The sequence below is a fragment of the Talpa europaea genome, assembly GCF_964194135.1.
Source record: "Talpa europaea genome assembly, chromosome: 3".
NCBI lineage: Eukaryota > Metazoa > Chordata > Mammalia > Eulipotyphla > Talpidae > Talpa > Talpa europaea.
In genome coordinates, this window is record NC_140069.1 from 143,755,348 (window position 1) to 143,897,042 (window position 141,695).

The 141,695-nt window shown below is 51.0% G+C and overlaps 4 protein-coding genes across 4 annotated transcripts; 1 reads left to right on the forward strand and 3 right to left on the reverse strand.

The window, feature by feature from the left end:
• Positions 1-20,314: 20,314 nt before the first annotated feature.
• EPHB6 (EPH receptor B6) lies at positions 20,315-26,970 on the forward strand. The gene is made up of 16 exons (XM_084229724.1): positions 20,315-20,429; positions 20,625-20,689; positions 20,881-21,634; positions 22,317-22,472; positions 22,777-23,127; positions 23,255-23,379; positions 23,536-23,698; positions 23,917-24,031; positions 24,266-24,318; positions 24,471-24,590; positions 24,746-24,993; positions 25,198-25,371; positions 25,718-25,867; positions 26,156-26,349; positions 26,471-26,626; positions 26,733-26,970. The coding sequence occupies exons 1-16, from the start codon at positions 20,330-20,332 to the stop codon at positions 26,839-26,841; spliced, it is 3,033 nt and encodes a 1,010-aa protein (XP_084085850.1). The 5' UTR covers positions 20,315-20,329; the 3' UTR covers positions 26,842-26,970.
• A 525-nt stretch (positions 26,971-27,495) lies between these two features.
• Positions 27,496-40,425, reverse strand: LOC311168599 (transient receptor potential cation channel subfamily V member 6; the record flags this gene model as incomplete). Its single annotated transcript, XM_084230197.1, has 15 exons — positions 40,121-40,425; positions 33,402-33,499; positions 33,196-33,318; positions 32,738-32,875; positions 32,410-32,508; positions 32,111-32,286; positions 31,574-31,720; positions 31,280-31,492; positions 30,915-31,001; positions 30,744-30,820; positions 30,367-30,532; positions 29,695-29,761; positions 29,091-29,359; positions 28,035-28,141; positions 27,496-27,775 (listed from the first exon to the last, which is right to left on the reverse strand). The coding sequence occupies exons 1-15, from the start codon at positions 40,246-40,248 to the stop codon at positions 27,496-27,498; spliced, it is 2,175 nt and encodes a 724-aa protein (XP_084086323.1). The 5' UTR covers positions 40,249-40,425.
• A 15,113-nt stretch (positions 40,426-55,538) lies between these two features.
• Positions 55,539-78,504, reverse strand: LOC311168053 (transient receptor potential cation channel subfamily V member 5-like; the record flags this gene model as incomplete). Its single annotated transcript, XM_084229339.1, has 15 exons — positions 55,539-55,839; positions 56,612-56,718; positions 60,205-60,473; positions 62,535-62,601; positions 62,782-62,947; positions 63,187-63,263; positions 63,349-63,435; positions 72,360-72,572; positions 74,317-74,463; positions 74,864-75,039; positions 75,163-75,261; positions 75,467-75,604; positions 76,022-76,144; positions 76,281-76,378; positions 78,377-78,504. The coding sequence occupies 15 exons, from the start codon at positions 78,502-78,504 to the stop codon at positions 55,539-55,541; spliced, it is 2,196 nt and encodes a 731-aa protein (XP_084085465.1).
• Positions 78,505-84,344: 5,840 nt separating this feature from the next.
• On the reverse strand, positions 84,345-101,359 carry KEL (Kell metallo-endopeptidase (Kell blood group); the record flags this gene model as incomplete). The annotated part of the gene is made up of 18 exons (XM_084229963.1): positions 84,345-84,606; positions 85,406-85,501; positions 85,814-85,983; positions 86,196-86,263; positions 86,386-86,496; positions 86,622-86,719; positions 87,125-87,202; positions 87,424-87,522; positions 88,572-88,682; positions 94,266-94,395; positions 95,411-95,559; positions 95,768-95,956; positions 96,050-96,112; positions 98,650-98,796; positions 99,078-99,202; positions 100,540-100,716; positions 100,934-101,081; positions 101,336-101,359. The coding sequence occupies 18 exons, from the start codon at positions 101,357-101,359 to the stop codon at positions 84,445-84,447; spliced, it is 2,145 nt and encodes a 714-aa protein (XP_084086089.1). The 3' UTR covers positions 84,345-84,444.
• Positions 101,360-141,695: the final 40,336 nt, after the last annotated feature.

Consider the following 141,695-nt stretch of genomic DNA (forward strand, 5'->3'; position numbering starts at 1 on the left):
GCTTCTGCATTCCTGGAGCCTGCTGGTTTCTCTGGCCTTGGCGGTCAGGCTTATGGCCCGGTTCCCATGGCAACCTTATCAATTCCCCTATCTATTCATGCCTCCTAAGCCTGCCTGCTGGGCAAAGAGCCAGGGCTTAGTTTTTAACCTTATTAAATGGTACCCAACAATAACTTCACTATAATTAATGTAAATACAGAAATCCTTCATTTTAATAGCATTGAATCCAACATTTTCACCACCACTACCTTCCACTTGCAAAGAAAAAAGAGAAAGAATGAACGAGAAAGGACAGTTGCTTTAAGAAATGCATTCAGAATAAAACGTTGGGTATTTAAAACCTAAGGCATCCACCAAAGAAGCTGTCCTAAAATCGTAAACCTTTCTAGTTGTAGGGTAAGGAAAAATGTCAGGCTTTTCTGCCCTCCCGCCATCAGGATAGATGATGGATCCTTGTCCTGAATGCATGCCTGATGGCGGGCACCTGGAGTAGGGTGTGGGCATAGGTAGATGGGATTCACCTGGGCTAAGACTGGGCTTTTAAGGGCAGCGTCACCGGGACGCCAGCAGAAGCAGAAGCAGAGAACACCAGAGAGCCCAGATAGAGTGAAGACTTGCTGGGGGCCGGGAGGCCTGCCTGCCTCCTGGCCCCCCAGCACCCCTGCCTGCCATATGTCTGGTAAACCCCAATAAAAGACCTGCAAAAAACCGCTGAGGACTCTGACTCCTCCTTCACCTGGTCTGCATGGGATCAGAAAACCTGCACCGTGTCCATTCCTGCCTTTACACTAGTCCAATGAGAAAAGAAAAATAGGAGCAACCCTCACTTTTTTTGGTTTTGTTATAGGACAGGGAGAGGGGCAGCCCAAACCCCACAAACCTGCCTATTCTAAATGGGTTCGGCCATCCGCCGCATCAACACAAAACATATGAGACTTTAATGGGAAGAAACTTTAATTAGGAAACAATACAGGAAAGGCAAAGAGTCTAGTTTCTAAATGAAGCACCCAAAGTGACCCATCCCCTCGTGGGTAAAAGTCCATCCAAATGGGATTGGCCCAGAGCAAGGCCCCAAGGCCTGCCACAAGTCTAAAGCATCTTCCAGTGGGGACCCACAGAAAAGGGTCACAAACAATCGGGCTTGCCCGGAAGGAAAAAAGCAAAATCAACATCAAGATAAAAGCTGCCATGGTTACCTCCCCACGGGTCTCACCCACATCTGTGTCACCCAGTCCACGACCAAAAGACAAGCGCAGTTTCTTCATGCGTCTCTAGGCTCCATGCGCCTCCTCCAGGTCTCCTGGCTCCATCCTGCTTCCTTCCTCAGTCTCTTCTGCTGCTTCTCCTCTTCCTGCTCAGCTCCACCTCCCTTGGGTGGGGCAGGGAACCTCCCCCTTTCCTGGGGACCACCCTGTTACAGTTTGCCCTTTGAACTATTAGCAACTGCAAGAAAGGTTGTTGGAAATTAAAAGATCTAAAAGTATGTAGGCCTTCCCCCTCTGTTAATTGCCTTGAGCTATCTAGATTCTCACAGCAAACTGTTTGCCAACCATGATGATTAGTGTTGAGAATGAATTACCTAAAATGTGAATGGGTTGCTACCCCCTTCCTAATCAGCTTCCTCACTCAATTCCTACCAAATTCAAATGAAAGAAAATGATGACTCTTGGAGACCATTAGGAATAATTATCTCTTCTACAATCTATAATTTGATCATGGATAATTGCTTGATGTAACAATAGAATAATTAGACTTGTTTCTCTGTTTTTGTTTGTGTGTAGCCTGGTCATGCCACATTTGCTAGATTATTTTTTAAATGACCTACTAAAGCTAATCAAGTCCATAAATATCATGGCTGCAAAATATTGAGGTAATTGCTATGTATGGGGTATACAAGATTGTATTTTGGTTTCCTCCCTTCCTTTGGGAAAAATAATTCAATATAAAACTTTTATTTCAGTATTTTAGGCCCTACTGGGAGCTAAGCAGGCAAACCTAACATGGAAATCAGTATGGAGCATACAGTCCTGGAGAGGAAAAACATACCCCTCAAACCTGCATAAACAAATACATATTTACAAACTAGCACAAATGTGATGACAGAAAAACTATTGTCTCCTGCCAGAGTGCTAGGATTTCAGGTTTCCCTGAAACAGATCTGTGTGCTATGATTGTTTATGTGTGCTAAAATAAACATCACTTGATAGTTATCATTTTAACCGCAATGTACCGGCATTAAATACCTGCACAGTGTAATCATCACCGCTCTCTATGCCCAAAACTTTTTCATCTTCCCCAACCCAAAAAAAAAGGAAGTTCCTTCTACCCTCCCTTCCTCCCTCTCAGCCCCTTAATTCTATGTTCTGTCTCTGTCTATGAATTATCTATTCTGGCTTCTCTCACTAAGCATGGTATGTCAAGATCCATCCGTGCGGTATATATCAAGATGTCAATCCAGGGCCCCCCTGGTGACTTAGAGGTTAGGTCTCAGCCCTATTCCCTCCATGGCCTGAGATCCGTCCCCTGGCCAGGGAGCTGACCCACATATGGCACAACAGACCTCTCCTGTCTCACCCGCTGCTCCCCTCAGCAGTGTATCTCAGTAGATCTGCCTCTTCTGTCCTCACTGTCTCTGATGAATCCTCTCAATCCCCACACCTCTGGCCTACTCCCCAATTCTTCTACACCAAAAAAATTAATAAAAAGCCTATCCTTTTTCTGGCTGCCTAGCATTCTACTGTATGCGTATACCACCTTGTGTTTATCCATTCATCTTTTTTTTTAAAGATTTATTTATTTATACAAACACTGGGCTATAGGCCAGAGGTACGTGTGTGTGTGAGAGGATTCACCAGAGACAGAGTGGGGAGCAGAACAGGCAGAAGGACTGAAATACACTGCTGAGGGGAGCAGTGGAGAGACAGGAAAGGTCTGCTGCAGCATGCAGGAATCTCCCTGGCCAGGCAGGGATCAAACCCACGCTGCAGAGGCTGTGGACAGCTTCACAGCACTGCGCCACCTGGGAGGCCTATCCATTCATCTTTTGATGAACACTTGGGTTATTACTCCCTCTTTTATATTATGAATAAAGCTGCCATGAACATTGGTGTTCAAATATCTCTTCTAATCCCTGCTTTCTATTCTTTTGGATAAATACCTATGAATGAAATGCCTGCAACATGTGGTATTTCTTTTTTTTTTAAGATTTATTTATTCATGCATACAAGATCTGGGGTGCAGGCCAGAGGTGCAGGGGGTGAGAGGATTCACCAGAGGCAGAGTGGGGAACAGAACAGGCGGATCTACTGAAATACACTGCTGAGGGGAGCAGTGGGCAAGACAAGAGAGGTCTGCTTTGCCATGTGGGGTGCTCTCTGGATTGAACTCATGCTGCAGAGGTTACAGATTGCTTCATAGTATAGTGCTTAACCCCTTGTGCCACCAGGGAGGCCCAACATGTGGTATTTCTATGTTTAGCTGTTTAGAAAACTGTCAAATTGTTTTCCACCACAGCTGCACTATTTTACATTCCCACCAGTAGTGCAAGAAACTTCCAATTTCTTCACATCCTCACCAACATTTGTTATGCTGTTTTTTAAATTATAGCCACCTAGTGTGTGTTCAGATTATAGCTATACCAAAGTGGGAAGTGGTATCTCATTGTAGATTTGCTTTGTGTTTTCTTAATTGCCAATGATGTTGAGCATCTATTCATGTGCTTATTGGATATTTGTATATTTTCAGTTAGCAAGAATTACACCCTGGATAAACCTCATTAGCTTAGATTCTGCCACTGTGCAAAGCTGACATTTGTATATCATCCGTGGAGAAATGTCTATTCATGTCCTTGGCCCATTTATGAATTGGGTGGTTCATTTTTGTTGTTGATTTTCAGGAGCTCTTTCCATATTCCAATGATATTAATTACTGATCAGACAGTGTTTGCAAGTACTTCTTCCCATTCTATAGACTGCCTTTTGGTTCCTTGCTAGTATCCTTTGATGCACAAAAGTTCTTAGTTTTGGTGAAGTGAAACTTATTTCTTCTTTTGGTATCTGTGCTTTTGATGTCATGCTCATGAAATTGTTGGAAAACCCAAGGTCATGAAGCGTTCTCTCGATGTCTTCTTTTAGTACTTTCATTATTTCAGCTCTTAAATACATTTTGAGTCAAATATTGTATCTACTATATAGTGTAAGTTGAGAGTCCAGCTTCACTCGTTTGCATGTGCCTATCCAGTTCGCTCAGCACTATTTGTTGAAAAGATTGCCCTTTCCTCATTCAATGGCCTTTGCATGGATTATTTACACTAGTTGCTTTTCACATTTTACATTATTTGCTTGTCAAAAATCAATTGCCCTTATATGGAGGGTTTATTTCTGGGCATTGAGCTGAGATTTTAAGAATGAGCAGGAATTAACTAGATGACAGAAGAGAGAAAAATCCCTCCAAGTACAAAGATTAGTTTGAACGACAGTGAGTATTGAATTTTTTCCCAAGGAAAGTAGCATTGATATCTCATTTTCCATCCCCTTTTTATATACTGCACTAAATTATTCTGTATTTAAAAATCTCTTTTGGGGGAGATTCTGAATTCTTTGCTCTGAAGTCTCCAGAGTAGTACAGAGTGACACTAAATCCATTCTCCTTCATCTTGCAACCCTTGTGAGTCATAAATATGCCACATTTTTTCTTCTAGTAGCTAATAGGTAATAGTGATTCAGAGAAGTACCACTCATGGGCCAAATATTAATTCTCACAGATAGTACAGAATAAAATTCCAAGGAGGAGGGTCCTAACTGTCTAACAATTAGTAAACATCTCCTTGCCCATAAAAATGTATTTATTACACTATTATGAACAGCAGTGTTAGAAAAACTCCTTTTAGGTAATTAAAAGGTTTGCAGAAACGAACAAAAGGAAGTTGTCAGCAAGGATTTAATAAGAGTTAACTTGGAAAATTTCTGTAATTTACACTAGCTGCAGTTATCATTTTACATTATCTGTCAAATGCTATTACTTCATTAATCTACTCTGAATGGAATGAGTGCCTCTGATCCAGTTACGAAATCTATTTTCCAATATGGTAATAAATAATTTCATGTTTTCATTTAAAGCGGTTGAAGTTTTTAAGCCTATACTTTTATTGAATTTGAATATGACTAACTTTTTTTTTAAAACATCCCTCACTTTCACACGGCATCCTTTTGAGTTTGTAATAAATAAAAAGGGAGCTCATTTCGAAGTTTTATCCCTTTTCATGACTGCTGCTTTAGCTACACAAAAGCTCAGATGAAGCATTGAAATTACTGCTTAAGAGTCTTATCAGTTTGGTAGATGTGTCAACATCTTCCCATGTCTCCTTGAGTTGTGAAGGCATGGGGGCCGGGCCAGAAAAGGAGGAGGGGTTGGAAGCAAAGAGAGAAGAAGAATGGCAATTTCTTTCTCGTTTCTATCCGTGTGTGTGTGTGTGTGTGTGTGTGTTTAAGCTCCCTGATTTAAATATTTCAAAATCAACAGGATTACTTTGTACTGTCACTGATGCCTCCATCTTTGTTTAAGAAACTAAGGGGTTAAGGGTCCCAAAATACTATTTATATAAATAGCTCTAGAAATGCAAAAGACAACAGTTCATTTAAATATATTATAAATGTGAAACAGATTTGCTTTTTTTGCTATGAAGAAATTTCACACTGTACTTATCCCAGTAACTTACTATGGATCTTGTTGTAGAATATCATCCTTCTTAGGACTTTGTACTTGATTTGACATCTGCCACTCCAATTATGCTTCCTATTTTTTAATGCTTCGTCATTATCTTTGATCTATTTTGCCTCTGGATGAATGAATTATAGTGTTTACTTTTATCATTTATCTATGACTTTTAAGGTTAATATCCTATTTAAAAGATAATCTTAAATGATTATCATAAAACATTAAAATTCTTTTTTACCTAATTATGCCAACAGTACTATTGACTTCCTTTGATGAATGTCAAGGAAGTTACTACAGATGACAACCCCATCTTTGCTTTTTTCCTCTTATATTTTGATATAAAATCTAGAGTTAAAAAAATCTTTAAAAAATACTTTCTTATCATATTTACATTGAATATTTTCCTTTTGTTGCATAATTACCTTCAATTACTTAATTTTCCTCTTAGGTTAGTGATTTGCAGGTTTACGATTTGTTTTTGTATTTTATTTATCCTACAATTCCAGATCCTTTCAGTGATTATAGCCCCTTTTTCTCAATCACAGCTTCCCTAATGAAGAATGCAATTGCTTATTCATCTCTTAATTGTTCAGAGTACATTTGTAATGCGTCTCACTGGAAAACAGATTTGAGTGGTAAATGTTCTAAGAAGTTGCAGTTCTGAAGTTGCTTTTGAAAGAATAAGGCATTGGCTGGGGATATAATATTTGAGTTGATAAAAATGGAAATAAGGGCTTTCATGCTGGGCCTCCACCCACACTTAATACCTATTGCTGGGCCTCCCTGGTGGCGCAAGTGTTAAGATGCAACCTATGAAGCTGTCTGCAGCCATTGCAGCATGAGTTCAATTACCGGCCAGCCAGGGAGCAACCCACATGGCGCAGCAGACCTCTCCTGACTCGCCCGCTGCTCCCCTCAGCAGTGTACTTTGGTCAATCTGCCTGTTCTGCTCCCCACTCTGTCTCTGGTGAATCCTCTCACCCCCGCGCTTCTGGCCTGTACCCCAGCTTTTGTATGCATAAATAAATCTTAAAAAAAAAAAAAAGTATTGCTGTTTCAATCTCTCCCCCAAGGACTATCCCACACCAGTCAATCTGGACTTTCCTAATCAGCACCATGAAGTCATCTGCATAAGACCTTTCCCTGAAGGAAAATGGTTTTCCTGAAATAATTTCATTTGCTACTAACTTTGCCTCACCCTTTCTGCTTATAAACACCCTCCACTTTGTGTGAGCCCTTCCAGGATCTAGGCAGGCAGGATGCTGCCTAATTAATGAATCTTTGAGCATTTAACCTCTTTGTTAATTTTATTTTTGAACAGAGTCTGTATCTACTAGAGATGTATGAAGCTGCAAGCAACAGAAATCACAAGTACAGGTGTGTATTTTTCTCATGTAACAAGAAGCGTACATGGTTGCTGGCTTTTGTTTTACTGCCAATATGGCTGCTACAGCTCCTGGTTTCATGTCTGTGATTGGGAGAATAATTTCTCCCCAATGAGATCCAAGTTCTATTCCTTGGAATACTTTATGTTCGTTTACATGGTGAAATGGAATTAAGCGTGCAGATAAAATTAAGGCCTCTCATCAACCGATCTTGAGATGGAGAGACTATTTTGGATTGTCTGGGTGGGCCCAGTATAATCCCAAGGATCCTTATAAACAGAAGATGGAGACAGAAAAGAGTCAGCATAGAAAGATTCAGACAGCACTGCTGGCTTTGAGAACAGAGAGGGCCGTGAGTTCAGGAATGGCGTGGTCCCCCCAGCAGTCATGCTAGAAAAGGTAAGAAGACAGAGTCTCTCTAGAGTATCCAAAAGGAGCACTGTCCTACCTTTACCTGGATGCTTTCTTAGCCCACTTATGCCTATTTATGATTTCTGACCTCCAGAACATTAAAGGAATAACATTTGTGTTGTTTTCAATTACAAAGTACTTTGTGACTTTGATGGAAACAATGTCCAAGGGGTGATTTCAAAGCAAGACAAAGGAGGCAGGGCAGTATCAGCCAAATCTGTGTCTTTTTATAGAAATCCAAAGCTTTCTGAGAAGCAGCCCAACATAACTTTCTTTTCTTCTTGTGATTCAGAATTAGACCTCGTATCCACTCCAAGCTATAAGCAAGGCTAGGATAATGATTATTTCGTTCCTGGACTCAACAATTTCCGTATCTGCAAGGGACGAGAGTTGACATGGCTTTTCACAAGCTGATCAATAGTGTTTTATCTTTTCCTTCTGAAAACACTTAAGGCATTGCCCCACTACTTTCTCATTCACCAAAGCCCGGAGAAGAATCTGAATATTCTGTTGTTTGATCTTCAAAAGTAAATTCTTTGTGTGTGTATAAATGGCTAAGATATTAAGTGGAAAACTTCTACCAGAATGCATCCTGGCAATGATTTCTGCTGATCAGTTTTGCTCATAAGGAGGCAAAGTCTCTTAAATTTTCATTCTCATGACTCTTTTAGTTAATCTCACTATTTAATAAACATTTGTTAACTACTTAATAAGTGTCAGATGCTAAAATAAATTTCCTTAATTTTGTTTTTGTTTTTCTTTTCTCTGGTGACTTGGTTTGTCACATTCTAAATTACAGTCACATTAAGGTTAGAATTCTCTATTGTGCTTTCCAGAACTTTTACCTTCTCTGTTATTTAAAAAATAACCTATTTATGTCTCACATCTTGAATGCCTGCCCACGTTCATGTTAGATGTTACTTGTTTGTTTCTTCCTGGAGCTTTAAATCATTTTTTTTCTGCTTTCTGCATGACTGAAGTTTTATTTTGGCTATTGTACTTTGCCTTTTCTTCGCTCCCTTTTTATCTCAACCTTCTAAAATAGTTTCCGTATCTGCTTTTAAGTCACTGAGATTATAAAGTGAAGACTTTTTTTCTTTATAGTCTTACATCCTTACTCCTTTTGCACTTTGCCTCAGATTTTTAAAAGATCTTTGTTTTGTTTTTTTTTATTCATTCTGGATAGTGACTCGTTCCCTTTGTTACTGGTGCTTAAGGATGTGATGGGTGAGGTCCCAGGATCCCATATCAAGTAAGAGAGGAAAACCCAAGGGAGGGGGAGAGGCCTGGGAACCAGGAAGTGCTCCTGTGATATCCAGAGCCAAGCAGGCCGCCCTTGGGCATCTGAGCCCAAGGAAGAGGACAAGGCTGCATGGACTGGAAGGGCAGCCCTTGGCATCAGTGGTTCTACATCACCCACCAGCCCATCTCCTGTCTGGATTGAAGGGAAAAGTAGAAGCAGGGTAGTGAGGAGCACTTACCCGCTCTGTCCGCCCATGGAGACAGCCCAGATTCTTACTAAAACCTAGAATGTCTTCAACTCATTTCACTTGTTTTATACAAGTAACTGGGGAGGAGTCTTTGCGTTTCTTCTGAGGTGGTGTCATTGTTGTTTTAGTGAGCGGACTCTACTTGCATCCCCTCCACTAACTCCCTCGGGCTCCTCTGTGAACATAAAAATATGCATTAAACTGAGCAGGGGTGAACCTCTTCCCCTAAATCACATGCAGTGGCCTGTGGAAAGCCCCTATCTTTGCAATTGCAGCAGATGTAGCTAATCACCATTGTCCGGGCTCCCTGGTGGTGGAGGTTGGTGGTTGACTAATAATCTTTCTTTCATCCTCTGTCACTTTACCTAAATTAATGCTGAATGAAATTTAACTTTAATAAATACTATGTATCTAATACATTGGATAAATTTTAAAAATAAACACAATTTAATTTTATTGAAATTATTAAGTATTTATTCAATAAATGCTGAGCAAATTTGCAGTCCCTGGCAGCCAGAGGCAGTCACAGGACATGGTCCATCCAATAATATATAAGGAGTTATTGGGTGGAGTTTCCAGAAAGGTTTTTTTAAAGGTGCTGACTCTGCTGAAACTGTGCCCTCTTTTATTCTGTGTTCATCTTTTTCTTCACTGAAATGAAAAGACTTGAGTCTTTTATGATCTAATGAAACATGGCCGACATGTTGAACCTGAGAATAAGGTCTCACCCTCAAGTTGGAGAGCAGAAAGTAAGTCTTGTGGACTGGGGCTTCCAGAACATTCTGGATTGTCAATTTGTTTAAACTGCTGTTGTACAACTTTTCTGTTTCATGAACCCAAAGTCAACCTCTATCAGACTGAGCATCTATTTTGGGAGACAAGGCCTCCTCTGTGTACTCAACCCTCGGAAAGTCTTTTTTTATTACTGCTTGGTTAAAGCAATGTCAATGTGTGGATAAACTTGAGATGACTCACTTTCAGAGAGCAATCAATACCAATCACATTGGTCTAACATCTGTTTCAAACTACTAGATTTGTCTTTCAAACAAGCCAGTATTGGAAGCGAACCTTCAAAACACTCCAGAGGACTGAAGCCTGGGGGTGGGGGGTGTTGGGGGGGCGGAGAGTGTTTACTTATAAAAAATGAGCATTTGACACTTCTATTGAGCAGAATGTTTGGAGACCAAATGACTGTTCTGGAGTAGGCAGGAATGAGGAGGCCACAGGTCTCAGACGGCTGCACGAAGGACCTGAGCTCCCATGGTTTGTAGCTGGGGCTGTAACTGGAAATAGGGGATCCGGGACCTCAGGAAATTGCTTTACTTCTTTTTTTTTTTTACTGGAATTCTTATCACTGAAATGACTTGTAAAGTTGTCGGCGTATAATAGCATCAGCTTGCCAGAGCCATCCTAAAGGGAAATAAGGAAGAAGAAAATTGCGCCTCCTTGGGGAGCGATAGATGTCGAAGACAGAAAAGCCCAAGAAGGTGGCAAGAGAGAAAAAAAGAGAAAGAAACAATATAAGGAGCCCCCCATTTCCTCCAGAGCTCTCTCCCCTGGAGCTCCTCGGGGCTCCAGATTTACAGAGAGGACAGTGTTCCCAGATAATGAATTCTGTGAGCCACTGACTTTATCTGGAGCTGTCCCGCCGCACAGAACAGGTTGAAACACTGGTGTTTTTCATTCACTCCTTCTACAATGCTTCTAAGCACCTCGTGAGTGACAGGCGCTCCACAAATTATAGCAACAATTTATGTTCAACTTTAAAAAGGGTTCATTACTTCGCTTTTTAATAGCTGCAGATGGCAGCCAGAGCTAATGCATTCGGTGCTACCCACCTACCTTTACGGCTCTAGAAACTGCTGCTAACACCGAGGAGATTGGGACGCAGGGCCAAGGATAAATCACAAACTCAAATCCCCCTGCCTCGAGATGGCAGTGGCACTTTCCTTGAAGATTAGATGCCTCTTGAATTTTATGAACAAAAGAAAAAGGACTAAGTACATTAGACGTGAGCGACAAAGAGTTCATTTCGTATTTTCGCATCTGAGGGCACAGGGTGGCCACAAAAGCGAGGCCTAGAGTGGTGGAACAGCACCTACAAACTGTGTGGCTGCTGACCGCCAGGATCTATAAAGGAGCCTCTAAGTTTTGGTTTTGTTGACACTTCTATTTCCTTGTCATTAACTGTGTTTCATTGAGTTATAAAATCTAAAATGCTTTTTTAAAGTTTCCAATACACCCATAGCTTTCTGGCCACCAGCCCCTGGCAAATCTATGTAGGGCCATGGTTACAAAATTCGCAATTTTGTAAATTCAGCTTTCTGGTCTTGGAGACAGCTCCTCTGCCCAGGAAGGCAGCTCTCTGCCGCGCGTCAGAGCACAGGGAAGGCGCTGTGGGGGGGGGGGGGGGCTGTGGGGGGCCGTGGGGGGCCTGGCCACAGCCCTGGACTCGTGGATGGTGTGTGGGGTCGCGGCCTCCCCAGCATCATCAGGCTTATTCCCCGACTCCAGACATGGCAAGTGATCACCCCTCCCTCTGGTTCCGACGCCCCCGATCCTTGCACCCCTCACTCTGCCCCTTCATTAGGGCCTGCGCCTTCACCCAGGTGCCTGCTGAGGGGTTCATTGTTCTGTTTACAGTGCCCGTCGGCTCCTGATCCCTGCCACAATTTTCCTCGGTTTCTGGATGCTTCTCAACTACCAGTGGTGAAGGGCCCGGGCGCAGCTGGTGCTTTACAAGCGCGTGTTGAGTCAACGGCGCGGGAGGCTGCGCTGGGACGGGGTGCTGCGGGGCTGGGGGCGCGGGGGGCGCAGAGGCCCCGACAGTGGCCGCGCCTCGCTGCGCTGCGCCCGGGCGCCAGCAGGTGGTGGCCGCGCCTCGCGGGGAGGCGCCGCGCGCGCCGGGGGAGGCGAACAAAAGACCCCGCGCTGCCCCGGGGTGCGCAGAGGCGAGGCTGGGCGCGACCCCCCGTCCCCGCGGCGCCCCGCTCCCCGCCAGCGCCGCGCGCAGCACCCGCGGGGAACGCGGACGCGCCTCCGGGAGGGCGGGTCTCCCCGGGAGCGGGCGGGGAGGCGGCACCCAAAGGTGCAGCGACTTGCCCGGGCGTCGTCAGAGCCTGGCTGCGACCCGGGCCCTCCCCTTTCACACCCGGGCTTCCCGGCCCTCGGCGAGGGCGGAGGGGCCGGGGGTGGCGTCAGGAGCCCGGGCGCAGCCCGCGGTGCGGGGGCCCCGCGGGGAGGAGACTTTCAGGCGCGGTCTGAGGCGCTTTCGCGCCGGAGCCCCGCCCAGACGCCCCCTCCCCGGCGGCGAGCCGCCCCCACCCGCCCCCGGCCCCTCGGGGTGTCTCCGTGCGCCTCTCCCCCGCCCCTTCTTTCCCTGCTGTTTCTCGGCTCACGCCCACCTCGGTTCAAACCTGGGCAGGAAGCGAAACGGGGGGCTCGTTCCTAGAGTTGGAGGCGAAGTGCTGGGAGGGGAGAGCGCGCCTCCACCGCCCGCGGGTGCGCTCCGCGCCCTGGGCCCCGCGCCCCGCAGCTCCCGGGCTTGGAGTGCGCCGCCCCGGCGCTCGGCCGCGCCACCCCGGCCCGCCGCCCCGGCCCCCGGGACCCCCGGGGTCCCCGGGGCCTCCGGGGCCAGCCCCGCGCCCGCCCCGCGCGCTGCCCCCGCGCCTGCCCCGCGCGCTGCCCCCGCGCCTGCCCCGCGCGCAGCCCCGCGCCCGCCCCGCGCGCGCAGCCCAGGCCGGCGGGGCGCGCCGGGGCCCCCGGAAGAGCCGAGCGGGAGGCGGCGGAGCGGGCCGGAGGGGGCGGGCCGGGCGGGGAGGGACGCGGAGGGGCGGGCCGGGCGGCGCTGGCTCCAGCCCCCGCTCCCGAGCCGAGCAGCGGGCGGCCGGCCCCGCAACCGAGCGTGGCGACGGCGAGCGCGACGCGGGCCCCGCGCGATCCCCCGCGCCCCGCGCCCCGCGCCCCGCGCCCCGCCCCCGGAGCAGCCCTCGCCGCCCGCCGGCCGCCGCCCCCCGCTGCGCGAGCCGGAGCCCCGCGGCGCCCCACGCACCCGGGCGGCGGGAGCGCGTCCCCGGACCGAGTGGAGACGCGGGCAGCGCCACGCGAGCGCCGGGATCCGCGCCTCCAGCTCCGGGCCTCTGGGGGCGCAGACCCGGGAGCCTGCAGCCGGCAGCAAGGTGAGCCTCGGATCGGGGGCGCGGGGCGGGATCGCTGGCAGCTCTGGGGCGGGAGGGGGCGGTGTGTTGGCGACAGAGGGACTAAGGTTTGCAAAAGTAGAGGAACCTTCCGGGCAGGGCCTCTGCACGTCCCTGGGGGCGTCCTGGGGGAACGCTGGGCACCCCTTCCCGAGGTGAGAACGACTTCGCGAGGGGTGCAAAGTGGCCACGTTTGACCAGCCAGCATTGATCCCCCCTGGCCCTCGCTTTGGGACCTCTCTACAGTGTTTCCAGAGATGCTCCTCTGGCTCTGGCTTTGGGGTCTTGACATGGGGATCCCCGCAGTGGAGGCCAGGCTCCTGGCCTTTGGAAATTAATTGCCCACCCCGGGGACTCCAGTGGCATCTCTCCAACTCCTGGGGCTGGGAGGAGCAAGGAGGCTGATCCCTACCTGTCCCCTCCCCGCCCCCTCCCGCACCCCACGGCTTTCCTGCCCCCCACCACCCCATCACCACTCCTAAACCTTGGAGTGGAGGGGAGCCTTGGTTCGCGCTCCCTGGTGGTAACCCCCAAGTCACAGAGCTGTCAGGCTGCCCCTGGCCACTGCCCCAGCTCCACCCCATCTTTGCATCTGAGGTGCTTGGCCCTGCCTGCCCCACACCCCCACCCACCCGTCCTGGCTGTCTGGCACCCTGTCTCCTCCCATCCCTAGGGGAGCTGGCATGATCCCAGCATAGCCAATGTTGTAATGTCCCTGGCAGTGCCCATGGAGAGAAGCAGCTGGGCCTGTTCCCAATCAGTTAGCCCGGGCCCTCCACCTGCCAGGGGATCTTGCTCAGGCTCCAGAGGGGAGCTGCTGGCTCTGGGGAAGCAGCTGAGAGCCGTGCGGTCCAGGGAGCTGTCCAGGCATGGAGCGCGGGTGAGAGGGAGGCCGCAGGCGCTGTCAGCAGGCCCGCTGGGCTCTTTCAGGGCAGTGGACTTGAGGAAGGTTAGGGTGGGGGCGCCTAGTGCCCTCGGGAGCCCATCGGCTCATTCGGGGTACAAGAAGATGGCTGGCCAAGACTGCTGTGTCACCAGAACGCTGGGCAGCAACAGGCAGTGATGGGCTGGACTGTGGGGGCAGGACGGCTCCTCCTCGGGGCCAGGCGCTCATGGCCCTCGCCATGTCCTGACCTGGGTGCAGGCCCTGCCTGGGTCCCCACTAGGAGGAAGGGACTTGCCATGGCGGGGCCTGGAGGGTTTGGGCAGCCTCGGGTTGGTCTTTCCTCTTCTCCCAGCAGCAAGTCCTGGGGCAGAGGGCCGGGGGTGGGGGGGAGTAGAGACAGGTGCAGGTGAGGGGGAGGCTCATGGGGGCCACCCCGAGCTGCACTGTTCTGCAGTCTCAGACCCACTCACATCCACACACACACGCGCGTGCACACACGCCCTCCCAGCACGCCCGTCTCCCTTACACAGGCTCTAGTCCTGGCATCCCTGGCTTTCTTCCACCATCTCCCACTTACTCGTCTCTCTTATAGAACCGCCCCAACACCTCCCTTCTGCCCTTTTCCACAGCCACACATGTCCCCGGTCAGCGCAGCGTGGAGTGGCTCGTTCTAAGTGGCTGTCTGGCTAGACCCAGACACCGCCTGCATCTTAAGAGCCTCCCCCGGCTCCGCGGCCGGGAACAGGCGGCCCTGGCGTCTGCCTCTGTGCTGGGGGCTGGAGGCCTCGAGGGACACGGGGCTGTCCTCTGCTGGGTGATCCACACAGTGGCTTCTCCAGTCAGGCAGCAGAGGCTGGAGGCACCGGAGGACAGCCACCTCCTCACTGTCTGCTCCGGGCTCCTGTGCAAGGCGGGAGGCCAGAGCCTCAAGAGAGAGCCGCTGAGCCCACAGCCAAGGTGGATTAAAGGGTAGAGGCTGCACACGGAGCCAGCCAGGATTAGGCTGGAATTTCCTGGGCGTTTAACAGCTGCGGTGCAGGGCGGAGGACAGGCTGCTGGCGCTGACCCCTCCCACGCTGACCCCACAGAACAGGTGTGAGGACCAGCTCAGCAGCCACGCCAGACAGAAAGCCACTGACCCTCTCTGTCCCGGGGGGCCTGGCCTGACCCCTCCATCCCCTGCAGCCAGCTCTGCTCCCCGAATCCCTCCTTTCTGAGCTCACTTTGTATCGATGCCTCTTGTGGAGTGTGTCCCCCTGGGGTCCTCTTTAAAGTCACAGTCCTTTGCGTGGCATCATGTAAGAGAAGCATGATGCTAACCACGGGACCATTTGAACTTCTTGGGAGAGAAGCTTTAAAGAAATCCAGGGATAAAAGTTATCTTGCTTGTACTGTAGACATTTCCAGCTCCCTCTGCCTCCTGCCTCGCCATCTCTGCTTGCTTCTCACAAATGAAAATTTCTAGATCTTTGGAAACCTAGAGGCAAAAGGGCGGGGGGGGGTGCAATATGCTCCTCGTCTAGGTTTTAAAGTTATTTTTTGGTTGCGATCTTAATTATGCGATTCTTTTAATTATTAAAATAAGATAGGCTTGTAAGAAGAAAAACAGTTCAAAGACAAAGTTAATAGTTCCCCACCTACCACCCTCTATTTCTACCTCCTACAGTAACCAATTTTAATGGCTCAATTTATCTTCTGCTATTGCTTCCTACAAGCTTATTTGGCTTATATTCCTTAATTTAAAAAAAAAAATTCACTGTGGCTTGAGGTGCATCAACTATATTAAGTCATCTTGGCTTGTTCATAAAATTATCCTATGTAGCATTTTAATTTGAGCACAGTTCATTTTTTAAGTTCTTACAGTTCCACTCTGTTAATTTATTTTTAAAACTTCCATTTTTATAGATAACAGAGCCGATAAGCTAGGATTTATGAGCTAGGATTCTACACATCTTTAATCTTTGCCAGTTTCTGAAAACAAAATACAATCCTGGTGCCGAAGAAACTGTCATATTTCTTGTAAACCAAAGAAATGTAGCAGCTTGTGGATGCAGTGCTGCTTCTGTATTGAAAAGATAGAAAGTGATCTACCCAGAAAAGGGGCTGAGAAAAAAATGGGAAGTCATGGAATGTGCAATTTTGCCACACAGAACTGTCTAATCAGTCTCAGTTTTGGAGCTACCGCTGAGGTACCACCTTTCTGCTGCTTCTGGTGGTTTATGGCTTGAAAATCCTGTATGCTCACATTTGAATATTTTCCTGATAAGGTAAGCTTTCTGCTGTCTCTCGGGCTGCAGGATTTCCAAGTACTGACCACTTCTTTCCATGAGCTGGAAAGAGAGAGGCATGCCCGGCAGACTGGGGAGGAGGTGCAAAGGCCTTGGGCCCACTGCCCCTCCGTTTGGCCTTGGGATGGATGTGCTGGCCTGTCCCCAGGAAGCACTCCCAGGCTCAGTGGGGGAGATGTCTGGTCCTTGGTCCTCGGCCACTAAAGGCATCTTTGAAACTCAGGGTCATTGGAGTCCTGTGTGTTCGGTATTCCAGGCCTGGGGCTGGGGCAGCCAGTTCTTGTCTCTTAGGCCTCTGCTTTTGAAACTTGTTTGAAAGGAATCCGCGGTGGTAGGAATTCACTGACAGCAGTTTATTCCATAGTTTGACAAAGTTTCCCCTTGCTTGCCATAGAGATACACGCTCTGATTCTTTTTTATGTACTAAAAAAAATAAAAAATGGAAGATGAATGTCTCTGGTTCATGGGATAAGCAGAAATTGACCTTCCTCTCCCCACTTCCCCAAGAAACTTGTTTATAACTTTCAGTCTTCTGCCTATCAGTCTGAAAGGTGGTGGCATCAAACAGCAAAAGGACACTGAGTCCTTCCAGACCCCCAACTCTTTCTTTTTTAAAAAAAGATTTATTTTTATTTATACAAGAGCTGGGGTACAGGTCAGAGGTGAGGGAGCATAAGAGGATTCACCAGCAACAGAGCAGGGAGCAGAACAGGCAGACTGACTGAAATCCACTGCTGAGGGGAGCAGCGGGCGAGACAGGAGAGGCCTGCTGTGCCATGTGGGATTCTCCCTGGCGGCCAGGAATCGAACTTGCGCTGAAGAGGCTGCGAACAGCTTCACAGCACGGCGCTCAATCCACTGCGCTCAATCCACGGCGCCACCAGGGAGGCCCCCCAACTCTTTCTTTTTAATGAATATCTTTGTTCTTTGTGAAATTTCAAAAGATGATTGAAGTAGCAATCCACATCAGTGTCTCCATCCTATTCTTTTCTCTCTAATCCCTCTTCATGACAGAAGCTGAATGGTTTTAACATGTTTTATAATTGCCTTTGCTCTTTTCTGGATCTTCTGGAGAGACGCCAGCTTCATATTGTTATCAAGATGTGAGTGGAGACCATGCACACACAGCCTATTGCAGCCACAAGCAACTGTGTTCCCTGCATTGTGGGTCATCATTGCAGATTCTTTGTCATTCCTCGTCTTCTAGAATGTTCCACATTGCACAGTTGAAACTATCGGCAGAGCATCTTTTCTTTCTTGTTTGCTGTCCCTCGAAAAAATTCATTGAGCTGTATCCAGTGTTGAACATTCCCTTTCATGATTATTTATCTACTTATAAGCTTAGGAAGACACAGTACTTATAGCTTCTTCTTTGTACAGACTCCAGAGTCCATCCGTGTTCTGACTGAAAGAGGCTATTTTAAAAAATATCTGCTGTGCACATGATATAATAGCCTTCATTGTTTGAAGACTTTTTGCTGGCATTTTCAGTTCTTGATAATCACATTCCTAAAGATTCTATGCCTTGGACAGAATCGGGTCAGCTTTGGTGTGTCAAACCATTGAGAGACTGTGTGGGAGTGTCCCTACAATATGAATTACTTCAGGATATTTATTAAATGGCCATCGGTGATGGGGCCATACTGTTACTTCTTGATCTCCCTGTTCTTTGAAGCATTTATTTAATCAGTGGATGATTCTAGAAGCATCTGGGACAGCCTCTATTTCTTAGGAATAATTTGTTGTGTGGAAATGGTTTATGGAGATGTAACATTGTGCACCTTATAACTTTGTGTACAAGGTGATGGTTTGGAAATGTTTCTTCCTTGCTTCCACATGCCATAAGTCCACTCTGTTTCACAAAGAGGGTGCTAGAGGCATGAAAGGAACTTTCCAGATACCCACCACCCCTCAACCCATACGTGTCTATTGGGAGGGTGTCCCAAAGAGACAGCCCTGAAGGCTTTATTGCTGGCAAGACCAGAAAAAACTAGATTGATAAATATCAAATAATGATTTTCATATTTCTTAAAGTTACGTATCTTTTAATAGTTGGTTTCAGCTTCATTGTGAAATGTGTCATTTTTGGTAGCCACAGATATCCAGGAGGAAACAGGAACCAGCTTCCTATGGGCTGTTTTGTTTATTCTACAACCTGCATTTTTCCTTCTCAACAGAAGTAAGTGAGATCTACTGATCTTGTTCATGCAATGCTGACTTTGGAGACTTGGTAATAAGGAGCGAAAGGTCACCACAGATCTCTAGCCCAACAAGCAGAGGAAGATCTGGGCCCTTTTGCACTGCGACCCAACAGGGTGCCAGCCTCTGTGCACATGCCATGAACTGAAGTATGAACTGAAGTCATGTGCTTCCAGAGGCTGGGGGGTTGAGGGGGGGGCTGTATAAAGGGGAGCTTGTTCCATAGTTCTGAGATACCGTTTTGAAGTCTGAACACTATTTTGATCCATTTTACTAAGAAGTTACTATGTATAGATTTAAAGGAAACTCTAATTAATGTTTAAATTGAGAAAATTGCATAGACTAGATTTTTTAAAATACAAAAATTAGAGAGAATGTAGCGGGAGTAGTTCTTCCCTGTAACAGCCTCCATCCTAGGTCCTGAGAAGATAAACACAAAGAGCCTGACCTGCATGTATGTGTTCCATGCATTTGTATATGTATATGCATATCCTTAAGTTCTCATCGGGGAGTGTGCTCTGGACCGTTCTGCTCTGTGCTGCTTGCACTTAGAAATTACTTTCATCTCAGGACACAAACAGTCATCCTTACTCCTTTTTAAGCTTGTGCCCTAATTTTTTAACCATCTTCCTAAAGATGAAGAGCTAGTTTACGGCCTTTTTTTCCCTTACAAACAATTCTACAGCAAATATCCCGGTTCTAACATCTGTGCACAGACCCAAGTGTACAGTAGCTGGAGGACAGATTCTTAGCAGCAAAGCTGCTGGGTGGACAGTCCACTTGGCCTTCCAAGAGGATCTACCAGTTTGGCCCCCCAAGCATGATGCATACAAGAAAGCCTATTTGCCTCACCTTCTCCCTGGGCATAACTGATCTAGAGGACAGGGCGCTGCTGTTTCCATATTTCTTCCTTTCGTTGTGGGCAGACGGCAAGCATCTTTTCCTGTACTCAAGGTGGATGCTGTTTTTCCTGGAAGCCATAGAAAAGATGCCCCTTGGGGAGCGAGGACCTTTGTTCCCACAACGTCTGTGCCAGAGCCGCACAGCTTCTTCCCTCCTCCACGCCGGCTCATTGAGCAGCCGGAATCTTTATGCCCAGGCTCTCTTGCATCTGTTCTCATACCCTGTCTGCCATCACACCCCAAGGTGCTCCTTCTGCAGTCCTTTTCGCTTCACTGCCTCTCTGAAATGTCTAAAGGGTCCAAGTTTGATGGGGGCTGGTGGTGTTGGGGAAGGGGATCATGTGACCCCAGGGAAGGAATAGCTTCAAACCCATCTGCTCTGAGTGAGCAGATTCTCCCTACGTCCTCTGCAGGGACGCTGTAGGAGGGAGAGAGGAGAGTAAATGAAGAGCAAGGACTGGAATCACTCCTTCCAGAAGAGGGTAAGATGGGCAGAGCTCCCCGGTGCTGGAGGAAGGAGGGGAATGAGAACCAAAGGTGGGAGAGGGCTCTCCGAGGGGCGTGGGGCAGAGCAGGTGGCTCTAAACCCCCTGAGATGGCAGACTGCACGCTCCCTGCTGGCCCTCACCCCCTACTTGGGCTGGGTCAGTGTTAAGAGCTGGAGGAGGAGGTGCAGGGTCAGGTTTGGGAGCCTGGGCCACCCAGAAGCAGTGCAGTTACCTCCCACCCACCCCTTCAGGCCCTCTCTGTCTCCCTAGGGGCGAGTGTGGCCGCTGACCTCCAGTCTTGCAAAGCAACAGCCTTGCCTGGGCACAGGCTGGTGGCCGGGACAATGGTGGGGTCCCTGAAGATGCCCCATGGCTACTGAGGGGGCTGCCCAGGCAGGGAGCAGAGCGGCGGGCATGGTGTGCAGTCTGTGGGTCCTGGTGCTGGTGTCCTCAGGTCTGGCCCTGGAAGGTAAGAGGCAGGAGACCCGGCATAGGTGGGAGAGGGAGGGGTTCAGCAGAGGTACTGGTGAGGAGGTCAGAAGCGGGAAGCGAATGGAATGAGGGGTCCCAGTGAAATGTACACCCGGAGGAAGTTGCAGATGGGCATGGGTGGGGTGCTGGCTGGAGGTGTAGCCATTGGGTGCCCCGTCTTCTCTCTGGGCAGAGGTGCTGCTGGACACCACTGGAGAGACCTCTGAGATTGGCTGGCTCACCTACCCTCCTGGTGGGGTGAGTGCCCCCTCATTCTGCACCCATTACCCCCCCACCCCTGGGAGCGCGGCATTCAGGACAGAAACCTGGGCAGAGACCCTGCCTCTAAGGAACTGGACTTTGCACATCACTACTTTTAAGTCTCAGTGGAGAGCTGTGCCCCCCACCCCAGAGCCCCCCAGCAGCTAACACTGTCTCCCACCCTGCAGTGGGATGAGGTGAGCGTCCTGGATGACCAGCGCCGCCTGACTCGGACCTTCGAGGCCTGCCACGTGGCTGGGACCCCTGCAGGCACCGGGCAGGACAACTGGCTGCAGACCCACTTCGTGGAGCGGGGCGGGGCGCAGAGGGCGCACATTCGCCTCCACTTCTCCGTGCGGGCCTGCTCCAGCCTGGGGGTGGCCGGCGGCACCTGCCGGGAGACCTTCACCCTTTACTACCGCCAGGCCGAGGAGCCCGACAGCCTTGGCAGCGTCTCGGCCTGGCACCTCAAACGCTGGACCAAGGTGGACACGATCGCGGCGGATGAGAGCTTCCCCGCCGCCTCGGCCTGGGCCGTGGGGCCCCCTGGGGCAGGGCAGCGGGCCGGGCTGCAGCTGAATGTCAAGGAGAGGAGCTTCGGCCCCCTCACGCAGCGGGGCTTCTACGTGGCCTTCCAGGACACGGGGGCCTGCCTGGCGCTGGTGGCCATCAAGGTCTTCTCCTATGTCTGCCCCTCTGTGCTCCGTGCCTTCGCCGCCTTCCCCGAGACGCAGGCCAGCGGCGCCGGAGGAGCGTCCCTGGTGGCGGCCGTGGGCACCTGTGTGACGCACGCTGAGCCCGAGGAGGATGGAGGGGGTGTCCAGGCTGGGGGCAGCCCCCCCAGGTTGCACTGTAACGGGGAGGGCAAGTGGATGGTGTCCGTGGGGGGCTGCCGCTGCCAGCCTGGGCACCAGCCGGCGCGTGGAGACAAGGCCTGCCAAGGTGAGACCCCACCCCCGGCGTTCGTCCATGGCCTCCCTCTGCCCCCTCCCCACCTGCAGGCTCCGCTGCTGAATACCCCACACTTCATTTTGTACCCAGAGGGTCAGGAAGAATAAGTTATTTGAGGAAAGGACTCCTGTTTTCCCCTAAAACACACACTTGTTCTCACCCGCTCACCTGAAATTTCTAGAATCTTCTGGAGACTTCCACAGCGATTGCTGAGGATTCTGGGGCTGTAGTCCTGAGAAGTGATGCAGCTAGAAGGAGTAAAACTCCTGGGTTCTCTTGGGTTCTTTTGTCTCCATTTGGTTAGGGATCAGGGTCAGGGCCGGGACGCGGGGGAGTAGGCGGGGAGGGGGGTTGCAGCTCAGGAGAGTGATGCTCAGCTGAGTGGCAGCTGCAGGAGGGCTCTGCAGGGGGAGGTTATGCAATCAAGCCAGACACCTTCAGCTGGAGCTGGGCCCCCAGACCCCCACAGCACCTCACTCCTCGCATCCAGGGAAATGCTGTTCCACGCCAGCGAAAGGCAGAAGTAACCTGCCCGCAGGAGGAAGAGAGGGGTGGGGATAGGTCCCCCGGGAAGGAGGCCAGACCCTGGGGAGGGCGCCCATGTGCAGGTCTGTGGGGCTCAAGGGGCAGTGGGCATGGTGAGCCTGACATCTGCACCCCCTCCGCTCCTCAGCCTGTCCTGGGGGGTCCTACAAGGCCAAGGCTGGGAATGTCCCGTGCACCCCCTGCCCTGCTCGCAGCCATGCTCCTGACCCTGCAGCCCCCATTTGCCCCTGCCTGGACGGCTTCTACCGGGCTAGTTCGGACCCCCCGGAGGCCCCCTGCACGGGTGAGTCCCCTCCCGCCCCAGGGGCGCAAGCAAACGGGGCTGGGGGTGGGGCCAGGAGAAGGGGAGCCTGGGGGCGGCTCAGGGGTCTGGTTTACATTTGCAGTGACTTCTTTTTCTCCTGTGCCCGGGCTGTTCTCCCTGCCCCGCACCTCCTCCTCCCTTCCTACCTGGCCCTCCTCCTGCCTCTCTCCTCCCACCTGCCTCCTGGGCCTGGTCCCCCCTCCCACACCACGATTTCTGTCTCCCCTGCCCCACGACCATCCTGCCTCACTGCCGCCTCCTCCAATCGCCCCACCCCCTCCAGGCCCACCGTCGGCTCCCCGGGAGCTTTGGTTCGAGGTGCAAGGCTCCGCGCTCATGTTGCACTGGCGCCTGCCCCAGGAGCTGGGGGGCCGAGGTGACCTGCTCTTCAACGTGGTGTGCAAGGAATGTGGGGCCCGCCAGGAGCCCGGGGGCGGGGGCCCGTGTCGCCGCTGCAGGGATGAGGTGCACTTCGACCCCCGCCAGAGGGGCCTGACGGAGAGCCGCGTGCTAGTCGGGGGGCTCCGGGCACATGTACCCTACATCCTGGAGGTGCAGGCTGTCAACGGGGTGTCAGAGCTCAGCCCCAATGCTCCCCAGGCTGCAGCCATCAACGTCAGCACCAGCCACGAAGGTGAGCCTCACTGCACCCCCCTCACCTCCTCAGAACCCCCTCCTGCTCTCCAGCCCCCTGCTCCCCATCCAGCCTGCCCCCCATCATGCCCAGGGGTGGCCCTGCTCCCCTCTAACCCCCCCTCCAGTTCCCTCTGCAGTCCCCGCGGTGCACCAGGTGAGCAGGGCCTCCAACAGCATCACTGTGTCCTGGCCGCAGCCCGAGCAGACCAACGGGAACATTCTGGACTATCAGCTCCGCTACTACGACCAGGTGGGGAGGAGGGCGCGCCAAGCTGGGCTCTCACTCGCCCCAGGTGGGCCTGGCAGCCGCGGGTGGGCGCGTCTGAGTCTGTTGGCCCCCCCCAGGACCCCTTGGGGGAGGGAGGGGCCGGGCAGGGCCGAGGGTCTGAGCAGCTGTGACCCGCAGGCGGAGGACGAGTCCCACTCGCTCACCCTGACCAGCGAGACCAACACGGCCACCGTGACGCAGCTGAGCCCCGGCCACATCTATGGCTTCCAGGTGCGGGCGCGGACGGCCGCTGGCCACGGCCCCTACGGGGGCAAGGTCTACTTCCAGACGCTGCCTCAAGGTGCGGGGGCCTGGGCGGGAGGGGTGAGGGGGCCTGGGGGGGCGGTGAGGAGCCCTGGGCGGGAGGGGTGAGGGGGCCTGGGCAGGAGGGGTGAGCACAGGCCCATAGCCCTGCCCCCGGCCGGCCCTGGGGGTGTGTGCCGGCGTGCTGGCTGCCCCTGACCTTCGGCCCGGGGTGCCGGGAGGCCTGCCCATGCGTGACCCCGCGCTCCCCCCCAGGTGAGCAGCCCGCCCAGCTCCCGGAGAGGCTCTCCCTGGTCATCGGCTCCATCCTGGGGGCCTTGGCCTTCCTGCTGCTGGCGGCCATCACCGTGCTGGCCGTGGTCTTCCAGAGGTGAACGCTCCCCGCCTCAGTCCCCCTCATGCTGCAGCACACCCCCAAGTCCTGGGGACCCCAAGGCCCACTGCAGAAGCCCCCGCCAACACCCCCTGCCCCAGCCCCTTCCCTGGGCCACGCAGAGATGGGAAGGAGGGCGCGATGCCACCACAGGTGCCCGGGGCGGGGGGCAGCCTGCGTGGGCGTCGGGAGGGGCGGGGGGCAGCAGGGTCACTGCTGGCGTGTCCGCAGGAAGCGGCGCGGCACGGGCTACACGGAGCAGCTGCAGCAGTACAGCAGCCCAGGTGGGCCGGGGCCGCGGGTGGGGGGCGCGCCAGGCCAGGCCGGGTCCCCCGGGAGGAGGGCTGCTCCTGGGCGCCATCTTCAGGAGGACGAGGGCACCCCCGAGGGTCAGGAGCCCAGCCTTGCCGCATAACCAGCGCCCCTCAAACCCCAGGGCTGGGGGTGAAGTACTACATCGACCCCTCCACCTACGAGGACCCCGGCCAGGCCATTCGAGAGTTCTCCAGGGAGGTGGACCCCGCGTACATCAAGATAGAGGAGGTTATTGGGGCAGGTACTGCTGGATGGGGGTGACGGGGGTGTGGGGGTTGGCGGTACGCAAGGGGGAAAGGTCTGGCAGGGGGAGGCGGGGAAAGCGGGGCTCCCTGCGTCACCCCGGCCTGGTACTCCTGCGTCCCCGCGTCCCTCAGCCGACTTCTGTTGCCCCAGGCTCCTTCGGAGAAGTGCGCCGGGGCCGGCTGCAGCCCCGCGGCCGGCGGGAGCAGGCGGTGGCCATCCAGGCCCTGTGGGCGGGGGGCGCAGAGAGCCTGCAGATGGCCTTTCTAGGCCAGGCGGCCGTGCTGGGCCAGTTCCAGCACCCCAACATCCTTCGGCTTGAGGGCGTGGTCACCAAGAGCCGGCCCCTCATGGTGCTGACGGAGCTCATGGAGCTGGGCCCCCTGGACAGCTTCCTGAGGGTCAGTGGGGCCGAGGGGTGGGTGGCGGGGGCCCGGGAGCATGCATTTTTTTAACTGACCCGGGAGACAGCCCCTCCCTTGGTTCCTTGGCGCCCCACCTCCTGTCCTGTCGTCTTCATCCTTCCATCCCAGACCGCTCTCCAATTCCCAAGCCCCGTGCCCTCCCGTGCTGGTGCCAGCTGACCTCTGTCCCCGGCCCCTCAGCAGCGGGAGGGCCAGTTCAGCAGCCTGCAGCTGGTGGCCATGCAGCGGGGCGTGGCCGCCGCCATGCAGTACCTGTCCAGCTTCGCCTTCGTCCACCGCGCGCTCTCTGCCCACAGCGTGCTGGTGAACAGCCACCTGGTGTGCAAGGTGGCCCGTCTTGGCCATAGTCCACAGGTGAGACACAGCTGGGGGTGGGGAGGGGCTCAGGTGACACATGCCAGTGCTCGAGGGATGGCGCTCACCTGGGCATAGGGAGATGGAGTCCTGAGTGGGGAAGTGGGTGGGGGGTGGGAGGCTCGAGGGGTTTCAGGGATGGAAGTCATCGGACCCGGGGCACCTAGAGCCCCGACTAGTGTGGACAAGCTGCGGAGGCTCACGTCAGAGCAGCTGGGTGCCACTCCTGAGCCCAGCACCCCCCCCCCCGCCCCTCTGCTGAGATCTGGAGAGGGCACTGGGAGGATCAGGCCAGCGAATGCGACCACGGCCGCCTTATGGATGCTGCTCCCCGTGCCGCCTCCAGGGCCCGAGTTGCATGCTTCGCTGGGCAGCCCCGGAGGTCATCACGCACGGGAAGCACACCACCGCCAGCGACGTCTGGAGCTTTGGAATCGTGATGTGGGAGGTGATGAGTTACGGAGAGCGGCCCTACTGGGACATGAGCGACCAGGAGGTGAGCCCTTGGTAGACGTGGCTGACTCAGCGTCCCCCCCTTGGCTGCCCCCCCAGCCCCCAGCTGGCTAGCCTGCAGCCTCCCAGACACGTTCTCATTCTACTTCTAACCTAGCACTCAAATTCCCCACCCGCAGTCCGAGGTCACGGGCCCTTGTTTCCCGTATTTTTAAGTTCCTTCTCCACCCCAACCTCACACTCCTCCTGATCCCAGGCCACCCCTTGCCTGACAACATGCTTCCTTCCGCTCGCAATAGCTGCCCCCCAGTATTCTTCTTCTGACCCCCAGGTACTAAATGCAATAGAACAGGAGTTCCGGCTGCCCCCACCTCCAGGTTGTCCTCCTGGATTACATCTCCTGATGCTGGACACTTGGCAGAAGGACCGCACCCAGCGGCCCCACTTTGACCAGCTGGTGGCTGCATTTGACAAGATGATCCGCAAGCCCGACACTCTGCAGGCTGGCGGGGGCCCCGGGGACAGGTCTGGAGCTTGGGGCTGGAGCCTGGGAAAGCCAGGGAGGGAGACACTAACCAAAAAGGAAACCCAGGAGAGGGGGCCAAGATGAAGAGGGGACTTTGATCTGCCTGCTCCCCCCCAGCAGACCTTCCCAGGCCCTTCTGAACCCGGTGGCCCTGGACTTCCCTTCTCTGGACTCGCCCCAGGCCTGGCTTTCAGCCATCGGGCTGGAGTGCTACCGGGAAAACTTCTCCAAGTTTGGCCTTCATACCTTCAGTGATGTGGCCCAGCTCAGCCTGGAGTAAGCAGGGACGGGCGGGCAGGGGGTTCCCCAGGCCCTAGGCCAGGGGCCGGGCCTGTCATCTTGGAGAAGCTGGCCCGGAGGTGACCCACTCCTTCCCCACCAGAGATCTGCCCGCGCTGGGCATCACGCTGGCCGGCCACCAGAAGAAGCTGCTGCACAACGTCCAGCTCCTCCAGCAGCACCTGAGGCCACTGGGCTCAGTGGAGGTCTGAGGCCCCGGCTGGACCCGTGAACTGCCCGTGCCCGTGCCTGGCCCTGGACGCAGGTCCACAAGAGACAGGGGAGACGGGAGCCAGCTTCCTCCTGGCCTACCACCCTCCGGACACTTGGCCCCCAGCCCTCTGCCCTCCGTGCCCTCCCCCACATTAAAGGGAAAGAAGGGAGTTTGCAAGTCGAGGTGTGGCGAGGCCTGAGTCTGGGGAACAGCTCTGTTGGGGGGTCGGGGGTCTTTGGGAGCACTTGGGAGCACGGGCAGAGGACAGGGCTGCGGGAGGGAGCAGGAGGCCGGGGCAGAGCAGGTAACGACTTTATTAGAAGGCTTCGACCACCCTCCAAAGCAGTACCTTCCCCGACTCCCGCGCTCCCCCCACCCTCTCCGGAAGCTGTCTGAGCACCCTGGGGAGGGCCGTCCCTCCCACTGTGACCCGGCGGCGGGGCTGGGTGCCCGAGGCCAGCCCTTCGGTAAAGTGCTTTGCTGACAGTGCAGGGAACTCGGGTCAGACCCGCCAGGGCGCGTCCTCCCCAGGGGACAGGCCAGGTCCTCTGGGTTTCCGTGGTGGAGAGGCCAGCTGCGTTCCTCAGTCCTTTCCGTCCAGGCCTCTCCTGCCCGGCCTGGGGCGTGGCGTGGCCGTGGCAGGGGTGTGCCCTCAGATCTGGTACTCCCAGCCCTCGCCATCCTCCAGGGCCCTGTTCACCAAGCCCCTCAGCTCCCTCCTCAGGGTGCCCTGCCGAAGCCTCTCCCAGTTGGTGCTGCTGCGGGAGGTGCTCCGGGACACGGAGGGGGTGGGAAGGGACAGGTGGGGGCCAAAGGTGCGGCTGGGCAGCTGCTTTTCCGAGTCTTTGTCCAAGTCCTCGGCGCCGGGGTTGTAGAAGGCCTGTGCGTAGCGCCGAATCCGCTGCCGGTTGAGATCCTGTCTGTCTTCCACCCTGCGGAACCCAGAGGCTTGAGAGCCGGCAGACCCCAGGCCGGTCTCCCCTCTGCACCCCAGCCCCGCGTGGCTGGCCTCTGGGTTCCTCTGGTCTGGGCACTAGGCCTTGGGGAGCTGCCGCCCTGGTCTGCTCTCAGGGGCGCCTTCCCCGCAGTGGCAGCGTCCGGAACAGGCCTAGGGAGCAGGAGGCTCTCTGGACAGCAGGATCCCAACCCCCCCACCTCACACCCCCCCCCCCCCCCCGCCCCAGCACTCACCGCAGGAACCAGCGGTCCCCCAGCCCGTATTCTCGCCCACAGATCCCGGAGCGAGGCCACAGGCAGCGAGGCAGCTTGCGCTCCAGCATCACTGTGGTGGCCACGACCTGCGTGTGGGCGCGGAGGGGAAATCAGTGAGGCCACCGGGCTGGGTGCAGACCAAGAAGGGGTGGAGGGGGGGCAGGGGGCTGGGCAGAGGGAGGACAGCAGAACAAGAAACACAGGCACTCCAGGTCTCCCAGAGGTCACGCCACCCTTACAATGCTGCCCACTTCCACAGGGGAGGGCCGGTGGGACTGGAGCCCCAGGCGGATGCTGAGCCCCTGGCTAAGCAAGGGAGGGGCTCCTGAGAGCGCGAGGCCGCTTGGCCCGGCAGCCCTGAAGGCTGTTGCCAAACATGGACAGGCCTGAGACGTCCAGGCCGCCCATCGGCACGACAAGGGGGCTTCCCTCAGCAAGCCCCGCTGGGCGTGCGGGTGTCTTGCCTTCCATGTCGCACAGAGCACCCACCGGTCCCTGCCGCCTTGTTTGGGGGCCTTCCATTTTTATTTGGATGAAATTATTTTTGTGGAGATAAATGACTTTCTAAGTATATATGAAAATGACAATGTGATTCATTGGATGATCTTTTGTCTCCGTTGTGGTGACCGAGGGAATCAGCGCCTGCTTCTCGAGAAGCCTTTGTGGCCTTGTTTTGAACAGCCCCAATTTTTCTGGGTCAGATTTTGCAGGCTTCAATATCACCAAGGCGATGCGACACTTCAGTGTTCGCTCAGCAACGGAATTTACCCAATCTAGTGTCAATCACCATTTACTTCACTTCCTGCCCCTCTCGTCCTTGCTGACTGTTCTAGAAAGGACAGAGGCTTTCTTCCAGAACCACCTGTCACAGTGGGGCTTGGCCGGGCTGCAAGCCCACGGCTTCTGTGCTCTGCAGCCTTCTGGACTGGGCAGTGACTGTCCTTACGCGTCTGGGGGCAGAATTCCGTGCCTCCCTCCCAGCTGGACAGGGAGGGGGTGAAGGGCACTAGCCCTCCCCGCCACCAGGGCCCTCACCTGAGCCCTCCAGAGCTCATCCCGCTCATGGGCCACCCGCCAGTGGGTGTCGCCCATCATGGCGATGAGGAGGTTGAGCATGAGCAGCGTGGCGATGATGGCGAAGGCGGCGTAGGTGATGCTGTACATGAAGGGCAGGTCCACATCGTAGTTGGCGGGTCCGTCGATGATGGTGAGGAAAAGCTCGAAGGTGCTGAACAGGGCCATGGGGTAATCGAAGAAATGGCCCAGCTCGTTGGGGTCCTCCGTCTGGAAGATGATATAGAAGGCTGCTCCACCCCAGGGGGTGAGGGTTACCATGGCAACCGCATCCTCCACCACAGGCAGCTCTGTGTTGCCCATCTCAGCTTCACGTCCCTCATCTCCTGTATCCCGGCCCAGCCCTCCATCCCCGACACTTTGGCTTCCTTTTCTCCAGAGGCCCCGTCCTCCTGGCCCCGCAAGCCGTCTCTCCCCGATGCGCCCAGCTTTCCCTCACTCTGAAGGACGTGCCATCCTCAGAGGGCCTCTGACCTCTGCGTCCCCCACTCCAGGTTTATCCAGAGTTACTCTCTGCTCCTGCCGCTCCTCCAGCCTCCCCTCCCCTCCTGGCCAGATGCCTTACCCGAGGCAAAGCCCAGGATGACCACGGCCATCAGCCAGCAGAATCTCATCAGGTCACCAAAAATCATCTAGAGGGAGGCAGGGGAGGGAGGGCGTCTCCACACTGGTCCCTGGTGCAACTGCCCCTGCAGCCCCTCGCAGGCCTGACTGAGCCGCTGGCGGCTCCGCCCCAGGACAGGTGTGCCCTGGCCTGCAGGCCACGCTCCAGATCCTGTTTGCTGCAGCCCACAGAGCTGTTTCTCCATAGTTGAAAGAAGAGGAAGCGGGCCTCCCGTTGAGCGCTGGGCTGCGAAGCTCTGCAGCGTCGGTTTGATCCCCGGCCACTGGGCGAGGGTCCCACATGGCGCGCAGACCTCTCCTGCCGCCCGCTGCTCCCCTCAGCAGTGTCCTTCGGTCCTTCTGCCTGCTCTGCTCCCCGCTCTGGCTCTGGTGAGTTCTCTCACCCTCCCAACCCGTGCTTCTGACTGTACCCAGTGCTTGTATAAATAAATAAATAAATCTTTAAAAAAAAAGAGGAAGGTCGGAGGCAGAGAGGAGGCGAAGGCAGAGAGAAACAAGAACAGCAGCAGAGGCCCCCAGGCCTGGGAAGCCTGACCCGCGACTGCCTGGCCCTCCACGGAAGTGCTGGCGCCCCTGGAGCCCTCTCTCGAGGCGGCTTACAGGAGACACGGACCTTCTGGATCATGATGGTGAAGGGGCCCAGCATCTGGAATCCGCGGGCGAAGTACATGACGTTGCACCAGCCCAGCACCAGGGCGAAGGACATGGGCACCACCTCCCCGTTGGCGTTGGTGAGCCGCATCACCAGCGTGACCAGCACCATGCAGGCGTAGGTGATGCTGGGGGAGCGGAGGGCGGGTGAGAGGGGCCTGGGGCTGCGCAGGGGCCGAGGGCAAGTGTGACTCGGACACTCGGATCCGCCCTCCGCCAGCTCCGAGCACAGGGCCGCATGCTGCCTGGCGCCCTGGGCCTGGGGCTCTCCAGAGCTCAGGAGCCCAGGGAGGAGAGCGTGGCTCTAGCAAGGGGGCCGGGGAGAGGAAGGAGACTCACATGAGGACGTGGAACGGCCCTCCGAGGATGGTCTGCCCGAAGAAGCGTGTGACCCCGACCCGGAAGATGTCTGGGATCTGGAGGGAGGCCAGGGACACAGCAAGGTGCTTGCAGAGGGAGCCCGCGGGGCGCGGGGGCCCACACCGCCCCGGAATCCCGTCCACGCCGCACCTCTACGAGCAGGATGACCACAGCTCCGATGACCGTCACCAGCTCCCCCGCCAGCCGAATGTCATCCTGGGGGGTCATGTAGGCCTCCTGAGGGGGACACGTGGTCAGCACACTCAGGGGCCCCGGGCCTCTGCCTGGAGGGGTCAGTGTCCTTTGCCCAGGCTCCCGCCCCCCAGATTGCTGTTAAGGGCTTGGCCACCTCGTGCTGCTTTGGGGCGATTGTGTGTGTTGCAGGGAGCATGCATGTTGGGTTTGTGCCTTTTAGACCGGCAAGGGAGGGGCTGGGGGGCACGTGGGGTGCAAGACAGGACCAGAGAAAGGGCGTGGAGCCGCCCCCCACCCAGAGCGGTGCCGCCCCAGGTCACCTGCAGAAGCTTCTGCTGCAGGAGGGTGTTGTCCCTGGGGCTGGTGCGGTTGCTGCTCCTGGGCTTCAGCGGGCGGTAGACGCAGCACATGGTGAAGCAGACGATGTACAGCAGGTATATGGCGCCCAGCACGCAGAAGTACGGCCGCCCGTACCGCCGCCACTTGAGGCTCACCAGCTCCCTCACCGGCGTCTGGTCCAGGATCTGCCGCGCCTGCACGGGAGGGCATGGAGCCAGCCGCTCCCCCCACCCCCGCCTCCCGCCCGCTGGGCCCCGGCCCCCGCAGACCCCCACCTCCCGCTTCTTGGTGGTGATGATCAGCTCCAGCAGGGATTGCTCGTCCCCCGAGGAGTCGATCTCCGTGAGGTCGTAGAGCGTGGAGGTCAGCGGCCCGTACGTCCACTGGATGTGCTTGCGCCTCTGCATCAGGTGCTGAAACATCTGGGGGCACAGGCGAGTCAGGGGCGGCTCCGCTCTGCCCCCAGCCTCGGGACAGGAGGGGTCACGCCGGCGCCAGGACCCCTCCACTCCCTGGACGTCCCTCCGCAGCCTGGGAAGAGGAGCCGAGAGCTTGGGGCTGCTCTGTGGGCCGGAAGGGCAGGTGCACGTGGGGGTCACAGAGCGCCCAGGGTGGGGCCCGGACTCCATGAGCCTCAGCACCCCGGAGGGAAAATGGGCAAGAAGGCAACGAGACAGCCAGCCCACAGGGAAGGGCCATCTGAGGTGGCCCTAAGCTCCGGGACACCAGGACACCATGTGTGTCTATTTCTCGGGGACCAGGTGTGTCGGGCAAGGGCATCTGCAGGCCTGGGGGAGGGGGGGGGCACTCACCACGGTGTTGCCCTCCACCCCGGCCAGCTTGAAGGGGGTGAGGCCCTGGTGGTTGGGCACCAGCTCCAGGGACTGCAGGTGGTCCCCGCGCCCGTCGTAGGACAGCAACAGGCTGTACATCTGGCAGGCGAAGGTCTTGTTGGGTTGGAGGATGAGGAGGTGCAGCACCGTGTTTCCTGGGGGGCGCGGGGGCACGTGACCATGGGCCTGAGGTCCCTGAAACCCACAGGGGGCTCCCCAGGCCCAGGCTGCTGGCCCCACCCTCCCTAGCCCCCGGCCCTCCCCCACCGCAGCCTCACCCAGGGCGTCCTGGGCGCGGATGTCAGCTCCGTGCTCGATGAGCAGCCGCACAATCTCCTCGTTGCCCACGCAGGCAGCAAAGGACAGAGGGTGCTCCCCTGGGGGACGAGGGGCCATGGCCTGAGAGCCAGGACCCCAGGGCAGACCCCAGGGCTGGCCTCCTCCCCCCGCCTCAGCTCTGGGTCGGCACAGCCAGAGGCAGGGATGGGGGTGGGGGGGGGGGCTCTGGCCTCTGGCCTTCACCCTTGTGTGGGCTGACCCCAGGCCTTTCCCATCCTCCCAGGCGTGGAGCCCCCCTCTGCCCCCAGCCCTGGGCCTGGCGCTCACCGAAGTAGATGAGGTTGCGGGGGCTGTAGTGGAAGGCCAAGCCCGTGGCTCTGGCGGAGACGCTGGCCCCGTGGGCGAGCAGGGCTCGCACCAAGTTCACATTCTGGTTCACGGCGGCTATGTGCAGGGCGGTCTGGCCTGGTCGGAGAGACCCTCGTCAGGGCTCCGGCCCCAGGATCCTGCAGGGGCCCTCCCGCATCTACCCTCCATCCACTTGCCAGGGCAGCCTGGAGTAGGTGAGGGTGGGGAGACTGGGGCTGGTCGGGTTCCCAGGGGAGCCAGCAGCACCCCCTTCTCTCGGGTGGTTCCGCGTCAGGTGTGCAATGATAAGCAGCGAAGCAAGAAGGGAGATGCAGAGGGGTGAAATGAGCAGGGGACCCAGTTCTTTCCTTGATCTCCCCAACTGATCTACCCAGCAGGCCACCCCTTCCGTCCGTCCCGGGCCGCTGGCCGCTCACCCTCATACAGCTCAGAGGTCATGGGCTCAAAGACCAGCTGCGGGGCCGCCTCCATCAGCACCAGGGCGGCCTCCAGGTTGTCGTAGAGCGCGGCGATGTGCAGGGCCGTCTCCCCCAGGGCCCCTGCAGGGAAACAGCCGTGTGGGTCAGGGATTGGGGACCACGGAGATCTGGGGCTCCGCGGGCGTCTGGGGCTCTGCCCTCACCTCTCTGACACACCTCGCAGGTCCCATATTTGAGCAGCTTGTTGAGAGTCTGGACGTCGTTCTCTTTGGCAGCTAGAAGGAGGGGAGACTCCCAGATCCTGCAAAGGGATGGGTCGGAAGTGGCCTCCGGAGCCTGCCCCGTGTGGACTTGGCTTCATCAAACGCAAAACTGGGCGCCTCAATAGCCAGGAGCCCTGCAGTCCTTGAGCAGGGGAAGTATAGCCTCTGGGGTACATGGGGTGCCTGATCACTTTCATCCTGACCAGGGAGTTACCCCAAACCATCGTTCCCCCTCTCGGCTGGTGTGGGGGAGCAGCACCGGGCTGCTACCTGGCAGGCCCAGCTGTGCCTGTCAGGCCGGGGGGCGGAGCCCTTGCTCAGCTCCTGACTTCCTGACCTCTGGAGCAAGCTGGCTTAGCCTCCCTACGTGCCCTGGGATCACCTCCAAGATAAGCCTTGTTTTCAAGGACCAGGGGTGCGGGAATTCCACCCTCATGCCATGCAGGGAGTCAGGTAGACAGCAGGTAGACAGCAGGCTTTGCCCTGGTGCACGATGCCCTCCGGCCAGCAGCTCAGCAGGGCCCAGAGCGAGTGTGTGTGTGTGTGTGTGTGTGTGTGTGGTGTGGGGGTGGGTTGGCTGCCCTCGCCCGCCCGTGGCAGCTTCCGCAGAGCTCAGTCAGAAAGTCAGAAACAGCAGCGAACCCCTCCCGCCCAGGGCCCTCGAGCAGACGGGCTCTCCTACTCCCTCCGTGTTCCTTGTCTCAGGCAAACGTCCTCTTCTGTGACTCCCCAAACCCGCTCTTGAGGTGTTTCCTTACAATAAACCGAAGCCAGTGTTTACAATCAAGCCTCACCCTACAAGGACGTGGGCCCCTGGGTCAGTCTCCTCCCTCCGCCCAGAGCCTTTGGCTCTCCGTGGGCGCAAACAGTCCTGCTTATCCGAGGGCGCTCGGCCAGGGCGCGCGGGAGCCAGAGGAGCCCACGTGGCGATGTGCTGGCAGAAACGGGGACTCCAGCTGGGGTGAGGGGTCAGCAGAGCAGGGAGGAGCACCAGACCCCAGCCCCTGCCTCACGCCGGGAGGCGGCCCAGACCCTGTTCCTGGGCCCTCCCTGCTCGGCCCTGACCTCGTTAAACCGCGTCCTTGTTCTCTAGCCAAGGTCAGCAAGACGTTCTAACTTGGTCCCCCCCCCCCAGTTACCCCGAGCCCCTCCTTCTCCTCCGTGCTGCCAAGATGCTCTGCCCAGGGCAGCGGCAGTCACCGCCAAGGAAACTCAAGGGTCCTCGCGTGCCCAAGGAGGCGAAACGAGGCCCTTCACGGCCCTTGCGCTCCGCAACTCCCTCTCCCCCTCAGACCCGGGTCTCGCCCTGCCAGCCCTCGCCAGGCCGCCTCCTCCGGAAGCCCGTGACCGACCGTGGCACGGCTCCTGTCCCGCCACCGGCCACTGTTCCACTCCCCGTGCCCGCGGCGACGCCCCACACATGGGAGACGCTCACTGTCACCCCCTGCACATTGGGTGAATGAGCAGGGTGCCCAAAGGGGGCTCAGCTCCACTGGCCCCCCTTATCTCCATCAGCCACCCTCTCAGCCAACCTCGGGCAAACATATAATCTGAGTAAAAAATAGTATGTTTGGTGTATAAACACAGCTGCGAGTCGAGGCTTCCTCACACCCCGCCGCCATCACCTCTCCAACCATTTGCCCGAAGCCTTCCGCTCTAGGTTTCCAGGGTCAGCACTATGGCCACACACACAGAGAGCGCATGCACATATGCACTGAACACAATCACATGTGCACACCACACAGACGTGCACACCTGCACACATGTGCACACATGCACTGCCCACGCATCACACTGCACAACGCACTGCACATACATGTATGTGTGCGCTGTGCACAAGTGTGCACACACATGCACACAACTGCATAGGCACAAGCTCATGTGCATGCACAAAGGTCACACTCTGCTCTGCCTTCCCTTGATTGTGCGTCTCTCGCTGTGTGCTGTGATCAGCACGTGTGTTCCCTACACCAGGCGCTTGAGGGCACAGGATAGACACGTGTCATCTTTGTACCCTCTGCCCAGCCTCCACGCACTTCTAGTTTTGCACCCCATTTTGACGAAATGTATGAAAGATTACTGGGAAAACTAGAGGTGACTCCTGGGGGCCCCTCACTCACGTCCAGCGTTCTGCTCCCTAAGTTGGGAGCGGGCAGGCCAGTCAGCGCTGGGCCATATCTCAAGCCTCTACATATCTCTGAGGCCCACAAATGCTCCTCACAAACCTCATTCTCCCTGTGTGCCTCTGCTTGCCTGACCACCCTGGGGCGCCTGGGAAAGCAGAAGCTCCCCTTAAGCCTCAGCTGGACAGACTGACCCGTGATACAAAGTTCAGTTAGATTTGAAATTTCAGGACACAACCAATTATTTTTCCATTTCAGTATGTCCCCTGCAGTGTTCGGGATGTCCTAGGCTAGCAACACTGTTGTGGTTTATCTGAGATACAAAGTTAATGGAAAACAGGCCTCATCTGGTTGGCAAACCCCAAATCCCTCAGAAAGGGGATTAGGGTTAGGGTTAGGGACCGTCGACCGCCGACCCTTGGAGATGGAGCCTCTGCCTGCAGTAGCAGCACCGGCCGCCAGGGGGCAGCCGAGGAGGCCCTCCCTCACGCCTGGCCACACACCTGCCTGCCCTTGGGCCCCATAAAAAAGCCCCAGAGCAGGTCTGTGGAGGATTCCTGTGCCCGAGGCACCTGCAGTTTCTTCACTCACGGCCCAGCACAGAAGCTTCGAGCTGGAGCAAGTCTGCACATCCTCACAGGAAGCCGGGGGGCTGAGAACACAGCCCCAGCCCGACAAGCACTCTCCCTCCAAAGGGAAGATTTTACCTTATTGGGCAGAACACCTGACACCACTACCCCGAGATCCCTCCCAGACAGCAGGTGGCTGAGAGCCGTGGTTCTCCCCAGGGGTGAGCCCCTATCTGTCCCCCAGGGGACCTGGCGCCCCGTGTGGAGACAGTCAGGTGCCCCAGCTTCCTGTCGGGAGAGGCGTCCAGCAGGGACCAGAGCTGGGGGACAGCGCGTCTGTGCCGCCAGGGGTGGGGGTTAGGGCCGCTCAGCAGCTCACACAGCGCAGCCCCCAGACAGACTCATCCTGCCTGCCACGCGGATCAGGGCCACAGAGAAACCCGGGGTGAGAGGGTGATGAGTCAGCACCCATTGTGTTAAACAAGGACGCGGCACATCCAAGAGACTTTCCGGCACGGCTCCTCCTCGTAACTCCTCACCTGTTCCACTGAGAGGGAAACCGCGAGGAAAGCTGTCTGAGCAGCCACTGAGCAAGTCACAAAAGGAATCCAGGGAGTGAACCGGCAGCTCTAGCAGCGTGAGAGGTGTTGTCAGGATTTACACTGTTTTATTTGGCAATTATTCAATCAAACGGTCAAGCTCAATATCACACGCGCAGCAGCCCCGTGTAAGATTCCTGGCGCGGAACCCAGCCCGGCTTTTGTGATCAGGTCACGGGCGGCCCCTGAGGGTTCTCTCCGGCCCCTGGCAGATGCCTCTGCCCGCTGTCTCCGCGTGCCCTGCGCTGAGGACACACCTGCGTGTGCACGCACATGTGTGTCGTGTGCTCGAGTGGAGGTTTGTCTTTGGTTGCTGGGAAACAGGCAGGCTCAAGAGTGTCTGGAGGAGAATCCACGTCAGAACGTTCGGGGCTGGAGAGCCCCTAGAAATGCAGCCCCTTCTGTGCTGGTTGGAGAGGGCGGCGTGGAGCCCGGAGTGCCGCGTCCCCAGGCCCTGGAGGCAGAGCTGGGACAGGACCGATGGCGTGTCACCCTCCTGTCCCTGTGAGTCAGGGACGGGGACAGGTCGGGCAGCCCCAGGCCTGGGTGGACCTGGTCCATGGGGTCTCCTGGTGTCTCCATGAGTGCCACGAGCAACGGGTGTGCCCAGGGGCCAGGGAGGGTGCCCAGAGGCAGCTGGGCACCATCGGGCGCATCCTGCTCTGCCAGGAGATATTTGCGGCACCGGCCTGGCCAGCAGGCGCTGTCTTCTCACAGGTTTCCATCATAACGGCCCCCTTTGTGAAATGTGCTTTCCAGCTTCCGAAGCAGCATCTCCCAGGTGATCCCTCTGACTCCTTACGACCCCGTCCCATGGACTAAATCCTTCTCTCACTTTGCATCCAAGGAAGTCGAGGCAGCTGTCCAGTGCTGGCCAGACCACACAGAGTTAAGGCAGAAAACCGGGCCAAGAACTTGGCCTTAGGCTCTCGCCACAAAATTATGTGGTTCTTCTCGTTTTGTGGCTCTCCCGGACTTTTCTGGGGAGCGGGGCGCCAGCTGAGCGGTGACCTCAGGTGGAGGAAGGAATGGCATGTGGGGAGCAGGCCCGCACCGGCCACGGCCACTCACCGGCCGCCTCCCTCCAGCTGTCTCTGGGCGGCCAGAAGGGGAAGCCCAGACCGGCGCCTGTCACTGCCCCATCGGCCCTGCACGGGCAGGTTTGGGGCTGGGAATTTACCGCGGAGGGAGTCTGGGCGCTCCTCACGGCAGAGCTGTCAGCCTATCCAGCTGCCCAGCTAATGTAGGGGATCTCAGTGTCCCCCCACCAGGGGGAGGGAGAAGGTGCCAGCAGGGGCGGTGGTTTCTGCAGCAGCCTCTGGACACTGGCCCCACGCGCCCCGCGGTTCCTGCCATGCTCCAAGCAGATGCTTTACTCCAAGCAGATGCACCTGCGTTTAGCTGCGGGCCCCTGAGCCAGCTGAGCGCAGGGTCAGGACAGCTTCATTCCGCACACTTCATTCTGGCGCAGAGCTTCAGGCTCCAGAAATGCCTGGGACATGGGACCTCAGGGAGGAAGACAATTCCAGGCCCAGGGAGAAACGAGGCAGAGGAAACAAGAGGAGAGAATACAGCCCAATGATGTGACAGAAACGCGGGGAGCGGGTGACTGAGACCCCAGAGAGGAAGCCCCCGTCATCAGGGAGCCATCCCTTCTCCGCACCCCCAAGCCCACCGAGAGCCCCTGGCTGGCTCCCTCCAAGGATGCTGACAGGCCCAGGCTCCTGGTGCACTTGGGGGAGCTGAAACACGGGGGTTGCTGGTTCCCACTGCACCGTGCTCCCCTTCCGTCAGCGACGCCTTGCCCACAATCCATTTGCTCTCTGACACTGGCCTCTCATGTCCCTCCCGCTGCCACGTTGCCACTTAGTCTGGCTGACACAGACAGTTCTAGAGTGTGCCCGACCCCGCTGGGAACCCAGTGCGCCAGGCTCCTGCTGTCCAGGAGGAGAGGAAGACAGAGGCCACGGAACCAAGCGATGTGGGGCGGCATCGGCAGCCAATGACACCAGGAGCCCACAGACAAGCCGCCCCTCCTCCAGGCCCCTGCAGCAGGGGGCAGGGCGGGGCAGGTGGGCGCCCAGGCCCTGCACTGTCTTACTCTTGCATGAGGCTGACGCCCCTTCCTCACCCGCAGGCTTTCTGAACTGTGGGGCTCCCCCAGCCCCAGGGTCCAAGAGTGGGAAGGGAGGCCCGGGAGTGGGCTGGGGCGCCAGAGAGGGCCTATTCTCCCACAACAATGCGGGTCTGTTGCCTCCAGACGTCATGCACCAGCCATGTGCTCGGCCCCCACTCTCCCAGGCCCGGGGGGAGAGAGGTGGGTGGCTGGCGGGAGAGACAGGAAGCTAAACCCAAATCCGAGAACCCCCCAGGGCCGCCCACCATCCTTGCGCAAAAGAAGAGAGAACATGGGCACCGGGCGGCCCCCACCTCCCGGCAGGGCGTTGCCTGCGGACATGGAGGAAGACCCCAGACGCAGAGCTTGGGGCTTGCCCCGTGAATGGGCTTATTCTCTGTCTTCCCGGGGAAGGCCCCAGAGCGAGGACTTCCTCCTGGCGTGCCGGGCCTGGGTGGGGAGACCCACCAGGGTCGATAGACCACAGGCCGCCCCGGCGCCTCCCTCCCCCTCTCCAGCTCCACCCCGGCCTCCTTAGGGGTGGGAAGGAGCCTCCACAGGCCTGGGGGACCCCAGGGCCCGGAAGCCACAGGTGAGACTTGCGCAGAGTTCCAGCGCTAGACCCTCTCGGGCTCCTCGGCCGGGATGAGAAGTGGGGCAAGAGCGCGGGGCGGAGGCTCCTCTGGTGTCCGGCCAGCCGCCCCTGTGCCTCTCCCCCAGCACAGCCAACAACTCCAGGGAGGGTCCCTTGCTTCGTCCGTCTTCATGTCCCCCCAGCGCCTGGCCTGGCCGACGCCGCCGCAAAGGCAGGGGGTGTCATGGCCAGATCACATTCCTGCCTCCGGTTGAGCCCCCCCTCGCTGTGTCATTCATTCATTCGCTCATTCACTCCCACATGTGCACAGATGTGGGCGAGGTGTCCCCAGGGGCCTGCTGGGGCCGGGAGGGGAGATGGGAATCCAGCTGGCTGTCACCTCTCCCCAGGCGCAAGGCGCTCGCCCCGGGCGGTGCTCAGGAGAGGCTCACAGGCCATCTTACAGGCAGAAAACACCTGTGTCCACGCCAGCGCCTTCTCTCCACCTGGCATCCTGGGGCGCCAGCCCCGCCGCCAACTCATGAGACAAAATGCTCCCCAGAAGCCAGCATGCGAGGACAGACTGCCCAGACAGAGCACTCAACAAGAGCAAGGGTAGGGGGAGCGGCAGGGCAGGAGTGAGGCGCACCCCGGGTGCAGGGCGCCGCGGAGGCTCACCTCTTCTGCTGCTGCAGGTTCTGCTCATCTCGACTCTGTGTCCACGGCTCCTGTCTCCAGAACCATCTACACAACTTTCTCCACAGGCAGAGAATGAGCCCCTTCTCCTCAGGCAGCACCAACCCCATGGAGTGTAGGGCCGGCTCCTTGGGGGGCTGAGGCCAAGGCCAGACCCGGATGGGAGTCAGCCTCGGAGCCACATCAGCTCCCCCGAGGGCCGGCCTGCCCTCTCCCTGGAGAGGTCCCGTCTCCTACGGCCTGGCCCGCGCAGGAGTCCCCGAGGGCCTGGCGTCCCCACCAGGCTGGAGAGGACTCTGGGTTGGAGCCACTGGGCAGAGCTGGGCCTCCCTCCGTGGGGCGGGCTTGGGAGCTCCTCTGGGGAGTGAGCAGCCAGCAGGAGCCAGGTAGACACTCCCACCCTCCTCCCAAATTACCTGAGATTTAAAGAGACAGAACAACAGGCCCGCCCCGCTGCGCTGGCCCGCCTGGGCCTTGCGTAAACCCAGCCACCTGGTCTCTCTCCCTGCCCCAGGCCAGTCCGGGAGGGGAGGCCTTCAAAGAGCCTGTAGAGGCCTCCTTGTGGACTTTGGGACACCGGGTGACCTCTTATAGAAAGGACAGGACAGGTCAGACTAGCTGGGGAGATGGGGGCAGAGGGAGGAGCCATGCAGGCCTTGGGGATTGAGTGAGGGGCCCCAGGAGTGAGCCAGGGAGCACCCCTCTTCCTCAGGGGCCTTTTCTACAGGCCTCCTTTGCTCCCACTTTGGTGCCTTCCCCTCCTGGAGACTTAGATTTTCTGGACTCACCCAGTTTAATCTCTAGCCGGGCCCAGAATAGGTGTATAAACACTGGAAGCTCTTAGTCCCCCTCACCAACTGTGGGTCAGCAAACTTTTTCTGTAAAGTGCCAGATAATAAATGTAAATATTTTAAGTTTTGCAAACTACATATAGCCTCTGACCACACACTTTCCTCATTGTGTGTGTGTTTTTCTCACAGTCCTTTAAAGATGTAAAAATGTAAATTCCATCCAGAGCTCACAGGCCAGGGCAGAGGATGGAGCTGCTGGAGTTGGGAGCAGGACGGGCTGGGGCTGGGCTGGCAGCCTCCCCCACCCCGGTTCTCCAGGTCCTCCCAACACAGCATTTACGCCATAAAATACGGGGTGCCCGGTACAATTTGAATTTCATATAAACAAGAAAAAATAGTTTTATTATAAATAAGCCCCCAATAGTGCAAATATTTTAACTACCCACTTCTGGCCGAGGCGGCATAAATTCACCAGTTGCTGCCCGCTTGGCAGTAGACCACGTGTCCCCTGTCAACTCGCAGCGAGTTACCGCGTGTTACTGATGAGAAGAGTAAGTAGAACCCCAAGTGCAAAGCAAATCACCCAAGGTCATGTCTCTTGTCAAGGGCAGAGGCCAGGTCAGGCCGACCCCCGAGCCGAAGCCCACATGGTCCTGCCCTGCCCCTGTGAGTGCCGCCGGCAGCATCCAGAGAGAGGAGCCTGGCACACTCGGAGAAGATGACCAGGAGTGCCCGCCTGGCCCCCCAGCGCAGGACAGGGCCAGGGGCCATCAGCCCAGCCTTCTTCCAGGGCAGAGAGACAGGAAGGGGGTCCTGGATTCTGCAAAGTCCCTGGCAAGCCCCGCGCCCGCGGGCTGAGGCAGGCTGTGTGGGCGTTGAGAGTCACCCAGGAGAGGGCCCGCTCCCTGGCTTCCCAGTCTGTTGTTTCCCACCATTCTCAGAGAGCTGGAGGAGACACGCAGCAAGGAGTGTGCATGTGTGTGTGTGTGAGTGTGTGTGTGTGTGTTTAAGGCAGGGGGAGTGTCAGCGCAGAGGCGGGGTATCTCAGTGCGCAGGGTGTGGAAAGGCGGCCCTCAAATCTCAGGGGCCGGCCAGGTAGAGAGCTACTATTCCCCGCTGGCCCCAGGCCAGGCCTGGCGCCCTGAACAAACAGCTGCCGTCCCCACCCACCCGGGTCAGTGGGTTCGGGCTGGGTGGGGGGAGGGTGCCAGAGCCCATACCTTGAACCCAGGACCTTTGTGCTCATTAGGCCATGTTTGCCCGTGTGCTGTGGACGCGCCCTCCTCATCCTGTGGGGCTCCACACGAGGACCCCAGCTGAGCCCAAGGCAGGGGTGGGGGTAGGCCAGGAGGTACTTGTCATGGCTCGGGGGTGTCCAGGGGGGCGCAGGCAGCCCCATCAGTCCGACTTTTTTTTCCTTCCTCAGCTTCCTCCCCCTGCTGTTGCCTTTGGTGGGGCCTGGGCCCAGAGTCTGAATGGGTGTGGGACAGGACTGGGAACAGGAGCCGGGGCCGGGCGTCGGCCGGCGGCAGCGGCGTCCTCTGGGTTCTTGGACCCAAGGGCATGTCCAGGACGGTTCCTGGAAGAGCCACGCAGCAGGGCAAGGGGTGCTGCCTCCAGGGCCAATACCCCCTCATCCTAAAGCCACGATCCTCCTACACTTGGGAGGGCGGAAGAGGTCGGGACCCGTTGGGGCAGGGCGGGAAGGGGGACCAGGTCTGGAACTGCCTAGAATATGCCCAGGTGTTCTCGCCCGTTCCTCCTGCTGCAGGCTGGCTTCCAACTGCCAAGTCCTCCAGGCTCACCGAGGGGGCGGGCAGCCGGTCAGCCACAGTAAGGCTGGTCTCTGAGGCCACACAGGCAGGGCTGGAGGTGGTGGGAAATACGGCATGTGTGTGTGCACATGTCGGTGTATGCACATGTCAGAGTGTGCACATGTGAGTGTGCAGGTATATGTGTATGCAAGTACCTGCACATGCATGTGTGAGTAGTGCATGCACAGTATGTGTGCCCACTTGCGCACACAAGTGGGTGTATGCTTGTGTGCATACATGTACACATGTGTGCACTGCGAGTGTGGGTGTGTGCATGCAAGTGCGTGCACATGCGTAGATGTATTGTGACTGTGTGTGCACTGTGAGTGTGTGGAGGGTGCATGCCAGCGCATTGTGCTTATGTGTACATGCCTGTGTTTACACACGAGTGTGCATGTGACTGTGTGTGCAGGTGCAAATCAGTTTGTACAGGCCGGAGGCACAGCTCAGTGCGGTTAGGAGTTACTTGATGCTAATTTCTGTGTGTTCAGACGAGGTTTCCCAACCTGGGCGCTGTGGTAATTGGGAGCAGATCGCCCTGTGCTGGGGGGTGGGGGGCGGGGAGCCGTCCCTCTCCATGGAGGCCGCTAAGCCGCCCCTGGCCGGGTGACAGTGCCATTCACACTCCCCCCAGACGTCTTCAGACATCGTCTGAGGTCCCCAGGAGGAATCACTCTCTCCCACTGAGCACCACTGATTAGGGCAAAAAAAGTGTCTGCGTTTGTGTTTTTTTCCTCTTTCTGCTTGTGCTGCGCCTGCCGCCCCCTGAGTCTCCTCTCTGGCTCGCTGGCTCTGCAGCTGGCTCTGCTCTCGCCGTCTCAGCCTCTGTGCTCGATCCTGCGGGGATGTGCGCATGTGTGTATGAGCGTGTGGTGTGTGGTTGTGGTGTATGATGTGTGTGCATGTGGTTGTGGGGTGTATGTGTGTGGTCGTAGGGTATAAAGTGGGTGGGTGTGGTTGTGGGGTGTACTGTGTGTGTGGTTGTGGTGTATGAATTGGGGTGTGTGTGGTTGTGGGGTGTATTGTCTGTGTGGTTGTGGGGTGTATGTGTGGAGGTTGTGGGTGTGTGGCAGGTGTGTCCGTGATGCTTGTGGTGTCCCCCTTTCTGTGGCTGCGCCCCCCGTGCTCTCTCTGTGGCCTCCCTGCCGCGTGCTGACCCAGCCGCCACCCCTGTGCCCCGAGCTCCCGCTCAGGGCAGGCAGCCTGGCACCAGAGGGGCGAGGATGGAGCCGGCAGCTTGGAGTTTGCTCCAGTCACCGGGTTCACCAGCCCGTGCAGCCCATAAAGCTTGCGCAGGAGCAGAGGACGGCGGGCGGCGAGCGCACACACCTACACACCCACACACCCACACCCGGCACGCACGTGGCGCGCACGCCAGGCCAGCGGCTCGGCCGCCAGGGGCTCCACGCTGGCTCTGTGGCGCCAGGCGGGGGTCCGTGCTGCTGTCCCCGCCTGCCAGCCCCGTGTCCCAGACGCTGCATCCCACGGGCCTGGCGCGCAGTGTGGCTCCAGCCTCCGCGGGTCACCGGGCTGAGCACCCCCGCAGACCCCCAGCACACTTCCCCACATGTGGCTTTCGCCCCTGGCCCTCTGCTCACCCCAGTTGCTCACGCTGCTCCACGCCTTTGCCCTCTTTCCTACCACCCCTTGGTCGGAAAGATCTGGAGAGGCTGAGCGAGATGCGGGAAGAGGCAGCAGGGGGTGGGCATGGCGCGGGGAGGGCACCCCCACGACACAGCCTGCTCCGCCGTCTCGGGCACCTTTATGGTTTTTAACACAGGCTCGGCAGCTTCATGTGAAAATGAGTGGACGCGTCGCAGCACTGTTCCGGAACGTGCGTGTCTGCTTTCTGGCCTCTTCCCTAGAGGCTGTCGATTCAGAACTTTCCAGTTACAAGCCCTCGCCCTCTGCAGAGGAGCCCAAAGTGTGGACAGGCCCTCAGATGCGGCCTCCTCCCCACCCCCGCTGCGGCCTTTCCCTCCGCTGTCACTGCCCCCCCCCCTGCCCCTCCGCCCTCCTCTGCTGGAGACCACTCCCCCAGCCTTGAGGGGGTCTCCCTGGCCCCGGGGCCCTCACTCACCCGGCGTGGACACCAAGCCTCTGGGTTCCCACCCATCCAGAAGGTGACGGAAGTGACCGGCTGTTCTGGGGAGAAGTGGGTGCCGACTCCTGGTGTGTGAGAGGGGTGGGAAGCCCACTGACCCCTGACCTGCCCTGCTCCTCTCCCCCACCCCCTGCCCCGGCTGGACGGGTCAGCGCGGTGGCCCCCGGCCCCCCAGAGCACAGCTTGCAGGAGAGGCCAAAGTCCACGGGCTCCCGCAGCGGAGTCCCGTCCTGCAGGCCTGGCTTCTGGGGCCTGTTTATTCCTTCCTTCTCCTTCTTCCAGACCCCAGGCCATGCCCCTGCCAAAGCCACACGCCTCTGCTCTGCGCCCCATCCTCTCACTCACCTCAGCTGGCCCTGCGCCCTCTCCTGCAACCATCCAAGTCAGACAGGAGAGAGGTGCTGACTGGCCAGCCCTGGAGAGGTTACAGGCAAGCCTAGGCCTGGGAGCCGCTGCTGGGAGAGGCAGAACAGCCGGAACCAATGTGCCACAGGCCACCGCACCCCACTTCCACCAGAGAGCACGGTGGAAAGTCACCTTGGCCAAGACACCTTTTAGTTTCCTCATCTGCAAAAGTAAGGACTCTAGGTTCTTAAGTTTCCCTGTTCCTTTCAAGGCTCTCGGCTGCCCCAGGCGACCCCCAAACTCCCTGTGCTTAGGCTGGAGCTCGGAAGCCACTCCTCGTCAGAAAGGACTCTGTTCTCTCCCCCACTGAGAGCGTCCTGTCCTTGTAAGCTGCTCCCCAAGCAGAGACAGAGGTAGACAGGCAAAACCAGCGCTCAGAGGGGCCTCTGGCCTCCTAAATGCCAGGAGCCAGTCACCCAGTTGTTCTGGGTGGGGAGAGGGCAGAGCTCCCCAAATCCAGTCATCCTCTGCGCTCTCCCTGCCCGAGGCACGCCGGAGACCAGGAATGTGGACCCTAGAGGACGACTGTCCATGCCGCTCCAGCCAGGGCCCCTGACACCCGCTCAGGGCGTGTGTGAAGGGAGCCGTGGGGCTGCTGAGGCCGCAGTCTGAGCCTAGAGTGAACGGAAACAGCAGGGCGGGGGGCTCAGGAGCCAGGATCAAGCCAGGACCCCAAATCCATCATCACTATTGAAGACCCAAAGCCTCTTTCAGAAGCGGGTGCAGCCTGGGCAGCAGGCCTCCCCCGCAGCATTTGAGGGGCCTTCTCCCAGCTTGTCCCACCTGTGCTTCTCTCTCTCTCCTCCAGTCACTCAGTGAAAAGGCACCAGGCTCCAGGGAGGGACTGTCTGGATTCTATTTATCTAGCGCGAGCACTCACGCAAGCACTCACCCAAACCCCCCACCTTCCACCATGAGAGCCAAGCCAAATGCCTGATTTGCTCCAAGAGTGGGTATGGGCACACGCTGCGGAGGGAGGGGGCCGGGACCAGTGGGCCTTGCTCCTCAGGCTGGGAGCAGAGGCAGAGGCTGGGGGGGGGGGGTGATGGAGGAGCAGAGGAGGAGGAAATGCCTCCTCCCACAGCCCAGTCTGCACCCCTCACTCCCCGATGCAGCCTGCAGGAGGGTGGCCTTCCCTTGGGTGGCAGGAGCAGCTGGGGCAGGGGCCCGCAGAGCTGCAGATACCAGAGCAGGGCGTGGTGGGAGGCTGGAGGTAGGTGGAGAGGCAGGAGGGGCTGGGGGGCAGGAGGGGGTGTCCCAGAGGTGTACAGGGGGTGTCCCAGCGGTGTACAGGATGGGGCCAGACAGTCCATTCTCTCGACAGCTGGCTGTTGGGCAATTCTGGACCTACTTAGGCACCCAGAGTGCCAGATCCGTGGTCAGCCACTGCAACAACAGGAACTAGGAAATGAAGAAAAAGATCTTAGCGATCCAGCAGCACCTCCCCCACCTCCCCGCGCCGTGGCCCAGGCTCTGGGAGGGTAGATGTGGGATATGTTTCAGCCTGTGCGTCTTGGCACACGCACGGGGCCAGCGGATGGCGTGTACCTGTGATCGCTGATAGGGATCTGCTCTGCCGCAGGAAGAATCAGCTACCATCCCAGAGCAGCCTGCTCTCGAGCCTCCGGCTCCCCTTCCTGAGCTGTCCCCTTTCGACTGGCCAGGCAGAACCCCACGCCAGGATCTGACTTCGAAGTGACCTAAGCTACAGACACCACTTCCCACCAATCTTTGTGCACAGACCAGAGGGAAGAAGACCGGCAGAGCGTTGGGCTGCTTCTGGGAGTCTGCCTGCAGGTGCCAGTGTGTGCTTCCCATGGGATGGCCTCCGTGCCCACCCTTGGGGGCTGGTGGTTGCAGGTAAGCGCTGACTATCAGAGGCACATTGCATGCACCCTAAGGAGGCTCAGGGAGTCCCACCCCCTGGCAGCCCTTGTGCAGGCTCCAGGTAGCGCCCCGCCCATCTGGGTCTGTCCATACAGGTGGGCGCAGGAGCCACCGGGGCACAGGCCTCTCCAGGAGCCCGGGAGCCTGGGGTCTCACCTGCTCTGCTCTGCTGAGATCCGTGACCTCACTTACACAATCTCCCTGAGAATCAGCTTCCTGCTCTATAAAAACGAGGGTAGTAATCTTGCCCTATTCACTCTCCAGGGTTGTTAGGATTCACCAACATAATGGCCGTAAAAAGACTCTCTCTGCTAACAGTGTCAGAGGAATGCCAATCACTTGCTGTCTCCCCACGACCGCTATGGACATACTTGAAAGGGAACCCTCTTCGGGGAGATGTCAGAGCAGATAAACTGGGGTTCAAAGTCGGACTCTGCTAATGACCATCTGACTTATCTTAGGCAAATGAGTCTCCACCTTTCTGAGCCTCAGTTTCCTGCCTTCAAAGCGGGTACAGTCATAACCACTTGACCTTGGGGGAGGCTCACGCCCTGTTGGGGCTGTCTTGGCCCAGAACAACCCGTGGGCTTCTTGGGAGAATTCAACAACCGGAGTGTGAGGCCTTCGGAAAACACACACAGCAGCCTCTGCTCTCACCCCCATTTCTTTCTTCTGTTGCTGTTGTTGTGTTTGGGGACTCAGTCGCCTCTTAATGCAAGCCCTCCCCCATCCCCACCCTGGGGCCAGAGCAGAGGCCTGTCAGCCACGAGGGTCAGCTTCTGTGTCATCCCTCCCAGGGCCCTCACGGCCACCCTCCCCGGAGAGCCGTCACCTCTAACTCTCCTGTTGGCCCTTGGCCTGAGTAGAGAGGAAGAGGGCCTGGGGCTTTTCTCCTAGACGGGGTTCTCCCTTCCCACCCCTTCTTTCCCACCCCTTCGTCACTCCTGCCCCAGCTCAGAGGGAGCTCACGTCAATTATCTGGTTTACAAACTCCAGCTCACCCCTTGAAGCTCAACTCGGAGGCCATGTTCTCTTGTTTTCCCTCCTCACCCAGCCAGCTGGTGCCAGCCTCCTGGGGTGGGGGGGGCCCTCCTTCTCCATGTCCTTCGTGACCTTTACTGTCTCCTCTTTGCAGAGACTCAGGGCAGAGGCTGACCACATCCGCTTCTCTCCCTGGGAGCACGTGGCGCAGAGCGTGCGTTCACTGTGTGCTGCGGGGTGATGAGCCACGTCAGGAAACTGTAAGCTCTTTGGAGGCTGCGTTTCCTTTCCTAGGCCCCAAAGGCGGGACCGTGGCAAGAGCGGGGCCCAGGAGGCGGCGGGCAGCCAGGGAAGGTGGCGGGGCAGGTGCAGGTTAGAATGTGGTGTGTGCGCCTGGGGAGGGGAGGGCACCTGCTAATCCCCGGCCCACACAGGGAGGAACTGACTTCTGCCCTTGAAAGATGAATAGAAGATTAATTGACCTGCAGAGGCCGGAAGTGAGCTGCAGCTGGGATGGAGGAAGGCGCGGTGTGGAGTGTATGTGTGTGTGTGTGTGTGTGTGTGTGTGTACAGTAAAGGCACCTGTGGCAGCAGCCACGCCCTCCATCCCCCCTTCCTGAGCACTGCCTCTCCCAGCTGTCAGGCTGGACCTGAGGTCATGGCCCTGGGGGTTGTCTTCTCGCCCATCCTTACCCGGGGCAGAGGGAGAAAGAAATGCAGAGGCAGAGGCCTCTCTCCTGGGAGAACAATCTGCAGCTGTCCTGCCCCTGGAGCTGGTTTATGTGCAGAGGGGGGGGTCGGGGTCCGAGAAGAGTCCCGCTCCATGTGGGGGTTCTCCTTTCGACCTGGAGCAGGAGAGTCTCCGTGGGCTGGGTCAGAGGCCACCATGGTGGAGTCACCGTGGCATCCACGGTCTCCCCCCCTGGCCTCTTCTCTCTGAATTGGAAAGCTGGGCCCAGAGGGATCTGAGGGGCCCCGAGGCAGTGAGAGCAGAGAGAGGAGGAGGGAAGGGGAAGGTCTTGCAGTGGGACTTCATCAGCAAATCGTTGGAAACCCACGCGCCTTCCGGCGGACGCTGCAGCTTCATCCTCACAGTGTCAGAAGGAGACGTGCCAGCAGCCCGCAGCCAGCACCCTGGCAGGGCAGGGGCTGAAATGGGGTTTTCTCTGCTCACGGAGATAAGAACGTTGGCAGCATGGACCCTGTTGGCCCTTGGCTTGGCCCAGAACCTCAGGCGGCGCCTGACCCGGGAAGGCCAAGGTGGTGGCTGGGGAGGGTGGACGTGGGGTTGTCTCCCGGGGGGAGCTTGTGCCCCTCTGCAGGTGGATCCGGAAGGGGTTAGAGAAGCACCCCCAGCGGAAGGGAGGAGAGAGGCCCCAAGCTGTGCTGCTAAGAGCACGGCCCCTTAAGGCCTGCTGATCCTGGGCTTCGACGCAGGCAATGATGGAAACCGAAGTGAGCACAGTAAAAAAAAAAAAATAGTATTTTTAAAGCCCCAAGGTGGCTTTTTTAAAAATAAAGAAAAAGGAGCCATGGCCCGTGTGAGCACAGCCTCTCTCCAGAGCCCAACCCGCTCAGTGGGGAGGGAGCCGAGCTCGCGCCTGGGTCCAGCTGCAGCCTGGCCTTGCACAAGCCCGGCTCCCTCGGGCCCCAGGGTGGTAATTGCCGCCTCCTCAGTGCCAGGGATGACAAAGAAGTGGTAGAAGCAAAGGGAAGGCGTGTCCAGTCCTACCCCAGGTGGCTGCTGCCCAGGGCAGAGAGGGGGCCGCCCCCTGACCTCTCCCCATTGGTGTGACACCCTCCTCAGTGCTACCCAGACAAAGTATTTCTCCCCTTGCACAAGTCTCACTAGTCTTTAAGAATAGGTGGGCCTGACCTGAGGAAGTCAGTGATCCTTGAGCTCATGTCAAAATCCTCTCTCAGCTTTTCACTGAGTGACTCCTATGCTTGAAAGGGCTGCCTGACGCCATGCCTGGGCCTCTCCCCAGCCCCACTTCCCTGCCCTGACTTCACCTGGGCCCCTCACCCCGGGAAACCACCCAGCCAGGATGGGCAGGTGCTGGCCTCTGCCCTTCCCTCCCAAGGCCAGGAGCACAGCTGCTCCTCAGGGCTGCATACGATCCTTGCCAGAACCCAGAGCCTGGTCGATAAAGTCCTTTATACACAGCTGGGAGGGGGCATTTTTAAAGTCCAACGATGCCTGTGAGAACAAAGCCTCTCGTGGCCTCACAGCCTCCGACCTGTGAGGTGGAAACAGGATTTTCCTACTGCTGTGTCTGAGGTAACCAGGGAGGGGGAGGAGAGGACGGTCACCTGGGGGGGGGGTGCCCAAAGGATTCCTTGACACTTCTCTTCCCCATCACATTCTCTAGTCCCCCAGAAACCAGCCCCGCAACTTCCTGTCAGGACCTGAACACCACCAGGTATTGTGCCCCCTCAGGTAGGGGGGGTGTTGCTGCCCCTTCTCACACGGGCTCCTGAGGGAAAATGTGGAATCTTGCAGCTGCCTTGAATGCTTCTTCCAGAGGGAACCACAGAAAGATGCACCAGCAAGCATGGTTCCCAGGGTTTGCTACCGAAATTCTTTTTTTTTTTTAAGATTTATTTATTTATACAAGCACTGGGGTACAGTCAGAGGTGCGGGAGGGTGAGAGAATTCACCAGAGACAGAATGGGGAGCAGAGCAGGCAGACGGATCGAAGACACTGCTGAGGGGAGCAGCGGGCGAGGCAGGAGAGGTCTGCCGCACCGTGTGGGTATCTCCCTGGCCGGCTGGGAATCGAACCCGCACTGCAGAGGCTGCGGACAGCTTCACAGCGCTGCGCTCAACCCGCTGTACCACCAGAGAGGCCCTGCTGCAGGAATTCTTCCCTCCTTTTCCTCTTCCCCACATACCTCCTCTTCCTCTCTCTGCTCTTCCACCTCCTTCTCCCCCCTCCCCTCTTCTGCTCCATCCCCATCTCTCTCCCTCACACACACAGTATAGACATTTAAGCCGAGAAATATCCGAGTCCTCATTCATGTTTGCATGGTGTTGATTCTTTCCACAGTGTTTCCATGCACATGATGTGTTCGCTTCTGTTACAACCCTGCTCCGAGGCAGATTTATTTATTTATTTACTTTTACCACTTTTGACGGGTACAAAAAAACCCCTGAAGTTTGGCCAGCAGGAGAACTTAGAATAAAAACAGGTCAATCATTTGCAGAGTTAGTTAATGACGATTCATTATGCACCTTACTGTACCAGCAATGACGCCAGGCCGGGTTCAGCAACACAATGATGAATAAGATGGCACCATCTTTGCCTTTGTGAAGCTCACAATCTCCTAAAGAAGCCAGACATTGAAACAAGTACAATAAAGTGCAGGATGTGTAATAAAAAAGCCAACGTCAGTGTCCTGGGAGGGGAGAGCAGGTGGATTCTAACCTGTGGGTCAGGAAATCCCCTCCCTCCCACACACACACGCACACACAACCCTAACCAACGTATGATCACGAAACAGGCTAATAGGATGCATAGACGTTACAGAGAAGGAAGGGTAAGTGGGTGTGGAGAAGTAGAAACGTCCAGAAATCATGATGGTCATGAAGAAAGAGAATGTAGCACTGTCCGGGAAGTGATCACAATTCAGCTTGGTGAAGTAAAGTGGAGAGAGGCGTGCGGAGACTGGGAGGTGGGCAGGCGTCAGCTCCCAGGAGGACTTCCAGAAGCCCACACCCTTTGAGTCAGGAGTTTCATCTTACAGATATCATGTTGGCGAAGTGTGGGCTATGGATTGAAGAAGACCAGGCCTGTATGAAAAGCAGCATCTGGGAACCCGCTCCTCTCATGCAGGAGGTGACGGCGGGCCGCTATAGAATGGCCAAATAGTTTGGTGAGGCAGACACAACAAAAATGTTTTTTAATTATATTGGTATGAAACAGTCCTCAAAATATGTTAGGTGTAATAAAGAAAAGAACCGTTTTTCTAATATCCTGCACCCCTACATAGATTTTTAAAAAAGATATATATGGTTTTTGCATAGAAGAACTGGAGTGTAGGCCAGAAGAGCGGGAGGTGAGAGGATTCACCAGTGACAGAGTGGGGAGCAGAACAGGCAGAGCAACCAAAGTACACTGCTGAGGGGAGCAGCGGTTGAGACAGGAGAGGGTCTGCTGCACCCTATGTGGGTTACTTCCCTGGCTGGGGATGGAACTCGGGCCTTGGTGGTGACAGCTTGATAGCACTGAGACGTAACCCCTAGGCCACCAGGGAGACCCCACACCTATACAGGTTTTATGAGGAATATAGACACCTATGCCCAGATGTGTGCACAGCACTCTGCATTGGGTCCGTAACAAATCTTCATCAGCTGATGTTCCTGAGGAGGACACCTGGGACTCTGGCCAGGGGTCCCCTGATTGGTTAGTTTAAATCTCCACTTCTGGGGGAGACTGACACTCAGCTAGCTGATGTATTACATCTTGGTGGAACCTCAAGTTTAACTCCATTGTAGGCCTTTTTATTTCTTTAGCTCTTTGAATTTTGCCACCTGTGATGACTTATTTAATTTAAATCAGTTGTTTTTCAAAGGAGATGTTTTAGAGACGAAATCTACCAAGACTTAAGATTTACTGAGATGAGGGTTGAGACAGAGAATGACGCCTAGGATACTGGTTTAGGCAACTTAGCCTATTGTGCTACCATTTATTTGGTTGGGAGCACTGGTGGAGGAGCAGGTTTGGTGAGGAAGAAAAGCTGTTCAGTTTGGGACATGTTGAGTTTGAGGTGTCTGTAAAATATCCAGGTAGAGCTGTCCAATAGCTGAGCACAGAAGCTGTGCATGCCTGGAGCTCAGGAGACAGATCCAAACAGAAGATAAGGTGATGGGAATCAAGAACTTGTTTGCATTAATCCTCTTTACAGAAGCAAATGGGTCTGCCCAGGTGATGAGGAAAATAGAGCACCTTGTGGACACAAAGTTAAGGGGTTGGGTGGAAGAGAAGCAGAGTGATAGGACTGGGTGATACTCTATGCATTGTGTGTGGGGGTGTGTGTGTGGGGGGGTCTGCTGCAGTCTGAATGCCCAGACTTCAGGCAACACCAAGACCATTGAGTGGGTTTAAGACCACTGAGTGTGTTTAGCTGCAGGTAGGTCACCTTGACAAGGTGATTGATTAGACAAGGTCAAGTCACAATGGGCTGAGTACTCAATGTGAGGTCAGTAGACAATGGGTCTTCTCTGAACAGGTCTGGCCTTGAAGAAGGAGTAATAAAGTTAGGGCAGCAACTGAAAGAAGAGGTAAGTGTTCAGGGAAAGTGTTTCCAAATTCTTTAAAGCTGGAAGAGAATAGAGCACGCTGTTCTCTGACTGTTTAGAGCTGGTGAGGAGGGAGAGGGTGAAGATACGTGAGAAGAGTTTAGGAGTGATGGCTCCAACTCTCTGAGGACACAGCAAGAACACTGGACATGGCTCAGAGCTGGGAGTCTAGCTTCCTGCAGGAGAGGAGCACTCCCATTGTGAAAGAAAGAATATGATCACGGCGACTGAGCACTCTGAGTGTCAGTGTGTGTGTTTGCAATTTGTTTGATTCCCTCCCTGTTCCACTCTTCTCTGTGCTCTGCATGAACTGTCCATGGTTTCACAACTTCCCTTAGTTTAATACTATTCAAGACCACAGTTTTCTTAAAAGATGTATGAGTTTTTGGTGAGGATGGTGATAGAGCTGGGAAGCAAAGGGCTGAGGGCAAGATGAAGGCTGTATGTGAAACCCTGTAATGGAAGCCTTGGATGCCTAGTTCCCAATTTCCTTCAGGGAGGGGGGCGACTCATTCTCTATTATTGCGGTCTACCCCACAACCCAGGCCTGGGCAAGGGGTGATGAGGGTGGAGGATGGTTGGCGGTTGCAGGAGACATAGCCTTGTGCCTGCTACCTCCAGGCACAAGGATGATTAGCTACAAATGAGCCAGAGACACCAGAGATGGTCCCATTTTAAAAAATGGGCCACTCCAGCATAAAAAGGCATAATTTATTACATATTCTTAAAAAACACACCAGAATGCAAATAAGACACAGCATTGTAGACTCCAGGCCAAAATGCAAAGATAAGACCACTCAAACAAAATAACAAAACCAATACAATTCGAAAGTGGTCGAGGTTCCTAAATAGATATTTCTCTAAAAAAAAAAAAAAAAAAGCCCTTGCAAGTGGCCAATAAGCATATAAAAAGATCTTCGATGTCATTAGTTGTTAAGGAAATGCAAATTAAAACCACAATGAGACACTATCTTCATACCCATTAGGATGGCTATTAAAAAACAACAACAGTGTAACAAGTGTTGATGAGGATGTTGGAAAACTGGAACCCTTGTGCATTACTGGAGGTAATGAAAAATAGTGCAGCCATTATGGAAGACAGTCAGGCCCTGCGTCAAAAATTAAACTTAGAACTACCATAAAACCAAAATAACTGAAAGCAGAGATTTGAGGGGATGATTGTGCACCAGCCTTTGTAGTGACCATCAACAGACGAATGGATAAGCAAAATGTGATCGATCAGGAGAATGAAATATTTTGTGACCTCTAAAGGGAATGAAATTCTGATACAGGCAACGACATGAATGACTCTTGAAAACGTTATGCTAAATAAATAGCCAGTGTGATAGGGCTAATGTATAATTCCATTTATTGAGGTACTTGGAGCAGTCAAACTCGTAGATAGACAGTAAGTAGAACACTGGTTTCCAGAGCAAGGACACAGCAGGGAATCAGTGTGGAATAGGTATGTTTCAGTTGGGGAAGATGACACATTTTGTAGATGTCTAGTAGTGATGTGACTGTAGCTAATGCCAAGGAATGGCACACCTACAATAGTAACTTTGTACTTCTGTGCATCTTACCACAATAATTTGTAAAATAGGGCAAGAATAAAGAACCTTTCTTCTTGCAGCTTTCTGGTTGGGGGGTGGTTACTAGGTGGGGAGAGAATACTTCAGGAGTGCAGGAAAAAGGGTAGGGCCATAACCTCAGTGCTATGTCTGGCTCTTTCCACAAGAAGCGCCATGGAGTCAGGCAGGTGTCACAGCTTACTCATTCATCTCTAGTGCTCGCACGGGTCAGCAAAAGAGGTGAAATAGATGTTCTAGCACCCCTACTTCATTCCTTCAGTTTTCAAGTCCAACTCGGCTTGAAGAGACACCTCTATTCCCAAGATGAGGGACTTCTAAGTACCAAGAAGACTGATGAGACAACAGACGGCCACTTCCCATCTCAGAAATGTTGATGTGTCCAGGCCTTTAAGAATTACTCTGTCCACACCCTCTCATGAGTCACAGGCATGAATGCTACCTACTTGCATAGGCAAGTGTCTCCCTCTGCCCCCCCACCACTCCAGGCCCACCTGGAATCACGTCAAGAACAGCAGTGCTCCTAACTATATATGGTAGACCTTCTCTTCTCCGTCTCCTTCACCGACGTCTAATCCAGTATTCAAGTGTCCCAGGGTGTTGCGACGAATGATCTCCCAGCCCCGGTGACTGTTGCTGCTGTGGGAGGTGGTGCGGGACAAAGAAGGGGTCGGGAGGACCGGGTAGGTTCTGGCTAGAACCCCACTTTCAAGCAAAGAAGGTTGTTTCTCAAAAAGATGCTCTTGTCCATCCTCCTTATCTGAGTTCTTGAAAGCTTCCACGTAGCGAAGCACTTTGAAAGAATTCTGGTCATGGTGGTTCTCAACTCTGAAGAGGGAAGAAAGGGAAAGGACTCAGTTGGGTGGGGAGGAGCAGAGGTGAATGGGGCACAGGTTGGGCACAGGATCAAGAGGAATTGGGGAGGAAGAGACCAGAATTGAGGCAAGAAGAGTGTCTAGCATCAAGTGAGCGGAGTGGAGTAGAATGGAGGGTGAACTGCGACACACACCAGAGAGGTATTTAGAAGGCAGTAAGGTGTGTGTGTGTGTGTGTACGTGTGTGTGTGTGTGTGTACGTGTGTGTGTGCACGTGTGTGTGTGTGTGTGTGTGTGATGGTGGGGTGAACATCAATGAGAATGAAAGAGAAATTAGAATCAAGTAAAAGATAAATGTTTCACAAGGATGAGGAGATACAGTTCAGGACATGAATGAGATGAGAGCAAGGTCAGGACTTGAGGGTAATAGATGAAGGAGCTTTGAGGCATGAATAGACAGAAATGGCGATCAGATGGGAACAAGACCTGAACACATTAGGTAACCCATGGCCACATCTGAGCATGGACTCAGACACATAACTTTTCACACATTACTGCCCTGCTGTCTACACAGCCTGGCAAGCAGGTATGAGCGCTGCTTTTCCTCCCCACTTGGGCTCCACTCTCCTTCCCCAACAGGAGAACGCAGTCTCACTTTACAGACTGATGATGTCTCCTTTAGGGACAATTTGGGGTCTCAAGACCCTGACTGTGGAACTGGTCACACCTGTTCCCAGGATCTCAGCACTTGCTTTTACAGCTCACCCCCATTCACTGGTACTCACCGCAGGAACCAGCGGTCCCCCAGGCCATACTCGCACCCACAGATCCCTGACCGAGGCCACAGGAAGCGAGGCATCTTCCTTTCTAGCATCACTGTGGTGGCCACCACCTGGAAGAAGAGGAGAGGTAGAGAAGGGCTCTGAGAGATGCGCGAGGTTCCGAGAACACCAAGACCACGACAGAGGGAACGGAAAAGACCCTGTGGGACAAAGACACCAGAGGTCAGTGGAGATGACAGCCCCTGGTCCATCCCCTGGCCTGGGCAAGCCACCACACTCTCTGCTTTAACTCATCATTCCGCATAAAAGGAAACAGAATATATTTTATGAGTATTTTGATTAAAAAGGTGATCTTTAAATTCCTATTCAGACTCATCGAAAATGAGTCACTCTAAACTAATCTCATTTCCTTTTCAGAATAAAGCCATAGACCAATTATCTTGATGTGATAAAGGAATTAAATAGAATCTCTCTGATTTGGGGATGGAATGATGAGACTATAGGTTAGGGAATTTGCAGCAAATTAGATATTCATGTCTTAAGAAATGGATGGGTTAATGACAGAAAACTTGGCAGGGGATATGCTAGAGGCATGTCATCTGCTCTGTTCTTTGCCCAGCTCTCATTAATTACTTAGATGAAACATAGAAAACAAGCTTATCAAACATGCCCATAACACAAAACAGGAAGGGATGTGTAATGTGCGAGGTAACAGAAGTAATAGAAAATGATGTCACCTGGCTGGAATGCTGGTCAAAAACCAACACTGTGAAATTCAAGAAAACATAAATATAAGATCCTACATTTATGTGTAAGAATCAAGTACTTAAAGTGCCTCTTCTTAGCATCTTCTTCTTCTCTGTGACACTTGTACTACTGTCCTTGTACAACTTGCTACAAAGTCATTAGTTTAATGTCTATCTACCCAATCAGACTGTAGGCTCCAGGGCTGCATCTGTTGTGTCTAACTTGTGTCCCCTGCTCCTGGACAGTTTTTACCACACAGCAGGTGCTAAATATTATTATAAAATGAATGAAAAGTTTGAGGCAATACTTGATATTTGAATGGTACTCGTGGAAGAGCTGGGTTAGGAGGAAAAGACAGGCCAAAGAATGGAATTATAGAAAAATAGTTTTACCTTAAGGAACACAGACCTTCCTAATAGTAAAAGCTTTCAACCTATGAAAAACGCCCCCTCCTATTAATCACTACCCTAGTCCACAGAATAAGGTCCTAATCAGCATTAAAGAAGATACTTGTGGCCTTCTGACCAATAAATTATTGTATGTTCATCAGGAGTTCAACTAGAAGACCACTAAAAGCACTTCTATCTAAAATTATATTAGTCCATGATAATACAAAGAAAAGATGAAGGAGAAACATGGAATTGTAGCAGCAACTAGAAGGTAAGGTCCAAATTAAAAACTAGACCATTTAAGAACAACACAATTTCCACCATATACAGATGACATGGCAATATACTTAGAAAGCCCTAAGGATGCTACCAAAAATATTAGAAATAATAAATGAAGTAAAGTTGCAGTCTACAAAAGCAATATACAAGAATCTGCTGCATTTTTATATGCAAACAATGAATTAAAAGAAAGAGAAATGAGGAAAATAATAATCCATTCATGATCTCAGCAGAAATATTAAAAACAAAAGCCCTAGGAATAAATTTAACCAAGGGAGCGAGGATCTGAAAACTATAAAACAGTACTGAAAGAAACTGAAGACACAAAGAAACGGAAAATACTCTGCTCATGGACTGAAGAAACAATGGTGTTCAAATGCCCATTTTACCTAAAGCAATACACAAATTCAATGCAATCCCTATTGTGATTCTTTACAGAAATAGAACAAAAAATTCTAAGACTTTTATGGAACCACAAAAGACCTCAAAAAGCCAAAACAATGCTGAGAAAAAAAACACAAAAATGGAGGTACCATGCTCCCTGACTTCAAACTATGCTACAAAACTGAACTAATCAAAATAGTATGTTGCTGGAATAAAAACAAGCACACAGATCAATGAAATAAAATTGAAAGCCCAGGAAAAAAAACACACATACATGGGCAACTAATTTATGACAAAGGAGCCAAAAGCATGCAATGGAGAGAAAGCCTTTTCAATAAATGGTGTTGGGAAACACGGACAGCCACAGGTAAAAGAATAAAACGAGGCACTAGCTTATATCATACACTAAAATCAACTAAAAATGGATTAAAGATTTGATTATAAGACCTGAAACCATAAAACACAGATAAAAAAATAGGAAAAACTCCTTGATATTGGTTCTAGTGTTGTCAGTCAGGAGTCAACCTCCAACAGAAAGAGACCATGGAGAATATAGACAAATGGGATTTCATCAAACTAAAAAGCTTCTGCACAGCAAAACAAACCATCATTGAAACAAAAGGCATCCTACTTAGTGTGGAAAGATATTTATAAACCATATATCAGAAAAGTATTAATATCAAAAAATATATAAACAACAACAAAAAAACCAGCAATCCAGTTAGAAAATGGGCAGAGGATGTAAAAAGACATCTCACCAAAGATGTGCAGGTGGACAGTAGATACATGCAAAGATTATTCTACTTTATTTATATAAGGAAAATGCAAGTCAAAACTACAGTGTGATTTCACCTCATGCATGCTAGAATGGTTATCATCAAAAAGTCAAGCAATAATTCACATTGGCAAGAATGCAAAGAAAAAGGAACCCTCGTCTGCCCTTGGTGGGAAAGCGAGTCAGTGCAGCCATTATGGAAAACAGCATGGAGGTTCCTCAAGAAATTAAAAATAGAACCACCATATGACCCAGTGGTCCCACTTCTGGGTAGTCACTTGAAGAAAATGAAAACACAATTCAAACAAACATAGGCACCCCTCTGTTCAATGCAGTACTATTCACAATACCCAAGATATGGAAACTGCCTAAGTACCCAAAGATGGAGGAGTGAGCAAAGAGGATCACACACACACATACACACACACACACAGAGGAATATTATTCAACCATAAAAAGATGAAATCTTGCCATTTGCAACAATGTGGATGGACATGAGGGGATTAGGGTAAGTGAAATAAATCAGGAGAAACACAAATACTGTATGATTCCATGCATGTGGGACATAAAGAAAACCCAAACAATCCTTTAGACTCTTGCAACAGAATGGTGGTTATCAGAGGAGAAGGAAAGTAGGAGGGAATGGTAAAAGGGGAGGACTGGTTAGTGACAGAGGGTGACTGGACATTCGGCAGTAGGTGTGTTAAGAAAATGTAATGTACACAATATTGTAAACTAATGTTACTTCAATTAAAAGAGAACAAGATGATGTCTAGTTCCCACTGGATTCATGGATGACTCCTAGACCAACATTCCCTGGCGATCAGATCGTGGGTGTTGATCCTACCCCAGCCTACCATTTTCCCTCCTTCTGTTCCCTTCATCTATTTGAATGTCCCTGGGGTGATGGCCTCACTGAGCTGCTCTGTGACTCTCCTAAGAGTTGATTACTGTGACATATACCACTTTGATTTTTCTCTCCATCCTCTGTCTCTTTGCCAGACTCACAGTAATAAACTCACCTGAGCCCTCCAGAGCTCATCCTGTTCGTGGGCCACCCGCCAGTGGGTGTCGCCCATCATGGCAATGAATAGGTTGAGCATGAGCAGCGTGGCGATGATGGCGAAGGCAAAGTAGACAATGCCATACATGAAGGGCAGGTCCACATCGTAGTTGGCAGGTCCGTCAATGATGGTGAGGAAAAGCTCGAAGGTGCTGAACAGGGACATGGGGTAATCGTAGAAATGGCCCAGATTGACTGGATTCTCAGTCTGGAAAATGATATAGAATGCTGCTCCGCCCAGCACGAAGCCATGGAGATGGGAAAACAGGGAGGTATCATCAGCATCCTGGTTAGCATTTATTCTGCTCCACTGTTGATCTTCGTACGTTGACACACCCACACATACACTTACCCATAATGTAGATGTGTGAATGTACATGGAAGTCACATATACACACACCCCCACACACATAAATAACTCAACAATAATAAAAATACAACCCAATTAAAAAATGGGCAGAGGATTTAAATAGACATTTCACCAAAGAAGACAGACACATATAACTATGTTCTACATTGCTTATTGTTAGGAAAACACATTATTTCACCTCGTACCTGGCTAATTCTATGATGTCTGTCTTCTGACCAAGTTCATCACTCTGGATAATGGTAAAGCTCAGTCATTTAGCAAAAAACAAATCTATCTGCCTATCTATCTATCTATCTATCTATCTATCTATCTATCTATCTACCTACCTATCATCTATCACCTAACTGAATTTTGCATTTTATGAAACCAAATATTTAAGACAAGTTGTTACAAGAATGCATGAAATCTTTAATTTCCAACAATTTTAAAGAACTGTGCATGTGAAAAGGTAAAAGAAAAACATCTTTTAAAAAATACCGACAGCCTCTAAACAATCATCCATCACTCTGAGATTCCCTGAGTGAACTTGGACCATCCTGGAAAGGATTTCCCTCCTCAGTGTGCAGCCTACTGGTTGATAATGGGCACTAGTTACAGCATTAGAACCCCTCTGTATGGGGAACTGAAATGTAAACAAGATGATCTCAAGAGCAGAAAGGGAGTCTATACCAAAACACTGCCTTCTTACGTACTAAAGAAAAAAGTAAATACCAAGGGTCCATTTGTAAGCTGTCTATGTAGAGATGCGGATGGGGTAGAGGGTGGAAAAATGGGTACCTGAGGCTAGAATTAAGTCCTCAGCCAATGTCATTTTTGGAAATAGAGACTTTAAGTGAAACAGCATTGAATGAAACCAGGTCTTCCAATAACATCTGTTATTCAACATCATCCCCAACTGTTTTTTTTTTTTTTCTCCTCAATGTTACAACAAAATGACGTTATCTGAGGACCTGCTTAGTGAGCAAAACAGGCATCCTGCCACGATTTTAGCCTCACCCAGTTCAAGTGTTGGTGCCCATTTTGGGGTTCACGTGGATGGGAATGCCCAACAAACAGGGATCCATCCCCAAGGCCTGGAGTGGCATCCTTTGTACTAGCCATGGTGTTTTAGAGTTGGGGGTTTTCAAATACTGCCTAGGACACCCCCTTGCCATGAACGGGCAGCTGCAGCCATGGAAGTCTGGAAGACGAGTTTCAGCTTTTTGCTCTTCCTTACTCTTTCCACCTTTCCCTAAGGACTTTCTTCTACTTATTCACCCCTGATCCCTCCCTCTGGCTCTTCCTGTTATTTTTTGCTAGGTTCCTGTCTCTCCTCCTGGCTCTCTGCCAGAAGCCCTTGGGTCTTAACCAAGTCCCTATTTGCCCTTCTTTCCCCAGCTCTGCACAGCACTTCTTCTCTTGTCCTCCCTTTTTCTTCAAACTCTGCAAATGCATTTCCTGTACATCCTTTTTCAAATTATGTCCTTTTCTCTCAACTTTAAATGGCAGGAAAAAATAGCATGATACGTGCTACTGAGTGCGCTATGTTACTCCTTCTGAAGTGTAGACATAAAAGAGTTAATTACCATGCTACCTCTGTTTGCCTACCTAGTTTTCTGAGCTCCACAACTGGCCAGTCTTTCCTGTTTAAAGTCTCTCTCTCCAAAGCCCTTTTTCAATCTCTGCTTTAAAGATCTTGCAGCAGTTAGTCAACACGAGTGCTCTTGACCCAGAAATTCCGAGCACATGGGGCTGCCTTCTAGGCAGGCTGAGTGGCTCTGATCTATGGATGTGGGTGTGCTTCTTGACTCACATTCTACCACGGGATTAAAAAAAAAAAGCAAAGGGGAGTGGAAATGAAAACTGAGAGCAAAAGTGAGAGGGAACATTCTGGAAAACTGGATCTGATGATCTAGTGGAGGAGGCTGTAGTGCTCTTACCTGAGGCAAAGCCCAGGATAACCACAGCCATCAGCCAGCAGAAACGCATTAGGTCTCCAAAAATCATCTACAGGAGACAGAGAAGGGGAGGGAGCTGGGACGATCCTTTCTCCACCAGTATCTCAGCAGCAATTGGGGAGATGCCCAGTGTCCCACCAGTTCATTTTCCCTTTTGCTCCCACTCCCTCCATCTGTCTGGGAAGGTCATGTGGCTGAAGCCAGAGGAAGATGGGGGGCTAGCACCCACCTTCTGGATCATGATGGTGAAGGGACCCAGCATCTGGAATCCTCGAGCAAAGTACATAACACTGCACCAGCCCAGCACCAGGGCGATGGATATGGGCATGACCTCCCCATTCATGTCGGCCAGTCGCATCACCATGGTCACCAGCACCAGGAAGGCATAGGTGATGCTGGGGGATTAGGAGCAAGGAGTGAGAGGAGGGCTGGAGATATTCTAGGTTTCCCCCACCATGGTGATGCCTTGCGTGGCACCACACACTTGATTTTTACTTCTAAATCCCACATACATGTCTACTGGAGAGAACTCTCTGGAGGAGGGTTACCTGAGTTCTGTGTCTCAGACAGATGCAGAATGGAGACCTGGAACAATTCTGGTGAGGGAGGACAGAGGAGAGGGAAGGACACTCACATGATGACGTGGAACGGTCCCCCGAGGACAGTCTGTCCGAAATAGCGAGAGGCCCCAACCCTGAAGATGTCAGGGATCTGGAAAGAGGTAAAACAAAAAGACAATGTAGACAGCAGCTCAGCCGGGGATTCAGGTGGATGGACCCCCCACCCCGTACCTTACCTCTAGGAGCAAGATGACCACTGCCCCAATGACTGTCACCAGCTCCCCCACCAGTCGGAACTTATCCTGCTGAGTCACATAGGCTTCCTACAGCGAGAGGGGGAGGAATTCAGGATGAGAAGAGCTTTCTGATGAGCTGAGATTCAAGTCCAGTGGGGCAATGCTCTAAAGCAACTAAAAGCTACCTTGGAAGAGATCTCCCCAATCACCATCGCCCTAGCACCATGGCATTTGGCACGTGGCTAACTCTGTGATCAGGATCTTTGTCTATGAATTCCAGGCTTAATATGTGTTACATATGCCAATGACTTGCGCTCTCAACTAGCACATCAGCACATACATGCTGATCTCATTGTGGTCCCCAGCAGGTAGAACAGACCATCAGCATATCACAGTATGGATATACAGCACCTATAGGCTCTACAAAACCCTGAATCAGTCACTAAACCTCCCTGAGCTTGACATTTCTTATTTGTAAATTGGAGACTAGAAAGGCTACCTCCTAAGGTTCCTGTGGAAGTTAAATTAGATGGTGGATTTGGATGTACTCTATGAGCTATGAAGCACAATAGATACATTCCTTGTGGCTTATTATGAGTTTGCAATAGACAAAAGGGCAGAAAGGGCTAGAGCTCCTGGATGGGTTTTAGTTCTGAACAATAAATGAGAAGGTGTGGCCCACGGTCAAGAAGATAAGACCATCCTCCTTCTGTAATATGACTTGGGAGCGAAAGGTCTGCAACTCTACCCAGAGGTAGTGAGAGATTTCAGGAATCACAATCCTGAATTTTTTTGAATTTATGAATCCTCTGAGAATATCACAAAGATTATGGACCCTCTTCCCAGACAACTGTGTTCATCTGTACACAATTCCCACATGAAATTGCAAACATAATTTCAAAACATTCAAGTATCTGTTAGGCTTTGGGAACTCTGTACTCAAGGTTCTATTTCTGAAGAGATGTGCCTAAGACAAGAGTTGAGAGTCCCTGGGGAGAGTGGGAAAGTGGATGATGTAAGTCAGGGAGGAGGTGACCTCTCATTAGGCATGAAGAACGCTAGTCATCTCTGCTCTGCTAATAAACTGGAACCCCAAGTGTTCCTCCGCAGGCCACACAGGACTGTGCTGGTGGGTCCAGTGAGAAAAGAGTCTTTGAAAGAGACAGAGATACCATGTGTTGGGTGGCGATCTATGGCCTAAAGGAGCACCCCCAAGAACGTAAGGCTGCTCAGAGCTTGAATCATCCCAGGAGAAGTCAAGGATATGACCAGTAAGAGAAATGAGGCAAGACTTCTCAACGATGGTGGAAGTTTCAGGTCATCACATGGGATTGGAAGGGATCAGGAAAGTGCTGGGGCCTGTGAACAATATGATTTAACAATCTGGGATGAGTTTCAGTCATGTTTCTGCTGTTGTTGTTCCAAGAATCAAGTTCTGTCAACTTCTCTGACACTGATCTTTCTTGAAAAATTGAAGTTTTCCCTTTATCATTTTTGGGCAGCTTCCCTGTTGTCTTGCTCCTGAGGAAACTCAGAGCTCCTTTTTGTCCTCTATGCTAGCAACTCTCGCTGAATCTCTGCTCCTCCATCCTGAAATTCAATTCATGGATCTTGTTCTTTCCCTTTATCTTACCCTTCCTATACCACCTCTCTCTCATCGTAAGTCATTCGAATTTCACTTGAGAATGCGGCAGTAATAGGATAAATAGTAAATGTGTTACCTACAGAAATAAGATTACATTGACTGTAGAGAGCACAGAGACGCAACTATGTGCCTGGCCTGTACAATTTCTTAAAAATTATTTTTAAAACTTTGTTTTTTGGCTGAGTATGTCTGGAAATCTGCCACCAACTTCCTTGGCTCAATTAAAAAGAAAATGATGTGGGCACAGGTTTGGACAGGAGAGTTTTGGGGATCAGAGCACCCCTAGAGGACAAGCGGAGAGTGGCACCAGTTGCTCCCTCGAAGGATAAAAAGGTACAATTCCCTAGTGGAGAATGTTGGGGACAGTTTGTGTCACCAGACCTCCTTCGAGGGCTTCCTCTCACCGCACCCCTCGGCTTGTCCTACAGATTTTGTTACAAGTGGGAGCTCCCCTGCATAGCTTCACCAGTGAGTAAATGACCCCAAATTTTTGCTTCCACTCCATCTGGGTTCCTTGACTGCCCTCCAGTAGCAGCCTCCTCCACTCTGTCCTAGGCTTCAGGGGGACATGGTCTCCCCAGAGCCCCCTTCCTTGCTGCTCCCCCCCCCCCGCCCCCGCCAAAAACCTTTGTGCAGAATTTACATCTGTTTTGTTTTGCTTTATTTTGTTTGCTTTTAACTGTTCTCGCTCTTTCTGGAAAACAAAAGATGCTCTATGTGTTGTAATAGAAATAATGGTAGTTCCCACCACTAACAGCAAAAGCCCCAACTGTGTATATACGATAGAATATTAATCAGTCAGAAAAGAAGGAAATTCTGCCAATCGTGACGGCATAGACAGATGTAGCGGGCATTATGCTAAGTGAGATAAGCCAGACAGCGAAAGACAAATACTGCATGGTATCGCTCGTGTCTGGAATCTATAAAGATAAGTCGGTCTTAGGAACAGAATAGTGAAGAGAGAGAGTAGAATAGTAATTACCAGGGGCTGGGGTGTGGGAAGAAATGTGCGTAAACTAGGAAGTGTATAAACTTTCAGTTTAAGATAAATAAAGTCTGGGATCTATTGATTAATATGGTGATCAAAGTTGGAAACACCATATTATATAAGTAGAATTTGCTAAGATAGTGGACCTTAATTGTTTACACACACACAAAAAAAGATAAATATTGAGGTCATGTGTTAATTAGCTAGCTGGTGAGAATCCTCTCACAATGCATAGGGTAGCAAATCACTGAGATGTATAAATATCTTACAAGGTTATTTGCCAACTGTACCTATATAAAATCAAAAAAAAATAATGGCAGTATTGGGCTCTTGTGACCTTTCGCTTTTCTTTTAATTTTAAGGAGAATTCTAGTGTTTCGCTGGTGGCTCTTGCTTTGGAACAGCCATTCTTTTCAAAGTTGAGAATGATTTTAGTATTTTAAAAACCAGACAGGGACACTCAATTTTAACAAATGACTTTTTCTCATCTCTTGGACTGATCATAAGAACCACCCCCTAAGTAACCACCCTCATAGCTCTGGAACTTAACCCTAAACTCAAATTGCTAATGAATATTTCTGAATTTTGTTCTCTGGGGATTATGCTCAAGATTTTCTGTCTCTATTAAGAGGCTGACCCACCGCATTCTAGAGTTGTGCTCATTATGCAAAGGTTTTGGGGTCAAGTTTATGTTTGGCAAAGTAAATTAGCAGACACACTTCATTCTGGAGGGCCTGTCCTTCCGGTCTCCCAATTCTCTCTCCAATGCTCCCCTTCACTCAGTCTCCAGCAAGGCTGCCTTGATGCACACCCACACATCTATTACCCAGGTTCCCCTGCATCCATGCCCCTCTTTTAGCCCATGCCCCCACGCCTCTGCACTGGTCTAAAATGCAAAAATGCTAATGCCAACACATGGGACTTCTCTGTTTAATACCTTTCCCAGCTCCCAGTCTTCAGACTAAAAATGAAGAGGGAGTGTTCTTTAAATCCTTATCACAGAATTCAGTAGGTAATAGTTAATTGACAAAGACAGACAGAGGCTTATTTTCAGTAGTATGGAGGTAACAACAAAGGCGAGGCAGAGAGAGAGGTCAAAACTGGCTGCCTCCAGGGAATAAGACGCCCTCGCTGTCTTCACTACACCTGCCATTTGACTTTTGAATCACGCTTATTAATTCTTTTCATTAGAAGAGAAGGAAAAATAAGACCCAGATGCACAGCAGGTGATGTACGCGGCGCTTGCTGGTTGAGTTCCTGCCCCCAGGTCCCCACTCTCTCTGAGACCCGGCCACAGGGAATGGCCAGGGTGCACCACCCTTAAGCCAGGCTTTCCAGGACTTGGCTCCTCTCTTCCTTCGAATGCCGCCACCCCATTTCCCTACTTCACCTTCTTCCTTCTGGGTCTCCTTTTCCGCACCTCCACGCCCAGCTTAGGTGTCCTGTAGAAATGGGTGTTGCTTTCTGCTGACCACCCCTGCCCTGCACAACTCCCGGGACACCATGTGTTGCCAGGAACCCTAGCGCTCCCGAGAGCGGGGCGTCTTCCTCCTGCTTTTCACCCGCAGTGAAGAAGATAGCAGGTGTTCCATTAACAAGCAAGAAAGGGGAAGGGTGGGGCGGGAGCAGGGAGGAGTAGACAGAGTATGATCTGGGAGTGGCAGAAAGGAGAAAGAGGGGGAACTGGCAAACACGAAAGGGGGTTTCCAGACCCCACGTTCAAGGTCACCCAAGCAGGCCTGGCTAATAAAGTGCTGTGAAAATACTTATTCCTGCCCACCCCTTTCAAACTAAATGTCTTCCCGGGATGACTGTCATTCTTTACCTCATCACATGGCTGGGCATTTCAGGAGCTGTCAGCAACCAAATCCCTGTGGAGACTGGCCATTCATGCTTCGCTGACCTGGTGGGATTGCTGCCACTTACCAGCTGGCTGAGCTCCCTGCCTTGAAGGGAATGACCTGACGGGGTGGGAAGAGCAGAGCTGGGGGGCTGCTGCTGGGGAGGACAGGGGGCATAGACACCCCCCTGCCCTTGGGCAAGGAGTGGGAGGCACCAAGAACAGGTCTTGGAAAAGACCCTCTTGAGGCCCCAAATCTCAGGCTTACAAAGGAAGGACATTCCCAAGAAAAAGTCCTGCCAGCTGGTAATGAAGAGCGATCCCCTAACCACACAGGTTCCTCCTCACCAGGCTGCCCATCAGAATCAACTGGAAAGTGTGTCATTTAAAATGAACGGGAGGGCCTCCCTGGTGGCACAGGCGGTTGAGCAGGGCGCTGTGAAGCTGTCCACGGCCTCTGCAGTGCCGGTTCAATCCCCGCTGGCCTCAGAGCAACCCACATGGCGAGCAGACCTCTCCTGTCCCGCCCGCTGCTCCCCTCAGCAGTGTATTTTGTCAGTCTGCCTGTTCTGTTCCCCGCTCTGTCTCTGGTGAATCCTCTCACCCTCCTGCACATCTGGCCTGTACCCCAGTTCTTGTATAAATAAATAAATATTAAAAAAATAAAAAATAAAATGAACGGGAATCTCTGAGTCTTTCCTGCCACAGGTATCTCACTCACTCTGCATCCAACCCACTGCAAAGTGATGACACTTTGCCTTCAGCAAGTCTCCTGATGCTAACCCCTATGCTTGCACCCCACCACACCCCTAGGCAACCCACTATTCACTCTTGCTTGCTGCACTGTAATAGCCTCTTAACTTCTCTTCCCACAACCTCCTTGGTTCCCTCAGATCTGTTCTCCATCTTACAAAAGGGACTTTGCCAAGTCCCTCCCGTGTTTGTGGCCTTTTGAATTTCTTATCACCTTTAGGATAAAGAGTAAAAGCCTCAGATGGCCTGCAAGGGCTTATCTGATTTGGGAAGGATCTGCCTGGACAACCTCAGCTGGAAGCCCCTGTTCCAGCTCCCAGTACTCTAGCCAGACTGCTTTTAATTCTTAGATAATGGTGAGGTCCGTCCTGCCCCAGGACCTTTGTACATGCATTCTTTCTGCCTATAACTCATCTTTTACCTTCCACTTATCCACAGATCCTAGCTCAGGTCTATTCCCAGGGGAGCCCTCTCTCACCTTTCATAGTGCCTGCACCCCTGTTACATGCTCTCTCAGCACTCTGTTCTTTTTCTTATTGTAGGAAAAAAATCACATAAATTGTAACAACCACAGATTGCAATGAAACATCCAGTCACTTAATTCATATAAACTAGCCAGTAAACTCCCAAAGGGCAGAGATCAGCTGTGCTTTGCTTAGACCTTGTTGAATTTCCAGCAATTTAAGACAATGTCTGGGCTCTCCTAGGTTCTCCACAATTACTTATTTAATGAGGGGATTAGTGAAATACTTCTAGGGAAAGAACAGAGGAACGGTTGAAAAAATTTTCTTCCAGAAACAAAGAAAAACTGATGATGTGGAATCAATGCCTTCTTGCTGAACAGTGAGGAATCTGAATGAGCAGAGTGATTGGCTTAAATTAGGAACTTGGAACTGACTACATCTTAGAGGGAAGAGCAAGTTGTTCTCCATCCTGGATGAACATCTCTGAGACTCACTTCAAGGATTTCTTAAAAGTGCCAGTGTCCAGTCCTCAGCTCCAGATGTTTTCTGACATTCTGACTTATTAGGTGTGGCACAGCTCAGGAATCAGTGTTTTTCCAGCTCCCCATGTCCCTAATGAGTAGTATCAGTTAAAAAACACTGCTCGAGCAATAGCTAGGATCGACCCAAGGTCAGACAGCTGTTTGGTTTGGGAGTTAGAACTAAATCCAAGATGCTGAACTCCCAGACTTTGAACCTTCTGCTTCCCTGGAAACCTATGAGAACTAGTGCTACCTTCCTGTTGCTCTGCCTCTACCAGGTAGACACAGAGTAGAGATATGAACTCACTGTCATTAATTATTAGAGTTCTTGGGAAACCCTGGAAAAGGTTAACTTTTATGGCTGATTGTGGGGCATCTTAGCATGAAAAAGTCCATCGGGACAGCTCCAAAGCTGTACAGAGGCAAAGGACCTCCATCCCCACTTCTGTCTGCACTTGTTATCAGCTCATATAAATAAATGTTTTTATTTTCTTTCATGTCAACTGTCCTGAATCAGTGCTGTGTGCTGTTCTCATGGGCCCTGGTGACCACTCAGCGAAATAAGCCAGAAAGAAAAAGAAAAATACTGGATGGTCTCACTCATAGCAGGAATTTAGGAAACCTAAATAAGGTACCAGGAAAAAGACTAGTTGCAATAAAGGAAAAATCAAAATCAACAAGCAGCTATAAACCAGAGACACACTATGGGGGGGAGAGAAGAAGGGGGGATTAGGGTCAAAATAAGGGGGGTGGGAATTGTATGGGGACTATAACCAAGATGAAAATGCAGACATTGTGTAAAAATGAAAAATGATGTAAAAATTATATAAAATGATATTTAAAGAAATAAAAATAAAAAATTAGAAAAAAAGAGAGCATTTACTAGTATTTAATGAATCTGGTGCATCATGGAAGCAGAATCTTTCAAATCACTCTGATGAGTTTGGGAGCTCATGATCTAATCAAATGGATCTTCTACTGAGTACACAGAACAGCTCTTTACACTCAGGACTGAGCTTTCGGGGTAACATCAAAGAAGAGGGCTTTTTCACTGGTGTTCTTCACTACCCAGTCCTCGCAGCCACCATCCCGCCACCTTCCCCCACAAGGAAAAGAATATTTGAAAGTTAAGAGTTTTCTCTGGGTCAAAGTGGCTTTTATCTAAGTGGAAGGTGAAGGTGCAAAAATACTGACTTGGTAGGATGAAGGAATAGGGGAGAAATAAAAGGTGGGTATGTACACTTGGCTATACATATGCTTCACTTAGTCCTGAGGCAAGAGGAAGGGATCTTTTAAAGATAATTTAGACTCTCTGGGTCAGAGGACAGTGTTTGGACAGAGCTGGTCCTGCCCCCGAGAGAAAGAGGCACGTAAGGAGACTTACTGGTAACCAAAGGCTCAGTACCACCAACTTTTTGGCCAGAACTATCCACATTACAAATCCAGGAAATCCTCAAGTAAGTGGGACACAGAGAAAGGTTAGGAGAGAACACATCTGAGGAAATGTAGCCCGAAAGGCTGTGAAAGTCTTGGCACCCCAATTCCTTCCTGTCCATATAAACTGGGCAGGATTTCAAGTCACCCCCGGAACCTGGCTTCCCCACCATGTCCAGTTTGGGTTGCATGGATCCTCTCCCCCAGACTCCCTTGTAGCTCTGACATGGCAGCCCCCAGACTCAGACTTGCCAGCCACCCCTACTTGGTTGATGGATCCCTGCAGACACGAGCATACTGCGTGTCCTCTGGGAAGCAGAGATGCGTGGTGCGTTGGACCTACCTTGGGGTTCAGTCTGGCTCCTTGCCCTGTTCTTTCTCTGCTCATACCACTGTCTTTGGTCTACATGGCCCGGACTTTTTGCTCTTTGACAAGGCAGGCAGCTCATCAAATCACCCCTTTTCCTAGTCCAGACTGAGTTATCCTGGTAGCTGCCCCATCCTGCAGAGATGGAGCACAAATCTCCAGTCGCCTCGCTCCTGCTTGCCTGGCAAAATTCTTACTCTGTTTCTGGCTTTCTGCGCACATGCCCACATCTATTTTCTGTTATTTTTCAGGTCACTGGGACAAAACTTTTGGTTACCTTGGACAACCAGCCAAAACAATGTAGCTATATTTGCCATATATGCTCAGAAGTACTTGTCCAAATGGACTCATTCTACAACAGAAACTAAGTTTGCTCCCTCAACAGCTGACTCTTAACTCTACTGCGAGCCTTCAACCACCCACTTGATCCAGCCAGGTCCTTGAAGGACACCACGAATGTGGTCCAGGTCCTTGAAGGACACCACCAAAAGAAGAAAAATGACCTCAGAGATTATTTACTTGACCCTGCCACCCAACCCGGACGCCCTTCTGCAGGCTGTGGGACAGGTGGGCAGACAGCTGCCACAACATCGCTACTGCCCTGGTGTTGACAGTACACAGCAGAGAAGGCAGGCCGGAAGGGCTGTCTGTGTTGCCCTCACACACCAGAAACGAACTTGGAACCTGACTATCCTCCCTTTACTCTCATGGGGTTTCCCTTAGAAGTTCACACCATAAAGGACTGGACTGCTTGGTAAACTACAAGGAATCTCACAAATGTATGGTGTCCCTCATGCCAAGCATTCTTCCAAAGTTCATGAGAAAAGCCACATCTCTCTGGTCAAGCCTCTTCCCCTTATCTCATGTCTACTTGCTATCTGGGTGGTAAGGAGCCTGCAGCTACAGGAGTCCAGCAAGTGGAATCTTTCCAGAATGGCTGTAATCTTCCCCTCGGATACCCATGCTTCCGCCCCTCTTTGCCCACTCCAGAGAAGTCACCTGGAGTAGCTTCTGCTGGAGGATGGTGTTATCTCTGGGATCAGTGTGGTTGTCGTGCCGGAACTTGAGGGGACGGTAGACGCAGCACATGGTGAAGCAGACCATATAGAGCACATACAGGGCCCCCAGGGTGCAGAAGTACGGGCGCCCGTATTTGTTCCACTTGAAGCTCACCAGCTGTTTCACTGGGGTCTGCTCCAGGATCTCGCGTGCCTGCCATGGAGGAGAGAAGCTCGGTGTGACTGGCAGAGTGGGGGCGCGGGGCGCCATAAGCTGCATAAGCATCGTTCATCCAGTCAGCCATGTCCTTACAGACCACTAGCACATCTCTGCCATGGCCCAGCCCCGGTGCTGCAGGCTAACTATTACAGAAGTAAACACGAGACACTAGGGCACCATCAAGAAGCAGGGGTAGCTGCGTGGAGGGAGGGTAAGGGAAGCTCATTTTGAGATAAAGCAGCAGTTGCCAGGGCAGGGAGACACTTGCAGTCATTTGCAGGTGGGTGTGGTTTGGGGTACCTGTGGGGGGTATGGTGGGCAGGAGGTGTACTGGGTAAAGCAGATGAGGGCTAGATCATTCTACGGCATGAATGTTAGGGTAGGAAGTTTGAATTTCTTTTCCAAATGCCATGGAGGCAACTGGGAGTTTCACGCAAGGAAAAAAGTTTTCTTCTAGAACTGTGCACTAGAGAGCAGCAGCAGAGGCCACAGGTAGCTCGATGTGGCCATAGTCAAAGCCAGATGGGTTGGTGAGAGGTAAAGATACAAATGAGAGAGGGTGGGATGAGGCATCTAAGAAAGTAGAAAAGGACAAATTCAAAAACACACTGGAAGGATGAACCAGCAGCAAGAAGAGTATCTTTTCCACGGGCCCCAGAAGGAAGGCGAAGGACAGCAGGCAGTGGGCAGATGCCTGCGAGAGCAGGAAGTTGAAAGTGCTCCAGCCAGGGAGTCTGTTGTTGCCATAACATAGGAGTCTTGGTCTTCTGGTGGAACAAAGAACAAGCATTGAGGGAGACAGCGGTAGAGAGGAATTCTGATGGAACAGAAAAGGACTTGAACCAAGAAAGAATAAGTCTGTAGGCGAATGTTGGGAGCTAACTGCATCAGAGCTAAGGTTTGCTGGGAGCAATAGCCACACAGACGGTCTGCTCTCATTCCTAAGAAATCCTGCTCAAACGTCTACTTCCAGCCATACTTTCTGAGGAAGTCACTGGATCAATTTCTTCCAGTCATCAAACTACCTATAGTCTGAGTTTAATGGCTCTCTAGGAGCTTCTGGGAAATTGTCGTGGGCAGATAAAGGGCAGACATGATACCTTGCCGCTCCTTTGGAGGTTCCTGAAAGCTGAGAGCATTTTTCTCTCTCCCACAGTCTTCGCAAGTTTTCTTTCCCTTCAATTCAGTGCTGTCTGCCTGATCTGTGGGTTCTTCCCTCTGGCAAACTCTTTCTCCTCCTTGCCCCGTGATTCCCAGCTACACCTTGGAGACCCAGCTCAAGCACTTCCTCTGAGACATCTTCTCCTACGCATCCGAGACAGGTCAACTCAACCTCAAGTTGGCAGACACTGCAGAGCACAGTGTCAAGGGACTGGAAGTGGGGAAAGTTGATGGACAGGAACTGTGTTTTATTTATTTCCATATTCTGAGTTCCTTGTCTAGCAGGTGCTCAGTATGTTAAATGGGTGGATGGATGGCTGGGTGGATGATTGGATGGTTACTAGAAACTTCTATATGGAGAGTTCCTCACTAAAATGTTAGTATGAGTGAGGTCAGCCGAAGAGACTAGGGTTAAGCAGAGGGATAACATAGTGAGGAAAGGGGTATACATTGGGCTTTTCTCCCAAAGCCCCCAGGGGTCTGTCTTCATCTCCATCTATTACAAACCCAGGATCTCAGTAGATGGGGAGGCTATGCCCAGACCCCTAGCAGCCCCTGACTCTCTGCATCATCATACCTCCCGCTTCTTGGAGGAGACCACGAGTTCTAGAAAGGACACCTCCTCTCCCCAAGAGTCGATCTCCGTGAGGTCGTAGAGCGTGGAGGTCAGTGGCCCGTAAGTCCACTGGATGTGCTTCCGCCTCTGCATCAGGTGCTGGAACATCTGGGAGAACACAGCGCTGAGTGGGATGGTCATATGTGAGGGGCTGGTCAGGGACACCCCCCTGAAGAGGGTTGCTACCCACATTGGGGCTGAAGGACATTCTGTGATTAGCGAGCTCTATTTATATAAACCTCCTCCTACACCTCCCCCCCCCCGCACACACACACATCATTATCTTTCCCTCCACAGACTCTATAAAGATCTGAAAGAAAGGAATGGGCAAAGGGGGAAGAACTTTGGATTACCAGAACAGATAGTCTACAGCTGGGCTCCCAAATCCTCCTAAGTCAGTGATTCTCAAGGCTGAGAATCTTAGGGGAGCAGGAAGTAAGGGTCCCCCACCCTTTGGGTGAATTTGAGAAGGGTCGTCAGCAGGCCCAGGAGGGGGGTGGCCACTCACCACGGTGTTGCCCTCCACCCCGGCCAGCTTGAAGGGGGTGAGGCCCTGGTGGTTGGGCACCAGCTCCAGGGACTGCAGGTGGTCCCCGCGCCCGTCATAGGACAGCAACAGGCTGTACATCTGGCAGGCGAAGGTCTTGTTGGGTTGGAGGATGAGGAGGTGCAGCACCGTGTTTCCTGGGGGGCGCGGGGGCACGTGACCATGGGCCTGAGGTCCCTGAAACCCACAGGGGGCTCCCCAGGCCCAGGCTGCTGGCCCCACCCTCCCTAGCCCCCGGCCCTCCCCCACCGCAGCCTCACCCAGGGCATCCTGGGCGCGGATGTCAGCTCCGTGCTCGATGAGCAGCCGCACAATCTCCTCGTTGCCCACGCAGGCAGCAAAGGACAGAGGGTGCTCCCCTGGGGGACGAGGGGCCATGGCCTGAGAGCCAGGACCCCAGGGCAGACCCCAGGGCTGGCCTCCTCCCAGAGGCAGGGACGGGGGTTGGTGGGGAGGGGGGCTCTGGCCTCTGGCCTTCACCCTTGTGTGGGCTGACCCCAGGCCTTTCCCATCCTCCCAGGCGTGGAGCCCCCCTCTGCCCCCAGCCCTGGGCCTGGCGCTCACCGAAGTAGATGAGGTTGCGGGGGCTGTAGTGGAAGGCCAAGCCCGTGGCTCTGGCGGAGACGCTGGCCCCGTGGGCGAGCAGGGCTCGCACCAAGTTCACATTCTGGTTCACAATGGCTATGTGCAGGGCGGTCTGGCCTGGCCCGAGAGACCCTCGTCAGGGCTCCGTCCCCCATTCTCTCAGGGACACAACATCCCCCTGGCTTGCAGGAGGGGGTCCCTGCGTGACCCGTGAGTTGGTTTCTGCCCGGGGCCCAGCAGCATGGGCTCAGGTGGTCCCTCAGGTTGTCCGCTTCCTCTCGGCTGGGGGGCAGGGGGTGTATATGTGGGCACTCTAGGGTCCCTGAGCAGGAAATCGACTTGTGTCTTCGGCGAGCATGGGATGGTTGGGAAGGAAATAACAAATGACTCGTGGAAGTCGTGAGAGCTGAACACCAAGACCAGACTTGGGCATCTCAAGGGAGACCTTCCCCATCCCGCCTCCGCACACGCCGTGAGAGAGGCCATCCGCCCTCCCGCGTCTGTCCCAACTTGCCTTCATTGCGGGCGCCTCACCTACAAATGGCTCGCACGTGGTGGGCTCCTTGACGAGCTGCGGGGCCGCCTCCATCAGCACCAGGGCGGCCTCCAGGTTGTCGTAGAGCGCGGCGATGTACAGGGCCGTCTCCCCCAGGGCCCCTGGAGTGGAGGAGATGGGGCATCAGCTCCTCCCAGAGTCCCTGCAGGGACGCCCGTGGCCCTGTGCAGACGCCCTGGGGCCTGGGGCCTGAGGCAGGCGCTCCTGCCCTCTCTCCCAGTTAAATGCTCAGCCCACCTCTCTGCCGAAAGTCACAGGTTCGGTCAAGCAGAAGCTTCTTCAGGACACACAGGTCATTGTCCTTGGCCGCACGGAGCAGTGGAGACTCTCGAATACTGAGAGGGAACAGGAGCAGGTAGAGACAGCGTGTCAGAGAGGCTGCGGGCAGAGACGGGAGCCGTCCCCTGGCCGGGACAGACGCGAGTCACGCCCCGTGTGCTTGGGAAGCGCCGTGTCCTGGAATCCAGCAGAGGTCCCGTCTGCCTCAGGCTTCCAGCAAGCTCTTAGCAAGGCGGGGAGCGTGGCTCAGCTGGGTGGGGGCTCAACAGCCTGCAGCACACCGAGGGAGGTGGGCTGGGGTGTGCAATGGGTGGTCCCGAGAGGAGGCCATCAAGCCTGGTTGAACTAGCCTCTGCTGAGTGAAAGGTTCAGGAACCTGAGGAGTCGGGCAGGTGAACAGAGGAAAATTCTACTGAGATTTTCATCCCTGCTCTCAGGCCGGCTGAACCGGCTCCTTAGCCAAGGGGAATTTGGGGACAGACCACAGCTGTTCAGAGGGAGACTTGTGGCATGACTGGGCTTTAACTTAGGACTCTGGGCTGTTTAGACATGCAGTGTTCTGTGTGTGCGTGCATGTGTGTGCGCGTGCGTGTGCTGGGGGGTTCTTTTCTCTGCTTTCTCTGGGAACCGAGCCCTTAGAGCAGGAGAATACCTTTCCTACAGTTCCTCTGGGGGTTAACGGGCCCCCAAGCTGGATGACCCCAGTGAGAGAAAGCCGACCCTCCTGGGCAAGGGTGCGTGGCTCCGCAGGCGAGCACAGGGCCGCGTCAGGTTGAGGGTCATGAGGGAGAGATGAAGGGCTGACATTCCCGTCATGTGCCCCCGGCACCCCTATTTCTCCTCTCTTCTAATGACCTCATAGGAGGGGGCAGGAGAGATAAGTTTTATTTAAATTAAGACACTTTCGCTCTGAAGGCAGAGCCCTTTAGGGAGGGGGTCTCAGGCGAGACCAGCAGTGGGGCACCTTGGCACACCAGGCCCCCAGCCCAGGACAGGCTCTCCTCTCTCACCCCCACCTCCTGGCCTTAGTCCTATCCTAAAATTGGGAGGGATGTGGGAGGTCACAGGTCTCACTGCGGGGGCCTGGGATGGGGGTGGGCAAGCCAGCAAGAGTCTTTCCAGAATGAAGACTCAGACTGCACCCAGGGTGAACTGCACAATTGTGGAGGCCCAGTGCAAAGTGAAAATGCAGAGCCCCTCGTTCAAAATTATTGCTCAAAAGCTACTGAGACTTTCCATATGATGACAGTGGCGCATGAAATCAAGCACAGGACTGCTCCGAAGCCGGGGCTCTGGCAGCCTCCTGCCTTGCAGCCAGCCCCAGCTGAACCCCCGATCTGCCCAGGCAGTTCTCACATAGGAGACAAGTCCCCTAAAACAGTCCAAGGAAAAGGCCTGCCTTCAGGAGGAGTCCCTGCCTCAGCCGCTTCTCCACTGCCTGGACTTGGGGGTCAGCCAGGATGTGATGCTCTGGGGGCGCCCACTGCCCATGAGCAGAGGTATCCCGCGGGCAGGCCTGGGCCTTCTCCAACTGGAGCCTCCTTTCTCGCACTCCCTATACACAGGACACACTCAACAGAAGATGGAGGAACTGAAGTGAGGATTCCCCAATATCCCCGGGGCTTCCCTCCTCAGGTGTCACCCCAAACCAAGCTCTGCTCCCCGTTATCAGTCAGCTTCCCTTTGTGCTGAGGGTGATTCTTCTTTCTCCCACCAACAGCTTCTAAAACCCACAAGACTTCATTCCTTTCCCAGCAGCTTGCTCCCCACCTGCCTGTCTCCACCCCCGCACACCCTGGCTTCTTCTCTCTGGTCCATTTGGGGCCCCTGATCCCCCCTTCTATCAAGCAGACAGGCGAGAGACTTGGTACCATTCTGTGCCTGCGCCCATCTCCAGTCAGGGCTCCCTGAGTCCAATGCATTCCACACAAAGAGGGGCACCTGGGGTTTTGTAACTGGAAGGTTAGGAGGGAAGAGTCCCTTCCAGTGCCAGGTGCTGGATTCTGGGTGCCAAGAATGCGGGGACCAGGCGGGATGCAGTGGCTGGGCCCTACCTCTTCTGCTGTAGCATGTGGACCTCATCCAGGTGCTGGTCCCAGTCTTGCTCTCGGGCCAGCCAGGCGGTCAGCAGTCTCTGGAGCTGCAGCCAGGGCCCCTTGGCCTTGCACGGAGGAGCCCCCATGTCGTCTCCTTCCAGGCACTGGCAGGTTATGGAATGTGGTGAAAGGAGCAGGTCCAGGACTCAGAAGCAGCTCGGAGGGGGCGGGGTCTGTTTGCGGTCCGACTGAGAGTGAGAGTATCTCCTTGTGACCTGTGTGCAGGGTGCGGCTTGTCGCTGTGGGGTGTGTGGGGGTGGGTACCGGGCTGTGTGTGTCTGTGTGTATGCTGAGGGGAGCGTGCACTTGCCCCGAGGGGCTGCTCCCTGCCAGGACAGTGGCAGCCACTTACCTGCAGAGGAGGAGCTCTTTCTAGGGTCTCAGTCCCGACCTGGAGCCTGCCAAGGGAGGGGACTGTGCAGGCAGTTGGGGGGGTGGGGCAGAGGAAGCTGGGGAGGGGAGTGAGGGTAGAGCTTGAAAGGTGTCCCACAAACAAGGTAAGGGTTAGTGGGGTGCAGGAGAGAAGGAAGGGGAACCCCTCTCTGCTTTGCAGTCAGGGCCTCCTGGGTTGAATGCTGGTGCTCAGCCTTGATATACATCAGGGAGGTGATGCAGGGAGTAACTGTCGTTGTGAGCCTGACCCCAAAAGCTCACAACTGCTGTGTCTCCTTCCTGGGCTCCAACCCCCCGCCATCCTGCTGCTTCTCTGAGTCGTAATCAGCTCTGCCCTCAACCCTGCAGCCCCATCTCAGAGGCTGTCCTCAACCTCTCTCCTCAGGACCCCCGCACTGATTTCTCTTCCCTGCAGCTCCTTGGAGCCCCCGAGAAAGGAGATCCCCAGGTAGGAAGCTAGGGACCGAACAGAGGTGCAGGATGTGGAAAGCCATGCTTGGAAGCCCCCCTGGGAATGAGCCAGCAGAAGAATGAGCGGGAAATTAAGGCAGCCTGGAGTTATTTTATTCTGACAGCTTCCATTTATCTCCCCAACTGTCCAAAAGCCTAGACACAGCATTGAGTTGAAGCCCTTCGAAGACAGATGGGGCAGACAGGGAGAGGGTAGGGGCATCTGCTTTCTGCAGGAGACAGGAGGGAGAGCGGGTGATGACCAGGGTGGGCGGCAGGCTGGAACCGGCTGGTGAGTAGAAACTTAGCTCCAAACCGCATGACAGACTGTGGCTTCTTGGAACCTTCTGCCTAGAAAGATGTAAGACTTGGGTGGAGAGACACTGAGATCTGGCCCAGTGGGAGGGGGCTCTTCAGAAGCAGGGACCCCCCCCCCATTCTTTTGCTGTAAGATGGAGTTTCTCGAGAGATGAAGATGGCCAAAACAACCTCTGGAGGACAGAGCTTCTGAGACCAGGAGGAGCCCTGCTCTCCCGGGGCCGTGGGGAGATGCAGGCTGGGACATGGGAGGGTCACCTTGGGGGACATTGTTCTGCTTTGCTGGAGGTTGGGGCCAGTGTGGGGTGGTAATGGCCTCTGAAGGCTTGGGACTTCCAGTGCAAGGAGATGGAAGGCGTGATAAGGGTGAGGTGGGGGTTGTAGATGGGCTGATAAGCAGCAGCCAAGGAAAGGAGCACCTGGCGAGGAAATGCTCAGCCCATGAAGCAAATCCCGGAGGGGGTGGGGCGGGAGGGGCCGGCAGGAGGCTGGTCAGAGCCGCACACAGCAGGTGGCGGGGGGCTGGCCAGCCGGGCCTGGGCCTTGGGTCGGGGAGAAGGTCTCTGGGGCGCCACTCACTTGCCTTCTCTGCCCTTGGTGCCCTCATGATGGAAGGCGCAAGGGCAAGGAGCCCGAGAGGGGTGAGTGGTGCCCCTGTCCCCTTAGAAACTCCTTCTCAGGGGTCTTCCCGTGAGTCCTTCCTTCTTCTCGCCGCTGGCTCTGCCCCATCACTCCTTCACCTGGGCGATGTTGGGCGCCATCCCCCATGACGCCTTTCTCTTCAGTCCAGTGTCCGCGCTCCGCGTCCAGGTCGCCAACAGCCTCTCCCCGGGCGCAGCATCCACGAGAGCCCGGCCTGCGGGTAGTCTCTCCGGGTGCCCTCGCGGCCCGACGCCGGCAGTTCCCGAGGCCCTGGGCGCCTCGGCAGGAGCTGCCTCTCTGATCTGATAAGGAGGAAGCAGGCAGTCCCTGCATTTCCATGTTTCGAAGAGGCTCTCCGCCACGCGCCCCCAGCCGTCTGGGGAAAGGACTGGAAGACAGACTTTAAACTCGAAGGGGGATGACCGCTGGGTGGTGGAATTCATCGCCCCTTTCGTTTTTTGTGCTTTTCTGAATTCCACATGCTGGAACGAGGAGAAGGAATGCCCAGCGGCGTCCCGGCGTCACGCCAGGACTCCTGTCAGCACGGGGGTCGGGCAGGGGAGTGGTGAGGGGCTGGATGCGGTGGTGGTCAGCACGACCCGGTTCTCGCCACTCCATCCTGCCCCTGGAAGACACTCCCTCCCAGCACCCCGGCCCCTCCTTACTTGGAGGGCTGAGATGGAGCCCAAGCTCCTCCTCCAAATCAGCCTGGAGGAGAGGAGCGATTTTTCCTCCCCCAAGCATCGTCTTGGAACTGCAGGTCAGCGAGTACAAGAGAGGGGTGAGCGGGGTCACCTGTCTACCTGACCCCTTCCTCCTCCCTCACATCCACCAACCTTCTGTGCTACTCCCCAGTCACCTTGTTACCTGGCTTAGATCCCCAGGAAGCAGAGGAGAGGCAGGTTGTTGCCTACAAGACGGCCTCTGGGTCACCCAGTCTGCCAGCATGGGTGAGGTCTGTGGGAGGGGATCTCCACATCTCACATCACTTCGATTCCAGGAAGACTCATGCCCTTGCCCTGAAGGGTGTGGTCCATCGCGGTGTGCCTAGCAGGGGCGCCAGGGGTGGGGGAGCTGCTCCAAGACCTCTGCTTTCCTCCTGTCCCAGCGCCGGAGCTGCGCCCGTGGCTGGTGTCTGCCCCTGGTTTTCCAGGGCAGGCCTGCACCGCCCCCAACCCCTGTGCCCGCTCCAGGAAGGATGACAATTAGCCACAGCCCATTAGTGCCAACAGGTCTGTGCTCACCGGGTTCGCAGGCAGGGCAGGCTTCTGGGCACAGAGGCAGGGTTCTTTGGGACCCTGACCTCGGTGCCAAGTGTGCTTCTCCACAGGCTCCCCAGCAGGGAGTCCAGATAACGAACCTTGAATAATTTTGTCTCTGTGTCTTACAGTCCAGAAGGACATAAAATGAGAGAGAGAGTTTCAATCAGTCTCTCAGTACAGAGGCCAAAGCCTGGCGAACCGGAGAGTCGGGGGAGGATGAGGATGGAAACGTGGTTTCTATTTGGGTGCAGGAAACCCTGCCCTGTCTGTCCTGTCTGGGTCCCACACAGCATGGACCCTATGCTCACCTTTCACCTGTCTCCGCCACCCTTGTGCGTGAGGGTGGGCCTGCATGTCATGTCCCGCCCAGGGCACCTTCCCACAAGAAAGGCTGCGTGGGGCAGGAGGAAGATGTGCGCATTTGGGTGGGGAGTAAATCTAGAGCCCTGCCCTGTCCCTTACTCTTGCGTGACCTTGAGCGGGGCGTCCTCTCCTTTGGGCACCCCAGCTTCTCATCTACGCAATGGTCATGCTAACATGATGCCGTCGCGTCTTAGGAGCTCTGTGGATCTACTGATGTGCTGGAAGCACAAGTCCTTTGTAGGTTCTTGAGCCACTTCGCTGATCTCCAGAGATGACCCTGTCGGGTGCTCCAAGGAGCCCCATCTGTCCTTGCTGGCCCCCCTCTTCCCTCTTGCCTGGCCATAGAGCTCTCCAGGGAGCTGGAATGAGGGCCTGGCCCATGGCTGTGATGTCATAGAGCTCCTGAAGTCAGAGGAAGGGAAGAAAACGGTGCTGTATGGGGGGAAGGGCTGGGAGAGGCCCGGGGAAGGAGGTGAAGTGTGGGAGCCTGCTGGGCACGGGGCACAGGGAGGCCAGAAGCAGTGGACGGGCAGGCCCATGACTTCCCTGGGTGCCCAGCTCTGCCGGGCAGCGTTCCTGACGGCCATCTTGCTACTGCTGAGGACGAAGGGGGTGAAACTTCAGAAGGGGGGCTCAGACCCCGATGAGAGGAGTCAGAAAGAAAAAATACCCTCCATAGGTAGGTAGAGAAGCAGGGACAGGGTTGGGGCTCGGGATCAGACCTCTTTGGAGGCAGGCCCCGGGTGACTTACTGGGTCAGGGTGAAATGTGACATGGGTGTGGGGCATGGGAGAGATCCCAGGCCCTGTAGTGTGAGACTGTGGTGTGAAGGTGCCATGGAGAGGGGTCTGGGGCAGGGGTTCCTAGCCAGGGGCAGACTGGGGAGGGGGGCCTATCATCACCAAGCTGACACTGCAGGGGGCTTTCATGGGGAGAAGCAGAAGAGAGTCTGCACTTCTCCGGAAGAGGGTCTTTGGTTTTTATCATTCTCTATAGTGGTTCCTCGCCCCACTTGGTGTACTGTGGTGGAGGAGGCAGTTGAGTTGGAAATGGGGGGTTGTGCACTTGTGTGGGGGCCATGAACGGCAAATCAGAAGAGCCCTCAGATGGATCGTCACCTCTGTCACCAGCACCTCCAGCCGAGGACAAGTGTGGGGGTCATGGAACTGAACTTCCCCAGTTCTCTCTTCCCCCCTTTCCAGGTCAGGCCAAGGGCGGGTGGGTATGGTCAGGGTTGTGCCTTCTGCCCTTCCACTCTCCCTGCCCCAGACCAGGAGCAGGAGCCGGAGCCGGAGCAGAAGCAGGATCAGGAGCAGAAGCAGGAGCAGGATCAGGACCAGAAGCAGGAGCAGGATCAGGACCAGAAGCAGGAGCAGGAGCAGGATCAGGAGCAGAATCAGGAGCAGGATCAGGAGCAGAAGCAGGACGAGGAGCAGAAGCAGGAGCCGGAGACAGAGATGGAGCCGGAGACAGAGACAGAGCCAGAGCTGGAGCAGATTCAGGAGTCGGAGCAGAACCAGGAGCTGGAGCCGGAGCAGAATCAGGAGCAGGAGCCGGAGAAGGATCAGGAGCCAGAGCAGGAGCCGGAGAAGGATCAGGAGCCAGAGCAGGAGCCGGAGAAGAATCAGGAGCCAGAGCAGGAGAGGGAGGAGGAGCAAGGGCAGGATCAGGATCAGGAGCAGGAGCAGGAGCCGGCGCAGGAGCCAGAGCAGGAGCAGGTACTGGAGCTGGCGCAGGAGCGGGAGCAGGAGCGGAAGCAGAAGCCGGAGCAACTGGAAGACAACTTCGTGGCCTCCTCTGTGGGCGAGCAGTGGGAGCAGGTGGACATGGCCCAGCAGGAGACATCCGAGACAGCAGCCGTCCGCCACCACCTGTTTGACCTGGCCTTCTGTTTTAATCTGGCCAGCATCATGGTTTTTTTATGAGGGACGTGGAAGCTGAGGTGGTGGCCTGGTTCCTGGACGAGGACCTGGATGTCTACCTCCGCTTCATGATCGCGTACTGACCCTCTCCCACGATTCCAGGCCTCCCCCTCCCGGGGAGCGCAGACCTAGTTTCCTGCGCCCACCTGGGCCCTTCCCTGCAGCCCACAGCCTCCTAGAAGGCCTGGTCCGGTCACGCAGTGGCCAGTCGCCTGCGCCTGGTGGCCTCCCCTGCTCTGAGCGTCCTCTCCCAGGTCAGAGAGACCAGCCCCTTGGCCTGCTCCCTCCTGGTCTCTCCTGGCTTTGTTCAGGACAGCAGATTAGAGGGAGGAGACAGTAACAATAAAAGTAATAGCAATAAAATCTCAGGACAATCGGGGGCAGCTTTCCGAGACGCAGCAAGAGCCCTTGCTAGCTCCTCTGTTTAACCGCCAGACCTTTGCCCCACTGACCTTTAGACCCACCGGCTCCTTCCTCTCCCGGCGTCCGGGGACTCTGGCTGTTCCTTTTCTGACTTCCAGGCACTGAACTCAGCAGCCAAGTGTAGTGAGACACAGGCAGAAGCCAAGTGCCAGCTTTTATTTTCAGAGCGGAGAGGGAAAGGAGGGCCACATCACCCCACTTCCCGCACAGGCAGGCGGGCGCTGATGCTCTGTCCGGTCCTCTCTGGCGGCCGTCACCAGAGTTGGCAGTGGTCAGAGGGGTTCAAGGGGGTGCCCCGTGGGCAGCGGAAATGTCTGGCGAAGGCTGGGGTGTTGCTGAGGGGCCCGTGGACACGAAGGGCGGGAGGGCTGTGGGTGTCCTGGGCAGCCTGGCTGCCCGGCGCCCGGCACATCACCTGGGGGAAGAGGCGCAGCGGGGTAAGGAGAAGCGTCCTGAGAGTGACCGGGGCCAGAGACGAGGCAGGCTGGTGGCTGGGTGGTGCCGAGGGCCAGCAGACAAAGACGGGCGCGGGGAGGAATGTTCCAAGGGCCGTGCGCAGAGGGAAATGGATCTGCCTCGTGTAGACCATTGATCAGGGAGTGGATGTCTGGCGCTGCGGGGTGGGGGGCGGGGGGCTGCAGTGCAGTCACACCATTTGTAAGTGACTCAGGAGCAGGGTCCCACTGGAAGATCTCTGTGAGGAGGCTCTTTGGAGAAACTAGGGGTGTATCTGTTGAGGGAGCACATGGTACTTAGGGGGGTTATGTCAAGTGGAGGCCACACCTGGGTGTGAGGCCTCTGACCAGGAATGTGGACTATAGACAGGCTGTGAAGCCTTGTTTGAAGGGGTGTGCATTCCCAGGAAAGAGATGAGAGTGGGCCAGTCACAGACTGGTTGGGGGGGGGCCGTCATGGACTGGCTGATGCTGCAGGTGGCTTCTGTGCACTTGGGCACACTTGTCTGGGAAGAGGTTTTCATCCTCCTCTAGGGGCCTGTGGGAACAGAGTGTTTCTTCCAAAGAGGAGCTGAAGGTAGAAGGATTTGTAGTCATACGAAAGGACTGTCCCTAGGGGCAGAGGTGAGAGGGGGGCAGTGGGGATGTCTGTGCAGAGAGCTGGGGGGTCCAGAGGAAGGTATGTCGGGGGGCAGAGATTCTTTGAGCATTACCAGAGGGTATTTATCTGACACGCAGCCATGGCGCGAGGTTGCCTACCTGGGCGTAGCTGTGGAAAAAGAGTTGCTGGGGACTGAGGTCCAGGTCTGGCAGGGTGGTCTCCCCACGGTGCCCAAGCAGTCTCTTGCTGTAGGCCTGAAGAGGGGAGTGGAGAGGGAGCTTGAGGATCCAGATTGGGGCCATCGCGAGTTTGAGCCCAGACAGACACCGCAAAGCAGACATGGCCTTTCTCCCAACGTCTGCCTGGACACCCCGAGCCAGGAGAAAACGTACTTGTCAGAGGATCTAAGGATGTCCTAGGAAAGAGGGGTCTGGGGGTGGCAAGGAAACTCCACTGGAGGATATGAAGACCAGGAAGCCTGGCAACTATGTCTGAGGGATGGAGAAATGAGGGACAGGGAGTCTGGTCTGCTGGGAAAATCAGGTCCTGGCCCTGGGGTGAGCTACCTGCTGCGCGATGGCCAGCGCCCCCACATCCGCCGCGTTCTCCAGGAAGGTGCGGGAGCCGCCGAGGGCTGCTCCGCCTGGCGATGGGAAGGCTGCATAGAGACGCTCCAGGCACAGCTGTGCCCCTCGTAGGGCCTGGGAGTCACAGGCCGGGCAGCCCCCCGGCAGCACTGTGGAAAACGGGGGTCAGGGAAGCAGAAGGTGATGCCTGGTGCCGGGTGAGGACAGGGGGTGCCCCTCTGCATTGGCTCCCAGAAGCGTGGCAGAGGTGCCAGGGCCACCTGCGCCCCAGAGCCCTCAAATAACCTCCATCCCCCATCTAGCTTCAGGGCCTCCACCCAGGTCCCCAAGGGCCCCTCTCCTGACGCCCACTGTTACCCACAGAGCTGGGTGAAGATGTGCAACAGCTCGTGGGCCATAATGCTGCCGGCAGTGCCGAAGTTCACAGCCCTAGAGAGACAAGGGCTTGTCTGACCCCCGGGCTCCATCAACTCCCCATCCGCAAGTCCCCATCCTTCCAGAAAATGTCCGTCGCCCTCGGGGATGCTGTCCCCCCGACCAGAGCCCCATACCTGGGGTAGCTGGGGTGGAAGAACGGGGGCTGGAGGAGTCCAGCTGGGAACACCACCACGTGGTCAGCGGTGGAGTAGTAGGCGCTGGCCTCCCAGGGGGACACCTGCCAGCTGTGGGCAGAGCACGGGTGGCACATCAGCCCCTCATCCGGTCCACACCAGACACAGCAGCCCCTCCCAAGTCCTGTCACCGCGCCCCACTCCTGAACCCCGTGTTCCATCCCCCTGGCTCATACCTGTGGTGGGAAGGCTGCAGGAAGCGCCGGACATTTCTAGCTCGGAGGGATCGGGCGCAGCTCAGGACAGACTGCAGGAAGCTGGGTCCGAGTTGGATCTGGGAGGAGGCAGGGGTGACTCGGGAACATAGAGACAAAGCTGGATGCACACTAACCCCCCGGGGGGCATGCTGCTAGCCACCCAGGAAAGCCATGGCGCAGACACCAGCACACGCCGACACCACCCTCCCCATCAGCGCAGGCACACACGCACACACACACACACGCACACGCACCCCCCCCCCCCCCCCCACACACACACACACACGCAGGCGAGTCCCAAGGGGGCAGGAGTGCCCGTGTGACCAAAAAGCTTCCCGTCTTCCGCCAGGAAGACCCTCTGAGCGGACATGTTCCCGGGCAGCCCCAGCACCAGGGCAAGGAAGGGGTGGCGGGCAGCACAGGGCGCAGGCGGCTGTGGCGGGAGAAGGGGAGCCCTGAGGAGGAGCTGCCAGGGGACCCACATCCGCATATTCCTGTCTGGCCAGCTCTGGCTTCAGGGCCCATTTGGGGGCTCCCATCTCCACCTGCAGGCGGGACACCTGGGGAGAGAGGCAAACCGTGGAAGGAGACTAGCCGAGTCTGGGGCGTTTCTCCTGCTCACCGCCCGGTCCCAGGCCTTTCTGTGGCCCCCAGGGGCGAGCGCGGAAGGGGTGCGAACCCTCTCTCTGCGCGCCTGAGCATCTTGGGCTCTCCCCCTGCCGGGCCATCTCTCCACCCAGTTCCCCCCCTTCCCTCCCCCCTGGCTGGCCCTTGGCCTCACCCTGTCCTGGGCATCTTCCCGGGTCTGCTCATCCATCCAGGGGAGCCTTCTGAGGCGCGTGATGAAAGCGTCCTTGATGGCAGCAAATAATTCCATGGCCTGTGGGTGGGAGGGTGCAGACAGAGGGCAGCAGGATCAGCCTCCGTCTTGGGCCCTGTCCAGGGGGCTTCTGGGAAGGGGTCTTGACCAGAGACCGGGATAGATCTCAGAGAGAGAGAGAAAGTGGAAAGCGCTATTTCCCAGGTGACCAAAACCCTCCGGAAGGTCCAAAGATGCTTGGAGACAGAAAGGAGGCGCCATGGGGAGACTGCTCCTCCCCCTGGGGGATCGCAGCCAGCGGGGGAGGCAGGAGGCCACTCGGCCAGAGGGAGCAGGGAGCATCTTCCCTTCTCTGCTCTCCTGCGCCCTGTGCTCACGCCTCAAGGCAAGCACGTCTCTCCATCTTCGTGGGAGCTTCAGCTTCCGACGAGCTGAGGTCTTCCGGGCTTTCTGCCCTGACTGTGCGGGCCCGTGCTCCCAGCCTCTACCCTCTGGTCTAAATGCGTTCAATGCAAGAACCTATGAAGAGGCTGAGTTCGAATGCAGACTCTGCCATGTGGCACCCGTGTGACTTTGGGCCAGTTCCTTAACCTCCCTGTGCCTCGGTGCTCGAAGCAGTTCACGCGAAGCGTGAAGCGTGAAGCAGTTCACGCGCAGCGCGCACAGGAGCATCGGGTGCAGGGTAGGCACTCACAAAGTATTCGGTAGTTATTTATTTGCACTTTTTAAGATGGTATCATTCCATTCTCACATCGTTTCATGTGTTGTTAAAAATATCAGAGATAAACAGGGCGCAGCCTTGAAGGTCCCCGAGTTCAATTTTCTCATTTTATGGTTGAAGAAACACAAGACCAGGAGGGTTGGGAGACTTGGCCGCGATATTAATGTTATGCACAAGATGTGTCCTGAAGCCACTCTCCCTCCTCCCTCCGCCCCCCACCTCCTCTCCCTGCCCTCCTCCCTCATTTTCTCTCCCCCTCCGTCTCCCCCTTGCTCTCTCTTATCTCTTCTCTCTCTCTCTCTGTCTTATTTCCTAACCATGTACACCATCAAGAAAGACAAAGCCAAGAGCAGGGGCGGAGGGAGTGGGTGGGGAGCATCTCACATACAGCACTTTGGGTGCTCGGGCTGAAGGCCTCACGAACAAACAAGGCCGCCAGCGTCGGCCTGAAGAAGGTTCCAGTCTTCTCCACACACTCCAGCCATCGAGGGCGGGTGGGCTACAAGATAAGGCTGGAATCAGTGTCTCCCTCAGGGTTTTTTCCTCACCTTTTCTCCTGCCTAATATTGTCTGGACCTTTTCTGAGCCTCTGAGGTGCATCTCACTTTGTTATCCTTTTGGGTGAGGCAGAAGGTGCTCTGTCCATTCTCTTCCTTGTGAGTCTGGCCTGGGCGAATCATCCAAGTTTACTGCCTTTGAATTGGAAGTGAGGCCTCTGGACAGCTGCCTGTGGGGAACTGCAAGGCCCTTGAGGGCTAGCGACGAACACCTCACCTCAGCAGGTGTGTTGGTCACCTGTCCTCATGCCCTCCCAGCTCTCTTAGGCCCTCTCCACCCCCTGCACCTAGTCCACTAAAGAGTCCCACTCTCCCTGCTTCTTTGCTCACATGGAAATGGGAGAAGACATGTCTTCCCTCCCTGATTCTCTGAATGACTATTGCAGATTATATTGTAGGCTCTTGCGTTATCAGAGTGAAATGGAGTTTGAGAAGCCATATTTCGGCAGAAGAGGACACAAGAAAAGACTACACTATACAAATTCAGAGTGCTGAAAAACTTTAGTCAAATTAGAGATGAGAAAGCAGGTTAAGATGGTGGAGGTCTTCAAACGCAGAGGTGTAGAGACGGCTAGATAGACAGTGAAGAGGTCCCCGGCACCTGGGGAGTTTGTGTCAGCAGGAAGTAAAGAGGGAGGAGCTCAGGCTCTTTCAGGGCTGAAAGGTGGGCTTGGGTGGCTTTGAAGGCTGACCAAGGTGCAGAGATGACCCAGGACCCACCAAGACAAGTGTCCGAGGGGCTGGGGTCTGGAGTAGGAGAGCTGGCCCAAGGGAAAGTCAAGCTGGGATTTAAGAAAAACCCACTAAAATGCTAATTTGGGCTGAGTGGGATGAAGTCACAAGACTTCATTCCTGTAACTCATTTACTCCCCCAGGTTTCCTTGCTGGCCAGCGGGCCACAGCACAGTCACTGGCCCTGCGAGGGGAGAGGTTGATGGAAGTACGTGTGGCTCTGGGAGGAGCCACCCATGAGCACTGGTGTCATTTTGCTTCAGGCCTGGTTCTTCACATCTCTGGGTTCTTGTTCTCTGACCAGGCCTCCGTGTAAACCACACTGTTATTGGAGTTCTGGAAATGCAAATGCGAACTGGAAGGAAACCTGGGCCTGTGAGCCGTGAGGAGTCAGTGCGGGCTCTGCGGCCACCTTCAGCATCCGACCCACCAGGCCCTGAGGAGCAGTTTGGCTGGGTACTGCCTTTCATCAGACTGGGGGTAGGGCTGCTGGAGGGGCTACAGCCTGGCAGCAGCAAACAGCAGCAGCCACGACCTTGGGAGTGTGGCTCTCCCACCCTGTCCACTCGGCCTGCTGGTCATTTTCTGCCCCCTTCTGCCAGTGCCTGCCCGGATCTCTGACAGCCTTCACCTGCTCCAGGCCTCACCCACAGTCTGGGCCACAACAGGCCCCAGCTCATCACACACCCGTGCACAGTGCTGGGGTTCTTGGGGACATCTGGTACTGGGTCACACATTCCAGGAGCAGGAAAAGCAATTTGAATATCTATAAATAAATGTACAATTCTGGGATGTGGATCGGCAGGTTGTATATTCACCTGCTGGGGGTTCTGAGTGACTGAGATGACTTTCAAGACATGGAATGAGAGAGAACTGAAAAACAACCATTCCCAAAATACAAAGGATAGAAGAAATATCAAGTGCAAGATAACGAGGTTCGGTTGATTCATTTGCGGGCACAGAAAGAAATGTTGCTGATAAAACCTTAGAACATGAATAAAAATATTTGAGAAATGATAGAATCAGGAAAAATTGCAAGAGTCTAGAGGGAGGGAAGCAAAAATTTGCCCAATTTTTATAGAGGTAGAGTAGATTTTAGAGATTACAGGCCTGCCAGGAATCCTTAATGTTCATTTCTAAAGAAAGTTCTAGAATCAATGATTAAACTGAGCATTCTGGAATACTTGGAAAAGAATGCGTCACCATTAACGACCAGCCTAGGATCACTGCACAAATAAGGCCACTGCAATACAATTATCTCCACACCAGGATACACCACAGCCCGGGAGTCCCATGTTCAACAGGTCAACATGGCTGAGAGAAGCGGTCCTGGTTCAGAGCCACAGGACATGAGAGGTGACGGCCTAGCTGGCTGCATCGCTCGGCCCCAGTCGGCTGCTGCCCTGGGGAAGACTAGCCCAGAGCTGCCAGAGCTGCAGACAGGCGCCCCAGAAGGCCAGGAATTTGTTACTAGCATGCCGTCTCCTAGTTTTTGAATGTTGGCAATTACATTTGTACCGAAGCCTTCAGGGCCAACATAACACAACTCCAGGCCAGATTTACCTCAAGGCCCATCACAACCCACCTTCGAACAGGGAATTCAGCTTTTACTAAATATGCATCATCAATTTCAACCCCTGTCCTTCAGTTACACCAGCTCTGAGACAAGGTGAGAGGAACACCAGCTCTCCTTCGTCCAGAGTCCCTTGGCAGGTCAGGGGAAATAATGCCTTGAAATTAACGCTAAAGGACAGGCCCACTCTGTGGGCAGCATCTTGATTTCAAGACAGCATTTGGTCAGACCACAAATTAAGCCCTTGTGAATTAGCTGGAGAATTCTACGGAATGGTTGTGCACGGGAGTGGATTCTCAGCTGACAGAACCACAAGGAAATATAAAAGCCAGTGACTCCAGGTTAATACGAGCTTCCCCTGACTATCCTACTGAAAAGCATAACACCCTCCCCAGCTAGCACATCCTCCCTTCCTCTCTGGTTTTATTTCTCCGTAACACTTATCACCTTCTTACTTAATTTAGCTAATTTGTTGTCTTTCTTCCTCCACTGGAAAATAAGGGATTTTTGTCTGTTTTCTTTACTGCCATTCCCCAAGTGCCAAGAAAAGGTCTGGCATCTAGTTAGCGCTCAATAAATAATTTGTTGCATAAATAAATGGAAGCATCTGGAGCTAGGTCTTCACACCTGACCAGATGCTCTCCCTCCCTGCCAGGGAGGGTAACGGTGTCTAGAGGAAGATGCATGAAACAGGGCAGCAAATGGCCCAAAGCAGAAAAGGAAGGGGAATATCATGGATGACTGAAACAAGGGCTAAGATTACCTGAGCAAATTTAGATGCTGAGCTACATAGAAATAGTTCACATTTAACAGGCAGAAATGGGAAATCCTGCTTTTGCTTCTCACATCTCAGCTGCTCAGATTGTATCAGAGAAAGACCTGGCTCAACAGCCATTTTCACTGACTGTGTATTCAAACAAAATCAACAAAATATGGTCATCTAGTGAGACCTCGCCGTTCTTCTAATTAGGAGACTCTAAATTAGAACTCATTCAGAAAAAATGTGGTTAGAAATCTGTCATGAATGACCACTGGATAGGACCAGAAATTTTTGGTCAAAGCTTTGGGGGTGTCTGTGACTTCACATTCCCTCTCAATCCACACATTTTTCAGGAACTCCTGTTGCTGATCTTCAAAATACATTCTTTCAAAACATTTCAAACAGACACATCCTTCTATGGACTCTCCCCGCCTCCCACCCACCATGTCATGCAGAGAAAAGTCAAAGACCTTAGACACCCGCCAGCCTGGCAGGCCCCTCCTTCCCTCTCTGATTTAGCCCCGAGTATTCTGCTCAAGCTCTCAGTTGACTTGTGCTGGCCTTCCTGCTGACTGTCAGACACGTAGGCGTGCTCCAGTTGCTCCTCCAGCAGCAACAGCTGGCAGAGCCTTGCAGGTAAGCCTAGCAATCTTTTCTCAGCCAGAGCCCCCACAAAGATCCTTCATATTGAACCACATTTTTGCCAACCACCTCCAAGCCTATTCCCAATGAAATGCCCTCCCCCACTTCTTGTTTTTTTTTTTTTTTTTTGGCCACAAAGCACCACCTCTCTCTAAACTACCTCCATCGCATCACCTGCACAAGAGGTCCCACTAGTCATGCAAACCCTCCCTGACCCTCCCCTCTTGGGAATTCCAAGAGCATCTGTTGTTTCAGCCAGAGTTTTGGAGCGAACACAGCTATACCCGTTAGTATGCAGCTGTTTTTATGCTACAAGGGCAGAGTTGAGTAGTTGCAACACAGACCAAATGTACCACAAACTCAAAAATATTTACTATCTTGACCTTTATAGAAAGAATTTGCCAATCATTTTCTGTCCCACCCACTTCTTTCTCAATCCTGCACAGAATGTGGTTCAAAACACGACTTCATGAACCAGACAGATTTGCTTTGGAGTCTGTTTCTTCACTTATGGGCTGCGTGGCCTTGCAAGAGTGACTGATCCTTTCTGAGGACCTCAAACTGGTTCTGGCAGGATTAAATACAATTAAGGGTGACATGCGGTTACCACTTGGTGTGGATCAGCTCTCATGACCCTGTGTCATACCTAGTACTACTATAGTTTCAGAGAGATGAGGTGGTGCCCACCACCCCCTGCCCCACACCAAGCAAAACACAACTATTTGTTGGTAGAACTTGACTCAACTTTTAGTCTACTCTATAGCCTAGTGGACATATCACTTATCTCTCTACAAAGACTACATGTAAGTATATAAAGGATGGCAACTTTAGCAATTGATAAGGCTCCGAAAGTTCTGCAAGGGTGAGTCCCACGCTGGCACTCCCAGACTCTCCTAGGAATGCCACCAGCCCATGCTTCGGGGATCCAGAGGAAGATGTTTGCTGCCAGGGATATTGTAGCAATCTCAACCAAGAGGAGTTAGGCTCCAGTCTGCTTCACCTGAGACAAGCGGAAGGCTGGGTAGAACCCTCCTTGGGTTGCCCATGTAAGTGAGAACCCAGCAGGGTCATGCTCTTTTTTTCGTTGTTGTTTTTTAGCATAGTGATGACGCACGCAGACCCTCCAGCCAGAGCTGACTCTTAGGTCTACCAGCTCACTAGCTCCGTCACCTTCAGCAAGCTCCGTGATGTTTGTGCCTCTATTTCCCTCCAGATAAGCAGGGCCAAAATGGTGCACCAGCCTCATGGAGTTGCTGGGATGATTGAGTCAGTATACGCAGCTAAAGGACTCAGAAAAATGTCTAGAACATCCTAAGCTCCCGATAAGCAATAACTACGTTCCTTTCTTGCACAGATGTTGTCCTCGCTGAATTCCACACATATTTCAGGCTATCCAAACACCACAAGGCAGAGAAATGGGCCATGAATTACTGAAGGCCAAAAAAAATAGGGCTTCTGAAAACAAAATTGACACCTCCCCTGAGGTTGGGGCATGTCTCATGTTCTAGAAGCTTCTCCGTTTGGGGATGTGTCTGGCCTAAATTTTCAAAGCTCTTGGTAGAGGAGTATCTCTCCTACTTTCATATTTAAATTTTAGTACTTGGCAAAAGACCATGAAGCAGCCAGGAGGTGTGTGCCTCAGAGTCTCGGTTACCAAGGATACCTTCCACGCCTGACCTGCCTGCTCCCACAGTGGGTCCAGACACTGCAGGGCATCCACCCCATAACTTCTGGGGAGAGGCCGACATTTATCCCTCAAAAATGGCAGATGCTCTTCTGTTCCACAGTCTGAGACAATCCCTCCCTTCCCCTCCTCACCACAGGCGGTCGTTCTGTCAGCTCCAGCAGTTTCTTGTTTAACAATCTGCGTGCCTCCTGGAATTGACTGTCCAGGGCTGGAGAAAGGGTCCCCACCAGCCCCAAGATCATGTGGCTCTGCAGGAGGTCCCTGTGGAGAGAAGAGATGCACACATGAAACCGAGGGCTCTGGGGGGACCCCCCCAAAAAAGCCTCCCCTTACAGAATTCACTTTCTGTATTTAGAGGAAATAAGGGGAACCATTCAAGAAGAGCTTTTCCTGGTGTGGGCTGGAGATGACTGAAGAAGGAACTAGAAGGAAAAGGGAGACTTTTAAGTTGCAGAGAGGATCTGGTAGATGAAGACAAGACTTAGAGTAAAGAACATGGATTTTCCACATCCACCAGCAAAAAGTCTCAGATGTCTCTTGCAAGCACAACAAAATTGGGCTCTGGGACATCTCCGCCCTGCTGGTAGCTCACGCCAGCTGGTTTCTACCCTCACGTAAGCCTGTTCTCACCGCGGGAAAACTCGAATGTCCTGCCCTGTTACAGTGAAGAAGGGCCTGCAGCTCATGCCCCTGGAGGAAGCCACTGTCTTCAGGGGTAGCCACGCAGGTCCAGGGATGACAGCCTCACACAGGCCCCTCCTCAAGTCCGCCCCTTCCTCTACATCCTTAGAAATTCCTTCTCACAAGGACCCCAGAATCCTCTCACCGAGGCTGAGGAATGGCCGCATCCCCAGCATCACCTCGTCTATCCACTCATCTCCTGCCCCGGTCCTCCCACCCACACCCCTCAACTGCCACCATGACATAAATGACTGGCTGTCCCAGTGATGGACTTTCCAGCATTTTCTACACTTCAGAGGCCCTTTGCAGGTGGGGTCTCCTCCTCCCAGCAAGCCCTGCGTCTTGTGGGACACCCATTTCCCTTATTTCATGTGTGGGCTCCCTATCGTGGCTCCCCAGCCTCCCAAGCTTCCTCTCAGGCTCCCTCCACCCCCTCTTGGTGACCCCCACGCCCCACAAGTCCCTGGATCTGTCCCTCTGCCTGGGAGGCCCTCACCAGCGCTCTTCCTCCAGTCTCCTTTGTCTGTGACACCTGTGGGTCCTCAGACCCTCATTCCTTTGCCCTCACTTTTCCCCAACCCCACCTGGGGCAAACCTGTTGTTCGTCATGTGTTCCTCCACCAGCTGCGACATGTTCTTCAAATACTCCAGGTCGTGGACCATGAGGGGCTGGGAGGGGCGCAGGAGCATAGGTGCAAATGTTGCTTGCAAACAGGACAGCCAGTCAATGGCAGGCGCCATTTCCTTAGAGGAGGGAACAGAGACTGAGGGGGGAGGAGGCGAGGGGATGGGCTTCCCTCCCTCCTGGTTTGGGGGTGACTGGGAGGAGGGACAGAGGCAGAAAAGCTAGGGATAGACAGGAATGAAAGGCATGAGGAGAAAGCAGACAAGGAGATCGAGAAAGGCTGGGAGACCCTCATGTCCACCGCCGCCAGTCCCCGGTTCAAGGCACCTGCAGTTGGTCCACAGTGACCATCTGGAAACGCTTCCCCTGTGCCCGCCGCTGCTCCAGGGGCCTCAGAAACTGGGACAGCCGTGAGGTAATGGAGACGGACGAGTAGGCATAATTTTGTACCTTGACTTGGTCTCCTCCCAGCAAGGTGCCCAGAAGCGTCAAGTAGTTCAGGTACTCCCGAACGATCTAGAGGAAGGGCAGCCTCAGCCACAGGCACCAGCGTCCCCTGCCTTTCTCCCTGTTCACAGGCCAGGGCCTTTGGCCACAGCGCCATCTTACCTGGGCATAGATCTTCTGTTCCTGATCTTGCTTGCGGGGAATGTCAAACTCTGGCTGGTCTATCTGGACACAAGAGAGACTGGAGAGGCGTGGGGACCGTGGAGGAAGGAGAGGATGGTGGGGGGAGATGGAGACTGTGTCGTGGCCGGTGCCTCAGGACATGGCGTGAGAGAGCATGAAGAAGTGCAGAGAAGGGGTGGGGCTGGGGTGAAAGGCCTTGGGGGGCATCCACCATGGAAATGAAGAGCGTGTGGGTATATCAACCAGTTTGGGGGTGCTCAGCCAGAGAAGCACAAGAACCTGGTCCCGAAGGGGACCACTGCCTGCGCTGGGCCGGGGGCAGGGAGGGAGACATCCACCTCAGGTCTCAGGTGCAAAGTTCAAGAGGAACCAAAAAAGTCAGATATCAAGATAAACAACATGTCGATACTTTTAAAACCCAAAATCCACAATGTGCTTTGAATCCATTTTGAAAAAAAAAACAAAGTGATAGATGTTTTCCCGAAAATCTAGAGTTTTGACCTATTTGTGGGAATTTTTTTCACCCAAAAATCCACAATAAACAAAACTTTGGTATTTCGTTCACTATGGAGCTTTGCGTTGACTTTTCATCTGTTTTCAGTAGCCGTTACGATGCTGGTGACGGCCGACTTCGGGCATTCCGTTTCGACGCCGGGCGCGTCTCTCATTCCCTCACCTCGTCCTGCCGTGATTCAACCCTGAAGATCTCCTCCTCCACTTCTCTGTCCCTTTCTCGCCCTTGATGTCGCACCTGCACCCTCACCTACCATCTCGAAAAGACTTTTGCTCGACTCCTCTGTCACATTTGTCCAAACATCAAAGAACTTTATAAAGCCAAGTCTTTTATGCCCGTTTCAACTCCCCTAACTCCCGCCTCGACTCTGTACAACCTGAGTCATTCCCACCAGCTTCCCGTGGCTCTAGGTTCCCAACTGCGTCTCCTCATTCCTGATTCGTGACGACCACTGGCTCCTGAGACTCCCCGCCCGCCAGTGCCAGTCAGTGACTCACCTCTTGGGGCTGACACACCCTCCACCTTTGCCCCCACTGGAGTGCAGCCTCCTCGACTGCCATCCCCTCCACCTAGTCTCCCCTTCAGTGTCTCCAGTCCAAGGATGATGGTGACCACGATCCTCCCCTTCACACCAAACCAAAACCATGGCGTCATCTCCCCATTCCCTTTATTTCTATCCAGCCACCAGGCCCTCTGGAATCTCCACGGGCCACCTCCATTAGGAATGCCCAATTCAAGCCTGGCCTTTCAATTTCTGCCATAATTTCAGTTCAGAATCTCTTCACCTCCTCCAGGTTGGCCACTAAGCTTCATGCATGGCCAACACATTTGAAAGACCTCCATGGCTCAGTCAAGAGCCTCTTCCTGGTTTCTTAGGCAGGGACTGTCTGGCTCAATCTCATGACTTCAGCTTTATTTTTACCTTTCTCAGCTCCCCACTCTACCGCTAAATCTTCCCTTCAACAAACCACCTCCTACCTGACCCATGGAGGAGTCACGCCATTCCAGACTCTCCCCTTAGCTCGGGGTTTCCCCACAGCCCTGTTAACATTTTTCAGCTTTAGGAATCAACCAGGCATCCAGGCCCAGCTCACCGTCTCCCCTCCCTGGATCTCCCCTGAACCACTTTCGGCCTGATGAACACCCAAAGGCCACACCAGTTCAACTCCTGAACTCCTGGGACTCATTCTTGTATCGCTACCCTCTCATAACTTGGTGGGGCTTTGAGAAAGCATCACATTGCTTCCCACAACACTGAGGTCTCCCAAGGCTTAACATACTCACTCCACAAACACCCAGTGTGGGCCTCTGCAGGCCTCGCCCCATGCTACGTCAGAGTAAGAAAGTTGAATGAGGTGTGGTCCCGTTCTGAAGAGGCTCAAGGCCTCTGGCCGTGTTAAATGAAAGGGGTGGATGGAGGGGTTCACCTCACTCACAGGTTGTCAGCGAAGATGTCTTGGATTAGATAATCCGACCCCAAATGAAAAGGAGGTAAGAGTTTATCGGGTTGGGGGGGGGGTGCGGGGGCTGGACGGTAGCGTTGCAGGCAGAGGAAGTGCGTCTGCAAGGAACTGAGAAACGGTCTTAGAGTTACAGGTACAGGAGCCTGGCCTGGGGCTTTGCAGGAAGGAGGGTTTCGGCAGGGGTCAAGGCCTAAGAAGTGTGCAGGGGTCAGCCCTCATGCGATGCTTTGCTAAGGATTAGGAACCAGGTCCTGATGACCTGGTGATCCACCTGGAGGCCTTTAAACAGAGACAATAGAGATTAGCTCTGGTCTAAAAAGGGCCCTCCGGCAAAAATGAAAAGTAAACAAGAGGAGGCAATCCTGGAGATCAGGGGCTACTGAAGAGTGGCGGGAGTAATCCAGAGGAGCGAAAGGCCCTGCCACTCCCTTCCCTGATCTCACCTAGTGTCTCTGGCTCTCTCTCCATCAGTCCCTTGCCCCAAAGACAGGCCTCCCAAACTCGCCCTATCTTCCCGACCCGCAGCCGTCCCCCAGCTGATGGCAGGCTGGAGGCCCAGGGAGGCATGGGTCTCCCCATGTTGTCACCGGTGCATGCCTCACCTGGATGACAGGCGTGTGTGGAGGAGCAGGATGTGGTTGCAGGTAGGCCTTGAAGAATGGGAAGTGATCATACTGACTCATCAGAAGACTCAGAATTCGATTGAAGTCTGAGGAGGTCCAATTCCTGGAGAGCTGCCAGCCTCCCAGCTGGGAAGGAGAGGGCAAGGGCTGAGACGGCTGTGCAGTCGGCCTCTTCCTCAGGCAGCTGCTGCTCCCTGACTTCCCTTGGTCCTGCAGGGCCCCACCTCCAGCCCTCTGTCTCCAGCCTCGCCCAAGGTCCTGACACATGCCCAAGACATTGCCCTTCCCATCTCCCTCCTAGAGACCGGGGATGCCTGGGGAAGAGAGGCATCCTCTAGGAACAAAATGGCAGCCTACACTGGCCCTGTGGGTTATGAATCCAGAAAGGTTGTGGCCCCGGGTCTCACCTCCTCAATAACTTGTCTGAGGGGACCAGCCCCTGCAGCCTCGATAGCAGCCATGTCCATGCAGGAGCTGTAGAACTGGAAGGCTTTCTCCTCCCCAGAGCCTGGGGGCCAGGAGCGCGGGGCCTCTGGAACGGAAGCACAGAGCATGGAAGGGCAAGCAGAGAAGGGAGAGGTGGGTTAACAAGGGGAGAATTCTGGGGAAATGGAGGGAGGGAAGGGAAGGGGCGAGGAACGTGTGCAAGATGGGGGGCACTGCCTGGGCAGAACAGGACCAACCAACAGAAGAATAACAGCAGCGAGGGGAGCATGGCGAGCAATGTGACCAAGGCACTAGAGGGGAAGGCAGGAAAGACCGGGGTTACAGGACGCAGAGAAAGGCCAGTGGCAAGAAATGACAGCGGGGGGAGATGAAATGAAGAAAACAGAAAAGGTCAGGAAGCCAGGGAACTTGCTTGCGGGCTTGGAAGGGCTGGAGGAAGGAAAACCTGTAAGGAGAAGGCTAGCCCAGAGGTGAACCAGAGGAGGCTCCCGAGCCCAGCCTCTCACTCTTTGAATTCGGGAACAAACACACGCGTGACACTCCCCCAGACGCACCCGTGTGAGTCGCGTGCCAGCTCTCCCTGGCCTCCCCGGCAGCTCTTCATTCCTTCATGGCTAACAGAAGCTCTGCCTCTCTAGGCCATAACTGAAAGTACAGCCCCTCCCGCTCCCCCATGCAACACAGGAGGGGAGGGAGACGTGCCTGTCTCCCGAGTCCCGGCCGCCGTGGACAGACATCCCCTGGTTCCCTGGCTCTGGAGTGTGGGACTATCGGTCTCATTTCTGGGTGCTCCCACCATCCTCAGCTCCTCTCCCAGAGCTTTCTGGCCCTCTGGGGTTCTTCTCCACAGCCGCCAGGGACAGGACTCTTCCTCACCTGCAGGCCTCTGACCCTGGCTGGCTTCTTCCAGCACGCCTGTTCTGCCCGCACACTCATGCCCTCGCTGCTCAGCCCACCTCCCGATCTGGGGTCCCACGGTCATCTCAGCCGTCAGCCCCATTATCCTGCTCCTCCACTTCGGCGAGGCCCAGGGCCTCTGGGAGGACGGGAGGAGGTGCGGGTGTGTGGGCCCTGACGGAGTCGAGGACAGCACGACGCAGCTGGCAGGCTGAAGAGAGTGGTGGGGAGAAGCGAAGGGCAGAAGGTAGCGGCTGGCAGGGAAGACACCAGTCATCTGACAGAAGCAGGAAACCCCGGGGAGAGAGGAGGGAGAGGATCACGCGAGAGATGGGAGGAGAGGGTGGGAATCAGGCAACACAGAGAGGGAGCAGGGCCCGGCAAAGGCTGTGGAGGGCGTGTCAAGGGGAGAGGGGTCGAGAACCGGCCCAGGCGTTCCCCAAGAGCCACTGAGGGGGGCGCAGAGGGCTTCCCGCCCCCCAGGTGTGGGGCAGGGCGGCAGTTCTGGGCTCCCAGGGCCCTTACCCAGGATTCTCCGCAGTCGCCTTTTGTTCTCCTCTGTCAGAGCCTGCAAAGCACTGCTGCCCCCTTTGGCCTTCCCACAGGCGAAGCTGAAGAAGTCGGAGCAGGGGGCCACGCTGGTGTTCCCAGAGGCCAGATACCTGGCCAGGAGATCCCAGCAGGCGGGCGTCTCACAAAGGCCTGTGGGGAGCAAGAGACAGGGCGCCCCCGGGGGCGGGGCGAGGAAGGCCTACGGGGGTCTGCTGGAGGCCCCCGGGCCGTGGAGGTGCAGGGAGCGGGCTTCAGTGGGAAGGGAGAGGCAGGGAGGGCCGGGATGCGTGGCCAGCAAGTCAGCGAGGATGGCGGCCCAGGACTGGGGGAGGCGGGCTGGGCGGGGAGTTTCCAGGGTCTTGCTTACGAGGACCACAGCCGCGGAAGAGGTAGACCAAGAGCACAGAGGAGCCGAAGAGCAGGCCACAGAGCAGAGCGGCCAAGAGCAGCCGCCTGACCAGCGACCCCCATCCTCGTCCTCGCCATCCAGGGGGCGGCCCCTCCTCTGGAGATCTCTGCTCGGGAGTCAGGATATGGAAACAAAGGAGGGGGGGTGAGGGGAGAGAATGAATAAGGAGTCCTGAGGGCCCCCCTGCACAGAGACCATTCTCCTCCTTCCCCTTCGCCCCAGGCCTGTTTGGACCCCTGGGTGGGGAGTGAGTCGGCTGCGGCCTGTCTTGGGTGAGGGCCAAGCAGGAGGTGAGGGGCGGGTGTCGGTGAGAGCTGGAAGGGATGACTTGCCACAGCGCAGGCCAAGGAGGTCACTTACCTCCTGGCTCCAGAGAGCCCCCATTCCACCGGCCAGGCTCTTCCCCACTCACAGCCACCCTCCTGACCCAAGAAAGAGGGAGGGGGGAGAGAGAAGCTGCTTCAGGAAGGGGAGATTAAAGAGAGTCATGTCGGGCCCCTTGGACGCCTCTTGCTGCCCGCGAGCCCCGTCAGGTTTGCCCAGACGGGTTTCAGAATGAGCCAATTCCCTGTTCCCTGCCTTCCCTCCTGCTGAAATCACCCCCTCCTGTTCCTACTCCCCAGCCTCCTACTCCCGCCTCTCTGGTGGGGGATGGCATTTGCACACAGCAGCCACCCCACCCCACGCTACCCCGCCCTGGGCATCTCACCCCAAAGGGTTTCCTCCAGGGGACTTGCCGTCTCTCCGACTGTCAGGCTGTTCTCTCTGGCTCCTGGTTCTGCTCTAGGAGCTGAGTCTGAGGACTGGGGTTCGGGAAATGGCCTCCCTCCTTCCCCCACCCCAGTTCCCTTGGCCTGGAGGAGGGGCACTGCTGCCGCTGGACCCCCAGTCCCCAGAGAGACCGCGGCCTCTGGGTGGAGCCTGTCTATCAGTCAGAAGACACCCAGGCCTCTCCTTTATCTCAGCTCCTCAGGGAGCCACAGGGAGGGAGTCTTTGCTCCCCAAGCAATCCTGCCCTTGGGTGGCTCCTCTCTGGCCCTGCTCTGTGCCTTTTCTCATGGAGTTTCTTTATTTCTGGAATATTCGTTCTTCTCTCCTGTCTTCAATGACTGAAATCTCAATTGCTCCCTTACCCAGGATGACTCTCAGCTCCGGGTCTCACCCAGGCTGGGTACAGGCAGAGCCAAACATGGAAAAGGCCAACGGACCAGGAGACCCTGATTGGTTGTCATTTAGTTCAGTGAGAATAAATGAGCCACGGACACTCTCAGTTGGGTGGGTAAGGCTCGCCAGCTGGAAAATGAGGACACTAGTTGCATTTGCCTACTCAGGACTCATCCCTCCTACAAAGGAAAGAGGCAGCATCGGGCCCCTCTAGATCCTGCCCCACAGGTGGCATCGTCAGCCCCACTGATGGCAGGCTGGTAGTGGCAGGGACGGCAGGGACTGTGTCCCTTTGTCCATCACACCAGCAAAGATGCCTCACAAATATTTGTAGGCATGAATTGCACAGCGTTCCCCACACCCTCTTGACCCCTCCTGGGGCCTCGGTGAGTGGGTTTCCCCATTCCAAGCAATGGGAGATTGACGAAAATGTCCCAGGAATGTCACGTTGGTGCATCAAAAGACAGGGAGAGAAACATTTTCTGGAAGAAAATAAAGTCATGGAAATGGATGAAATGGAGGGTGTTGGGGGAAAGGGTAACAGTCACTCGTGAGCTTCAGGTTTACCCCTGGACTGCCCGGAGGTTAGTGATGCCCGCAATAGAAGGTGGGGCTCGGGTGAAGGGCTGGGTGAGGGGTCAGCTAGGAGCAGCACGATGCTTCAGGATTTTGGAGTTTCAGATCGGCTTGGATCTTTTTCCTCCATCATCTCCCCTGTCCCAGAGAGGCCAACAGTCTACCCGCGAGTTTCTAACTTCCTCTCACCTCTTCCTCCCAGTCTTTTTCTAGTAGTCAAGTCCTGGGGCTGGCATGACTCTAGGAAAATGACCACATGGACAAGTGAGATCAGGCTTGATTGATAAGTTGATTCCCTACTGGGGTTTTCCTATTTTATCTTAGGAGATAATTTATAGGAATTACGACTAGAATGGATTAAGAAGCCTAAAATATTCTGCAAAACTAAAAGCCAGCTGGAGTGCATTTGCTCCGGTCTGACTTTGGACATTTGTCCTGAGAGCAGCTCCTGCGGCTGGGGTTTCGGTTGTGACCGAACTAGAGAGGCTGAGCCAACCACAGGGGTTTGCCAGGTCCGCCTCCTTAGCCTGTAGCCTCCTGAAGGCAGAGTAACCTCTGTTCTGGGAGCTGCCTTGGAGCACACCTCGCCTTATCTCCCTGCCCTACTCTGCAGTGAGTCACCACCGCTGCCATGCCCTGTCATGCCTGCCTACAGCCTGTCGTCAGCACTGAGCTGTGCAGAGAGCTGCACTAGCAGCTGCTGCACGTCACAGGCAGGCACACGTTTATCTGCACAGACACTGGTTGCCTGAATGGTTCTTTCCAGTGATTCTAGTTCCAGGATCTTTTGTTTGCTAACATAATATTACCATCACCATCATCATCATCATCCCCATAAAAACACTATGTACTTTTTACAGAGCGCTTGCCTTTGTGCCAGGGAAGATACCGTAAGAACTTTGCTTATATATGTTTTCCCAGTCAGTCTTCACAGTAATTCAAAAAGGGAGGTGAGACCTACCATTTCCCCACTTTACAGATGAGAAAATAGACACATGAAGTACACGTGCCCAAAGTCAGAAAGTCAGGCGTTCTCAGAGCTGTGATTGAACGGAAGCCTTAACCACTGTGGGTCTCAGTCACTAAGATGTTGTTTTTGGAAGGTCTCTCCCTCGTCAGAACTTCCTCTACCTACACACTGTAAGCTTTTCACTGCTTTGTCTTATTCCATCACTGTTTGGGGAGCTGTTCTTCTTCAACTCTCAATTCAATTCTACCCTTTGAAGACTGTGATCTTTGTAGTCTCTCCAAAATAAGCTCCTATCTACAGCAGTTAAGGTATCAAAACCAAGGCTGGCACATTTATCTACAAGCTGTAACCCTCTCTGGTATGTCTCATCAATGGCAATTCATGTCTAAGATGACCAGATTGCAGTGATAACTAAAAAGCTGCCTCCTGAGGAGCAGTACATACTGTTCTGGACAAACCAGAGTGAGTCTCAATGTCATGGGAACTGCTGAGAAATTTGACAAGAGGAGGAAGGAACAGATTATTGGGACAGGTTTGGGAACATTCTCAGAGCTTTTTCAAAGAAAATCAATTGAGAGTTAGGGATCACTGATCACCTGTGGGAACGAAGAATAGATAAGTTCAGTGTTCCACGGAGTGGTTTTTTAAGTGATTGAAGTGACAAGTACACAGATTTTAGTATTTTCATTTCCATATATGCTTTTTCCTTGGTGGTTGTAAGACTAGAACAAAACTAGACTACGTAGTCCCTCTTTCATTAAATCAGTAAGTCAAGCAACACTATATCAAACAAATAGCTAAACCCAAAAACTGAGCTCATAGATACAGAGAACAAGTTAGAGTCGCCTGAGGGTTTATGGGAGTGGGGTAAAATGGGTGAAAGGGGCTAAAAGGTACAAATTTCCAGTTATAAAATAAGTAAGGTCATGGGAATATCATGTAAACATGGTGACTATAGCTATAATACTCTATGTTTTAAAGTTGCTAAAAGAGCAGATCTTACAAGTGCTCATCACAAGAAAAAAAAAACGTTAACTGTGAGGTGATAGATGTTAACAATCATTTCACAATATATATATAAATATCGAATCATCACATTGGATTCATGAAACTAATTAATATTATGTCAACTAAGCCTCAAAAAATACACTAAAGAGATAATAGTTGAATTTGTACTCGAATGTGGCAAAAAGTTAAAGGTAATACCCAAAGACCTACGTTTGAAACGTGCAGATGTGGACGTGTCTCAAAATAAGGATGCTGTGTTTTACATTTCTTGATATTTTCTCTGTGCCACCATGCCCTTCTTCCAAATCCAACAACTCTCCAGGGAAATACACTCAACCCAGCAGACTCTGACACATGCTAAGTCAATGTCTGTGTCCTCAAGAAGAATTGGCCTACGATCTTGCTAAGTCCACTGTCTTAGTCAACTACAGCCATCATAAAGTTTTGTAATGAACTGCTGGGAACTCAATGGTTATTGAAAAGAAGCAATTATTCTTATGTTCCAAAGTCTGTGTGTTGAGTGCTGCTCAGTGGATGCAGGCTGTGTTTGTTTATGCTTCAGGCTGCATCTGCACAGGCTTGGATCTAGGACGTGGATTCATGCGGGTCTGCTATAGGATTGTCTGTTCTGGGGCCCAAGTTGAAGGGGGAGAGGCTGAGCAAGTCATGTTTTCCCACAAAGGATCACTAGAATGAAGACTCCAGCCAAACCAGGCATATTATTTCAAGATTCAGCTTTCATCAGGCTGACTGATTTTCCATGGGCCAAGTTAAGTCACATGGCCAACCAAGCCCAACATCAATGGACCAGCAGAAGTGTACTTTGCTCATAGTGGGAGGGGAAGGGTAGTGACTATTTGCTCAATAATAAATCCAGACCATCACACCCACTGATCGAAACACTCTCCTACTCTTTTGCTAGGGTGAGGGGCTGGGTCAACCTGTGTGGCAGCTGAAATACTGGAATCAGAATGCTATGTGTGAGACCAGCAGAAGTCTGCACGGAATAGAAATGGCAGGAACTCAGCTGAGTGGGCTTCCATGTGAGGATCAGCCACAGCTATTTATAACATGTGGTGGTAAGCCTGGAAAACCAGATGGCTCTGAAGGGTACCTCCAGCCTGAGGGCAGAGTGGTTCCCTCACTGTGAACCTTTAAACCAGCGTTCAAATGGGCATCTCACCCTGCTGTTGCAGACAAAATTTCCCAAACTCTAATCATTTTATGTTGACTTTAACCAATTAACTTCCTTCTGGTTCTGCCTCTGGCTTTTGGATCGCTACTCTTTTAGGTCTAGCTCTGTCCTTCAGAGTTAATGCCATAGCTTGGTTATGTGGATTTGGGTTTGGATGAGCCATGAATTTTGGGTTGAACTCATGCTGGATTGTTAAACAACCAGCTGGCTCAGGTCAGATCCTATGATCTAGCTCCACACCCAAAGACCTTTATTCTCATATCTCCACCATCAGCTGGCACACACTGCCAGGGGACCACAAAGAGGATCTTAGCAGGTGGAGATCCTTTGGGTACCATGAATGCGAAAACTCAAAAATCAAGGCTGAATTTAGATTCTAAGTCATTGGCAAGGGGTGTTGAGTTTAAGATGGAATGAAGCTGTCGTGGGTTGACAAGGAAAATAGGATCTAGGAGGAGGTTTCTAATATTGGAGCAGGGTGAAATTTGCATAGATGGCTATCAGCAGTGTATGGTGTCTGGTGTCCAAAGAATTACAACTCTGAGTTGATGATATTAAAGGAATTTTAGACAGACTGGTGTTGATATGAACCTGGGTTTTACCACTTACTAGTCATATGATCTTGGGAAAGTCTATTCATCAACCTGTACCCCCAATTTCTTCATCTGTAAAACAAAGTAATCGTACCTTCTTTGTCAGATTAGTGTAAGGATTAAACAGGGCCATGGATGTGTTGTATGTTGCCTTGTATTATAGACCAACAACAAATGATAGCTATCATCACTTGGATGTATTTATTTATGTTGTTTCTGAGTTTCCAAGAGCAATAAAAATAGTATCAGACCATCTGTGCAGAAAATGATAAGAGACTGTGAACCTGGTTTTACCACTTTTGATTTCTCTCACATCTCAATGGAATATAAAATTAAGCTAAGAATTAGCTGAGAGGATGAAGACATTGGAGAATGAGGAGTTCTTTACAGAGTCTGGGGGACTGTGGTTTCCCTTTCTCTCACCATGAATTATGTCTACCATTGATTTGGAACTAAGTGAGAAGGTTCAAGAGAATAGTCTAGAAAGCATGGCATAGGAAGAAAAGTACATGGTTTAGGAACACATCACAGACAGAGAAGAAAAGTATCATCAAGCTAAAGAGAAATAACTGTGAGCTGCAATTACCCAGAAAAAGAGGAAGTTTCCCCATGAAAACAATTTGAAGTGACTGCAGGAGGAAGTAGAAGTCTGGAAGGCAAAGAGAGATGAACTGGAAATAGAAAATCAGTCATTAAATTGACAAAATGTTCCATTTAAAGAATGTACATGAAAAATGAGATTAAACGACATCTAGAGAAATCAATGAATTTCGAAGTTTCACTTTGGTTGCTAGCATACCTCCAACAGCTTCCATCAATCCTGTTAGCTTTCAGTCATCAGTCAGGGTTCCAGGCATGGAACTAGCCTTTCCTCCTCATCTGCTGGAGGAACATATCAGTGTGATCTCTTTCTACTTCACAGAAATTCAGAAGAACTAGAAAAAACACAAAGGGAAGAACCAGAGAAACTTGAATCTCTGGAAAATGATGTTCTTGAAGAAAAGACAGATCAAAAGGGATGAAATCAGTGCCTCACTAAAGCTGGAAGTTTGAATGCATGTGGCATTTAGATACTTTGTTATTATTTTCTAAACTACTGCACCTCAAGAGGTAACAGTTACATGCTCTATTGCCTGAAGGTCAGGATTTTGGAATTATATTAACAAGTGAAGCATTGAAACAGTTTCAAAGACATTTAGAATATTTACTGACACCCCTTTGAGAAAACAAAAGAATAAATAAAAAGAACTAACTAGGGAATCAAGTTTCAAAAGTATTTCATTACTTTGTTGAGAGTTTGGTATTTTCCCCAAAATATACCTATGTTGAATTCCCTCTTCTTTTAGCTGCTTGACAATCAGAAGGTCAGTAAAAATGTTCTGGTTTACTATATGTAAGAGTTATAAACCCCTAGTTCCTGGAAACAAATGACAATTTAAAAGTCAGCCTAAAAATAAAACAACTTAAATATTTATTAGGGAATGCTACATTTTCTAAAAGTTGTGTGCACATCATTTATTAAACAGCTTAATAAATCTTTTTCTATTTAAAAATAAACAACTTGGCATACCAGAAGACAGCACATGAAAACTCTAAAGACAAAAGGTGATGTGAGCACCTGCCCCAAGGTGGCACAGCACAGAGCACCACACTGGACACAGCTTACCTCCATGGAGTGCAGTTGCTGTGGGCTCTGTGTTCTGTGGATCCCCGGGAAGGAGCTGGCCAGGAGCTGATTTGAAAAGAGCGTGCTGTAGGGCTTCCTGCCAGAAGAAAGGCTACCCAGGAAGAAGAGGCTAGATACATACCCTTAGAAGAAAAAACAAAAGCAAAATTACAAATGACAAGTGGGCAGATACATACCTAATTAGAGGACTTGAGTCAGATGGTCCCAGTGAGAATTACTGAGGAGCCCACAAATGAATCCCATTGGGGAGAAACAACTCTGGACACACGTATTGTCTAGACGACTCCAATCCCACCTTCGAAGTAAATTCTTTTCCATTCCATCCTTCTCCTCCCTTTCCAAGCATCTATCTGAAAGGAACCAAAACCGGGGTTGTGAACTAGAAAGGAGGCATGTAGAGGGGGAGAGAAGACTCAGACCCGGGCCTCTCCTCCCATGCAGCCTTCAGCCTTATGCTCGCGCCAAATGGAGCAGGGGAGAAATTGTGAAAGACAACACTCCAGTCCGGAGTTTAGACTGCCCCTTTATTACCTGGAAATGACTGGAGGGCCTCTTATTACCTAAAATACCTGGAAAAGCCTCCGGGCTTGCCTGAGATCTCACCCACAGGTGATGAACAAGCCTATAGAGCTGACTTGCAGAGATGGTTGTGAGAAAGTGCAAAGACAATTCTGCTTGTGTCCTGCTGAGTCCGGCCCTATTAGTAAAGCAGTCACATTGACTTCATGACCCAGACAAGGAACTTCTTTCATCATGTGAAAAATGAGAGAATTAGCCTTGTGCATGATTTCAATTAAAGCTATCTGTTAATCCAAATGTCATAAAACATCAGCACTGGCTGATTGGATTTAATGTTCAGTAAGTATTCTATGCTGTACACATGGATTAGTGCACCATAATTGGGACAATAGGAAATGAAAGAATGAGACAAGTTGTGTGGTCTCCCTCTGAGAAGATGTTCAGAAAACACCAGAAATATGACTGATTTGTTAGGAAATGTACCGGTTATTATTGCTCCTTAATAAAACCCCCCACATTTGGTATCTGAAAAAGCAACTTACTGGCTCTCCAGTCTATGGCTTGGCATATTAAGTGCAAATTAGTACAGGCGAATTATGCCAGCCAAGTTCATTTATGTGTTCGGTTTTAAATGGAAGGCCTGCTCAGGGCTGCCTAGTCCAGAATGGTCTCACTGACACGCGTGGTGGTTGGCTGAGGCTGTTGGCCAAGGTGCCTCAGCTCTTCCATGGGACCCTTCCAGAGGCTAGCTCAGACTTGTTCCCATGGCAACTGGATTCGAAGAGAGCAAGAGTATAATCTGCAATGCTCCGGAGACCTTGGCTGCAAATTTGTGCATCACTTCTGTTATATTGTATTGGTCAATACAGTCTCAAAGCCAGCCCAGATTCAAGGAACAGAAAAATAAACTCCGCCACATGAGGAGAAGAATTGCAAAGAATCTGCAGCTAAAGAGAAAGGCAGCCTTCCCTGTGAAGTAACATGTCATAAAGAGACCACTGAACTAGGAATCAGAAAACCTGACATTCAGTCCTACAGTTCTCATTAAACTAGATGTGTGATTTTGGCCTCATTTTCCAGATCTGTAAAATCTAGTGTTCAGTCTGTGATTCTGGGTTCCTGATGTGGTTTCTACTTCTTTCTTCTCTGGGGACCTCACAAGTCTCTATAAGTTTAAGGCCAGGGTACCAACACCAACTGATGGAACTGCTTCTCTCTCCCACCTAAAGATAACCAGAGACCAGAGAAGGAAAAACCAAGCCCGCCACCCCCACTCCTGAAATTCTGGCCAAAGGGACGTAAGCAGAAGTGTCATGGGGTAGCTATTTGGAATCTTCTTTAGGAGACATTCCATTTTCCCATTTACTATCTATTTTTTTAGGTCCTTCTCCCCTCTCCCCACTTCTTCTGCTACCTGGAAGGCATATGTTTCATGAATGATAAGAATAAACTTTGCACTTGAGCTAAGGAAGATTGATTGAGTTTTAAGGAATCCTGGGTTAGGTGTCTGTGTACTTTGTGGAGATAAGTGTTTATACCAGCTCCAAACTGTATCCCTCAGGTATTTTATATATTGGAAAAATGACTGTTTTCTTTAGGCTGTTATGGCATTTTCTCTCTCATGGATGACTCTAGTCTTACTAATAAACAGATGCTATCTATCCATGAAAAATGAGGTTTGGGCAATGTCTCTCACCCAGGGTTGTTAACATAGACTATTGTGTTGTGAACTGCCTAACTCTACGGATTGCCAACTACAAGGATAATGATTTTCTATAGGGTTGTGCCACCCTATACCTAATAGCTAGCATGATGTGAAATGAAGTAGATCTCACACTGCTATGTTGTTACTATAATGCTGGCTGATTCACCCAGAGACCTGATGTCCTCATTCAAACATAAACTTGGAAGCTCTTTCTGTAAGATTCTTTAATAGTTGGAGTCTGCCCAGGAAAACAAAAACTACTCAAGGTATTTCACACAGAGGAAACTTAATGCATGTAATTGAATACACGGATGATGGAAGAAGTGAGCCAAATTGGGGTGGTGGGAGGAGACAACCCCCCTTAAGGTTAGAGGAACAAAGGGGAAGACGATGTTACCAGAGCCGTGAAGCTGGGGCCACCCACAAGAAAATGAAATCATAATGGGCCAGTTTAGCAAACTGGGATCTTAGGAGAAAAAGCTGTCCTGTGAGAGCTGGGAACACAGATAAGAAACATCTGCCACTGGAGGTGAATCCGAAGCAGAGAGAGAGAAAAAAACACACTGGCTTCATTTTCTACTTTCACCTTCTTCCCCTTGACTAAATCTTCCTGTAAGTCAGAGGGAAAGGGACCATGGAAAACTTAGGTCTTTGTAAAATAGTGTGGCAGAAGAGGTCTAGTAATTGATCTGCAAACAGACAAATGACTAAGAGTATTTAGTTCATTTGAACGGTTCTGGGAACATGCACAACTGCTTCAAGATCTGATGACTAAGGTTGACTCAAAGTTGGGAGGAAAACTATCCTTTTGTGTGCAGAATACATCAATATCTTGAGAATTAGATATTCTTCATCATCTAGAAATAGCATCCTTGGAATGGACACCCCTATTTTCATGATAGCCTATGATTTATAAATTTAATACAATCTCTAAAATCTCATTGGCATTTTTTTACAGAAATAGAAAAACAAGCCTCAGTTCATATGGAATTACAAAAGACCCAGATGATTCAAAGCGATCTTGACAAAGAACTAGGCTAGAAGCTTCATACTTGCTGCTTTCAAAATATATCACAAAGCTACAGTAATAAAAATACTATGGCATTCCATCAATAAACAAGTGCAACCTGGAATTAAAAATATAATAATGCTTACATTAGCACCTCAAAAAAAGGAAGTACTCGGACATAAATCTGACAGAATACATATAATATCTGTTGGAGGAAAACTGCAGAACTGATAGAAAAAATCAAAGAATTAAATAAATGGAGGGCCTCCCTGGTGGCACAAGGGGTTGAACACAGCACTATGAAGCTGTCAGCAGCCTCTACAGCATGAGTTCAATCCCTGGCCCACCAGGGAGCTACCCACATGGTACAGCAGACCTCTCCTGTCTCTCCCGCTGCTCCCCTTGGCAGTGTATGTCAGTCACTCTGCCTGTTCTATTTCCTGCTCTGTCTCTAGTGAATCCTCTCACCCCCTGCACCTTTGGTCTGTACACCTGTTCTTCTGTGCATAGATAAATAAATCTTTTAAAAAAGATATTCCATGTTCATGAATAGGAAAACCCAGTATCATTAGATGTCGATTCTTTTCAATTGACTATAGATTCAATGCAACTTCAATCAGTGCCAGCAAATCATTTTCTGGATATTGACAAGCTGATTTTAAAGCTTATATAGAGGTATAAAAGACTCAGAACAACCAATAAAATACTGAAGGAGAGAAACAAAGTTAGAGGACTGATAGTACTAACTTCAAGGTTTACTACAAAGCCACCGTTATCAAGACAGTATGGTAATGGCAAAAAAAAGGGGTGCCTCCCTGGTGGCGCAAGGGGTTGAATGCAGCACTGTGACGCTATCCGCAGCCTCTGCAATGTGAATTCAATCCCCAGCTAGGGAGCTGCCCACATGACACAGCAGACCTCTCCTGGCTTGCCCACTGCTCCCCTCAGCAGTGTACTTTGGTCTATCTGCCTGTTCTGTTCCCTGCTCTGTCTCTGGTGGATCCTCTAACCTCCCACACCTCTGGTCTGTACTCCAGTTCTTGTAATCATAAATAAATAAATCTTTTTTAAAAAAGTTGGGTACATAGAGCAATGAAACAGAGTAGATCCATATAATATCAATATACAGTCAATTGATCTTTGATAAAGAAACAAAGGAAATACAAGGAAACAAATGTAGCCTTTTCAACAAATGATACAACAACAACTGGACATCCACATGCAAATAAGTAAGTAAATAAATAAAATGTGTCTAGATATCGACCTACACTCTCAAAAACATTAGCCCAAAATGGATCATGTAACAAAATATAAAACTCAAAACCATAGGGACTCCCCTAGTGGCGCAGCAGTTGAGCGCTGGGCTGCGAAGCTGCCTGCAGGCTCTGCAGCACCAGTTCAATCCCCAGCTGCCAGCAAGGGTCCCACATGGCGCACAGACCTCTCTTGCCATGCCTGCTGCTCCCCTCAGCAGTGTACTTCACCAGTCTGCCTGTTCTGTTCCCCGCTCTGGCTCTGGTGAATTCTCTCACCCTCCTGCGCTTCTGACTGTACCCAGTGCTTGTATAAATAAATAAATAAATAAATCTTTACAAAAAAAACCTTAAAACTATAACACTCCTAGCAAGCAACATAAGATAAACCTAAGACTTTGGTACAGCAATGACTGTTTTGATAAAACACCAAAGGTATGATCTATCAAAGAAATGATTGATAAGTTGGATTTCACTAAACTTAGAAGCTTCTGCTCTGTGAAAGATGTCACAAGAAAGAGAAAAAAGGCCACAGACTGGGAAAGAATATTTGCAAAAGACACATCTAATGATTATTCATAATTTCCAAAACATGGAAGCAATCAAGATGTCCTTCAATAGAGTGGATAGACTGTGGCACGTCCAGACAATGGAATATTACTGACTGCCAAAAAGGAAATGAGCTATCAAAGCATGAAAAGACATAGAGGAATTTTAAATGCATATAATTAAATGAAAGAAGCCAATCAGAAAAGGCATCATATGATATGATTCCACTGAGAAATCTATGGAGACAATAAAAAGATTGTTAGATTGTGGGGGAAGGAGGTGGGGATCAATAGATGGAACACAGAAGAATTTCATGAGTGAACCTACTCTGCATATAATGATGGATACATTTATTCAAACCCACAGTGAGTCCTCATGTAACCCATGGACTTTGGGTGATTTCAACGCGTCAATGTATGTTCATCAATAGTAACAAATGTACAACTCTTAGGAGGGGAGTGCTGAAAGTGAGGGAGAATATGCATGTGTGAGAGTAGGGAGTATATGGGAAATCTCTGTACCTTCTTAATTTTGCTGTGAACCTAAAACTGCTCTAAAAATTAAGCCTTAAAAAAGAACAGAATGGCACTGGCAGGAACACAGATGAATAAACCAATGGAACAGAATAGAAAGTCCAGAAATAAACCTACACTCATATAGTGGACTGATCCTAGAGAGGGAGCCAAGACTACACAATGGGGAAAGGATAGTCTGTTCAACAAATGGTGCTGGGGAACTGGATATTCACATGCAAAATAATGAAGATGGACCCCTGTCTGTCACAAAAATCAAAGTGGATTAAAAACTTAAATGTAACATCTGAAATTGTTAAACTCCCAGAAGAAAACAGAAAGATAAGCTTCCTAACATTGGTCTTTATGATGATCTCCTCAATATATCACTGAAAGTACAGACAACAAATACAAAACAAGTGGGACTCCATCAAATTGAAAGGTCTTTGCACAATGAAAGAAAAAATTATCAATATGAAAAGGTAACCTATAAAGTACGAGAAAATGTTTGCAAACCAATATCACATAAAGGGTTAATATCCAAAATATATAACAAACTTACACAACCCAATACCGATATAATAATAGTAGTAGTAATAATAATAATAATAATAATAATAATTTTTTAAATGGGCAGAAAAACTAAATAGATATCTCCCACAAAAGACATATGCTGGAAGGGATCATGCTCAGCGAAATAAGCCAGAAAGAAAAAGAAAAATACCGGATGGTCTCACTCATAGCAGGAATCTAGAAAACTTAAATAAGAGACCAGGAAAAAGAATAACTATAAGAAAGTGAAAATCAAAATCAACAAAAAACTATGAACCAGAGACACTCTATGGGGGGTGGGGGGGCGGGGAAAGGAGGGCTTGGGGTCAAAATAAGTGGGTTGCAATTGTATGGGGAATAAAAAAATAAAATTTAAATTTAAAAAAAATAAATAAAAATTTTTAAAAAAGACATACAAAAGGGCAACAGGTACATGAAAAGATGGGTTTACATCAGTAACTTCAGAGAAATGTAAATCAAAACCACAATGAGCTATCAACTCACACCTGTTAGAATGGCCATTATAAAAAAGACAAGAGATGAGTGTTGGTGAGGATGTGGAGAAAAGGTAATCCTGTGCGGTGAACATTGGTGTGCAGAAATTTCTTTGAGATCTCATTTCATTTCACATATATACTTAGAAGTGGAATTGCTGGATCACGTGGTATTTCTAATTTTTAATTTTTTGAGGAACAGCCATCTTGTTTTCCACAGTGGCCATACCAACTTATCGGAATAGCTAAGCATCGACAGCCAAATGCTAGAGTATGCAGAGAAACTGGATCGCTCATCCATTGCTGGTGGGAATGTCAAATGGTATGGCCACTCTAGAAAGCAGTTTGGAAGTGTCTCAAAAAACTAAGTATGAAACTATTATATGACCCAGCAATTGTATTCCTGGGTAATTATCCCAAAGAGATAAAAATTTATGTTCACACAAAACAAGTACATAAATATTTGCACTAGTTTTATTCATAATAGACAAACTAGAAACAACTCGAATGTCCCTCACTGAGGAGATGGTTAAATAAACTATGGTAATCCATGCCATGGAATATTACTCAGCAATGAAAAGAAACTATTAATACATACAACAATCTGGAAGAATCTTCGAAGAATGGGAATCTCCAAATACTGAGTGATAAAAGTCAATCAGAAAAGATTGCGTACTATAGATTCCAATTATAGCATAAGCTAACTTGTAGAAATCAAAAACAAATAAGTGGCTGCCTGGAGGTAAGGTGGGTTAGGGGTAGGCTGGCAGTGAGCGTGACTATAAAAGGGGAACAAGAAGGATCCTTGTGATGATGGAAATGTTTGGCATGTCAACCGTGCCAATGTCATATCAATGTCAATATCCTGGTTGTGAAATCCTGCTATACTTCTGCAAGGTGTCACCATTAGGGGAAACTGAATAATTTCTCTAATTATTTTAGAACTGCCTGTTTTTTTTTTAATAAGATTTTTATTTATTTTATTTATACAAGCACTGGGCACAGTCAGAAGTGCGGGAGGGTGAGAGAATTCACCAGAGCCAGAGCGGGGAACAGAACAGGCAGACTGACCAAATACGCTGCTGAGGGGAGCAGCGGGCATGGCAGGAGAGGTCTGTGCGCCATGTGGGACCCTCGCCAGCAGCCAGGGATCGAACCGGCGCTGCAGAGGCCACAGGCAGCTTCGCAACCCAGCGCTCAACCGCTGTGCCACCAAGGGAGGCCCAGAACTGCCTGCTAACTCTTTGAATGTCTCAAAATAAAAAATGTAATTTAAAAATGAGCATCAATTTGCAAAACAGATACTATAATTGCCCCATTGAAATGATATGGGTATGATAATCATATGAGAATATGATGATCATTGGTTAGTCACCCAAGCTCCTTTGTCCTCTAGACCATGCAGCCAATTGCCCCAGGATTTCTTAAATAACTCATTATTTCCACATGGATTTGAAACAACTCCATTATCATATTCTAGCATTTCATTTGTATTATCTTTCCAGGTGAGCTCTTCAGTAGCTTTCTGGCTTGGTTTAACATCTGTTAAAAAAGAACTACATTTTCTTATTTTAAAAGATATTCTTGGCTAATTTATACAAATTTAATAATTCATTATCTTTTTCCCAAATGACAATGTAGATTTACTATAAAAAAATGAATTGATACACTATATGTGCTCTTAGTCTTTTCTTGCAAAGAGAATTCTTTCTAAATAGCTTATTTAGAAAATGAGTACATTCAAAGATATTTGTAAGTTCACATTATTTGGGCATGGGCTGAGCGACAGGACCAGAGTCTGGGCAGCAAGGGCAGCAGATTCACCCCACGCCACTACTACCCAGACCCAGAACACCCCATCGGGGCTGCTGGGGAACAGACAGCAGAAGTTCTGACACTGCAATTGCCCAAAGCTCATCTACTCCATATACTCTTCCCCCTACTTTTAATTTTGCAACTGACTCACAGTCTGTCCCTAACTACTGGAGAGACCAGGGGTGCAAGGCCTGGCTTCTATGGTGGGGTTGACAGTGTGAGGAAGGTCCTAAACAGAGGAAGGTGTTCAAAAGATGCTGATCAGACCCATCATCAGAAATGTCCACCACAGGTATGATGCCAAGTTTTGAGAAAAAGAAAAAAAAAAACATGGGGGAAACTACTTTTTTTTGAAAATTTAAAGAAAATTTTCAAATTCTAATGAACAGAATAGGTAGAGGAAGAGCTTGTGCCTCTTTGATAACTTTCCCATTTGCCCTTCGGTGCTTGCTATTCTCTGTTTCTTCATCCAGTATTTTATTTGCTGTAAAAATCATACATTTCGTGTATCTTTTGCTTGTAATAGCTGTGCCTACATTTTTAAATTAGTTTTAACATTTTCTCCGTAGCTAATTAGTTCTGTTTCTAATTTTATTTTAGTTTTATTTCATTTCTTATTACAAAATATGTGGTCATTACAGCAAATTTTGAAAAGCACAAAAGAAAAAAAAAACAGAAATAATTTGAAATCCAGGACCCAGTAATAACTCTAAATGAACTCCCCAATATCCACTCCATTCTTATTCCATGGTAAATGCAATTTAGGTGGATGGACCCCCACCCAGACTTGGGGTGGGCCTACTTGACTTCAGAGGCATTTCATACCTACCCCACCACTGTCCTGCCCATGAGATTAGTTCAAGGACAGTCAAGCAGTGCCTGGTGTCCTCCTGGGCACCGTGGTTGGTTCAGTGTTCTCCGGATGTGGTTGGGCACGTATTCCTGTGGGTCTAGTTTTAAAGAAGCCTAAGACTCCGGCTTCTTAGGGGAAGAGAAGCTCTCTTCCCCCCAAAACTGAACTAACTAGTTTAAAGAAGAAAGCATTTAGTTCCAGAACTGCTGGACATGGGGCTTATATTCAGGAGATAGAGATGAAAACAGGGAGAGACTATGTCCTCACCCCATCACCCGAATTCCTAACAGCAGACTCTCATACGTCTAGTCCCAGGTTACCCTCACTTCTTAACTGAACAAAATAAGATATCCAGGCTGAACAAAAAGATTTCTAGATTTATCATATCACAACAAGACAACGTGTATTGTGTCTCTGTCCCTGCATGTCTGTCTTGGTGTGTCTGTCTTGGAAAGGGGTCTCCAGGACAATTCCCTGTGGGGGACCTGGTGTCTCCCAAGCAAACCCTATTTTGAAATGAAATTTTCTACTTTGCTTTCCAGATTGTCCTCTCAATTTTCTAAAGCCTGTGGTCCATAAATAGAGAACTGGCGGATGTAACTTGATTTTCGTTCAGCAGTTTTGAGTCTTGGTGCCAATGCTATGTTTGAAATGTAAGAGCGTTGTGGGGCTTGTACTCATCTATATTTAAAAGACTGGTGGGCACTTGAGGCTGGAACGCCTAACAGTCTTGAGGAGGGTCACAACCACAGTGTGTGATGCTCCAAAAAGCGAGACAGTCCAGAGACTCTCTGTGGAAGTCTGGAACTACAGGACGTGGGTGCTGGCGTAGGCTACTGTTCCTGGTTACCGAAATCCACTGCAGTCTGAGTACAGCCCGCTTCCTTAAGGGTCTCAGACTGCCCAGATGGCCGCGCACACCCTCTTCTCCCCCCACAGATGCACACACACCCTGCGCCTGGAGTAGTGAGAAGCCATAAAATAGCTCTTGAATCTTTGGATTTAGGATTCTCCCCTGAGACTAGCTGTAGATTAAAGCCAGCGTGCTTGGTGGCTACCTTGAGAGTCACTTAGAGAAACAGAGACGCCATTCTAGTTTTGCTCCAGAGCTAGGTAATAGTCTGCAAGAGTCACCTGCAGCGCCCCCCTTGTGTTTTGAGATGACAGGTAGGCTTCAAGGCCTCATCTTTATTTCTAGTAGCTGTTCACGAGGACAGCTCTTCTCTACTGAGGTCGCACTTGCGCGGTTTTGTGCGAAAACTCCAATCCTAAGCACGTTTGAAAACTGCTGTGCTCATAGCACCTGCCACTGACCGTGACATATGGGGCCTCCCACCACTTCAGACAATGCGCTACCATCTCAGGCCTCCACTTTGCTTTCTTGTATCAGTATTTTGGGGAATTGCTGTTTCTCAGTAGATTTTTTAAAAAAATAGCTGGGTGGACAGAGCTAGGGTACTCGTGGTATTCTGGCACCCGGAGAGCGAAGGGGGACCGACAATAAACAAGCGCACAAATAAATACTGTAATTTTAGGTAGTGATAACTGGTGTGAGGGACAATAAAGCAGGAAAGGGGGTGAAGGTGAAGATGGGGGTGGAGATGGGGGGGTGGTAATGAAGTATTGTTTTTGATCATGTGATTCAGCCTTCAAGCACAAGGAGTGAAGGAGTTAGCCACCTGTTCTAAGGGAAGACTAAAGTTTCCTTGGTCATGTGGTGGGGAGTTAGAGGACAATTTTTAAAGGGCTTCCCAGTCTGCTAGAGAAATTGGTATGGAGTAAGAGCAGGGAGGCTGCTTAGGAGGCCACTGGAATTACTGTAATATCCAGACATGAGCTGGTGAAGATGCAGATTTAAGCGAGCGCAATGGAGCTGGTGAGAAGAGCTGAAATCCAGAGAGAGCCAAAGATGGCGCCAACTGCACTAGCTGATGGGCTCCACTTGAGATGAGATGAGAGAGGGGTGCAGCAGGCACCTGGTGCCTGGGTCGGATATAGGAAGAGCTGGATGAATCCTGGTGCCATTTCCTAAGGTAAAGAAATTTGAAGGAGGAAAGATCTGTGAGTGGGTGCATGGGGAGAGCTCTGTTTTAGGTGTTTAAAGGATGCTTATTAAACATTGAAGCAGAGATGTTGAGTAGGAAATTAAATATAAATGTCTGGAACTCCAGGGAAAAGTGAAGGCTAGAGAGAACAAATTGGAATTTTTAATTTAAGCAGATTATCTATAAAGCCATGAAAGCAGAAGAAATCACTTAGGGATGAATCTAAGTGGTCAGAGCCTGGGTTGCCCCAACCTTTGATGATCAGGAAGAGAAGGCAGCCCAGGAAATTAAATGGGGGAATCCTGGAATTTTCATCTGTGTGGGTATTTTGATTTTTTTTAATTAGTAGATGTCACAGAGGTATAATAGGAAATGTTTGGGTATCATAAAGATATTTGTATGTGTATGTGGGCCTCCCCAGTGGCGCAGCAGGTTGAGCGCAGCGCTGTGAAGCTGTCTGCAGCCTTTGCAGCGGTGGTTCAATTCCCGGCCAGCCAGGGAGATTCCCACATGGTGTTGCAGACCTCTCCTGCCGTGCTCACTGCTCCCCTCAGCAGTGTATTTTGGTTGTCTGCCTGTTCTGTTCCCCGCTCTGTCTCTGGTGAATCCTCTCACCCTCCCACATCTCTGGCCTGTACCCCAGCTCTTGTACAAATAAATCTTTAAAAAAAAAAGATATCTGTATGTACTGGAATGATTCTATGCCTTTTTAATTATATCTATCAGAGGTTGATCAATTTTTCCCTTCTCTTTGAATAACCAGCTCTTAATTTTACATATGATTTATAATACTTATTTTCCATGTTATTAATATGTGCCTTTATATTATTCTATTTTACTTCAGATTAATACTTTGTTCGAGCCTACAACTTTACAGTTTAATAATAATTTTTCTTATTAATATCTCTTTTCAAAGTTCTTATTAAAGCCCTTTCCATGAGTACATTTTCTTCTAAACAGTATGTTGGCCACCACCCAACACATTTTGATATGTAGAATTGTGTTTATTATTACTTTAAACTAGATTTTTATTGCATTCTTAATTTCCTAAGCCAATTTTTTACTTGTAAAATCTTATTATCCCAAGAAGTTAAACAATTCATTAATATTTTTATTACTGATGACTCTTCAAATGTGTTAAGGTTGGAGACTACATCAGGCAGAACATCTGTTATTAGGAGGCTGGTGAATGCATTCTGGCCTATGTATGATTTTTTTTTTTTTAGGTGACAGGTATATTGTCAATTTCTCTCAGCTAATTTCACAATAATTTGTTAAGATTGCCTGAATAACTGGACGGTTTCACTATTTGTTTAATCATGTTGATGACATCAGTCCCTGCCTTGCCCACCCTAAGAATCACCACTCATTTGGAGATCAGTCAAACTAACAAGAATCACAGTCAGGATCTTGGCACCATGAGCTTGGGGAGTTTGTGAGGCATCCTGTTGCTCCTAACAGACTATTGGAGGTGACTGGTTGAGCCTCCTGAGAAACTGCTAGGAAGACAGCCACATGGACAGAAAATCAGAACTTTCTTCTAGGACTGGACCTCAACTCCATCTGTCCCCTGAGGACCTTGGCTCTGCTCCCTGAACCCTTGGTGCCAGACCACTGTGGTGATGAGTCTGCCACAGTCGTGTACCCTGGGCACTGCCTGGTGCTCACGCACTCTGCATTTGAGAGCCCCTGCTACTTGGAATCTTCCCAAAAGGCTGGATTCTCTCAATAAGGAGTCCAGATTTGCCCCGGGAGTCTACCCACCTTGGGAAATCATCAGATTGTTAAGTCTAATTCTGATGTCCTTTTCCTGTCACATCCAAACTGTGAGGGGGTTACTCTCCACCCATCCAAACTGACTGAGGGGGCTCTTGTTTGGAGAGGGAGGGTGCAACTCACCACAAGTGCATTATGTTGTCACCTTCTCCAGATCTGTCTCGGTCATCAGAGAAACAGAGGTCAAGATCAGATAAACAATGCAACTGTGTGTTAGGGAAATCCCTGGGAGAACATGGAGGAGACAGAGAAGGCTGGAGAGCCTTCCAGCACAGTGTTATGCTTGAAATCTACTCTCCTAAATTGTTTTCCCCTCTCCTACAGTTGTAGTTGTTTTGGTTGATCAATTATGTCTATAGAAACATACACTTCATTCACATGTACTGTTATCTCCTGAAACGGATTGAAGGTAGCTTCATTTAACTCAATTCTACAGGTTTAACAAATATTCTTTTTTTTTAAATAATAAATTTTATTTTTATAGTCCCCATACAATTGCAACCCCCCATTTTGACCCAATCCCTCCCCTCCACCCCCCAACCCCCAAAAAGTGTCTCTGGTTCATAGTTTTTTGTTGATTTTGATTTTCACTTTCTTATAGTTATTCATTTTCCTGGTCCCTTATTTAAATTTTCTAGATTTTCTAGATTCCTGCTAGGAGTGAGACCATCTGGTATTTTTCTTTTTCTTTCTGGCTTATTTCACTGAGCATGATCCCGTCCAGCTCCATCCATGTTGCTGCAAATGGCATGAGTTTCTCTTTTTTGAATGCTGAGTAATATTCCATGGTGTATATGGACCACATCTTCTTGATCCAGTCATCTATTTTTGGGCATTTGGGCTGTTTCCAAAGCTTAGCTATTGTAAATAGTGCTGCTATAAACATAGGGGTGCAGGTGTTCTTTGGAATTGACGTTTCTGTGTCCTTTGGGTAAATACCTAGGAGTGGAATTGCTGGATCCTATGGAAGCTCTATGTTTAGTAGGTCCAGAAATCTCCACACAGCTCTCCATAGTGGTTGCACCAGTCTGCACTCCCACCAGCAGTGCAGGAGAGTTCCTTTTTCTCCACACCCTCGCCAACATTTTTTAACAAATATTCTTATCTTTGCCATAGTAAACACAGGAAGTAGAAACTTTGGACTCTTTCCTCTGACATGAAGTTTTGCATGAATTGTTCTATATCTAAATGTGCATTTTATTCATTCTCACTTTTTACCTCATGTATTGCTTCTTGCTCAGCAAGGAGTGGAGCAGGGCAGTGAAACAGCTGGCTTATTTGGTTCTCATTTTTCATCACAGCTTCTTTCTAATATCAGCTCCATTATTTCTACAACTTGACCTCATCTACATGGTGGTAGCCGCTCCAGAGGGGCATATTCCTTAATTTCCACCATCAATGAAGGAACGAATTTCCTTCCCCAATTTGAAAAGTACAAAAAAAAGAGCTGTGACTGGTGTTGCCCAAGTCAGGTGGATGCATACACCATGCTATGATTGGGGTGAAATGATGGTGTGTGTGTGGATGCCTCAGTAGAGATTAGGTGCTTGCCTGTGCGTTTATCACTTGTGATCAGGAGCATAGACTTGGAAGAAAATGGCACCTTCTTTAAGCCAAAGTTTGTACAGGGAAAGAAAGCATCTCCCAAGAGGAAGGGGTGCTGCCCCCAAGAATGGAGGGAGGTGTTTCAGGCAGTCAAAACAATTTCTATTCATTATAGTGTTTTTAGTGAGTTGAAACCACCTACAGGAATCCTTTTAAACCCAATACATTATTATACACCATTCTCAAGTTCAAGGTATTACTTTATCTTAATTCAGTTATTGCTTGTGTTTGATTTCCTGCTCTATATTCTCAATTGGATTTTTCAGGGTTAACAAAATTCTTCTTTCTAAACATTAAAAAAATTAATTTAAAAAATCAAATGGTAGGGCTTTTGTGGTGGCACAGCGGGTTGAGCACAGCACTGTTCGATTCCTGGCCCACCAGGGAGATACCCCCATGGTGTGGCAGACCTCTCCTGTCTCGCCCACTGCTCCCCTCAGCAGTGCTTTCGGTTCGTCTGCCTGGTCTGCTCTTCACTCTGTCTCTGGTAAGTCCTCTCACTCTCCAGTGCCTCTGTCCTGTACCCCACTTTTGTATAAATAAATAAATCTTTAAAAAAAAGAGCAAGCTTCTTTTTTAAAAAAAATTAAATGGTATTACTTGTAATATGTGTAAAGTAAAATGTGAAAGTCTCTGATCTGCTGTCCATCCCCCTAAGTCCCAAAGCAATTGTTATAACAATTGGTATGTATGTTTGGGGTGTATCTGGGATGTATATTGAATTTGGTATGGGGCCCACCAACACCTTTTCTATTCCTATCCTAACATACAAATGCACTTTAAAACAAAATATACAATGTTTACATGACATTCTCCAACTTTTTTTATTTTAAAGTATTTGATTTTATACAATCAATGTATATAATATCCCCTCCATCTATTGACTGACATAGTATGCCACGTATGGATATGACATACTTTGTTCAATCAGTCCACTTTTTAATTAGCACCTAAGTTGCTTCTAGTTTCATTATTTCAAAGCAAAGGTATACATATCCTTATACATACATCTGTACCCTTGTGTAAGCGTAGCTAGAAGGACGATCCTTAGAAATCGGTAGCTAGGTCAAAGAGTATGCCAACAATATCCTTAATTACTCCATTAGAGTTAATCATTATGTTATTGTCTCTTTTATTCAGATCTGTCCCAGATTAATGACTGCCATAAATTCTCTAATTTCTTTGCTAATAGATATCTTACATTCTTTGCATTTGGATCATGGTTTTTGTACCTGTTCTTCTACTGAGTAGTTAGACATTTCTCCTGGGCTCTTATGCATTACGAAATTGTTTTATTATGCTAGAATATTTTTCCTGTCTCATTATGTATTTCTACTGTCAATTTTAGATATTGATGCGCTATTTATTGTGGCATTATGTTGAAATTTTATTGTGTTACTTAGAAAAAGAAATCTCAGGCCAGTTATCCTGCAAGTTTTGATGATGTCTCCATTTAAACATTAAAAAATGTGTATTCCAAAGTATCGCTATCTGAAATACGTCATTCTACTTTTCGCAGGGCCTAAATTTCATACTTTTTAATCATCAGAAGTTTTTTTTAATTTTTATTTAAACTTTAGGGAAGAAAACTAGCTTTGGTTGTTCCTACAGAGCACCCGAGATGTGATTTTGGTGCCACAGACCAGTAATCAAACGTCACAGTCGATCCTGTGATCTCTGAGTCATGTCACTTGAGCTGAGTCATGTCATGTGATCTCTGTGTCATGTTACATGATCTCTCAGACAATCAGCTCCTGCAGTAAATGAGCCTTATGTGGAAGACTTAAACGTTTGGGTGGACATCGTGGAGTTGTTTTTCTACCACCAAGCCGCTCAGATCATGAGCTAACACTGTTTTTAGTGTTTTCTGTAGACCCCACCCCTTCCTATCTGATTTCTATGATTAAATAATTTTGCCCAGTTTGACATAATTGTCCCAAATAAATTAAATAAGTAGATTATATTTAGTTCAATAGACATCTTGTAGGGGAAGTGCTAAAACTCCATTTTGTACGTGAACTTTGGAGTATCTATTTTGTATGCTTAATGGCATACTTTGCTATTTCCTGATGTAGCCAGGTTCTAGAAAGGTATGAAGGGAGGGTGCTCTGTAGCTGATTTTAGATGAAAGATCTATCTATCTATCTAGAGATATTAATTAACATACCTAGAAAATTAGGATTATTGAGTATCCCAAATATAGAATTTTTTAAAGTGCTAGGCTAACAAAGGTAAATACAGCCATACTCAAATAGTGAAGTCAAAGCATAATCTAGTCATATGGCTCAATATTCTAAAAGTGCTTTAAACATTCTTTTTTCCATCTACTGCCAACACCTGATTCCCCTCCTTCACAGTCAACCACTGTTACCAACGTTCTAGCGTATGTTCAGAGAGCTATTTTAAGCACATATAAGCAAATGCACACACATTTCCTTTTCTGTACAAATGGCAGTATAATAAACACACATCTTACACCTGGCAAAATATATATCCATACGTAAGGGATCCATCTTTATTGTCTCCTTTTTTCAATGGTTCCAGATTATTCCAACATATGGATGTGCTCGGACTAACTTTACTACTTCCCCACTGATAGCATTGAAGTTTCTTTCGACCTGTTGCTTTTACAACCAATGATGCATTTAATAATCCAATACCCACTTTGTCTTTGTACCAAATACCTGAATGACAATTCCTAGGAAACAATTTGTTTAGTCAAAGGGCATACATATTTCTAACTGATAGATATAACTAAACTGCCCTTTCTGTAGGTTATTTCATTTTCTACTACCTATTTTCTTATAATGCATTATAAAACATTTTGATATTTGCCAACTGAACAAGTGGAAATGGTATCTTAAGGTACTTTTCACTTACACTGATCACCTGTGAGTGAAATGAAATAGTCTCAAGTGTTCTTGCCTTTTGCATATTTCTCCTACTGAATTTTTATGCTCTTTCTTCTCAATTTGTAGATCACAGATATGTTCCTCAGTTTGCTATTTGTGTATTTATTTTGGGTGGATCTGACCATACCGGTTAAATGTTTTTTAATAGTCAGATTTGTCAATCTTTTCTCAACATCTTTTCCCTTTTTATTTATATGCCATACTTAGAAAGGCCTATATACTCCTAAATTCATTCCTTACTTCTTTTGTTAAATGTACTATTTATTGGGCCTCCCTGGTGGCACAGGTGGTTGAGCAGGCGCTGTGAAGCTGTCCACAGCCTCTGCAGTGCCAGTTCAATCCCCGCTGGCCTCGGAGCAACCCACATGGCCAGCAGACCTCTCCTGTCTCGCCCGCTGCTCCCCTCAGCAGTGTGTTTCATCAGTCTGCCTGTTCTGTCCCCTCTCTGTCTCTGGTGAGTCCTCCCACCCTCCCACGCATCTGGTCTGTACCCTTGTTCTTGTATAAATTTTAAAAAAATGTACTATTTATTTTTCACATTTAAATCTTTGACCCACTTGAAATTTCTCCTGGTGTAGTAGAAGCAGTAGTGGATTTAGTTTATGTTTTCCCATAGGTTGCCATGTATGACACCATCTTTTCCAGCCATTACACTTGACTGTTTGAATTATAGTGATATAATCTGTTTCAAAGGTTTAGTTGTTCCTCATCACCATTCTCTTTCATAAAACTTTTGGCTATTTTTACTTGCTTATATTTCCACATACAATTTTTAATCAGCTTATATAGCTACAAACTTGATGTTTTTAACTGGGTTTATGTACTTTTTATGGATAAACAGGGGAGAATTGATATTTGTGGACTGTTGAGTCCACCAGTCCACTTGCCCACATCTTCTTTTGTTGTTTTCCTATCAAGAACATTTTTGAAGTTTCCTTTATGTACATCTTGAGATTTACTTCTTAAATTTATTTCCAGCAATGTTATGTAGCTTTGCTGTTGCTGCTTTTGCAAGCAGGAACCTTTCCCTCCATTATGTAGTCAAACTGGATCTTTTGTGGGCTGTGAAGGCTTCTAATTTCTGAATATAAAGTGTGTACCCAGACACAACACTGAGTTAGTTTACTGTTGTTAGTTTATTTTCTTGTGTTTTCTAGATACAACCAAATTCTTTGAAATTAAGATTAATTTTGTTTTCCTTTTTTTATACCTGCATTTTTTTTCTCTTATCTAATTGCATTGGCTAACATGTCTGAAGTTTCATTTTTACTCAGATTTAGGAGGGAAGTACATAAATTTGTTAGAGACCTGTCATCTCATAAGACATATAGCCTGTGACCCAGCCACAGCCAGGAGCAAAAGGAACTGCTGAACTCAAGGAAGAGGGCCTGAGCTCTCTAAAGTCTGGGAAATGGAGGCCCTGGATAAACTCTAAGAGATCAGGCACAAATTCCTTCCAAACCAACCTCCTTGCCTCTAAGGCCAGTAAAGACTGATAGTAGTGTCTTTGCTGACCTCTTCTGGCAAATCTAGAATCAGCCAGAAAATGGCAAATTTGATTGATCACTTTTCTCTTTTGATCTACACATGGCCAACAAGTCCTTGAATTTTCTTGGTAGCACATCTGAAAGGGACTTTAGGTAACCCAAAAGTTGTTTTTAATTCCATGCTTTTTCAATGGAACAGTACTCAGCTGTAAAAAGAAGGGAGGAAGGGATGTCCATCATGGGTGGACCTAGAGGGAATTATGCTTAGCAAAGTAAGTCAGATGGAGGAAGACAAACACCTTATGATTTCACTCAGATGTAGTATACAGAAAAAACAAACACAGAGACAAACTGAATAAAACCAAATCAAACTTTGAGACTACAGACCAGTTAGTGGTTACCAGAAGGGGAGGGCATGGGGATGAGTAGATTGGGTAAAAGAGGAAAGCTGTGTGATAAAGGATAGAATGGGACTTTTGGTGATCAACTTAGTGTGGTACATACACCTGGTGACTTCCAGTGACACATGCCTGACATTCACACAATGGATAACACAATATGACTTCAATTAAAAAAAATATTCCATACTTTCCTTCAACCTCTCTGCCTTCTTTTCATCCTTCTCTTATAAAACTTCCAAATCCCTATCCCTCTACCGCCCTGACAGGCTAGTCCCACATCCCTCCATCCACAGCTGTCACCCCTGGCTCTTTCTGAGCTCCAAACGCACGCACCCCCTCGGACTAGCGCCACTGGGGGTTCAATGATTGTTTCCGTGGACAATGGGGAGGAAAAATCACCTCGTTATGTGTGGGAAAAAATGAATGAAAATACAGATGTAATAACAGCAGGTGAATAGTTCTGTTTCAGGAAACAGAAGGAAGGAAAGATAAGACTGAATGGTGACTTAATAGTTAAGCAAGAACCAAGAAAGTGAGCAACTCCTCACTGAACGTCATAAATAGGTTCTTGGAAATCACAAGTTGAAGGGGAACATGCCTGAGGAAATCGATTGTACCAAAGGACAATTGATATAAACAAGAATTAACTTACAAGGACATGTGGCATATTTCTGGCCACAAAATCAACAGCATGCTTCTCAGGAAAGGCCCTGAACACTTCTAGTATGAAGCAATCATTAGTATTTATTCATTCATTTTCCAGCCCACTTATTTCAGTTCAGGATCCCGGGTGTCTGGAGCCCCGCCTAGCAGCTCACGCTCCAAGGTGGGACCCTGGACTGGACAACCTTCCATCACAGGGCGCACTCACACACCCACACCCACATCCACACCCACTCTGGCTGGGACAACTGAGACATACCAGTGCACACCTTTGGGAAGTGAAAGGAAACCAGGCACCCAGAGAAAACCTTCCAGACCTGGGGAGAAAGTGCCACCTCCACAGGCAGTGGCTCTGGTGGAGACGGCTTTTTTTTTTCTCACCAAACTTACAATAAAACAATGTTGAACACAAGGATGTTATTCAAGGACCTGTTTGTTCACTCATTCATTCACGGTCATGATTCATTGCAAAGGGTGTGCAGGGCCATGCAATGAGCCGCTCACATCCCTAATGGCAGGGAGTAACTGCCTGCAGCTCTGGAATCCTCCCCCTGCCTTGCTTCTCCATCTGTCCCCTGGAGATTCCGGAGCTCAGGCGGCCTTGCTGCATGTGTCAGGACTGCCCTGCCCTCTCAAATTCTCACCCGCATCACGTTTGCCCTGCCCTCTCCACGGGGCACCAGCATGACCGCTCCTTTTGCCTCCCGACCTCCGGGGTCCCCTACTTACCCCCTCATTGGCATTTTCCCTAAGAGATGAGCTGGGCTGCTGACCCTGCTTGGTGTCCGCTTAGTGGCAGGCTCAGTTGGACACAGACTGAAAAAGCCCTGAGGACATGTGAGGTGTGAGAGCAGGGGTGCAGGAAGAGCCTCTACTTCCCAGTTTCTCTCCTGCAGGTTCTCTTCCAGGCTTTGTAGGCTTAGTCTGTCTGCCACACATCATGCTGCTCCCGCAGCTTTCCTTTCCATATCGTCCCTCTCCTGTCATGACCTCTGACCTGGTTCCAACATTCAACTCTCCACCCAGCGTTGAACCCAAGTGAATCAAAGAACTCCAACAAGGGCAACTAACTATAAGTCTTGCTTCTGCTGAGGAAGAGGACAGGACCCCATAGCGGTTAGACACAGGGGGGGCTGTCTGTTCTCAATCCCATTCTTAGGCTGGATGCAAACCCACAGACCCACCTGGGGCCACATGGAGGCCTTCCAAAGAGGAAATGGACAGCCATCCTCAGAGCTTGAGTGCACAGGGAAAGCTCCTGCCCTGTCAGGGTGGTGATGAGACACCAACCACTCTATGGCAGATGCGTCAAAGGGGTCACCAACATACACAGAAGGTAGGAGCCACTTTGAAAGGCTCGACTCTGAGAGGACCACCTCCTCCAGGAGGAGCACCTGGCACTGAGCAGCTGCATGGTGAGCGAGCAGTGCTGCAATTGGAGGACTCCCCAACACTGTGAAATGTAGGGGTCCTGCCAGAATCTCTGGAGAACGTGCAGATGTGCCCAATGATAGAGGTTCCAGTTGGAGCCTTCCCCCACAAGGGACACCAGCCCCCCATGAAAGGACAAACAGCTCCAGGCAAGTGAAAAGACTTTAGCCCCTTCTCCCCAGCCTCCTCTTTCCTGAGAAGACTCAGGGCGGAGATGGAGGACTGGAGACCAGCAAGGAGGAGCGGAGAACAGTCCTCCCTTGCTCCTCCTGCAGGTGTCTGGGTTGCAGATCAGACCAGGCCAGGGTGATGCAGCTCTTTACGCTAGATACATCTTGAGGTTCTAATATAGATAAGGATACAGGTCTATCAGCTGATCCTGGGCCTTCGTGAAACATATGAAACAGTTTTTATAACCAAAATGACGGCAAATGCCAGGATCTGCTTTAAATGTCATTTGATAGACGAAGGGAGATCTAATGGAGGGTGTTGGAAGCCATGGTTGAAGGAAAGATGGAATCATTTTCTATTTCTATCCCACTACATTATTAGTTTACTAGTTAATCAAGTAGTCATACACTTTGATAGCCTTCTATAAAGTATAAATTAAAAGGCTCCTCCCAAACAAGTTAACAGAAGTGCTGCCAAGGTCCTATTGGGGAGCCCGATATCTTATTCCTGGTTCATGTCACTTTCTAGGACAAGGATCTTCCAGTATCTGGGCCTCCCCCAATTTTGCAGACATCAGATTCCACAATCCCCACAGGGCACTGTATTCCTCAAACTGTAAGGAGCAGTGAGGAGCATCCTGAGCCAGTGGATGGTGCTTATAACCAACTCCATGGTAGAAGGTGAGACTTTCCACACTCCACCCTTTGGGTAGGGGCTAACGGGAAGCAGGGATTGAGCTGGGGCCCTTGGCAGTTAAGCTGCTGGGGCTTCAGCTGAACTGCCAAGTGAAGAAAGGAGTCTGTGGAGAAGTCCCCAGCTTGCCCTGTGTGGCTTCATCTTGGACCTCAGTCTCTGCTCAGTGGATGCTATCTGGTATAGCACAGAGGCATCTGGCCATGGACTAGCCTTTATTTTTTTTTTTTTATTTTTTTTTTATTTTTTTAATAAATTTTATTGTTATATTCCCCATACAATTGCAGCCCCCCCATTCTGACCCCAATCCCTTCCCTCCCACCCCCGCCCCCCTAAAAGTGTCTCTGGTTCATAGTTTTTTGTTGATTTTGATTTTCACTTTCTTATAGTTATTCATTTTCCTGGTCCCTTATTTAAGTTTTCTAGATTCCTGCTATGAGTGAGACCATCCGGTATTTTTCTTTTTCTTTCTGGCTTATTTCGCTGAGCATGATCCCTTCCAGCGCCATCCATGTTGCTGCAAATTGCATGTGTTTATCTTTTTTGAATGCTGAGTAATATTCCATGGTGTATATGTACCACATCTTCTTGATCCAGTCATCTATTTTGGGGCATTTGGGTTGTTTCCAAAGCTTAGCTATTGTAAACAGTGCTGCTATAAACATAGGGGTGCCTCCCCGGTGGCGCAGCGGTTGAGCGCTGGGCTGCGAAGCTGCCTGCAGCCTCTGCAGCGCTGGTTCGATCCCCAGCCACCGGGCAAGGGTCCCACATGGCGCACAGACCTCTCCCGCTGCGTCCACTGGTGAATTCTCTCACCCTTCAGCACTTCTGACTATACCTAGTGCTTGTATGTATGTATATATAAATAAATAAATCTTTAAAAAATAAAAAAATAAAAATAAACTCTCTGTCTCTCTCAGCTCTCCCTTTCCACACTCCCTATGTAAATAAATCCTACTGCTGTTGTTGCTTACTATGTGCCTGCTTTGGGGTCATGCCCTGTGTTCTCAAGCACACAGGTGAGAATCCACCAACTTAGTCAACACAGTTCCCTGGGTTCGTCCCTTTCAAGACCACACTTACGGGGCGCATGCAGGGAACAGGTGATGCCCTCCCTCTCCTCTTAATCTCAAGAAGCATTTCTCATGACTTGTTTTTGATCCTGCCAGACCACCAAATTCATTTTGATCTGGCCAATGCTGGGTACATTCAAAAGTATGAAAAGCATACTGTTCTATTCACTCCTCGTGTATAATTTTAAATATTAGCTAGTTACAATAAATTAATGGTTGCTTGGCAACCAAAGAACTGAGGCTTTGAAAGGAAGTACTCCATTACTGTTCAAATCAGAACAGCAAGATTTGTTGCAACACTCTGAGTTCTGTTGAATTCTTTATGGTGGAACCAAACCCTGGGGGTAGACAAAAGGAAAAATAAGAGAACACTCACATTTTACAGCTTAGTTAATTTTAGGAGAGTAAAGAGGAAGTAAATTGCATCTCATCTCCTAGCTTGGGTTAGAACTGCCCAATTTGAGAACAAGTACTAATTAGCTGAAAGTAAAGCTCAGCTGTGACTTGGCTAAAAATGGGATCATTTGCAAAAATGTACTGCAAAACTGAGCACAGTGGAGCTGATTCACTTTGCATGTGAAAACTGGACTCGTACTGACAAAACAACATGTGGGAAAAGAGTTTTAGAGCATTTTGGAAACTTTAAGGCATTTGGGTAGAGAAATGACCAGCTAGCTTGCCTATAATATGCCCAGAAATAAAATCTAGACAGGCATTTGTTGGCTCAGAGTCTTTTGATATGAGTGTCTCTAGCCAATATTAACTTGATTGGTTAAGGGTCAATTTAATAACCGAGAATAGGAGCTGGGGATAAGAACAACATTTTTTAATAAAAGAAAGGGAAGGGAGAAAGACTCTGCATAATTTGGAAGGGTTTCAAGAGGGTTTGGGAATTCATATAAGCTTTGGAGAAAATTTAAGCAATCATTCTAAAGCCTTTCATTAGTAGTTACTCAAAACTACTCAAATGACTGAATGGTGAATTAACACATATTTTAGTTTGAAAAACCTCTATGCTTAGGTTTTGATTGAATTTAAAATTATGTTGGTACAAGCAAGGTAGTTTTGATTTTGATGGTTAAATGAATTAACCTCTTATTGTGACTTCCTGAATGAGTCATAAAAATGAAATTTATTATAATGTTGGAACCTCAATCATTTTGACATCAACATCTCTTAATCATGTGAGTGGATAATATACTCTGGGAAGATGCTCAAGATGCTGATATAAGAGGGGGAGGCTCGAGGGGAAGAACTGGATGACAGAGACAGGAGAGAGATTGCTTTTCATTAGCTCTTTCTAGTTTTGCTTGATTTTTCACCTGCTCTTATAACTTTGTGCCTTTTGAAGCTTATACCACGTAAATATATTGACAACTTAACAAAGAAATACAACTTAAAATGAAAACTGAGATTAAATTTGAAATGCAGGTGGTTCCAAGGGAAAAGTAACATGATGTAGCAGAAAAACAGGGCCTGGAATTCTAGGCCTGGATTTGAATCTCGTCTCAGTCAGGGAGCATTTGTGGCTGCTAAGGTAGGTTGTTCAACCTCTCTGCAACCCCATTATCCTCAGGGGATGCTTTCCCAGACCCCCAATGGATATCTGACACCTGGGATAGTACCAAGCTCTATCTAGACTGTCTTTTTCCTTTACACAAATGTCTGATAGTTTAATTTATAAATTATGCAGAATGAGATATTAAAACAATAACTAATAATAAAAAGAACAAATATAACAATATACTGCAATAAAAGTCATGAGGATGCCCTCTCTCTCTCTCGCTCTCTCAAAATATCTTATTGTCTGCAATATTTTCACACTGAGATTGACTGCCAGTAACTTAGAAGATGAAACCTCAGATCAGGGGAACTGCTGTATGTCCTTTTTTCTGATCCTTAAACTGGGACAGAACAGTTAATTTACATGGTTGTGGTGAAAGTAAGTAGTAAAATCAAATTCCAGATACACAGTGGCATGGATTTCACAGACTGTGTTTATATTGCTAATAGTATTTAATGTATTTTGTTAAAGAGTTTAACCGCTATCACCCACAATCCCCAACAAAACAAGAAACGTGGTTGTAATGAACCCAACTAAAATGTACTCGGGGACTTGGTTTTCCTGGACAGTGACTTGGGTTCGGCACTTCCGACCACATCACCAACATTTTCTCCCAACTCCTCAGCTCTTCTGGATGGAATCCATGTGGTATTGAATCCCCTTAATTATCTCTCTATCATATTTCAGTCAAGCTTTGGAAAGTTGGCTAAATTGGGTTTTCGTATGCATGGAAATTAACTCTGTTATGCTCAGGTAGTGATTCTCTCTGCTGAAGGATCTCCCTCAAAGAATATTTGAAAATGCAATTTACTTCCTAAATGTCTGCAATTTTCTGTTTAATTAAAAAATTGTCTTCGAGATATTCTAGTTTTCTTACTCCCTTCCCCTTTGAACAACGAGCATATGCTCTAGTCCTGTCTTTCCCTGGTGGCAGCATCCCTGGAGCAGGTTGCAGCGCCGCGGGAGAGCACTCAGGTATCACTGCTGCACTTCTCAGAGTGGCCGCTAGGTGGGGATGGATTCACACTTCTGAGTAGGTAACACACCTCCCGCCACTGCTAGGTAAGGTGGTGTCTGAAGTCAGATTCCTACTGGCGAGGGGAACTGGTAACCCTAGTGATATCATTGCTTACTGACATTGATTCATTTGGAACAATGAGATAAATGTAATGACGATTCCTCTAGACAAGGAGAAGTTGTCTCAGACAGAAGGCGTCTCCCATCACCTCATAGTGAGTAGCATTCCAATTCCAGTTAGGAGCTTAGCACACTTGCCTTTCCCTTCCCTCATTCAATCTGTAACATGCTCCTCCGTGCACTCATACTCACACACCTGTGTAAAGGACACAATACCGTCTTGCATACATGAAGGACTGGGGGTGCCTGCATCGTGAATGCTAGTGGTCTGCAGATTATACACAACCTGGGCTAATCTGACGCAGGACATGGCTGGCTGGGGGACAGGCCATGTGAGTTGGGCATCACACCTCTTCACTTGCAGGGTGCCCTCTTCTTTACTGAGATAATATTAATTTGCAACACCGTATATGACTCAGGGGAACAGGTTCACACCGCCTCAGACCTGCATCACCACCTCACCCCCATCACCAAAGCCCCCAGAGCCCTCTGCCCTAGACCACTGGGCCCTTTTGCCCCTCCAGTAGCCTCAAGTCTCCAGTGAGATTTCTAGGGTTTGGTTTAGTTTGGTCTGTTCCTTTGTTTGGTTTCTTCATAGCCCACATATGTGTGACGCTATCAGTATTTGTCTTTCTCCTCCTGACTTATTTCATTCAGCGGCATCCCCTCCAGTTCCATCATGTTCATCTTATTTTATAGCTGAAAATGGTAACGAATTATGACAATCCCCCACTTGACACTAACAGTTGTACAGTGAATGATTTTAATATCCTTAATTGAGAAAAATTATACAACAGAACTACAAAGCCAGCCATGATTGTCAAGGGGATGTGCATTTCATCCCTCAGCGCCTCAACCACACACGTACACCGAAGCACACTGTTTCCCAGCGTGTTGGCGTGCATGGCGTGCTCATGTGTTTGCAAGCTCCTTGCAATAACCATGGTAGGGAAGCACTGAGGTGGTGCTTTGGCATCAGAAAGACTCAGGTTCAAATACAACTTCTGCCACTTTCAAGCTGTGTTTTGTAACCTCTGTGAGGCTCCCACCGCTCCTCATCTGCAAAATGGAGATGATGACCTTTTCCTAGCAAGGCCTCTATGAGGACAGGAAATAATGGTGCCGTGTCATCATCAGCAAGCGGTCTGGAGGTGCGTCCTCAGCAATGTGGGTATTTATTGTTGAAAGGTTAAGTCTCACTCTTAAGCAGTTTTGCTGTTATCTATTATACTCAGAAGTGTTCTTTACCCTTTCCTATCAGACTCCAGATTTTTTGAAATAGTGGCCCCTGGATTTTGTCTGCAGACTCCACCAGGCTCCACTCTCCCCAGCCCTGCCTCTGTAAATGTCCCCGCCTCTCAAGTCCACCCTCATTCTGTTCTAAGTGGAGTCACCCTTTCTAATACCAAGTACCATCTTTACTTTTCACCAAGCCCTCTTTACCTGCCTCTTCCCTTTACTGGTCTTAAGCTATCCTGACATCTGTTCATCCTCTAGTTGCTCCGTCCCCACCTTTCTTGTCTCTATAGTGTCATACTCAAATATATTCCAGCACATTATACTTTTATTGTAACTCAAGGGCAAAAATTACAATCCAGATGTAAGTAAGAGATTGGTCAGCCTAGCCTAGTACTAGGCACAGTCAACCTTTTACTAATTTCTTTTTTAAAATTCTCTCTACAACTTCTAGCACCTTCCCCCTGTGTGCTGGTCTCTGTCAAAGTAATAATTCATCCGGTAATTCAAGGCCTACTCAGACAGCTTGGACTCTGCTCCTTCACTCACACAACATTCTGGAAGCATTGCTCACCATTCACACCACCTTCTTCTCTCAAGAGACCCCCACATCACTGCTGTAATGTTATTGGTCCAGTTCTCTTTCTTAATGCGGTTTGTCCTGGAGTGTCCACTCATAAAGAAGCAAGATGTTAGCACTAGGGGAGGAGCAGACGCCCGTCCCCAGGCTTGGTCACTCACTTCCTCTGCCCAACCCCATATCCTGCTTCCATCACATTTGGCCTGCACTCTGAGATGGGTCCTCTTACTTCATCCATCTACTTGTCTTCTTTCTTTCATGTTTTACTACTTGTCCAGGATTTAACCATGAAAGTTTCCTGATTTCCACTGGTTCCCTAAGCAACCTAATCAATTCACAGTGTTTGTTACCATGAACTTGCCTTTTAAATACAGATTTTTTCCTCCCTTGCACCATTGCTACCCAGTCCACCTTGGGTTCTGCTGACCCAAGTTCAAGTTCTAGCCTGGAACCAACAATGTGAATTTGCACAATGGTTTATGTAAAAGGAAAGTGAAGATGATCTTAGACATCTGTCCTATTTTGACATATATTCGAGAGACAATATACACTTTAAAAGCTTTATGTTGAATCTTCTCCAACTTCCTAAGAGGTCAACCCTATAATACCCAGGGAGGCTGCCTTTCTGGCCCATGGTCACACAAATCAGGACAGAGTAGAGACTCAAGCCTAAACCAAGGATGCATCATATATCACCCCATAATCACCCTCTAAATGCAGGGAGAATTCAGGGAAAGAGTGTGAGCTGCTGGGAAAGCTAATCTTGTGCACTTACAGGTCCCTAACGAGAGTGCTTTTCTGCTCAAATCCTGGTGTGTCCCAGGAGGCTTCAAGAAGGCAGCTCATCTGAGAGAGAAATAAAATCACCTGGCAGGAGCCAGTTATGTTGCAGACTTCCTAAAGGCGTTCTCTGCTTATGAGAAGGCTTCTGAATGTCCCCGACTGGCTTAACACCAGCTGCATCTTCCATGAAATATTTGTTTAACATGACTAGAAATACATGCTGAGAGATCCACCTGGAAGGAAGGCAGCTCCCAGCTGAAAAGGAACATGAAAACCCGGGGGAGTCCCCATTTTCTGCCTGATGACACTTGCTTCTCTTTCAAACATGAAGTCAACCATAATCGACACTGAGAAACTTGCCCTTCATTCACCCTGTGTGGGCTGAGTTGGAGGTTCCCAGGGTGCGGGGGGGGGGGGTGAAGGAAGGGCGGGGGAGGTTGCAGCTGTGCCACAAGAGCAGCATCGCAAAGTGGGGGAGCTGCCGATAAGGTGCTGTTACCTGCTGGCCCCTCGACCTCCCTAGAATGTGAGCTCCTTGATGGAAGACCCTGGGTTTCACCTCTGAGTTCTCAAGACCTGATGGAGTGAGTGTTTAATACCCAGGTGTGTGTGTTAAAGAGGGGGAGGGAGGTGGCACTTGAGGGGGTGGAGGAGGGCAAGAAAAGAGAGGAGACAAAGGGGGGAGAGGGAACATGGAGAAGAAAAGAGGAGTAGGAGAGAAAAGGGGTTAAAACAGAGCAATCCAGTGGGCCCACTATGGAATGGGCGTGTCTGGGTCCCGAGCAACAAAGTCCCCTCTGTTCAGCTCTGTGGTCCAGCCAGCCCTGGCCCACTTCTCCCAAGGTTCGCTCCTGGGCATCCTCCCCAGAGGCTGCTGAGGGTGACAGTTTCACAGCAGCTTTTAGTAAAGTCTCTTCTGTCACCAGCCTTAGCTCATCCCTAGTTCATGTGAAGCGGGTGGAAGGAGAAGATATGGAGGAAGATCCTGAGACTGGCAAGTATTGTCTTACCAGGTCTCTGACTCACCTGCACTCTCAGCAATTCCTAAGGGGAGGGGGGTGATCTGCTACTAGGAGGGGTGCACCATTTCTGCAGGTGAAGAGAGTTCAGAGGGATCTCTACATGTGGAAGGTTCTCAACCACATCTACCCAGAAATCATCACAGCAAGACGGAGGGCCTCCCTCATCCCCTGTCAGGGCTCACTCTTGGGTATAGGAGACTTGGTTAGGATGAACGAACCTTCTGTCAAGTCCTGTGACTTTCAATGTTAAACTCCATGTTTACTCTTCACCGTGACTATTCTTTGATGACAAAGCATCTCCTTAAATGTGGCCAGAGAAGACCTCTGACTGTCACAGTGGCCTGAAGTACAGTTGAGCCTGTTGTTTTCTCTCCTCTACAATGGCACTTAGCAAAAACCTACCAAATTCCACCACCCTTACAGTGACCCATTTCCCTGACTCACTCACCTTAGTGTATCAGAGCAGGAAACCTTAACAATTGCACTTGCTCTATCATCCTTGGTTCCATCTATACCACCATGGATGGGGATCTTTTTGATATTTGCCCAGTGAGTAATATATGTCCAGATTCCCTTCACTTATGTCTGCTTTCAGAACCACCTCCAAGACCAGCTTTGATTGCACGGGTTCCTGAGAGGCAGAGCCAGAGATGGGGGATTCCTAGAAAGTGGTTTATTGGAGGGCACGCTCTGGAAAGGGAGAGTAAGGGAGGCAGAACAGGTCAGAATGAGGGAAGAAAGCTCATCAGTTTGTGGTCTCTGGGGAGACCACAGCCTAGTCCTAGGAGGCCTCTGAGAGCACCATGGCTCCGTGGAGTTGGTGTCTTGTGGGTCTCTCTGTAAGTCTTTGTCAGCTTCCTAAATAAGGCAGCTCCTATTCCATTCCTGGAAGAAGGGGAAGCTCTAAACCCCCAGCAACTGACCCCCAGAATAGCTGAGTGATGGTGGCAGTGACCTGGTCGAGGGGCTGCTGCAAAGGGGGTACCAACCACTCCTATTCCAGCTTCCAAAAAAAAGTCACCTAAGAGATGACAGACTTTGCTGATATCTAGTGAGATTTCTCATTCCAATGTAGTTGATTTAAATAACCAGAAGGTTTCAACGTGAAGCAATTTCCAAAGGAGCTAGAGATAAATTATTTAATTGCCTGTGTATGCAGAGTTAGAGCCCTGATTAATCTTCATAAAATTAGAACAGTTCTTGTCCTCAGCACAGCTGCTGAGATCCTCTCTCCAAAAATGAATAGGAGGTAAAAGTTAAAGTTTATTTTTTTAAGTTTAGTTTTCCTCCCTTACTTTTAGAAAAGAGAAGTTTTTCTGTAGTGGCAATGAAGAAAAAAAAACATTTAAAACTTGGTCCTTTCTCAGAGTCAGCTGTGAAGAGACTGACCTTATTTGAAACAGAATGTGGGGGAGTTCAAGCCCAAAACCACAATGGAAGTTTAGGTGACAAGCAAAGGTGGGAACTGCTGACTTCATGAGAGATATATGGCAAACTATAGGCCAGTTAGTTTGATGGAGGGAACCAGAGAAGGAGAGAGCTAAGACATGCCTTCCTACGGTCAGGATAAACCTCAAACTCTGACTTCAAAAACTGGCTCTTCAAGGAGTCGAAACCTAATGGGATCTGACTATGGAGAAATTCATGTCACAGGGCATAGTCACAAACAAAAAATACAATTAGCCATCACTCAATGGACCCTAACAGCTGGGTGTGATCAGGATCAGGGACAGTCAAAGAGACTCTTGTTTAAACCAGTGTCTGGGCCTCCCAGGTGACGCAGGTGGTTGAGCGCAGCTCTGTAAAGCTGTCCGCAGCCTCTGCAGTGCTGGCCTTGAAGCAACCCACATGGTGAGACAGACCTCTCCTGTCTTGCCCACTGCTCCCCTCAGCAGTGTATTTCGTCAGTCTGCCTGCTCTGTTCCCCGATCTGTCTCTGGTGAATCCTCTCACCCTCCCACACATCTGGCCTGTACCCCTGTTCTTGTATAAATAAAATAAATCTTTAAAAAATAAAAATAAAACCAGGGTCACTTCAAGTGCATGTAGATGGTAGCACTAGCATGTGCACAGTGTCAGGGAGATGGGAGATGGACTTCACTAAATAGTCCAACCAAGACACTAAACAATCAACAAACAAACTACAATAATAGAGGTGGGGTACACCCTGTGTATACCAGAGTGTCATGCAAATAAATAGAAAAGGAAGGCCCACACACAGGAGGAAAAGCACACAATAGAAATTGCTTACTGGGGGAAGATTTTACATTTGACTTCTGTAGGTTTCGTAGTTGAATAATATAAATGGGTTTAAAGAACTATTGGAATCAATGTTTAACCAAGTAAAGGAAGATGTGATGACAGTGTTTCCCATGTAGAGAATCTCAACAAAGTGATCAAAATTGTGAAATGTCAAATGGCAATCCTAGAGTCAAAAATATAAATAAAATAAAAATACCATAGACAGCCAGAGTAGTAAATTTCAAATGACAGAAGAATGGATCAGTAAATGTGACGATCGATCAAAAAGAATTATGCAATCCAAAGAAAGGAAAGAAAAAAAAATGAAGGAAAGTGAGCAGAGCATCAGAGAAATATTGAGCCTCTAATAAGGGCACAAGCACACATGTAATGGGCTTATTAGAAGCCAAGGAGAGACACAATGGAGCAAAAAACACATTCAAAGAAATCAAATTTGATGAAAGACATGCATTTGTGCATCTAAGATCAGTGAGTTCCAAGTGGGATAAATGCAAGGAGATCCACACACAAACACATAATAATAAATTAAATAAATACAAAAGCATCTTCAAAGCAGCAAGAGAAAAAGACCTCTCATGTAAAGGGGACCCCAATAATATCAAGATCTGACTTCTCACCCAAACAGTTAGGACCAGAAGGCAGTGGGATGCATTCAAGGGGGAAAAATGGTCAATCAAGCATCTTATATCCAACAAAAGCATTTTTCAAAAAATGAATGAAAAAGAAAGATATTTTTCAGATAAACTAAAGCAGAATTTTTTGCTAGCAGATTTTACTCACAAGAAACATTAAAAGAACTTCTTTTCATTAAAAGCTAATGGTTCCACATAGTTACTAGAACACACACACCAACAAAAAAAAAGGACCTGATAAAAAAGAATTACCTGATAAAGGTAATTGTATGATAAAAGATGGCATAAATGTATATGTCTTCTCCTTCCTTCCATTAACAGATTTAAAGAGCAACTGCATAAAATGATCTGTATCCAACTGCACTGTCGAGTGGACAACACATAAATATGTAATATATTTTCCCATAATAGCACAGAGGAGGTAGGTAAAAGCAAAGCTATTTTGGAGAAAGGAAATGATGCCCAATGACAACTTGATTCTCAGGGACAAGCGGAGAGCATCAAAAAGGCTAAATATAGTTATTATTACGAGTACTACAAGGACACACTTGCTCACATCTCTTCTCCCAGCTTCTTTAGAAATTATATAATCATTATAACAATATATTACTGGGTTTATAACTATATAGGCGTAATAGATTTAATAAAGAACATTCATAAAAAATAAAAAATTTAATAGTTTAATTTGTATCATTTGTACTAATGTGTATACATCATGAAGCATGGATATAGAGGAACACTTGTAAGAAATAAAACCCAAATGTGAATGTATAGCCAGAGATATGTATCTGGA

Excerpts from the sequence above, each read along its gene's own strand:
- EPHB6 (XM_084229724.1), top strand. The coding sequence starts at position 20,330 with ATGGCTACTGAGGGGGCTGCCCAGGCAGGGAGCAGAGCGGCGGGCATG. Across the intron at positions 22,473-22,776 it reads CCCGGAGGCCCCCTGCACGG|GCCCACCGTCGGCTCCCCGG; the intron begins GTGAGTCCCCTC and ends CACCCCCTCCAG. Across the intron at positions 25,372-25,717 it reads GTCTTGGCCATAGTCCACAG|GGCCCGAGTTGCATGCTTCG; the intron begins GTGAGACACAGC and ends TGCCGCCTCCAG.